At 42.7% G+C, this 144,179-nt stretch overlaps 4 protein-coding genes, 1 long non-coding RNA gene, 2 pseudogenes and 2 gene segments (V, D, J or C); 5 read left to right on the top strand and 4 right to left on the bottom strand.

The window, feature by feature from the left end:
- Positions 1 to 5,937: 5,937 nt before the first annotated feature.
- LOC149980846 (Ig kappa chain V region K29-213-like) lies at positions 5,938 to 8,136 on the top strand. The segment is given in 4 exon segments: positions 5,938 to 6,084; positions 6,200 to 6,544; positions 6,699 to 6,740; positions 7,976 to 8,136. Coding segments are annotated over 4 exon segments (621 nt in total).
- A 5,264-nt stretch (positions 8,137 to 13,400) lies between these two features.
- Positions 13,401 to 15,599, top strand: LOC149980847 (Ig kappa chain V region K29-213-like). The segment is given in 4 exon segments: positions 13,401 to 13,547; positions 13,663 to 14,007; positions 14,162 to 14,203; positions 15,439 to 15,599. Coding segments are annotated over 4 exon segments (621 nt in total).
- A 5,264-nt stretch (positions 15,600 to 20,863) lies between these two features.
- On the top strand, positions 20,864 to 24,073 carry LOC149980848 (uncharacterized). The gene is made up of 5 exons (XM_090185784.1): positions 20,864 to 21,010; positions 21,126 to 21,470; positions 22,902 to 23,027; positions 23,419 to 23,453; positions 23,552 to 24,073. The coding sequence occupies exons 1-5, from the start codon at positions 20,938 to 20,940 to the stop codon at positions 23,663 to 23,665; spliced, it is 693 nt and encodes a 230-aa protein (XP_090041910.1). The 5' UTR covers positions 20,864 to 20,937; the 3' UTR covers positions 23,666 to 24,073.
- A 1,645-nt stretch (positions 24,074 to 25,718) lies between these two features.
- LOC110531687 (uncharacterized) lies at positions 25,719 to 66,294 on the top strand. 3 transcript variants are annotated; one of them, XM_090183739.1, is made up of 11 exons: positions 25,719 to 26,425; positions 26,794 to 26,855; positions 31,763 to 31,915; positions 32,326 to 32,391; positions 32,986 to 33,114; positions 33,612 to 41,593; positions 41,728 to 42,093; positions 42,267 to 42,617; positions 42,751 to 42,882; positions 43,116 to 43,162; positions 43,317 to 43,734. In XM_090183739.1, exons 6-11 carry the CDS (start codon positions 41,551 to 41,553, stop codon positions 43,446 to 43,448), a joined length of 1,071 nt encoding a protein of 356 aa, XP_090039865.1. In that variant the 5' UTR covers positions 25,719 to 26,425; positions 26,794 to 26,855; positions 31,763 to 31,915; positions 32,326 to 32,391; positions 32,986 to 33,114; positions 33,612 to 41,550; the 3' UTR covers positions 43,449 to 43,734. The 3 variants fall into 3 exon arrangements, 2 of the variants coding, with proteins under 2 accessions (XP_090039865.1, XP_090039866.1); XM_090183740.1 differs by having other exon boundaries at positions 42,363 to 42,617; XR_016483148.1 differs by lacking the exons at positions 41,728 to 42,093; positions 42,267 to 42,617; positions 42,751 to 42,882; positions 43,116 to 43,162; positions 43,317 to 43,734 and adding an exon at positions 63,887 to 66,294 and having other exon boundaries at positions 25,838 to 26,425; positions 33,612 to 34,574.
- A 2,024-nt stretch (positions 66,295 to 68,318) lies between these two features.
- Positions 68,319 to 70,299, bottom strand: LOC149980849 (uncharacterized). The gene is made up of 3 exons (XM_090183743.1): positions 70,105 to 70,299; positions 69,515 to 69,880; positions 68,319 to 69,284 (listed from the first exon to the last, which is right to left on the bottom strand). Exons 1-3 carry the CDS (start codon positions 70,160 to 70,162, stop codon positions 68,908 to 68,910), a joined length of 801 nt encoding a protein of 266 aa, XP_090039869.1. The 5' UTR covers positions 70,163 to 70,299; the 3' UTR covers positions 68,319 to 68,907.
- A 15,063-nt stretch (positions 70,300 to 85,362) lies between these two features.
- On the bottom strand, positions 85,363 to 86,200 carry LOC149980850 (immunoglobulin kappa light chain-like). Its single transcript, XM_090185785.1, has 2 exons — positions 85,841 to 86,200; positions 85,363 to 85,721 (listed from the first exon to the last, which is right to left on the bottom strand). The coding sequence occupies exons 1-2, from the start codon at positions 86,190 to 86,192 to the stop codon at positions 85,363 to 85,365; spliced, it is 711 nt and encodes a 236-aa protein (XP_090041911.1). The 5' UTR covers positions 86,193 to 86,200.
- Positions 86,201 to 90,460: 4,260 nt separating this feature from the next.
- On the bottom strand, positions 90,461 to 93,809 carry LOC149980851 (uncharacterized). Its single transcript, XR_016483475.1, has 3 exons — positions 91,437 to 93,809; positions 90,920 to 90,992; positions 90,461 to 90,714 (listed from the first exon to the last, which is right to left on the bottom strand). It is a non-coding gene; the product is annotated as an uncharacterized LOC149980851 (long non-coding RNA).
- A 1,812-nt stretch (positions 93,810 to 95,621) lies between these two features.
- Positions 95,622 to 96,461, bottom strand: LOC110531686 (uncharacterized; annotated as a pseudogene). Its single transcript, XR_016483549.1, has 2 exons — positions 96,108 to 96,461; positions 95,622 to 95,980 (listed from the first exon to the last, which is right to left on the bottom strand). The product of XR_016483549.1 is annotated as an uncharacterized LOC110531686 (transcript).
- A 10,895-nt stretch (positions 96,462 to 107,356) lies between these two features.
- LOC110532966 (dedicator of cytokinesis protein 11-like) overlaps positions 107,357 to 144,179 on the top strand; it is a 92,084-nt pseudogene continuing 55,261 nt past the window's right edge. Inside the window, exons 1-28 of the transcript XR_016483550.1 lie at positions 107,357 to 107,376; positions 111,896 to 111,962; positions 113,940 to 114,035; positions 114,855 to 114,989; positions 115,925 to 116,105; positions 117,024 to 117,103; positions 118,473 to 118,652; positions 120,341 to 120,614; positions 121,357 to 121,430; positions 122,144 to 122,400; positions 126,068 to 126,194; positions 126,550 to 126,632; positions 129,447 to 129,569; positions 129,726 to 129,802; positions 130,087 to 130,265; positions 130,496 to 130,561; positions 131,882 to 131,974; positions 132,824 to 132,947; positions 133,089 to 133,210; positions 135,896 to 135,979; positions 136,072 to 136,161; positions 136,364 to 136,516; positions 136,741 to 136,810; positions 137,257 to 137,367; positions 137,965 to 138,036; positions 138,752 to 138,898; positions 139,266 to 139,353; positions 140,559 to 140,669. The product of XR_016483550.1 is annotated as a dedicator of cytokinesis protein 11-like (transcript). The remainder of the gene's footprint in view (positions 107,377 to 111,895; positions 111,963 to 113,939; positions 114,036 to 114,854; positions 114,990 to 115,924; positions 116,106 to 117,023; positions 117,104 to 118,472; positions 118,653 to 120,340; positions 120,615 to 121,356; positions 121,431 to 122,143; positions 122,401 to 126,067; positions 126,195 to 126,549; positions 126,633 to 129,446; positions 129,570 to 129,725; positions 129,803 to 130,086; positions 130,266 to 130,495; positions 130,562 to 131,881; positions 131,975 to 132,823; positions 132,948 to 133,088; positions 133,211 to 135,895; positions 135,980 to 136,071; positions 136,162 to 136,363; positions 136,517 to 136,740; positions 136,811 to 137,256; positions 137,368 to 137,964; positions 138,037 to 138,751; positions 138,899 to 139,265; positions 139,354 to 140,558; positions 140,670 to 144,179) is intronic.

Raw genomic sequence — 144,179 nt, forward strand, 5'->3', positions numbered from 1 at the left:
AATATATCTATCTTTCTCACAATCACAGAGGTGAAAGTAGCCGATTCTGGTCTGTATTTCTGTGGAATGTTGGATAACTATTTCATCTTCACCAACGCAACTGTCATGAAGGTCAAAGGTAATCTTTTCAATACATTGTCTGCAATGACACCAAATGCACAACCATTTATCCTAGGTATATGATATACTTTTGACTTATGTGAGAGATACAATACTATCGCATAAAAGTTTGAATAACAGTAGAATATTTAACTCACCTAATCGTTCTAAAGGTCACAAAGATTATGACAAGGACCCTAAAGGGCACTATGAAGAAGGTATGTTCATTCTGTAATATTAAGTGAGAATCTTTCAGAAATGAATTCATATGATATACCATGAGAGTACAACAGAAAACAAATAAAGTACAACAGCATTTTATAGCAATCTGAGAATGCTTAATTCTGAATTGGTAGCAAACGGGGTAAAAGTTTGTATAGTTCTTATTCTAATTGAAATCTGTTTTGTAGGAGGGGAAGATGGAACCATGAAGCTCTTCCTACTGGTTGTAATCCTGGGTGTTGTAACTGCTGTTATATTGATAATCATCCTCATCCTGGTCCTCAAGGTCAGACGAGATGCAAACAGACTAAACACAGGTATGGAGCCCATTTCATATGGGGCCTGCTATTAACTACACTTACATAGAAAATGTTTCACATGACATATTGCAGGTGATATATTTCAGGGGTAGGCAACCCTGGTCCTGGAGTGCCGCAGGCACTTCATGTTTTTATTCAAATCAAATCACATTTTATTTGTCACATACACATGGTTAGCAGATGTTAATGCGAGTGTAGCGAAATGCTTGTGCTTCTAGTTCCGACAATGCAGTAATAACCAACGAGTAATCTAGCTAACAATTCCAAAACTACTACCTTATACACACAAGTGTAAAGGGATAAAGAATATGTACATAAAAATATATGAATTAGTGATGGTACAGAGCGGCATAGGCAAAATGCAGTAGATGGTATCGAGTACAGTAGATACATATGAGATGAGTATGTAAACAAAGTGGCATAGTTAAAGTGGCTAGTGATACATGTATTACATAAAAAAGTGTCTGCGAGTTGTAATAAAATGTATTTGATCATTGTACTCCCTGATGAAGGCTATGGCCAAAAGTTTCTGAGTAAAAAAAAAGGTATACTGAACATGCCATCATAACAAAAGTAAATAAAATATACCCATCTCTCCAAGAAGAAAAATGTGCACGGTGGTGCGAACATCCTAATAGCTATCATCTTCTTTGAAACCTGTGTCTTGAGTGGAACAGTCTACCTCTGTAGAACAACACTTCTCAAATGAGGTTATTTAGTTTCTGAGATGCATAGCATTTCAGCAGATTTCAGAGTTTCTGCAGTGAACAGCGAGGATATGCTGAAGGTGGGCTACAGTAAGTGCCCCTGTGGTGGCTTGACCTAATCCACATAACCCAGAAGAGACTGGCTGGACAGAGCTGAGCATCCTGTTGGGCTGACACTATTGTGTTGATCTTATATTATCTATGCTCTCAAATGTAATGCAGCGAAGGTTAGAATTTCACTTTTTTGGATGAAGTGTAAAAGTTTAGCAAAAGCCTGGCCTTCATTTTCAGAGGATAGATATCAAATCAAATCAAATGTATTTATATAGCCCTTCGTACATCAGCTGATATCTCAAAGTGCTGTACAGAAACCCAGCCTAAAACCCCAAACAGCAAGCAATGCAGGTGTAGAAGCATATTGTTGTTTTAGCAACCCACTCCCCTTTAGGCAGTAAGGAACGGTCAAGGCCTACGCATTTAGAGAAGGCCTAAGAATTTATAAAATAATTGTTGTAGATTTTTTATATGAATATCCTTTTAATATCTATTTAATCTTTTCAATAATATTTGAAAAGCAGCAACATTTGAAATTGTGATTTTGACATTGGATAAAAGTAGATACTCAGAGCTAGAAAATGGTATATCATACACTACAGTTGAGGAACAATGGGAAAGTAATTCTGCTTTGAAAGTTGATCAATCAACTTGAAACCCCACTTTTGAGAAAATGTCCCTTGAATGTTTTAGTACACCTACAAGAGAGCACCTACCCACCTACCCAAATAATGACCATATCATATAGCTGACAACGTTTTAACTTGAACTAATTTGTGTTCATTATTTCAGGAAAATAAAATCATAACAAGATCATTATTTACAAGTTAATGGCGAGCTAATTACAGAAAATAGTTTACGGTTCTAAAAGCAGGGTATTATACAGGATAATTTAAGAAATTGGAGGCTGTCTCTTATATCCTAATTTGACGTTGGTGCAGGTCATGTTGTTATTCACATTACCGTCTCTGGTAAACATACTATATCAAATAAAATCTAGGTTTATTTGTCACATGCACAGGATACAGAAGGTGTGAACGATGCAGTGTGTCACACCCTGATCTGTTTCACCTGTCCTTGTGCTTGTCTCCAACCCCCCTTCAGGTGTCGCCCATCTTCCCCACTTATCCCCTGTGTATTTATACCTGTGTTTTCTGTCTGTCTGTGCCAGTTCATCTTGTTTGCCAAGTAAACCATTTTTTTTCTCAGCTCCTGGTTTTCCCAGTCTCTTTTTTTCCTCATCCTCCTGGTTTTGACCATTGCCTGCCCTGACTCCGAGCCCGCCTGCCTGACCACTCTGCCTGCGGCTGACCTCGAGCCTGCCTGCCACCCTGTACTGTTTTGGACTCTGCCCTGGCTATGAACGCTTGCCTGTCCCCGACCTGCCTTTTGTCTATCTCTTGGTGTCACATTCGTCATAACGAGGAGACCAAGGCGCAGCGTGATATGAATACATTCTTCTTTATTTAAACGAAGAACACTAAACAAACTAACAAAATAACAAAACGAACGTTAAGCTATAACACGAGTGCTGACATGCAACTACACATAGACAATTACCCACAAAACCAAAATGGAAAATGGCAACCTAAATAGGATCCCCAATCAGAGACAACAATAAACAGCTGCCTCTAATTGGGAACCAATTCAGGCCACCATTCACCTACATTTACCTAGACATACCAAAGCCCCATAAATATACAAAAATCCTAGACAAGACAAAAGCACACCCTGACCTAACCAAAATAATAAAGAAAACAAAGATAACTAAGGTCAAAGCGTGACAGTAACCCCCCCCAAAGGTGCGGACTCCCGGCCGCAAACCTAAACCCATATGGTAGGGGTGGGCATCTAACTTTGGTGGCTGCTCTGGTTCTGGATGCCACACCCCTTCTTTACACTGAGTCCGCTCTTGTATCACTGACCCGTGGATCATTGTCGAAGGCTCTGGACTGCGGATCCTCGCTGTAGGCCCCAGGCTGGAGACCCTCGCTGCGTGGATCATCGCTGAATGTTCTGGACTGGGGACCGTCGCTGGAGACCCCGGACTGGGGGCCGTCGCTGGAGACCCCGGGCTGGGGACCGTCGCTGGGGGTTCCGGACTGTGGCCCGTCGTTGGAGGTTCCGGACTGTGGCCCATCGAGGTTCCGGAGGTTGTGAACTGTAGCCGGAAGCTCTGGACTGGGTACTGTCGCCAGACGCTCTGGACTGGGTACTGTCGCCGGACACTCTGGACTGGCTACTGTCGCCGGACGCTCTGGACTGGCTACTGTCGCCGGACGCTCTGGACTGGCTACTGTCGCCGGACGCTCTGGACTGGCTACTGTCGCCGGACTCTCTGGACTGCCGATGCGCACTGTAGGCCTGGTGCGTAGTGGCGGCACTGGTGGTACCGGGCTGGGGACACGCACCTCAGGGCGAGTGCGAAGAGCAGGAACAGGGCGTACTGGACCCTGGAGGCGCACTGTAGGCCTGGTGCGTGGTGCCGGCACTGGTGGTACCGGGCTGGGGACATGCACCTCAGGGCGAGTGCGGGGAGGAGGAACAGGGCGTACTGGACTGCCGAGGCGTACTGTAGGCCTGGTGCGTGGTGCCGGCACTGGTGGTACCAGGCTGGGGACACGCACCTCAGGGCGAGTGCGAGGAGCAGGAACAGGGTGTACTGGACCCTGGAGGCGCACTGGAAGCCTGGTGCGTGGTGTCGGCACTGGTGGTACTGGGCTGGTGACATACACCTCAGGGCGAGTGCAGGGAGCAGGCACAGGACGTACTGGACTGTGAAGGCGCACTGGAGACACAGTACGCAGAGCCGGCGCACTGGAGACACCGTGCGCTCTATCGCATAACACGGTGCCTGACCAGTAACGAGCTCCCCACAGAAAGCTCAGGTCTCCTACCTGACTCATGCAATCTCCTCATGTGCCCCACCCCAAAAAATGTATTGGGGCTACCTCTCGGGCTTCCGTGCTAGCCGTGTGCCTTCATATCGTTGAGGTTCCTCTATTCTCCGGTATTTCTACTTATAGTATCGCCGTTCCACTTTCGCTGCCTCTAACTCCTTCTTAGGACTGCAATACTCCCCCGGCTGTGTCCAGGGTCCTGCTCCGTCTAATAACTCCTCCCAAGTCCATTTCACATTTTTACAAAAACATACGGAAACTTCCGCCTTTCTCGAATCATGATTCGAATCATAGCGAGCAGTAGTTTTCCCACAGTTTAAGCTAGCTTAGTGTTTGTTGTAGACTAGTGTGTTTTATGAGAGTGAAACACCGTTGCATTTAACCATTAAATCACTGGTTTGTGTGTGCTATAATAGTTGTACATTAGGATTGGGAAATAGTTTTTTGTGTTCTTATGAATGGGACCTACTGGATATTATATCAGAGTGAATGGTCTGCTTATTCTTTGGCATCATGCTGTGTGTGACTGCTGTCTTTCTATCGGCCCTATGTATTTTTGCAAAATGTGCACTCTCTTACATGGAGTGAGCTTGGTATTAATTTTTTATTTTTTTAAAATTAGGATCCCCATTAGCTGTAGCTGGTAGGTATTACGGTCACTGTCATTTCAGCATTCTGAGCCTGTGAAACGCACATCCTGTTGAAACAGCGCTCCTGTTGTCTCTTTTGGTGATAGTGTTAGGCTACCATAGGTAGTGTAAGCAATGTGGCTGTTGTTGATGCTAAAGTTAGTGTGGGTGCTATCTCAGATGTTCTTGATTTTTGAGTTTGGTACAATGTTTTGGAAAATATTTTTCCCCATTTTAAGAACTAGGTCCAATCGCCATGGTTCGCCACTGCCTTTAAGGTATTGTCACGTCTACTTCCGCTCCACCTCTCTGGGGCTCGATGTCGCTGGTTTACTAACCACCGATCCTGGCAACCCATCATTACGCACAACTGGCAACCATCATTATGCACACCCACTCCCCATCATTAGGCACACCTAGACTTTATCAATACCCTGTTTACTCCCCCTTTATTTAGTCATCAGATATAGGTTTTCTCTCACGTTCAGTACTGTTCTTTTGCATCTGTTCAGTATTTAACTCACCTTCTGTACCTGCTTTCTCACCCCAGGCGTATATGTTACAGGTATACTATGGGTCAACTGCAACACACTGCTCCTGCCAATTGCAAGAGTTCCTAAATTCAGTGATCTATTGGTGCAGTCAAGAGTGCCCATATTAGCAAACTACCACCAATTCCAGCCAATAGTTAACTACTCCAGGAGGTCCTTCTGCCCACGACAATAAATAAACCCAACTGTGAGGATAATCTCACAGTGAGAACGGATTTAAATGTCGAATATCTATTGTAATCCAGACACTTTTACTTTAAAGTGGACAAAATATGTTTGACCAACTGTACGTTTGATCAATTATGACTATTTAAAAGTCTGCAAATCTCAATGATGATAAACTACACTCTACATCTAAAAAATCTTATCATTCTCTCTATCAAACCAAATGCAAGAGTGGAACATCAGTGGTTGGTGATAAGATTATGTGTATCTGTGGTCATTGTATTCAGCTATGGTTGTCATTATGTCCCGCCCATAATCTCAAATTACTTTCATCTCTCTTATTTGAGGATTCAGTCCTTCATTCATGGTCTGGCAGTGTAGATCTAAACACAGAATGGAACGCATATATGTACCAGCTCTCGTCCTCTACGGCTTCTGTAAGTGACTGTATCTTCAGTTCAGATTTTGTGATTCATCAATAGATTTGGTCTCTCACATAGTTGTGACGTTTTACTCACAACTCTTTCTTAACTTTTGTTCTCGCTCTTTCAGATCTGACCCGTGTTGTGTGTGTCTCTCCTCCACCCTTAAGGGTGGTACATTCAGGAGAGAATGTCACCCTGCAATGCATCAATGTGCTTAAAACACCCGGACAAGTTGGCTGGTTCAAGCAAGTCAACGGCTCAGAGCCGCTGTGCATCACGTATATGTGGAGCTCTCTGACAACTGTTAGTCATCCAAATGGATTTCAGGGCAATCATATGAAAATGGTCATGACCAACATAACTATCTTTCTCACAATCACAGAGGTGGAAGTAGCTGATTCTGGTGTGTACTTCTGTGGAATGTCGGATAACTATTTCATCTTCACCAACGCGACTGTCCTGAAGGTCCAAGGTAACCTTTTCAATACATTGTCTGCTATGACACCAAATGCACAACCATTTATTCTAGGTATATGATATATTTTGACTAAATGTTAGAGATACAATACTATCATATCCCAGTTTGAATAACAGTAGAATATCTAAATTACCTAATTGTTCATAAGGTCACAAAGATTATGAAGACTCTACAGAGCTCTATGGAGAAGGTATGTTAATTCTGTAATTTTAAGTGAGAATCTTTCAGAAATGTCTTAACATGATATACCATTAACTTCTTGATTCTACTTGAGACGCATATGTCTCAAGTAGGCACCTGGAAATGCAAATGCGCTACGCTAAATGCTAAATGTACTCGTTAAAACTCAAACCTTGATCAAAATTCACAAGCAGGGTATTGAATTAAAGCTACACTCGTTGTGAACCTAGCCAACAAGTCAGATTTTTAAAATGCTTTTCGGCGAAAGCATGAGAAGGTATTATCTGATAGCATGCACCACCTGAAAATGCCTGAATGCGACGTAAACAAAGACTCTGCTTATCCGACGCAGCACAAAACGCAGAAATAAAATATAAAACATTCATTACCTTTGACGAGCTTCTTTCTTGGCACTCCTATATGCCCCATAAACATCACTATTGGGTCTTTTTTTTCGTTTAAATCGGTCCATATATACCCAAAATAGCTTTCTATGGAAGCTGTGTCATTCAGAAAAAAACATCGTTTTTTAACGCTGCATCATTTTTTAAAATTAAAAAAGTCGACGATAAACTTTCACAAAACACTTCTAAATCCTTTTGTAATCCAACTTTAGGTATTAGTAAACGTTTATAATCTATCAAAATGATTACAGGGCGATGTATATTCAATAGCTCCTCGTCTGCAAATCAATGGCTGCCATTGTCCACATTTACAGCGTCCTGGTGGAGACTGGAAGAAACGGATGCCACATACTTGGATTTTCCAACAAAAAATTCAATTGAAAATGACGACAATGGCGACATCGTGTGGAATTTGTATGAATTGCATGCAGGTCGATATTACATTTTGTCCTCTTTTAACAACCCATGAAAGTGACTTATGGAAATTATTTTTAGCTTTCAGAGAGCAGTCTTTCTTGCGTTTTTCAATGAAACACACAATCTGTTATAGTCACAGCCGTGATTTAACCAGTTTTAGAAACTTCAGAGTGTTTTCTATCCACACATACTAATCATATGCATATACTATATTCCTGGCATGAGTAGCAGGACGCTGAAAAGTTGCGCGATTTTTAACAGAATGTTCGAAAAAGGAGGAGGTAGAAGTAAGAGGTTTTAAAGTACCACAGAATAGAAACAAAGTATAACAGCATCGTATAGTGAACTGATAATTATCTATTGGTAGCAAACGGGGTGAACGTTTGTATAGTTCTGATTCTAATTTAAATCTGTTTTGTAATAGAGGAAGATGGAACCATGAAGCTCTTCCTACTGGTTGTAATCCTGGGTGTTGTAACTGCTGTTATATTGATAATCATCTTCATCCTGGTTCTCAAGGTCAGAAGAGATGCAAAAAGACTAAACACAGGTATGGAGCCCATTTCATATGGGGCCTGCTATTAACTACACTTACATAGAAAATGTTTCACATGACATATTGCAGGTGATATATTTCAGGGGTAGGCAACCCTGGTCCTGGAGTGCCGCAGGCACTTCATGTTTTTATTCAAATCAAATCACATTTTATTTGTCACATACACATGGTTAGCAGATGTTAATGCGAGTGTAGCGAAATGCTTGTGCTTCTAGTTCCGACAATGCAGTAATAACCAACGAGTAATCTAGCTAACAATTCCAAAACTACTACCTTATACACACAAGTGTAAAGGGATAAAGAATATGTACATAAAAATATATGAATTAGTGATGGTACAGAGCGGCATAGGCAAAATGCAGTAGATGGTATCGAGTACAGTAGATACATATGAGATGAGTATGTAAACAAAGTGGCATAGTTAAAGTGGCTAGTGATACATGTATTACATAAAAAAGTGTCTGCGAGTTGTAATAAAATGTATTTGATCATTGTACTCCCTGATGAAGGCTATGGCCAAAAGTTTCTGAGTAAAAAAAAAGGTATACTGAACATGCCATCATAACAAAAGTAAATAAAATATACCCATCTCTCCAAGAAGAAAAATGTGCACGGTGGTGCGAACATCCTAATAGCTATCATCTTCTTTGAAACCTGTGTCTTGAGTGGAACAGTCTACCTCTGTAGAACAACACTTCTCAAATGAGGTTATTTAGTTTCTGAGATGCATAGCATTTCAGCAGATTTCAGAGTTTCTGCAGTGAACAGCGAGGATATGCTGAAGGTGGGCTACAGTAAGTGCCCCTGTGGTGGCTTGACCTAATCCACATAACCCAGAAGAGACTGGCTGGACAGAGCTGAGCATCCTGTTGGGCTGACACTATTGTGTTGATCTTATATTATCTATGCTCTCAAATGTAATGCAGCGAAGGTTAGAATTTCACTTTTTTGGATGAAGTGTAAAAGTTTAGCAAAAGCCTGGCCTTCATTTTCAGAGGATAGATATCAAATCAAATCAAATGTATTTATATAGCCCTTCGTACATCAGCTGATATCTCAAAGTGCTGTACAGAAACCCAGCCTAAAACCCCAAACAGCAAGCAATGCAGGTGTAGAAGCATATTGTTGTTTTAGCAACCCACTCCCCTTTAGGCAGTAAGGAACGGTCAAGGCCTACGCATTTAGAGAAGGCCTAAGAATTTATAAAATAATTGTTGTAGATTTTTTATATGAATATCCTTTTAATATCTATTTAATCTTTTCAATAATATTTGAAAAGCAGCAACATTTGAAATTGTGATTTTGACATTGGATAAAAGTAGATACTCAGAGCTAGAAAATGGTATATCATACACTACAGTTGAGGAACAATGGGAAAGTAATTCTGCTTTGAAAGTTGATCAATCAACTTGAAACCCCACTTTTGAGAAAATGTCCCTTGAATGTTTTAGTACACCTACAAGAGAGCACCTACCCACCTACCCAAATAATGACCATATCATATAGCTGACAACGTTTTAACTTGAACTAATTTGTGTTCATTATTTCAGGAAAATAAAATCATAACAAGATCATTATTTACAAGTTAATGGCGAGCTAATTACAGAAAATAGTTTACGGTTCTAAAAGCAGGGTATTATACAGGATAATTTAAGAAATTGGAGGCTGTCTCTTATATCCTAATTTGACGTTGGTGCAGGTCATGTTGTTATTCACATTACCGTCTCTGGTAAACATACTATATCAAATAAAATCTAGGTTTATTTGTCACATGCACAGGATACAGAAGGTGTGAACGATGCAGTGTGTCACACCCTGATCTGTTTCACCTGTCCTTGTGCTTGTCTCCAACCCCCCTTCAGGTGTCGCCCATCTTCCCCACTTATCCCCTGTGTATTTATACCTGTGTTTTCTGTCTGTCTGTGCCAGTTCATCTTGTTTGCCAAGTAAACCATTTTTTTTCTCAGCTCCTGGTTTTCCCAGTCTCTTTTTTTCCTCATCCTCCTGGTTTTGACCATTGCCTGCCCTGACTCCGAGCCCGCCTGCCTGACCACTCTGCCTGCGGCTGACCTCGAGCCTGCCTGCCACCCTGTACTGTTTTGGACTCTGCCCTGGCTATGAACGCTTGCCTGTCCCCGACCTGCCTTTTGTCTATCTCTTGGTGTCACATTCGTCATAACGAGGAGACCAAGGCGCAGCGTGATATGAATACATTCTTCTTTATTTAAACGAAGAACACTAAACAAACTAACAAAATAACAAAACGAACGTTAAGCTATAACACGAGTGCTGACATGCAACTACACATAGACAATTACCCACAAAACCAAAATGGAAAATGGCAACCTAAATAGGATCCCCAATCAGAGACAACAATAAACAGCTGCCTCTAATTGGGAACCAATTCAGGCCACCATTCACCTACATTTACCTAGACATACCAAAGCCCCATAAATATACAAAAATCCTAGACAAGACAAAAGCACACCCTGACCTAACCAAAATAATAAAGAAAACAAAGATAACTAAGGTCAAAGCGTGACAGTAACCCCCCCCAAAGGTGCGGACTCCCGGCCGCAAACCTAAACCCATATGGTAGGGGTGGGCATCTAACTTTGGTGGCTGCTCTGGTTCTGGATGCCACACCCCTTCTTTACACTGAGTCCGCTCTTGTATCACTGACCCGTGGATCATTGTCGAAGGCTCTGGACTGCGGATCCTCGCTGTAGGCCCCAGGCTGGAGACCCTCGCTGCGTGGATCATCGCTGAATGTTCTGGACTGGGGACCGTCGCTGGAGACCCCGGACTGGGGGCCGTCGCTGGAGACCCCGGGCTGGGGACCGTCGCTGGGGGTTCCGGACTGTGGCCCGTCGTTGGAGGTTCCGGACTGTGGCCCATCGAGGTTCCGGAGGTTGTGAACTGTAGCCGGAAGCTCTGGACTGGGTACTGTCGCCAGACGCTCTGGACTGGGTACTGTCGCCGGACACTCTGGACTGGCTACTGTCGCCGGACGCTCTGGACTGGCTACTGTCGCCGGACGCTCTGGACTGGCTACTGTCGCCGGACGCTCTGGACTGGCTACTGTCGCCGGACTCTCTGGACTGCCGATGCGCACTGTAGGCCTGGTGCGTAGTGGCGGCACTGGTGGTACCGGGCTGGGGACACGCACCTCAGGGCGAGTGCGAAGAGCAGGAACAGGGCGTACTGGACCCTGGAGGCGCACTGTAGGCCTGGTGCGTGGTGCCGGCACTGGTGGTACCGGGCTGGGGACATGCACCTCAGGGCGAGTGCGGGGAGGAGGAACAGGGCGTACTGGACTGCCGAGGCGTACTGTAGGCCTGGTGCGTGGTGCCGGCACTGGTGGTACCAGGCTGGGGACACGCACCTCAGGGCGAGTGCGAGGAGCAGGAACAGGGTGTACTGGACCCTGGAGGCGCACTGGAAGCCTGGTGCGTGGTGTCGGCACTGGTGGTACTGGGCTGGTGACATACACCTCAGGGCGAGTGCAGGGAGCAGGCACAGGACGTACTGGACTGTGAAGGCGCACTGGAGACACAGTACGCAGAGCCGGCGCACTGGAGACACCGTGCGCTCTATCGCATAACACGGTGCCTGACCAGTAACGAGCTCCCCACAGAAAGCTCAGGTCTCCTACCTGACTCATGCAATCTCCTCATGTGCCCCACCCCAAAAAATGTATTGGGGCTACCTCTCGGGCTTCCGTGCTAGCCGTGTGCCTTCATATCGTTGAGGTTCCTCTATTCTCCGGTATTTCTACTTATAGTATCGCCGTTCCACTTTCGCTGCCTCTAACTCCTTCTTAGGACTGCAATACTCCCCCGGCTGTGTCCAGGGTCCTGCTCCGTCTAATAACTCCTCCCAAGTCCATTTCACATTTTTACAAAAACATACGGAAACTTCCGCCTTTCTCGAATCATGATTCGAATCATAGCGAGCAGTAGTTTTCCCACAGTTTAAGCTAGCTTAGTGTTTGTTGTAGACTAGTGTGTTTTATGAGAGTGAAACACCGTTGCATTTAACCATTAAATCACTGGTTTGTGTGTGCTATAATAGTTGTACATTAGGATTGGGAAATAGTTTTTTGTGTTCTTATGAATGGGACCTACTGGATATTATATCAGAGTGAATGGTCTGCTTATTCTTTGGCATCATGCTGTGTGTGACTGCTGTCTTTCTATCGGCCCTATGTATTTTTGCAAAATGTGCACTCTCTTACATGGAGTGAGCTTGGTATTAATTTTTTATTTTTTTAAAATTAGGATCCCCATTAGCTGTAGCTGGTAGGTATTACGGTCACTGTCATTTCAGCATTCTGAGCCTGTGAAACGCACATCCTGTTGAAACAGCGCTCCTGTTGTCTCTTTTGGTGATAGTGTTAGGCTACCATAGGTAGTGTAAGCAATGTGGCTGTTGTTGATGCTAAAGTTAGTGTGGGTGCTATCTCAGATGTTCTTGATTTTTGAGTTTGGTACAATGTTTTGGAAAATATTTTTCCCCATTTTAAGAACTAGGTCCAATCGCCATGGTTCGCCACTGCCTTTAAGGTATTGTCACGTCTACTTCCGCTCCACCTCTCTGGGGCTCGATGTCGCTGGTTTACTAACCACCGATCCTGGCAACCCATCATTACGCACAACTGGCAACCATCATTATGCACACCCACTCCCCATCATTAGGCACACCTAGACTTTATCAATACCCTGTTTACTCCCCCTTTATTTAGTCATCAGATATAGGTTTTCTCTCACGTTCAGTACTGTTCTTTTGCATCTGTTCAGTATTTAACTCACCTTCTGTACCTGCTTTCTCACCCCAGGCGTATATGTTACAGGTATACTATGGGTCAACTGCAACACACTGCTCCTGCCAATTGCAAGAGTTCCTAAATTCAGTGATCTATTGGTGCAGTCAAGAGTGCCCATATTAGCAAACTACCACCAATTCCAGCCAATAGTTAACTACTCCAGGAGGTCCTTCTGCCCACGACAATAAATAAACCCAACTGTGAGGATAATCTCACAGTGAGAACGGATTTAAATGTCGAATATCTATTGTAATCCAGACACTTTTACTTTAAAGTGGACAAAATATGTTTGACCAACTGTACGTTTGATCAATTATGACTATTTAAAAGTCTGCAAATCTCAATGATGATAAACTACACTCTACATCTAAAAAATCTTATCATTCTCTCTATCAAACCAAATGCAAGAGTGGAACATCAGTGGTTGGTGATAAGATTATGTGTATCTGTGGTCATTGTATTCAGCTATGGTTGTCATTATGTCCCGCCCATAATCTCAAATTACTTTCATCTCTCTTATTTGAGGATTCAGTCCTTCATTCATGGTCTGGCAGTGTAGATCTAAACACAGAATGGAACGCATATATGTACCAGCTCTCGTCCTCTACGGCTTCTGTAAGTGACTGTATCTTCAGTTCAGATTTTGTGATTCATCAATAGATTTGGTCTCTCACATAGTTGTGACGTTTTACTCACAACTCTTTCTTAACTTTTGTTCTCGCTCTTTCAGATCTGACCCGTGTTGTGTGTGTCTCTCCTCCACCCTTAAGGGTGGTACATTCAGGAGAGAATGTCACCCTGCAATGCATCAATGTGCTTAAAACACCCGGACAAGTTGGCTGGTTCAAGCAAGTCAACGGCTCAGAGCCGCTGTGCATCACGTATATGTGGAGCTCTCTGACAACTGTTAGTCATCCAAATGGATTTCAGGGCAATCATATGAAAATGGTCATGACCAACATAACTATCTTTCTCACAATCACAGAGGTGGAAGTAGCTGATTCTGGTGTGTACTTCTGTGGAATGTCGGATAACTATTTCATCTTCACCAACGCGACTGTCCTGAAGGTCCAAGGTAACCTTTTCAATACATTGTCTGCTATGACACCAAATGCACAACCATTTATTCTAGGTATATGATATATTTTGACTAAATGTTAGAGATACAATACTATCATATCCCAGTTTGAATAACAGTAGAATATCTAAATTACCTAATTGTTCATAAGGTCACAAAGATTATGAAGACTCTACAGAGCTCTATGGAGAAGGTATGTTAATTCTGTAATTTTAAGTGAGAATCTTTCAGAAATGTCTTAACATGATATACCATTAACTTCTTGATTCTACTTGAGACGCATATGTCTCAAGTAGGCACCTGGAAATGCAAATGCGCTACGCTAAATGCTAAATGTACTCGTTAAAACTCAAACCTTGATCAAAATTCACAAGCAGGGTATTGAATTAAAGCTACACTCGTTGTGAACCTAGCCAACAAGTCAGATTTTTAAAATGCTTTTCGGCGAAAGCATGAGAAGGTATTATCTGATAGCATGCACCACCTGAAAATGCCTGAATGCGACGTAAACAAAGACTCTGCTTATCCGACGCAGCACAAAACGCAGAAATAAAATATAAAACATTCATTACCTTTGACGAGCTTCTTTCTTGGCACTCCTATATGCCCCATAAACATCACTATTGGGTCTTTTTTTTCGTTTAAATCGGTCCATATATACCCAAAATAGCTTTCTATGGAAGCTGTGTCATTCAGAAAAAAACATCGTTTTTTAACGCTGCATCATTTTTTAAAATTAAAAAAGTCGACGATAAACTTTCACAAAACACTTCTAAATCCTTTTGTAATCCAACTTTAGGTATTAGTAAACGTTTATAATCTATCAAAATGATTACAGGGCGATGTATATTCAATAGCTCCTCGTCTGCAAATCAATGGCTGCCATTGTCCACATTTACAGCGTCCTGGTGGAGACTGGAAGAAACGGATGCCACATACTTGGATTTTCCAACAAAAAATTCAATTGAAAATGACGACAATGGCGACATCGTGTGGAATTTGTATGAATTGCATGCAGGTCGATATTACATTTTGTCCTCTTTTAACAACCCATGAAAGTGACTTATGGAAATTATTTTTAGCTTTCAGAGAGCAGTCTTTCTTGCGTTTTTCAATGAAACACACAATCTGTTATAGTCACAGCCGTGATTTAACCAGTTTTAGAAACTTCAGAGTGTTTTCTATCCACACATACTAATCATATGCATATACTATATTCCTGGCATGAGTAGCAGGACGCTGAAAAGTTGCGCGATTTTTAACAGAATGTTCGAAAAAGGAGGAGGTAGAAGTAAGAGGTTTTAAAGTACCACAGAATAGAAACAAAGTATAACAGCATCGTATAGTGAACTGATAATTATCTATTGGTAGCAAACGGGGTGAACGTTTGTATAGTTCTGATTCTAATTTAAATCTGTTTTGTAATAGAGGAAGATGGAACCATGAAGCTCTTCCTACTGGTTGTAATCCTGGGTGTTGTAACTGCTGTTATATTGATAATCATCTTCATCCTGGTTCTCAAGGTCAGAAGAGATGCAAAAAGACTAAACACAGGTATGGAGCCCATTTCATATGGGGCCTGCTATTAACTACACTTACATAGAAAATGTTTCACATGACATATTGCAGGTGATATATTTCAGGGGTAGGCAACCCTGGTCCTGGAGTGCCGCAGGCACTTCATGTTTTTATTCAAATCAAATCACATTTTATTTGTCACATACACATGGTTAGCAGATGTTAATGCGAGTGTAGCGAAATGCTTGTGCTTCTAGTTCCGACAATGCAGTAATAACCAACGAGTAATCTAGCTAACAATTCCAAAACTACTACCTTATACACACAAGTGTAAAGGGATAAAGAATATGTACATAAAAATATATGAATTAGTGATGGTACAGAGCGGCATAGGCAAAATGCAGTAGATGGTATCGAGTACAGTAGATACATATGAGATGAGTATGTAAACAAAGTGGCATAGTTAAAGTGGCTAGTGATACATGTATTACATAAAAAAGTGTCTGCGAGTTGTAATAAAATGTATTTGATCATTGTACTCCCTGATGAAGGCTATGGCCAAAAGTTTCTGAGTAAAAAAAAAGGTATACTGAACATGCCATCATAACAAAAGTAAATAAAATATACCCATCTCTCCAAGAAGAAAAATGTGCACGGTGGTGCGAACATCCTAATAGCTATCATCTTCTTTGAAACCTGTGTCTTGAGTGGAACAGTCTACCTCTGTAGAACAACACTTCTCAAATGAGGTTATTTAGTTTCTGAGATGCATAGCATTTCAGCAGATTTCAGAGTTTCTGCAGTGAACAGCGAGGATATGCTGAAGGTGGGCTACAGTAAGTGCCCCTGTGGTGGCTTGACCTAATCCACATAACCCAGAAGAGACTGGCTGGACAGAGCTGAGCATCCTGTTGGGCTGACACTATTGTGTTGATCTTATATTATCTATGCTCTCAAATGTAATGCAGCGAAGGTTAGAATTTCACTTTTTTGGATGAAGTGTAAAAGTTTAGCAAAAGCCTGGCCTTCATTTTCAGAGGATAGATATCAAATCAAATCAAATGTATTTATATAGCCCTTCGTACATCAGCTGATATCTCAAAGTGCTGTACAGAAACCCAGCCTAAAACCCCAAACAGCAAGCAATGCAGGTGTAGAAGCATATTGTTGTTTTAGCAACCCACTCCCCTTTAGGCAGTAAGGAACGGTCAAGGCCTACGCATTTAGAGAAGGCCTAAGAATTTATAAAATAATTGTTGTAGATTTTTTATATGAATATCCTTTTAATATCTATTTAATCTTTTCAATAATATTTGAAAAGCAGCAACATTTGAAATTGTGATTTTGACATTGGATAAAAGTAGATACTCAGAGCTAGAAAATGGTATATCATACACTACAGTTGAGGAACAATGGGAAAGTAATTCTGCTTTGAAAGTTGATCAATCAACTTGAAACCCCACTTTTGAGAAAATGTCCCTTGAATGTTTTAGTACACCTACAAGAGAGCACCTACCCACCTACCCAAATAATGACCATATCATATAGCTGACAACGTTTTAACTTGAACTAATTTGTGTTCATTATTTCAGGAAAATAAAATCATAACAAGATCATTATTTACAAGTTAATGGCGAGCTAATTACAGAAAATAGTTTACGGTTCTAAAAGCAGGGTATTATACAGGATAATTTAAGAAATTGGAGGCTGTCTCTTATATCCTAATTTGACGTTGGTGCAGGTCATGTTGTTATTCACATTACCGTCTCTGGTAAACATACTATATCAAATAAAATCTAGGTTTATTTGTCACATGCACAGGATACAGAAGGTGTGAACGATGCAGTGTGTCACACCCTGATCTGTTTCACCTGTCCTTGTGCTTGTCTCCAACCCCCCTTCAGGTGTCGCCCATCTTCCCCACTTATCCCCTGTGTATTTATACCTGTGTTTTCTGTCTGTCTGTGCCAGTTCATCTTGTTTGCCAAGTAAACCATTTTTTTTCTCAGCTCCTGGTTTTCCCAGTCTCTTTTTTTCCTCATCCTCCTGGTTTTGACCATTGCCTGCCCTGACTCCGAGCCCGCCTGCCTGACCACTCTGCCTGCGGCTGACCTCGAGCCTGCCTGCCACCCTGTACTGTTTTGGACTCTGCCCTGGCTATGAACGCTTGCCTGTCCCCGACCTGCCTTTTGTCTATCTCTTGGTGTCACATTCGTCATAACGAGGAGACCAAGGCGCAGCGTGATATGAATACATTCTTCTTTATTTAAACGAAGAACACTAAACAAACTAACAAAATAACAAAACGAACGTTAAGCTATAACACGAGTGCTGACATGCAACTACACATAGACAATTACCCACAAAACCAAAATGGAAAATGGCAACCTAAATAGGATCCCCAATCAGAGACAACAATAAACAGCTGCCTCTAATTGGGAACCAATTCAGGCCACCATTCACCTACATTTACCTAGACATACCAAAGCCCCATAAATATACAAAAATCCTAGACAAGACAAAAGCACACCCTGACCTAACCAAAATAATAAAGAAAACAAAGATAACTAAGGTCAAAGCGTGACAGTAACCCCCCCCAAAGGTGCGGACTCCCGGCCGCAAACCTAAACCCATATGGTAGGGGTGGGCATCTAACTTTGGTGGCTGCTCTGGTTCTGGATGCCACACCCCTTCTTTACACTGAGTCCGCTCTTGTATCACTGACCCGTGGATCATTGTCGAAGGCTCTGGACTGCGGATCCTCGCTGTAGGCCCCAGGCTGGAGACCCTCGCTGCGTGGATCATCGCTGAATGTTCTGGACTGGGGACCGTCGCTGGAGACCCCGGACTGGGGGCCGTCGCTGGAGACCCCGGGCTGGGGACCGTCGCTGGGGGTTCCGGACTGTGGCCCGTCGTTGGAGGTTCCGGACTGTGGCCCATCGAGGTTCCGGAGGTTGTGAACTGTAGCCGGAAGCTCTGGACTGGGTACTGTCGCCAGACGCTCTGGACTGGGTACTGTCGCCGGACACTCTGGACTGGCTACTGTCGCCGGACGCTCTGGACTGGCTACTGTCGCCGGACGCTCTGGACTGGCTACTGTCGCCGGACGCTCTGGACTGGCTACTGTCGCCGGACTCTCTGGACTGCCGATGCGCACTGTAGGCCTGGTGCGTAGTGGCGGCACTGGTGGTACCGGGCTGGGGACACGCACCTCAGGGCGAGTGCGAAGAGCAGGAACAGGGCGTACTGGACCCTGGAGGCGCACTGTAGGCCTGGTGCGTGGTGCCGGCACTGGTGGTACCGGGCTGGGGACATGCACCTCAGGGCGAGTGCGGGGAGGAGGAACAGGGCGTACTGGACTGCCGAGGCGTACTGTAGGCCTGGTGCGTGGTGCCGGCACTGGTGGTACCAGGCTGGGGACACGCACCTCAGGGCGAGTGCGAGGAGCAGGAACAGGGTGTACTGGACCCTGGAGGCGCACTGGAAGCCTGGTGCGTGGTGTCGGCACTGGTGGTACTGGGCTGGTGACATACACCTCAGGGCGAGTGCAGGGAGCAGGCACAGGACGTACTGGACTGTGAAGGCGCACTGGAGACACAGTACGCAGAGCCGGCGCACTGGAGACACCGTGCGCTCTATCGCATAACACGGTGCCTGACCAGTAACGAGCTCCCCACAGAAAGCTCAGGTCTCCTACCTGACTCATGCAATCTCCTCATGTGCCCCACCCCAAAAAATGTATTGGGGCTACCTCTCGGGCTTCCGTGCTAGCCGTGTGCCTTCATATCGTTGAGGTTCCTCTATTCTCCGGTATTTCTACTTATAGTATCGCCGTTCCACTTTCGCTGCCTCTAACTCCTTCTTAGGACTGCAATACTCCCCCGGCTGTGTCCAGGGTCCTGCTCCGTCTAATAACTCCTCCCAAGTCCATTTCACATTTTTACAAAAACATACGGAAACTTCCGCCTTTCTCGAATCATGATTCGAATCATAGCGAGCAGTAGTTTTCCCACAGTTTAAGCTAGCTTAGTGTTTGTTGTAGACTAGTGTGTTTTATGAGAGTGAAACACCGTTGCATTTAACCATTAAATCACTGGTTTGTGTGTGCTATAATAGTTGTACATTAGGATTGGGAAATAGTTTTTTGTGTTCTTATGAATGGGACCTACTGGATATTATATCAGAGTGAATGGTCTGCTTATTCTTTGGCATCATGCTGTGTGTGACTGCTGTCTTTCTATCGGCCCTATGTATTTTTGCAAAATGTGCACTCTCTTACATGGAGTGAGCTTGGTATTAATTTTTTATTTTTTTAAAATTAGGATCCCCATTAGCTGTAGCTGGTAGGTATTACGGTCACTGTCATTTCAGCATTCTGAGCCTGTGAAACGCACATCCTGTTGAAACAGCGCTCCTGTTGTCTCTTTTGGTGATAGTGTTAGGCTACCATAGGTAGTGTAAGCAATGTGGCTGTTGTTGATGCTAAAGTTAGTGTGGGTGCTATCTCAGATGTTCTTGATTTTTGAGTTTGGTACAATGTTTTGGAAAATATTTTTCCCCATTTTAAGAACTAGGTCCAATCGCCATGGTTCGCCACTGCCTTTAAGGTATTGTCACGTCTACTTCCGCTCCACCTCTCTGGGGCTCGATGTCGCTGGTTTACTAACCACCGATCCTGGCAACCCATCATTACGCACAACTGGCAACCATCATTATGCACACCCACTCCCCATCATTAGGCACACCTAGACTTTATCAATACCCTGTTTACTCCCCCTTTATTTAGTCATCAGATATAGGTTTTCTCTCACGTTCAGTACTGTTCTTTTGCATCTGTTCAGTATTTAACTCACCTTCTGTACCTGCTTTCTCACCCCAGGCGTATATGTTACAGGTATACTATGGGTCAACTGCAACACACTGCTCCTGCCAATTGCAAGAGTTCCTAAATTCAGTGATCTATTGGTGCAGTCAAGAGTGCCCATATTAGCAAACTACCACCAATTCCAGCCAATAGTTAACTACTCCAGGAGGTCCTTCTGCCCACGACAATAAATAAACCCAACTGTGAGGATAATCTCACAGTGAGAACGGATTTAAATGTCGAATATCTATTGTAATCCAGACACTTTTACTTTAAAGTGGACAAAATATGTTTGACCAACTGTACGTTTGATCAATTATGACTATTTAAAAGTCTGCAAATCTCAATGATGATAAACTACACTCTACATCTAAAAAATCTTATCATTCTCTCTATCAAACCAAATGCAAGAGTGGAACATCAGTGGTTGGTGATAAGATTATGTGTATCTGTGGTCATTGTATTCAGCTATGGTTGTCATTATGTCCCGCCCATAATCTCAAATTACTTTCATCTCTCTTATTTGAGGATTCAGTCCTTCATTCATGGTCTGGCAGTGTAGATCTAAACACAGAATGGAACGCATATATGTACCAGCTCTCGTCCTCTACGGCTTCTGTAAGTGACTGTATCTTCAGTTCAGATTTTGTGATTCATCAATAGATTTGGTCTCTCACATAGTTGTGACGTTTTACTCACAACTCTTTCTTAACTTTTGTTCTCGCTCTTTCAGATCTGACCCGTGTTGTGTGTGTCTCTCCTCCACCCTTAAGGGTGGTACATTCAGGAGAGAATGTCACCCTGCAATGCATCAATGTGCTTAAAACACCCGGACAAGTTGGCTGGTTCAAGCAAGTCAACGGCTCAGAGCCGCTGTGCATCACGTATATGTGGAGCTCTCTGACAACTGTTAGTCATCCAAATGGATTTCAGGGCAATCATATGAAAATGGTCATGACCAACATAACTATCTTTCTCACAATCACAGAGGTGGAAGTAGCTGATTCTGGTGTGTACTTCTGTGGAATGTCGGATAACTATTTCATCTTCACCAACGCGACTGTCCTGAAGGTCCAAGGTAACCTTTTCAATACATTGTCTGCTATGACACCAAATGCACAACCATTTATTCTAGGTATATGATATATTTTGACTAAATGTTAGAGATACAATACTATCATATCCCAGTTTGAATAACAGTAGAATATCTAAATTACCTAATTGTTCATAAGGTCACAAAGATTATGAAGACTCTACAGAGCTCTATGGAGAAGGTATGTTAATTCTGTAATTTTAAGTGAGAATCTTTCAGAAATGTCTTAACATGATATACCATTAACTTCTTGATTCTACTTGAGACGCATATGTCTCAAGTAGGCACCTGGAAATGCAAATGCGCTACGCTAAATGCTAAATGTACTCGTTAAAACTCAAACCTTGATCAAAATTCACAAGCAGGGTATTGAATTAAAGCTACACTCGTTGTGAACCTAGCCAACAAGTCAGATTTTTAAAATGCTTTTCGGCGAAAGCATGAGAAGGTATTATCTGATAGCATGCACCACCTGAAAATGCCTGAATGCGACGTAAACAAAGACTCTGCTTATCCGACGCAGCACAAAACGCAGAAATAAAATATAAAACATTCATTACCTTTGACGAGCTTCTTTCTTGGCACTCCTATATGCCCCATAAACATCACTATTGGGTCTTTTTTTTCGTTTAAATCGGTCCATATATACCCAAAATAGCTTTCTATGGAAGCTGTGTCATTCAGAAAAAAACATCGTTTTTTAACGCTGCATCATTTTTTAAAATTAAAAAAGTCGACGATAAACTTTCACAAAACACTTCTAAATCCTTTTGTAATCCAACTTTAGGTATTAGTAAACGTTTATAATCTATCAAAATGATTACAGGGCGATGTATATTCAATAGCTCCTCGTCTGCAAATCAATGGCTGCCATTGTCCACATTTACAGCGTCCTGGTGGAGACTGGAAGAAACGGATGCCACATACTTGGATTTTCCAACAAAAAATTCAATTGAAAATGACGACAATGGCGACATCGTGTGGAATTTGTATGAATTGCATGCAGGTCGATATTACATTTTGTCCTCTTTTAACAACCCATGAAAGTGACTTATGGAAATTATTTTTAGCTTTCAGAGAGCAGTCTTTCTTGCGTTTTTCAATGAAACACACAATCTGTTATAGTCACAGCCGTGATTTAACCAGTTTTAGAAACTTCAGAGTGTTTTCTATCCACACATACTAATCATATGCATATACTATATTCCTGGCATGAGTAGCAGGACGCTGAAAAGTTGCGCGATTTTTAACAGAATGTTCGAAAAAGGAGGAGGTAGAAGTAAGAGGTTTTAAAGTACCACAGAATAGAAACAAAGTATAACAGCATCGTATAGTGAACTGATAATTATCTATTGGTAGCAAACGGGGTGAACGTTTGTATAGTTCTGATTCTAATTTAAATCTGTTTTGTAATAGAGGAAGATGGAACCATGAAGCTCTTCCTACTGGTTGTAATCCTGGGTGTTGTAACTGCTGTTATATTGATAATCATCTTCATCCTGGTTCTCAAGGTCAGAAGAGATGCAAAAAGACTAAACACAGGTATGGAGCCCATTTCATATGGGGCCTGCTATTAACTACACTTACATAGAAAATGTTTCACATGACATATTGCAGGTGATATATTTCAGGGGTAGGCAACCCTGGTCCTGGAGTGCCGCAGAAACATCATGTTTTTAGTTTAACCGACCTGGAAGACTAGGTATGTTGAATTTAGGAAATCAATGAACTGATCAATTAGCTCAGTTAGGAAGGTGCGGTGCTTATTTGGAACAAAATCCTGCAATACCTGTGACACTCCAGGAACAGGGTTGCCTACCCCTGACATACTGTACACTGAGAATGGAAAGAGTCAGTAAAAGTTATTTTGTGAACACTACATTGGAATGATCAGTTGATATCTTCTCTCATCTCTGTTTTATATCATATTCAGGACCTGACTCGCAACAACAACTACAAAATTATCAGGTAAATGCTATTTGTTCAGTGAAATCATTTTGAAAATATAAGCAATTCAGAAACAGTGTAAATTATAATTGTATGTTATGGTGTTTCCAAATGTACAGAACCACGATCCTGATGCAATTAATTATGCCGCCCTGAATTTCACCTCCAAGAAAAAGGAGAGAAGAAGAGCGAAGGAGCTGGACCCCCATGTAGTGTATGCTGTTACAAGATGACAAAGTGGAGGATGGAGAGGAGGACAAGTGGTTTGCCATATCTTTGAATACAAGTTTAAATCTTCCTTTATTGTATGTGTAGTTAAATCAAATGTATTGAAATGTAAATCAGTAAATATCTCTGTAGTTTCTGTACATTGTACCTCAGGGCCTCTGTAGCCCTCTTCCACTCTGTTAGGCCACACAGTTCAGTGGTACAGGGGTGGTTAGAGAGGGGGAGTTAGACTCAAACCACAACTGTGTAATGGCCACAGAGGAGTAGTTGCCTCTTTTGGCCTCTCTTAGCTTAGTTCTCTGTTGTGTTTATTAGTGATTTGGTTATTCTTTAATAAGTTGGCCGTAAAGGACAAAGTACCCAGCATTGGACAATTGTATTACATTGATTACTTAATAAAAATTAGAGTTTAAGCAAAACTGTCAAATTGTTGTTTGTCATGATGTTATTCACCGCTTAGGGTTTCATGTCTTCACTGCACAGATCACAGCCACCTTTTCTGAAAAGCAGCTAGTTGCCTTATATGGAGAATAATATTTGGAGTCTGAGGTAGAGGAAGTGCCAGTGAGGAACGCGTCACTTCCTGTGGTGTGAATGACAGGGAGGAGCAGCTCAGTGATGAGTGAGACCTGCTGAGGTGAACATCACTGGGCCTCTCTGTACAGAGGCGGGTGTCAATCCCCAGACTCTCATTTGATGCATTCGCTGCAGACGCTACACCCTCGGCCTGTGGTTAGTGTCACCTCGCTGGTATGAACAGGGATGGAAAACAACCCGGCCTGTGGTCAGTGTCACCTCGCTGCTATTAAAAGGGATGAAAATAACAAACATCTCATACAAAGATCTCTGTGGTCAGAAGTTTCCACTGCCGTGAATTGACTTACATTAATCTGAAGACTTTTTTATTTAATCAACTAACTATGTTAAATTGTTACTCGATTAAATGTTTTACCTTTATTTAGCTAGGCAAGTCAGTTAAGAACAAATTCTTACCTTCAAGGACAGCCTAGGAACAGTGGCTCAGGGGCAGAACAACAGATTGGTACCTTGTCAGCTCAGGGATTTGAACTTGCAACCTTTTGGTTACTAGTCCAACGCTCTAACCACTAGGCTACCTTGCCACCCTGAATCATGTAACAATTAACTCATTAGGATTTAGGGCACCATGGAAGAAATTGTTTAACGATTAAACTCCAGAAGATATATGTTATATATCGATAACAGTCACTTATTAATCATTACCTCATATTAGTGTCATTCTGAACAGTCGTAACCTTCTTGGATCTGCAAGAACCCCAGCTTTACTCATCATTCAGTACGACACAGATTGGTTGAATTATGTATTTACTAACTAAGTAATAACACAGAACACAAAAACACACTTACACGAGACAAAGGTCTCTAGCGGACTGACAAGATATGATGGCTTATTACACAGAGATGGAGACGCGTGTGTGTAAAATAGAGAGATAATGAAAAAGGGACATTTATTGTGGATACATTCTAGGACTGTCCTCACATTAATCATATGCCTTGCATATGAACCGTCGCCCGTTCGGAATAAGAAAATAATTAATGTACTTACGTGTTGAATGCTGTTCGTTCGTCATTTATTTCCGTCGGAACCAAGTCTTCTCGGAAAGATGTTTACGCGCTCTGATTGTCCACCAGAGGTCACAATATCCTTCTTCTCAGTTTTCCGGTCTCCAATGAGCTGTTTACTAAGAACAGCTACTTAGCCGTACCAGTGAATGTCTGAGAGGGGAGTTTTTGGAAGTTGCAGTTTTTGGCTGCAAAGGCATTCCTTTGGTTGAAACTAAAAGGGTAAATCCTCCTCCAGAGATTTACAGCAGGGTGTGAATGTTGGCCATCCAGCAGCTCCCCGTCTCAACCCTCTGGGGAGAGACAGAGGCCTGGTTACTGTCACCCCCCCCCCACACACACACACACACACACTCCACCAGTCTGATCTGACCCATTCTGATCCAGTCATGACATTATATAGCTGACAACATTTTAACTTTAACCAGTTAGAGCTCTAGGGGCGCTATTTCATTTTTGGATAAAAAACGTTCCCGTTTTAAGCGCGATATTTTGTCACGAAAAGATGCTCGACTATGCATATTCTTGACAGTTTTGGAAAGAAAACACTCTGAAGTTTCAGAATCTGCAAAGATTTTGTCTGTAAGTGCCCCAGAACTCATTCTACAGGCGAAACCAAGATGATGCATCACCCAGGAATTAGCAGAATTTCTGAAGCTCTGTTTTCCATTCTCTCCTTATATGGCTGTGATTGCGCAACGAATGAGCCTACACTTTCTGTCGTTCGCCCAAGGTCTTAGCAGCATTGTGACGTATTTGTAGGCATATCATTGGAAGATTGGCCATAAGAGACTACATTTTCCAGAGGTCCGCCCGGTGTCCTTTGTCTAAATTTGTGCGTAATCTTCAGGTGCAGGCATTTTCTCCTGGGATTCAGGAGAGAAACCATGTTTCCAAGAACGATGTATCAATGAAGAGATATGTGAAAAACACCTTGAGGATTGATTCTAAACAACGTCTGCCATGTTTTCAGTCGATATTATGGAGTTAATTTGGAAAAAAGTTTGCGTTTTGAGGACTGAATTTATGGATTTTTTTTGGTAGCCAAATGTGATGTATAAAACGGAGCTATTTCTAATACACAAGGAATCTTTTTGGAAAAACTGAGCATCTGCTATCTAACTGAGAGTATCCTCATTGAAAACATCAGAAGTTCTTCAAAGGTAAATGATTTTATTTGAAGGCTTTTATGTTTTTGTTAATGTTGCGTGCTGGATGCTAACGCTAATGCTAACGCTAAATGCTAACGCGAAATGCTAACTCTAGCTAGCTACTTTTACACAAATGATTGTTTTCCTATGGTTGAGAAGCATATTTTGAAAATCTGAGATGACAGTGTTGTTTACAAAAGGCTAAGCTTGAGATATGGCATATTTATTTCATTTCATTTGCGATTTTCATAAATAGTTAACGTTGTGTTATGCTAATGAGCTTGCTGATAGATTTACACAATCCTGGATACAGGGGTTTTTTCATAGCTAAACGTGACGCAGAAAACGGAGCGATTTGTCCTAAACAAATAATCTTTCAGGAAAAACTGAACATTTGCTATCTGAGAGTCTCCTCAATGAAAACATCTGAAGTTCTTCAAAGGTAAATGATTTTTTTGAATGCTTTTCTGTTTTTTTGTGTAAATGTTGCCAGCTGAATGCTAATGCTAAATGCTACGTTAGCCATCAATACTGTTACACAAATGATTGTTTTGCAATGGTTGAGAAGCATATTTTGAAAATCTGAGATGACAGTGTTGTTAACAAAAGGCTAAGCTTGAGAGCTAGCATATTTATTTCATTTGATTTGCGATTTTCATGAATAGTTAACGTTGCGTTATGGTAATGAGCTTGAGTCTGTATTCACGAACCCGGATCCGGGATGGGGAGATCAGAAAGGTTAACTAATTTGTATTCATTATTACAGGAAAATAAAATTACAACAAGATCGTAATTTACAAGTTAATGGCAAGCTAATTACAGAAAATAGCTTAAGGTTGTGAGTGTGACTAAATAAAAGCAAGGCATTATTCTGAAGAATTTTATAACTTGGTCACTGTCTCGTTGGCCTAAAGTTATATCCTAATTTGACTTTGGTGCAGGTAATGTTGTTCTTCACATTGCCATCTCTGGTAAACACAACCCCCACCTGTGGACCCCCACCTGTGGACATCGGGCCCACACTATATCAACTAAAATCAAGTTTTATTTGTCACATACAGAAGGTGTAAACTGTACAGTAAAATGGTTACTTGCATATTGGCGTCTTTTGTTTACACACAGCCAGCTAGATAGTTAAACAATGTACCATAATCCTAGCTCATAATGTTACTACCCTGCATGAATCTAGGTAGTTAAAGCTAACCAACTAGATTCAATGATATCTAGCTAGCTAGCATTAGGCTATAACTAGCAATGCAAATGGCTCTGAATAATATTACTACACAGATCATATACATAACGTTAGCTAGCGAGCCAGTTAACATTAGCTAGCTAGCTAACAGAATGCTTTAACTTGCAATGAAAACTACTTTCTAACAAAATTAGAAATGTATAATATCTGAAAATGTAGCGAATCAGACTCTCTTACCAGTATGCATGGATGAAAGCTTCTCCCTCTCTGTCACGGTCCCCATGGTTTCCCGTAGTTTTAAGAAATAATCCGGAGACAAGTGTTTTATACAACAGCCTTTGTGTTTACTCTTTTCAACTCCCCCTGCATTATCAAACGGCTGAATTTTCTCCATCTCCTTAGCTATCAGGCATTGGGCATTCCACTGATTCCAAAGCTCGTTCCTCCAGAAAATGGAGAGTGGAGAGCATTAGCAACAATATCAAAGTTGTTTGTTATATTGTAAAACAAAACGTGTTAGAAAAGATTACCTACACACACTGAGCAGCTCAAATTATGGACAGAAGCGCGCTACATGAGAGACCTATCCGAAATCATCTCTCGACAGGTCCAGCCCATCCATTATCTCAGACAAATCATGGCTAGTGGGAAGATTCCTGTATTTTTCCGTGGTTAAACAAACTAGACTCGTAATGTGACCATTTTATTTCGTATTTACAGACGGCATACAAGTTTGTTAAGACAAAAAAAGTTATCATGTTCCAGAAGGCATTTCCGCCAAAAAAAGCATTTTAATGTAAAAAATAGTTTACTTTAATATGCTTCTATTGTGAAGTAGTAAGGCGCGACATACACCTAGTTTCCCAAAACGAGTCACATTTTTTTCAAAAATATATGGAAAATTCTGCCTTTCTTGAAGGCCGACAGGTCTCTATGCAATAGCGAGCAGTAGTTTTCCCACAGTCTAAGCTAGCTAGTTGCAGCTTTAGCAGGTGTTATCAAAGAGGATGTTGATGCTAATTCGTGTTTCAAGATGAACTTTGAAAAATAAGTTGTCAAAATTATCATGATCTGGTGAGTGGAACAGTTATTTTGGGGTGGCAGGGTAGCCTAGTTGTTAGAGTGTTGAACTAGTAACCAAAAAGTTGCAAGTTCAAATACCTGAGCTTACAAGGAACAAATCTGTCGTTCTGCCCATGAAAAGGCAGGTAACCCACTGTTCCTAGGCTGTCATTGAAAATAAGAATTTGTTCTTAACTGACTTGCCTAGTTAAATAAAGGTTTAAAAGAAATTGCAGCTAGCTTGCTGTTGTTAGCTATCACTTTGAAAATAATGTGAGTTTGAAAAATTGTTGCATTTCACATTTAGATCACTTGTTAGTGTGTGTGCTTAATGTGCTAACAATGTTTGCAATGGGAAGTAATAGTTGTACATTTCGATTGGGAAATGCTTAGCCTAATGGTTTTGTTTTTTTGTTCTTATGATTGAGACCTACTGGCTTATTATGTCCTAATGAATGGACTGATTATTCTATAACATCATGCTGTGTGTGACTGCTGTCTTTTTATCAGTCTATGTGTTTTACAGAAAGTGCGCTCCTACAGGGAGTGAACTAGTAGGAATTATGGTCGCTGTCGTTTCAGCATCCTGAGCCTGTCAAACTCACACCTTTTGATGTGAGTTTGACTGGCTATCAGAGGGTTCTACCACGGGTTGTCACAGTGAGCCAGCCCACTAGCCTCCCCAGCCTTACGCCCAGGTCAGCGATGCCCGACTGTCCCTTCCAGATAAATATGACGGTACTCCATCAAAATGATGTGGCTTGCTACTCTAGTGCTCCGTCTATTTTGGCTATCAGACAGGAGTCCCCATTACCGAGAAGTCCAAGGTTGCCACGCTTATTTCCCTGCTGACCGGACAGGCGCTGGATTGGGCTACGGCCGTCTGGGAAAGAAGAGAGGAGGAACTGGGTTCCTATAAGAGATTCATGGCTCTGTTCAGGTTGGTCCTCAACCATCCTCCAGAGAGCAGATAGGGAGGTGAGCAACTTTCCCATCTCCAGCAGGGTGCCCAGACCACTGCTGAGTACGCCCTCACCTTTCGGACTGTGGCAGCCTCCAGCGGATGGAATGAACCGGCGCTCCGCATTCAATTCCGCAGTGGACTGCCCAAGGAAGTCCAGACACAGTTGACATGTCGAGATCAAATCAAATCAAAAAAAGATATATAGCCCTTCGTACATCAGCTCAAAATGCTCAAAGTGCTGTACAGAAACCCAGCCTAAAACCTCAAACAGCAAGCAATGCAGGTGTAGAAGCATGGTGGCTTGGAAAAACTCCCTAGAAAGGCCAAAACCTAGGAAGAAACCTAGAGAGGAACCAGGCTATGAGGGGTGGCCAGTCCTCTTCTGGCTGTGCCGGGTGGAGATTATAGCAGAACATGGCCAAGATGTTCAAATGTTCATGAATGACCAGCATGGTCAAATGATAATAATCACAGGCAGAACAGTTGAAACTGGAGCAGCAGCACGGCCAGGTGGACTGGGGACAGCAAGGAGTCATCATGCCAGGTAGTCCTGAGGCATGGTCCTAGGGCTCAGGTCCTCTGAGAGAGAGAAAGAAAGAGAGAAAGAGAGAATTAGAGAGAACATACTTAAATTCACACAGGACACCGGATAAGACAGAAGTACTCGAGATATAACAAACTGACCCTAGGCCCCGACACATAAATTACTGCAGCATAAATACTGGAGGCTGAGACAGGAGGGGTCAGGAGACACTGTGGCCCCATCCGATGATACCCCTGGACAGGGCCAAACAGGAAGGATATAACCCCACCCACTTTGCCAAAGCATATCCCCCACACCACTAAAGGGATATCTTCAACCACCAACTTACCATCCTGAGACAAGGCCGAGTATAGCCCACAAAGATCTCAGACCCAGACAGGAAGATCACATCAGTGACTCAACCCACTCAAGTGACGCACCCCTCCTAGGGACGGCATGAAAGAGCACCAGTAAGCCAGTGACTCAGCCCCTGTAATAGGGTTAGAGGCAGAGAATCCAAGTGGAATGAGGGGAACTGGCCAGGCAGAGACAGCAAGGGCGGTTCGTTGCTCCAGAGCCTTTCTGTTCACCTTCACACTCCTACACTCAATCATATGACCCACTGAAGAGATGAGTCTTCAGTAAAGACTTAAAGGTTGAGAACAAGTTTGCGTCTCTCACATGGGTAGGCAGACCATTCCATAAAAATTGAGCTCTATAGGAGAAAGACCTGCCTCCAGCTGTTTGCTTAGAAATTCTAGGGACAATTAGGATGCCTGCGTCTTGTGACCATAGCGTACATGTAGGTATGTACGGCAGGACCAAATCAGAGAGATAGGTAGGAGCAAGCCCATGTAATGCTTTGTAGGTTAGCAGTAAAACCTTGAAATCAGCCCTTGCCTTGACAGGAAGCCAGTGTAGGGAGGCCAGAGTAATATGATAACATTTTGGGGTTCTAGTCAGGATTCTAGCAGCCGTATTTAGCACTAACTGAAGTTTATTTACTGCTTTATCCGGGTAGCCGGAAAGTAGAGCATTGCAGTAGTCTAACCTAGAAGTAACAAAAGCATGGATTAATTTTTCTGCATCATTTTTGGACAGAAAGTTCCTGATTTTTGCAATGTTACGTAGATGGAAAAAAGTTGTCCTTGAAACAGTCTTGATATGTTCATCAAAAGAGAGATCGGGGTCCATGGTAACGCCAAGGTCATTCACAGTTTTATTTGAGACGACTGTACAACCATTATGATTAATTGTCAGATTCAACAGAAGTTCACTTTGTTTCTCGGGACCTAGAACAAGCATCTCTGTTTTGTCCGAGTTTAAAAGTAGAACGTTTGCAGCCATCCATTTCCTTATGTCTGAAACACAGGCTTCTAGCGAGGGTAATGTTGGGGCTTCACCATGTTTCATTGAATTGTACAGCTGTGTGTCATCCGCATAGCAGTGAAAGTTAACATTGTGTTTTCGAATGACATCCCCAAGAGGTAAAATATATAGTGAAAACAATAGTGGTCCTAAAACGGAACCTTGAGGAACATTGAAATTTACAGTTGATTTGTCAGAGGACAAACCATTCACAGAGACAAACTGATATCTTTCCGACAGATAAGATCTAAACCAGGCCAGAACTTGTCCGTGTAGACCAATTTGGGTTTCCAATCTCTCCAAAAGAATGTGGTGATCAATGGTATCAAAAGCAGCACTAAGGTCAAGGAGCACGAGGACAGATGCAAAGCCTCGGTCTGATGCCATTAAAAGGTAATTTACCACCTTCACAAGTGCAGTCTCAGTGCTATGATGGGGTCTAAAACCAGACTAAAGCATTTCGTATACATTGTTTGTCTTCAAGGCAGCCTTTTCTAAAATAATTGAGAGGAATGGAAGATTCGATATAGGCCGATAGTTTTTATATTTTCTAGGTCAAGGTTTGGCTTTTTCAAGAGAGGCTTTATTACTGCCACTTTTAGTGATTTTGGTACACATCCGGTGGATAGAGAGACGTTTATTATGTTCAACATAGGAGGGCCAAGCACAGGAAGCAGCTCTTTCAGTAGTTTAGTTGGAATAGGGTCCAGTATGCAGCTTGAAGGTTTAGAGGCCATGATTATTTTCATAATTGTGTCAAGAGATATAATACTAAAACACTTGATTGTCTCTCTTGATCCTAGGTCTTGGCAGAGTTGTGCAGACTCAGGACAATTCAGCTTTGAATGAATACGCAGATTTAAAGAGGAGTACGTAATTTGCTTTCTAATAACTATGATCTTTTCCTCAAAGAAGTTCATGAATTTATTACTGCTGAAGTGAAAGCCATCCTCACTTGGGGAATGCTGCTTTTTAGTTAGCTTTGCGACAGTATCAAAAATAAATTTCAGATTGGTCTTATTTTCCTCAATTAAGTTCAAAAAATAGGATGGTCGAGCAGCAGTAAGGGCTCTTTGATACTGCACGGTACTGTCTTTCCAAGCTAGTAGGAAGACTTTCAGTTTGGTGTGGCGCCATTTCCGTTCCAATTTTCTGGAAGCTTGCTTCAGAGCTCGGGTATTTTCTGTATACCAGGAAGCTAGTTTCTTATGAGAAATGTTTTTAGTTTTTAGGGGTGCAACTGCATCTAGGGTATTGCGCAAGGTTAAATTGAGTTCCTCAGTTAGGTTGTTAACTGATTTTTGTCCTCTGACGTCCTTGGGTAGACAGAGGGAGTCTGGAAGGGCATCAAGGAAACAAAGTAAACTATAACAGCATCGTATAGCGACCTGATAATTCTCTATTGGTAGCAAATGGGGTAGAAGTTTTTATAGTTCTGAATCTAATTTAAATCTGTTTTGAAGGAGATGAAAATGGAACCATGAACCTCTTCCTACTGATTGTAATCCTGGGTGTTGTAACTGCTGTTCTACTGATAATCATCCTCATCCTGGTTCTCAAGGTCAGAAGAGATGCAAACAGACTAAACACAGGTATGGAGCCCATTTCATATGGGGCCGGCTATTAACTGCACTTACATAGTGAAAATGTTTCCCATGACATATTGCAGGTGTAGGCAACCCTGGTCCTGGAGTTCCACAGGCACTTCATGTTTTTATTTAACCAACCTGGTACACCAGGTGTGTTCAATTTAGGCAATCGCTGAACTGATCAATTAGCTCAGTTGGGCAGGTATGGTGCTTATTTGGTACAAAATCCTGTAATATCTGCGGCACTGCAGGAACAGGGTTGCCTACCCCTGAAATACCATATATTGAGATTTGAAAAAGTCAGTAAAAGTTATTATGTTCATTATACAATGGAATGATCAGTTTATCTATCCTTATCTCTGTATTATATCATATTCAGCACCTGACTCGCAAAGACAACATGATCAAGTAAATGCTATTTGTTCAGTGACATTATTTTGTAAAAATGAGCAATTCAGATACAATTCTAATTGTATTTCATGATGTTTCCAAATGTACAGAACCAAGATACTGATGTACTGAATTATGCTGCCCTGAATTTCACCTACAAGAAATAGAAGAGGGAGAGAAGAAGAGCGAAGGAGCTGGACACCCATGTAGTATATGCTGCTATAAGATGACAAAGTGGAGGATGGAGAGGAGGACAAGTGGTTTGCCATATCTTTGAATACAAGTATAAATCTTCCTATATTTTATGTGTAGTTAAATCAAATGTATTGACATCTAAATCAGTAAATATCTCCCTAGTGTCTGTACACTTTTGGATAAATAGCGTGCCCAATTTCAACTTCCTGCTACTCATGCCAAGAATATAAGATATGCATATTATCATTAGATTTGGATGGAAAACACTCTGAAGTTTCTAAAACTGTTTGAGTCATGTCTGTGAGTATAACAAAACTTATGTAGCAGGCAAAACCCAGAGGACTAACCATTCAGAATTATTGTTTTTTTGAGGTCACTGTCAATTCAATGAGTTTTCATTGGGGATTATTTCTAAGGCACCTGTTTGCAGTTCCTACCGCTTCCACTGGATGTCACCAGTCTTTGGAAATAGGTTGAGGTTATTCCTTTGTGAAATGAAGAAGTATGGCCATCTTGAATCAGGGTAACGTTATGTGTACTGTTTGAGAGTTGCGCAAGACTAGGAAAGTAGCGTTAGTTTGTTATCCTCCTGTATTGAAAACAGATAGACCCGTCTTCCATTTGATCGATTATTAATCTTTAAAAATACCTAAAGATATATTACAAAAGTACTTTGAAATGTTTTGGCAAAGTTTACTGGTAACTTTTGAGATATTTTGTAGTGACGTTGCTCAAATTGGAAGCTGTTTCTTTCTGGATCAAACATTGCCAAATAAATGGACATGTTGGATATATATCGACGGAATTAATCAAACAAAAGGACCATTTGTGATGTTTATGGGACATATTGGAGTGCCAACGAAAGAAGCTTGTCAAAGGTAAGGCATGATTTATATTTTATTCTGCGTTTTGTGTGGTGCCTGCAGGGTCGAAATATGCTATTCTCTCTTTGTTTACTGTTGTGATATCATCAGATAATAGCTTTTTATGCTTTCGCCGAAAAGCCTTTTTGAGATCTGATATGTTGGCTGGATTCACAACGAGTGTAGCTTTAATTTGGTATCTTACATGTGTGATTTAATGAAAGTTAAAATTTTATAGTATTTTATTTGAATTTGGCGCTCTGCATTGTCCCTGGCAATTGGCCAGGTAGGACATTGCGTCCCGCCTATCCCAGAGAGGTTAACTTCCTTACTAATATCTTGAGATGTTGCTTCAATATATCCACATAATTGTTTTACCTCATAATGCAATCTATTTTGTGAAGTGCACCAATCCCTCCTGCAGCAAAGCACCCCCACAACATGATCCTGCCACCCCTGTGCTTCACAGTTGGGATTTTGTTCTTCGGCTTGCAAGCCTCCCCCTTTTTTGCTTCAAAACATAACGATGGTCAATATGACCCAACAGTTCTATTTTTGTTTCATCAGTCCAGAGGACATTTCTCTATAAAGTACGATCTTTGTCTGGCTTTTTTATGGCTGTTTTGGAGCAGTGGCTTCTTCCTTGCCTAGCGGACTTTCAGGTTATGTCGATATAGGACTCGTTTTACTGTGGATATAGACACTTTTGTACCTGTTTCCCCCAGCATCTTCACAAGGTCCTTTGCTGTTGTTCTGGGATTGATTTGCACTTTTCGCACCAAAGTACGTTCATCTCTAGGAGACAGAACGCGTCTCCTTCTGAGCGGAATTGTTACTAGGGTTAAATGTCAGGAATTGTGAAAAATTGAGTAGAAATGTATTTGGCTATGGTGTATGTAAACTTCCGACTTCAACTGTATATTGAATAACACTTCAGTTGTCTCAAACTCTCCTCAGTTGTCTCAAACACTTTGGTCAGGTGGGCCTCCTGGCTTTGTGCACACAGGACCCTCCTACCTGCTCTCTGTTTTTCTCTGTGTGTGTGGTTTTCAACAGGATGTCTATGTAGCTCCTGTGTGTGTCAACTCTTGGACTGCCTTATTCCCCTCTAACTGGGAGCGATGTCAGTTGGTCACAGACCAATAAACACATAAAGCTGGGTTGTTCTTTTTCAGTAACTGTGGAATGTTCTGGTCAAAATGTCCTGGTTTTCTTTCAAAGACCCTACGTACACTTGTATCATAGCAGACACAGGGGGTTGTGTGTGGCTGTCCATGAGGGTGTTTGACCTGGAAAGACAGAGGAGAACCTACCAGTAAAAATCACAGCCCCTTTCATTATTGACGCATTGTGTCGACATCATGAAAACAGCCTCCAGACTCTGAAGTCAGGAGGTTTTCTAGTTAGGTGTCAAAAAGAGGTAGGCATGAGCCAAGGCATGAGCCAAGGCATGAGCATGAGCCTTGGCTTTTGCGAGCCGAAACGGCTCATCGGAGCAGCAGCCTATATCCTGTTTCTGTAGCTGGAGACAACTTGATGTACAAGTACACCACCTGGACTCTAGTCCATCACATTGCCTTATGCCCAAGCTATCTCCATAATGCTGAGTGCATAATGCTGATGTTGATGTGGAATGTCGATGGAGGGAATAGCGGACATTGTACGGGCTCCTTACCAATTGTGATATTTTGTGTATTATTTGGTGCTGGTCTTAATATTTTTTTACATGATGTTTCCACCATGGTTTCCTATGACGAAAATAGCTTCTGGACAGCAGAACAGCTATCACTAACCTGGACATGGACTTCTACTTCAATGAGGTTAACATTAACAAGGCCGCAAATCCATACATATTACCAGAAAATGTGCTGACCAGCTGGCAGGTGTCTTCACTGACATTTTCAACCTCTCCCTGACCCAGTCTATAATAGCTACATGTTTCAAGCAGGCCACCATAGACCCTGTGCCCAAGAACGCCAAGGTAACCTGTCTAAATCACTATGGTCCGTCACTATGGATCACATCAACACCATCATCCCAGACACCCCGTACCCACTCCAATTCACAGATCTACACATGATGCAATCTCTATTGCACTCCACATTTCCCTATCCCACATGGACAAAAGGAACACCTACATGAGTCTGCTGTTCATTGACTACAGCTCAATGTTCCACACCATATTGTTCTCCAAACTCGTCATTAAGCTAAGGACCCTCCCTATGCAACTGGATCCCTGGCATCCTGATGGGCAGCCCCCATGTGGTGAAGGTAGGCAAGAGCACATCCGCCACACGGACACTCAACACAGGGGCCCCTCAACACAGTTTACTGACGACATGACCGTGGTAGGCCTGATCACCAAAGACTATGATACAGCCTAAAGCAGGGCTGCCCAACCCTCTTCCTGGAGATCTACCATCCTGTGGGTTTTTAGTCCAACCCTAATTTAACACACCTGGCTGTAGTGGAGCAGGTCGAGAGCTTCAAGTTCCTCTGTGTCCACATCAATAAGGAATTACCATGGTCCACACACACCAACACAGTCGTGAAGAGGGCATGACCACGCCTCTTCCCCCTCAGGAGGCTGAAAAGTTTTGGCATGTGCCCTCCGATCCTCAAAGCGTTCTACAGCTGCACCATTGAGTGCATCTTGACTGGCTGCATCACTGCTTGGCATCCGACCGCAAGGCGCTACAGACGGTTGTGAGTACGGCGCAGTACATCACTGTGGCAGAGCTCCCTGCCATCCAGGACCTCTAAACCAGGCGGTGTCAGAGGAAGGCCCTAAAAATGTTCAAAGACTCCAGTCACCCAAGTCATTGACTGTTCTCTCTGCTTCCGCACGGCAAGCTGGTACCGGTGCTCCAAATCTTAGTGCGCTTAGTGTGTGGTCTCATTGAAATAGAGCCGGCTGCCTACGTGGGTGTAGAATCACGTTGCAGTTCACTTATACGAAATTAACTTAAATATGATTCGATTGTAGTTTACTACAGTGTATATAAATAAATGTTGATAATGGAAAGAAGTGGAGGGTGCTTAATAACCAACGTGAGTCGAAGTGCAATCCAAAAACATAATCATCATTGAAAAGGAAAAGGCAGAACACGCACATAGGTTAGGCTACTATGGTGAGCGAGCGTTGCGCCTTTTCATTTTTAATAAGTATTCATATCTTCCAACTAAATCTAGCATATTGGCAATTTGGGGCTGGCAGGTAGCCTAGTGGTTAGAGCATGGGGTCAGTAACCAAAAGGTTGGTACATCGAATCCCTGAGCTGACAAGGTAAACATCTGTCATTCTACCCCTGAACAAGGCAGTTAACCCACTGTTTCCCGGTAGGCTGTCATTGTAAATAAGAATTTGTTCTTAATTGACTTGCATAGTTAAATAAAGTTTAAATAAAAATTTCAGATAGCCTAATATAAGGGCCATGTGTATAAGGGCAGTTGGGTTTGGGACCAGATCTTGGGTCGGAGTCAGACAGAAAGCCAGCAGGTGCTTGTATGAAAATCAAGAAATCGGTCTGGCAGGAGCGGGATGAAGAAATAGGTTCCCCTACTATGCACCATGACAGTGAAGCCTGTAACGTTAAAGCTGTGTCAGTGTGAAAAGTAGGGAATTAGCTAGGGAAACTGACAGATCAATAACATTACATTGCCATACTGACTAAGAAAAACTCACATTGCACTGTAAAAACAATATCAATCTTCAATCGTTTGGCCGATGGTTTCATCATTTGATTCAGGTCAAGTGTGATTGAGGCAAAAATAGCTAATGTTAGCCAACTTTTGGCCAGGTCTCTTTCTAACACATCAACTGGCAAAATCTTGCCAAGTTAATTTACTACAGAAAAATTCCATACAACAACAGCTGTTTGATAGTAATAATAGCCACCTCATATTGCTATCTGACAGATAACTAGAGGCTAGAGCTGACCTGACTGTGGTAGCTACTCGCTAGCGTAGCTTATTCATTCACCTCAGTCAAGAGGGGATGAAACATTAGCTAACATTACATGTCAGTTACAATACTAGCTCAGCACTGTAACTACTTTTGTTTTTTTCTGTTAAGTTAAACAGCAGTTACCTTGCCAGCTACATAGATAAACTAAAGAGTAACTCGTTTCTGCTCTGCTTTCTTTTACAACTCGGTGAAAGAGTGCAACACATACACTCTGAACTATGCTCAATGCTCCCATGCTTTGCCTTTACACAGCCTGACAGCCCGCTCTGTAGTGTCCATGCTCCTAAAGCCGGTTCTAAATCAAAAGACTGAACACTTCACACAGCCTACCCCACCACTCTGAGGCATCCACATGGTCCTAAAGCACAAAGTCATTATTTGTGTATCACATTGTAATGGCAAAACTGGGGGGGACAAAAATGCAATTTCAGATTGCATTTTATGCATTCTATGACCCCCCGTCCTCCTGTCCCCAGTGAAAGTTGCGCCCCTGCCCATCATGAGGTTGCTACAACCTAGCTTATGAATAAAAGTTTACAATGTAGGGGCACACAGGTCGAGATAACATTTTGAGTTGACAGACAGTGACAGATGGACACAGTGACACATTCAATACCGCCATGTACACTTCTTGCCTGCATCTAGCTGATCTAGGGTGCAATCATCAGTACAACAGTTGCAAACTAGAGTTTCTATTGGACAAATTCAGGTATGTTTATCCCTGTTTCGTTGCATTTACTTCCGTTTAACAAATGTTTAACAAAGCAGTATAGCACTTACACCAGCGGGCCCAGTGGCAATAAATTAGTAAAACCAAAAGCTTACCTTGACTTGGAAGAGTTCCAGTGTTGTGTTGGATAGTCATAGCCAGCTAGCTAACATACCATACCTCTGTTTGAGCAGGTTTTTTGAGTAGGCTAAACTAGCTAGCTGCATTTGCTAGCTAAGTAAGTGAAACTGAAAGTTGTTTCTCCTTCATTTTGGAATAAATGTATTTGTTCAAAACTGTTAAACTATTGTCTTCCTCTCTCTTTGAATCAACTACTCACATCATTGTATGCACTGCAGTGCTAGCTAGCTGTAGCTTATGCTTTCAGTACTAGATTCATTCTCTGATCCTTTGATTGGGTTGACAACATGTCAGTTCATGCTGCAAGAGCTCTGATAGGTTGGAAGACGTCCTCCGGGAGTTGTCAGTTACTGTGTAAGTCTTTAGAAGGGGGTGAGAACCATGAGCCTCCTAGGTTTTGTATTGAAGTCAATGTACCCAGAGGAGGACGGAAGCCATCTGTCCTCCGGCTACACCGTGGTGCTACCCTACAGAGTGTTGTTGAGGCTACTGTAGACCTTCATTGCAAAATATTGTGTTTTAATCAATTATTTGGTGATGTGATTATATTTAGTATAGTTATATAAAAATGATACTTTTTAAAATTGTTTAAACATTTTTATTTTTATGAAATTCACTAAGGAGGATGTATTTTACTTCCTCTTCTGAGTAGCCTCCACTGGTAGCTCTGAATCTGAGTAACAAGAAAAACAGGTCGAGAAGACATTGAAGCAACATGAATGTAACGACTTTCTTCTATCTCTTCCTCGGACGAGGAGGTGTAGCAAGGATCAGACCAAAATGCGGCGTGGCTATTGAGATTCATGTTTAATGAAAAAACACACTAAACACAAACACTACCAAAACAATAAACGTAACAAAAACCGAAACAGCCTATACTTGTGTAAACTGACCAAGGACATCAGGACACTAAGGACAATCACCCACAAAACACCCAAAGAATATGGCTGCCCAAATATGGTTCCCAATCAGAGACAACGATAAACACCTGCCTCTGATTGAGAACCACTTCAGACAGCCATAGACTTCACTAGAACACCCCACTAAGCTACAATCCCAACACACCACATACAAAAACCCATGCCACACCCTGGCCTGACCAAAATAAATGAAGATAAACACAAAATACTTTGACCAGGGCGTGACAATGAAAGAAGATGAATGTGATTAGATGAATAAAGCGTTCAACAATAATAAATTATTTAGGCCATACTCAGGCATCTTTAAGTTGCAGTGTTGAGACATGTTTTCTATTCTCATGCCACTAACACCCCCTTACACACACAGGAACCTATTTACAGGTACTCTGTGGTCTGTGATGAAAACAAGATGAGGATAGGTCTACTCTTTGTTAGGGCCTGCTGGCCTGTTGCACGCATGACCCTTCTCTCGCTCTTTCTCTATTTCTGTGGTTTTCAGCCAGATGTCTCAGAACCCTTAGTCCACTCATGCTGTAGGCTATACTTACTCTTCCAGTTGACAATTATAGCTACAATTAACCAAATATTTTAATGAGGCAGCTTATCTATACCAAGTCAACTGAAATCTGTGAAAAAACACAATGAATTTTGTATTAGGTCATTTGACATAGAGATCAATACAGTATGCTCAATCAAACACAATCCCTGATTTTCAGTGTGATGTTAGTTGACTAGAACCATGGACCTATTCAATAACAATGTCATAGGAGGGCATTCAAACTATCTTGTCCTTTGAGTGTAAATCCTGAAGGGTAGATCACAAAAATAAAACTACTGTATTGTATTTTCTGTGTTTGTCATGTTTTTTTTTGATGTTTTTAGTGAGGTGAAGTGACTGATAGAAGCCCTAGTGGATGACAGTGTCATAGCATGCATGTTCAAAACCAGGTCACAAATTTGAGTCTCTTAGACAACAGCAGCTGCAGTGATAAAGATTGAGGGAAATCGTGCTTCAAAAATCAGTGCTCAATTTGTACATATCTAATTTATGAGACTCTACATCTAGGACAATACTGGGACTCTGAACTGTAAAAGATACACGTAAAGACCACAGTCATGCCTGAGTGAGGCGTTAACAAAAATTATGCGGTCCAGTTTGACCAATCACCTGTAACTCCATTGTTGAAGCGTTGTCTACATGGGTGGACGCTTTCCACTCAAGACACAAGTTGTGAAGTGCTGACAACTTTAAAGATGATCACACTGTGTCTGATATTTCCACTTCTCGTAGAGATGGGTAAGTCAATCTTATACATTTTACATTTCTTGATTTGGAGACACAAAGTATCCCATTATTGTTCTACAGACACTTTGAGAATCCAAAGTTGTATTTAAGGTATGTAACAGCTAATATATTTTCATGTTCTCTAGTTCATGGAGTAGCTGGGACTGAATCCTCATCCATCAGTCAAAAGAATGGTCTCAAGTCAGCCAACATTGGAGACGCAGTGGTTTTGGACTGCTTCAACAAAGGCAACGTGGGAGTAATGTTCTCCTGGTACAAGCAAACTTTTGAAAATATTCCTCAGCTCATCTCGACGATCTATAAGTTGGACAAGAATGCAACATTTTACCAGGAGTTTAAGAATAACCCTCGCTTCTCAGTGGAAGGTGGCCAAGGGAAAAATAATCTAATGATCGCAGATGTGGAACTCTCTGATTCAGGCACATACTACTGTGGAAGTTCTTATGGAAACAATTTGGAATTTGGAAAAGGAGTCATTCTCATCATAAAAGGTAAAGAGAAAGTCATTATTATTATTTACTTTTTGTAAATCTGAATTTACAGATATACAGTGAAAATATGAGGTATTCTCAGATGAGATCTTAATTGAAAAAATGTTGAGTTACAACACTTGCCACAGAGATACTCTGGCGAGATTAAATTGGTTTATTGGCCTTCTTGTCAGGATCAAATTCCAGAAATATGACTATACTTCAGCAGCCTGTGTCTGAGTCAATCCAGCCAGGAGATTCTGTGACTTTGAACTGTACAATTCACACAGAGACCTGTGCAGGAGAACACAGTGTCTATTGGTTCAGACATGGCTCAGGAGAATCCCATCCAGGAATCATTTACACCCATGGAGACAGGAGTGATCAGTGTGAGAAGAGCCCTGAGGCTGGGTCTCCTACACAGAGCTGTGTCTACAACCTCCCCAAGAGGAACCTCAGCCTCTCTGATGCTGGGACTTACTACTGTGCTGTGGTCTCATGTGGGGAGATACTGTTTGGGAACGGGACCAAGCTGGATGTTGGAGGTAAGTGATAATTCTGATATGTTCTGATATTATTTCATGGTGCTATGAAGAAACTCAATGCCTGGTGGAGCAAAATGTCCTGAATCTCAAATCAAATCAAATCAAATCTCTATCACTGTCTGTATTTCTACAGATGGTTGTAAGGAGGACCGTGTTCTCTTGGTGTACTGTCTGGGTGCAGCGTTGGGTCTGTGTTTCATCATCATCATTGTCCTTGGTTGTGTTTTGTATAAGATCAGCAGTAGAGAATGTGAACAGTGCAGAGGTAAGTTTTATCAATGTGCACCAATATGCTGAAACTGTTGGTACAGGGAACATGACATGTTTTTGATCATAAAACTTTACTAATTAATTGTTTGATGATGATGATGATGTTGATGCGGATGTAATTGATGTTGATGATAACGATGATGATGATGTTATTGATGATGATGATGATGGATGATGATGATTTTGTTGATGATGGTGATGATGATGACGATAATGTTTGATTAAAAGGGGCACCCCCTCAGCCAAGTACTCCGGAGGTCCCCAGTCATAACCAGGTACACAGACCTGGCATTTGTTGAGCTGTTGCTGAATCAATGTTTTTTTTATTGAATCAAAATATGAAAATATACACTTTAATTGTTTTGCTTCACTAGCAATGTTTTAGTCTAATGCCAAATATTTGGAATTTATTTTTGTTATTTCTCTCAGGATCAAGATGTTGACACAATCCATTACGCCGCTCTGAACGTCGTCCACAAGAAAGTGAAGGCCGGGAGAGAGAGGAGCGCCATGGAGAGAGACACTGTGTACTCTGGTGTGAGAGTCCAAAACATGGACTGAAATATAGACTTTTGCTCTTTAATAACTTGCATTGATGTTATGTGTTTCCCACTGTACATAGCTTAATATATCAGGGAAGTTGTCATTTTCATTTCATTGTCGAACAAGAAAACATGGACTGAAACGTCAGAGTTGCCTCTTTATTAACTTGAATTGCTTGTATGTGTTTCTCACTGTATATAGCTTTATATATTAGCGAAGTGTGTTACAATGCCTTGTATTCCGTCAAATTCCTTTTTACATTGGTAATGTTGTGCAGATTAAATAAAATACTAAACTGCTGTCATACAGAGGTATTGTGTGATTTTCTCTCAGATTTTTCCCTTGCTTTTAAATTACTACAACAGTTTCACTTGTAGGTTTGCAGGGAAGAACAATAACACCACAACTGATTTAGGGCAACAACATCAGAGTTGATTGAGGTTTATGCTCAATGTAACATTAGCTCATCCTGATGACAATATGTGCATATATGCATGCATGGAGTCCATTCTATTGACTAACTCTTTCAGTCATCTCTCCTTCGTAAGCTGTATCCTGTATCACATCTCTCTGTGGTGTTCTGAATGCCCTAAATAGATTTTCCACTCATGTAAACTCATCTCTAACCCCCAGAAATGACCGTCAGTCCTTACCACATGCTCTCTACAGACACCTCAGTGCATCAAAACCACAACACACCAATGTCACTATGGGCCCATTTCAGGAAATACACACCTCTTTTACACACTCCTTTCTTACGCACTTCCCAGTAGTTGGTATTCAGACTTACCTATGCAGGTGTGTAACAGGCTTTGCAGATCGCTTGTGTTTGTTGAATAAATTACATTTAACCGCTGAAAACCCTCCCACTTACTGGCCAAGTGAATTTCTCATGGAGTTTTCATTCAATCAGGTATTAAGTACATCTGTTTAAAACTATCCCTACATTTGGTGTACCTTTAATTTGAATTTCTCACCAGACTCACTAGAATATAGAGAGGGAACTGTTCATAATATTAGGGATTTAAGAAAGCCATGTAAATATACACATATTTGTCTCCTTTTCATCACCACTTGGTAGATAAAACATTTGATCTGATCTTGTATATTATTTAGGGTTTGGAAAGTATTCATGAATAAAATCAAAACTGGTTTGGAGACCCTTTACACACTACATGTATTGGTGAATCAAAATACAGTAGTTTGATTCATACTGAAAGTTGCCATGTTCAATTGTTCAATCCATGAAATATTGGAAGGTGAGAGGAGTGTACAATAGGGGTTGACCAGTAGTTCTACCCTAATAATCCTCACTTGTCATGGAACTGTGATGACAGCGGTCAGGTCGTCGCCAGGCTCCAGGTCTAAACTTCCAAATGTAGTCTGTGTTCCATAATGATTCAAATAGGTTAAATGTTCCAGACTATTTCAAAACTTGTCATACATTAGCCTAATATGATCCACCATTTCTTGTGATCCTCAGGAACAAGGGTCGAGAACAGGTCACGTCACCTTAAGGGAGAAATAACTTAGTGTCCTGCCTAGCAGTAAAATATACAATGTTTGTACAGATGCTTTTAACCAGGGAAACGTCACCGGAAACATGACCGAATACAAACAGTGTAGCTATTCCCCCCGCAAGGCAATCAAACAAGCTAAGCGTCAGTATAAAGACAAAGTAGAGTCACAATTGAACGGCTCAGACACAAGAGGTATGTGGCAGGGTCTACAGGCAATCACGGATTACAAAAAGAAAACCAGCCCCGTCTCGGACTAGGGTGTCTTGCTCCCAGGCAGACTAAATAACTTTTTTGCCAGCTTTGAGGACAATACAGTGCCACTGACACTGCCTGCAACCAAAACCTTCTGACTCTCCTTCACTGCAGCCGACATTTAAACGTGTTAACCCTCGCAAGGCTGCAGGCCCAGACGGCATCCCCAGCCGCGCCCTCAGAGCATGTGCAGACCAGCTGGCTGGTGTGTTTACGGACATATTCAATCAATCCTTATCCCAGTCTGCTGTTCCCACATGCTTCAAGAGGGCCACCATTGTCCCTGTTCCCAAGAAAGCTAAGGTAACTGAGCTAAACAACTACTGCCCCGTAGCACTCACTTCCGTCATCATAAAGTGCTTTGAGAGACTAGTCAAGGACCATATCACCTCCAGCCTACCTGACACCCTAGACCCACTCCAATTTGCTTACCGCCCAAATAGGTCCACAGACGACGCAATCTCAACCACACTGCACACTGCCCTAACCCACCTGGACAAGAGGAATACCTATATGAGAATACTGTTCATCGACTACAGCTCAGCATTTAACACCATAGTACCCTCCAAACTCGTCATCAAGCTCGAGACCCTGGGTCTCGACCCCGCCCTGTGCAGCTGGGTACTGGACTTCCTGACGGGCCGCCCCCAGGTGGTGAGGGTAGGTAACAACATCTCCACCCCGCTGATCCACAACACTGGGGCCCCGCAAGGGTGCATTCTGAGCCCTCTCCTGTACTCCCTGTTCACCCACGACTGCGTGGCCATGCACGCCTCCAACTCAATCATCAAGTTTGCGGACGACACTACAGTGGTAGGCTTGATTACCAACAACGACGAGACGGCCTACAGGGAGGAGGTGAGGGCCCTCGGAGTGTGGTGTCAGGAAAATAACCTCACACTCAACGTCAACAAAACAAAGGAGAAGATTGTGGACTTCAGGAAACAGCAGAGGGAGCACCCCCCTATCCACATCGATGGGACAGTAGTGGAGAGGGTAGTAAGTTTTAAGTTCCTCGGCGTACACATCACGGACAAACTGAATTGGTCCACCCACACAGACAGCGTCGTCAAGAAGGCGCAGCAGCGCCTCTTCAACCTCAGGAGGCTGAAGAAATTTGGCTTGTCACCAAAAGCACTCACAAACTTCTACAGATGCACAATCAAGAGCATCCTGTCGGGCTGTATCACCACCGCCTGGTACGGCAACTGCTCCGCCCACAACCGTAAGGCTCTCCAGAGGGTAGTGAGGTCTGCACAACTGTTAAAATAATTAAATTGCTCTATGTTTTAATATCCAATTAAAATTAAACACTCTGTCAATTCATAAGGATTTGTAATTCCCTTATTCTATAATGATAGACAGAGCCCAGTCTTAAAGTCAGACAGCAGAGTTTATTCAAGAAAGTACTGCCACAATACAGGTAATCACAGGTTATAAACTGAAAATGACGTCATTAGTTCCAACACCACCCCGTGCCATCTCCGTTCCAGTACTAAGGCTGTGTATCAAGCCTTCCCACATCCGTCTCCCTACCAAATAATATAATTTACGAGTCAATGTTTTCTTGTGTAGATGAGCATTCTAGCGAGTCTGATTAATTTGTACCAAGGAACAGACAGTCATTGTTCTAAACTCTTGACCACATTCCCACACATTATATTCAGTACTGGGATAAATAAAAAAAACTCATACACATACAGAATAGTATTCTGATTAGTACATATTGTCATGTATTGTCATGTTGTGTCTTGTTTCTGTCCTTTCCCTTCACCCTGTCTCCCTCTGCTGGTCGTTATTAGGTTACCTTTTCTCCCCCTCTTTCCCCCAGCTGTTCCTTGTCTCCTCCTAACTACCTCGTCACCCCTTTTCCCACCTGTTCCCTTTTTCCCTCTGATTAGTCCTCTATATCTCTCTCTGTTTTTGTTCCTGTCTTTGTCGGATTCTCGTTTGTGTTACTCATGCCTGAACCAGACTATCGTCGTGTTTGCTGCAACCTTGTCCTGTCCTGTCGGAATCTGCCTGTTCAGCTAACCTTGTCCTGTCCTGTCGGAATCTGCCTGTCCATCTGAGCCTACGTGTGTTTCGTCATTAAAGAAACTCTGTTTTGTTAATTCGCTTTTGGGTCCTCATTCACGCACCGTAATAGAAGAATCCGACCAAGAATGGACCCAGCGACTTCGGATCCTCTCCACTCAGCCGTCGAGATCCAGGGAGCGATGCTAGGCAGACACGAGCAGGAATTGTCTGCTGCTCGACATGCCGTTGAGACCCTGGCCACCCAAGTCTCCAACCTCACAGAACAGGTTCACCATCTCCGCCTCGATCCACCGGCCACTTCCAGGGCTTTCGAATCTCCGGAGCCCAGAATCAATAACCCGCCGTGTTACTCTGGGGAGCCCACTGAATGCCGCTCGTTCCTCACCCAGTGTGATATTGTGTTTTCTCTCCAGCCCAACACTTACTCCAGGAGCACTGCTCGTGTCGCCTACGTCATATCTCTCCTTACTGGACGGGCTCGTGAGTGGGGCACGGCAATCTGGGAGGCAAGGGCTGAGTGTACTAACCAGTATCAGGACTTTAAGGAGGAGATGATACGGGTTTTTGATCGATCTGTTTTTGGGGAGGAGGCTTCCAGGGCCCTGTCTTCCCTATGTCAAGGTAATCGATCCATAACAGACTACTCTATTGAGTTTCGCACTCTTGCTGCCTCCAGTGGCTGGAACGAGCCGGCTTTGCTCGCTCGTTTTCTGGAGGGTCTCTGCGCAGAGGTAAAGGATGAGATTCTCTCCCGGGAGGTTCCTTCCAGCGTGGATTCCTTGATTGAACGCGCTATTCGCATTGAGCGACGGGTTGATCTTCGTCACCGAGCTCGTGGAAAGGAGCTCGCGTTCTCCGTTGCCCCCCTCTCCGCATCACTACCATCTTCCTCTGCCGGCTCGGGTGCTGAGCCTATGCAGCTGGGAGGTATCCGCATCTCGACTAAGGAGAGGGAACGGAGAATCACCAACCGCCTCTGTCTCTATTGCGGTTCTGCTGGTCATTTTGTCACTTCATGTCCAGTAAAAGCCAGAGCTCATCAGTAAGCGGAGGGCTACTGGTGAGCGCTACTACTCCTGTCTCTCCTTCAAGATCCTGCACTACCTTGTCGGTCCATCTACGCTGGACCGGTTCGTCAGCTTCCTGCAGTGCCTTAATAGACTCTGGGGCGGAGGGCTGTTTTATGGACGAGACCTGGGCACGGGAACATGACATTCCTCTCAGACAGTTAAGGGAGTCCACGGCCTTGTTCGCCCTGGATGGTAGTCCTCTCCCCAGGATTCAGCGTGAGACGCTACCTTTAACCCTCACTGTTTCTGGTAATCATAGCGAAACCATTTATTTTTTAATTTTTCGTTCACCTTTTACACCTGTTGTTTTGGGCCATCCCTGGCTAGTTTGTCATAATCCTTCCATTAATTGGTCTAGTAATTCTATCCTCTCCTGGAACGTCTCTTGTCATGTGAAATGTTTAATGTCTGCTATCCCTCCTGTTTCCTCTGTCTCTTCTTCACAGGAGGAGCCTGGTGATTTGACAGGGGTGCCGGAGGAATATCACGATCTGCGCACGGTGTTCAGTCGGTCCAGGGCCACCTCTCTTCCCCCACACCGGTCGTATGATTGTAGTATTGATCTCCTTCCGGGAACCACTCCCCCCCGGGGTAGACTATACTCTCTGTCGGCTCCCGAACGTAAGGCTCTCGAAGATTATTTGTCTGTAGCTCTTGCCGCCGGTACCATAGTCCCCTCCTCCTCTCCCGCCGGAGCGGGGTTTTTTTTTGTTAAGAAGAAGGACGGGTCCCTGCGCCCCTGCATAGATTATCGAGGGCTGAATGACATAACAGTGAAGAATCGTTATCCGCTTCCTCTTATGTCTTCAGCCTTCGAGATCCTGCAGGGAGCCAGGTTTTTCACTAAGTTGGACCTTCGTAACGCTTACCATCTCGTGCGCATCAGGGAGGGGGACGAGTGGAAGACGGCGTTTAACACTCCGTTAGGGCACTTTGAATACCGGGTTCTTCCTTTCGGTCTCGCTAACGCTCCAGCTGTCTTTCAGGCATTAGTCAATGATGTCCTGAGAGACATGCTGAACATCTTTGTTTTCGTTTACCTTGACGATATCCTGATTTTTTCACCGTCACTCCAGATTCATGTTCAGCACGTTCGACGTGTCCTCCAGCGCCTTTTAGAGAATTGTCTTTTTGTGAAGGCTGAGAAGTGCTCTTTTCATGCCTCCTCCGTCACATTTCTCGGTTCTGTTATTTCCGCTGAAGGCATTAAGATGGATCCCGCTAAGGTCCAAGCTGTCATTGATTGGCCCGTTCCTAAGTCACGCGTCGAGCTGCAGCGCTTTCTCGGCTTCGCGAACTTCTATCGTCGTTTCATCCGTAATTTCGGTCAGGTGGCAGCTCCTCTCACAGCCCTTACTTCTGTCAAGACGTGCTTTAAGTGGTCCGTTTCCGCCCAGGGAGCTTTTGATCTCCTCAAGAATCGTTTTACATCCGCACCTATCCTTGTTACACCTGACGTCACTAGACAGTTCGTTGTCGAGGTTGACGCGTCAGAGGTGGGCGTGGGAGCCATTCTTTCTCAGTGCTCCCTCTCTGACTACAAGGTCCACCCTTGCGCGTATTTTTCTCATCGCCTGTCGCCGTCGGAACGTAACTATGATGTGGGAAACCGCGAACTGCTCGCCATCCGCTTAGCCCTAGGCGAATGGCGACAGTGGTTGGAGGGGGCGACCGTTCCTTTTGTCGTTTGGACTGACCATAGGAACCTTGAGTACATCCGTTCTGCCAAACGACTTAATGCGCGTCAGGCGCGCTGGGCGCTGTTTTTCGCTCGTTTCGAGTTCGTGATTTCTTATCGTCCGGGCTCTAAGAACACCAAGCCTGATGCTTTATCTCGTCTCTTCAGTTCTTCAGTAGCCTCCACTGACCCCGAGGGGATTCTCCCTGAGGGGCGTGTTGTCGGGTTGACTGTCTGGGGAATTGAGAGGCAGGTAAAGCAAGCACTCACTCAAACTCCGTCGCCGCGCGCTTGTCCTAGGAACCTTCTTTTCGTTCCCGTTCCTACTCGTCTGGCCGTTCTTCAGTGGGCTCACTCTGCCAAGTTAGCCGGCCATCCTGGCGTTCGGGGTACGCTTGCTTCCATTCGCCAGCGTTTTTGGTGGCCCACCCGGGAGCATGACACGCGTCGCTTCGTGGCTGCTTGTTCGGTCTGCGCGCAGACTAAGTCCGGTAACTCCCCTCCTGCCGGCCGTCTCAGGCCGCTTCCCATTCCCTCTCGACCGTGGTCTCACATCGCCTTAGATTTTGTCACCGGACTGCCTTCGTCAGCGGGGAAGACTGTTATTCTTACGGTTGTCGACAGGTTCTCTAAGGCGGCTCATTTTATTCCCCTTGCTAAGCTTCCTTCTGCTAAAGAGACGGCACAAATCATCATCGAGAATGTTTTCAGAATTCATGGCCTTCCGTCAGACGTCGTTTCGGACAGAGGTCCGCAATTCACGTCTCAATTTTGGAGGGAGTTTTGCCGTTTGATTGGGGCTTCCGTCAGTCTCTCTTCCGGCTTTCACCCCCAGTCTAACGGTCAAGCAGAACGGGCCAATCAGACTATTGGTCGCATCTTACGCAGTCTTTCTTTTCGCAACCCTGCGTCTTGGTCAGAACAGCTCCCCTGGGCAGAATACGCCCACAACTCGCTTCCTTCGTCTGCGACCGGGCTATCTCCTTTTCAGAGTAGCCTCGGGTACCAGCCTCCGCTGTTCTCATCTCAGTTCGCCGAGTCCAGCGTCCCCTCCGCTCAGGCTTTTGTCCAACGTTGCGAGCGCACCTGGAAGAGGGTCAGGTCTGCACTTTGCCGTTATAGGGCGCAGACTGTGAGAGCTGCTAATAAGCGTAGAACTAAGAGTCCTAGATATTGTCGCGGTCAGAGAGTTTGGCTCTCCACTCAGAACCTTCCCCTTAAGACCGCTTCTCGCAAGTTGACCCCGCGGTTCATTGGTCCGTTCCGTATCTCTCGGATCATTAATCCTGTCGCAGTGCGACTTCTTCTTCCGCGATATCTTCGTCGCGTCCACCCGGTCTTCCATGTCTCCTGTGTCAAGCCCGTTCTTCGCGCCCCCGCTCGTCTTCCCCCCCCCCCCATCCTTGTCGAGGGCGCACCCATCTACAGGGTCCGTAGGATTTTGGACATGCGTCCTCGGGGCCGTGGTCATCAGTACCTAGTAGATTGGGAGGGGTACGGTCCTGAGGAGAGGAGTTGGGTTCCCTCTCGGGACGTGCTGGACCGTGCGCTGATCGATGATTTCCTCCGTTGCCGCCAGGCTTCCTCCTCGAGTGCGCCAGGAGGCGCTCGGTGAGTGGGGGGGTACTGTCATGTAGTGGGGGGGTACTGTCTCCCTCTGCTGGTCGTTATTAGGTTACCTTTTCTCCCCCTCTTTCCCCCAGCTGTTCCTTGTCTCCTCCTAACTACCTCGTCACCCCTTTTCCCACCTGTTCCCTTTTTCCCTCTGATTAGTCCTCTATATCTCTCTCTGTTTTTGTTCCTGTCTTTGTCGGATTCTCGTTTGTGTTACTCATGCCTGAACCAGACTATCGTCGTGTTTGCTGCAACCTTGTCCTGTCCTGTCGGAATCTGCCTGTTCAGCTAACCTTGTCCTGTCCTGTCGGAATCTGCCTGTCCATCTGAGCCTACGTGTGTTTCGTCATTAAAGAAACTCTGTTTTGTTAATTCGCTTTTGGGTCCTCATTCACGCACCGTAATACATATACAGTAACATGATAGTATTCGGATTAGTACGTCCTGATTGAAATGTTTACATAATTAGTCATCATTGATAAAAATTCCCTTAACAACAACGCATCACCGGGGGCAAACTACCTGCCCTCCAGGACACCTACACCACCCGATGTCACAGGAAGGCCATAAAGATCATCAAGGACAACAACCACCCGAACCACTGCCTGTTCACCCCGCTATCATCCAGAAGGCGAGGTCAGTACAGGTGCATTAAAGCAGGGACCGAGAGACTGAAAAACAGCTTCTATCTCAAGGCCATCAGACTGTTAAACAGCCACCACTAACATTGAGTGGCTGCTGCCAACACACTGACTCAACTCCAGCCACTTTAATAATGGGAATTGATGGAAATTGATGTAAAATATATCACTAGCCACTTTAAACAATGCTACTTAATATGTTTACATACCCTACATTTCTCATCTCATATGTATATGTATATACTGTACTCTATATCATCTACTGCATCTTTATGTAATACATGTATCACTACCCACTTTAAACTATGCCACTTTTGTTTACATACCCTACATTACTCATCTCATATGTATATACTGTACTCGATACCATCTACTGCATTTTGCCTATGCCGTTCTGTACCATCACTCATTCATATATCTTTATGTACATATTCTTTATCCCTTTACACTTGTGTGTATAAGGTAGTAGTTTTGGAATTGTTAGGTTAGATTACTCGTTGGTTATTACTGCATTGTCGGAACTAGAAGCACAAGCATTTCGCTACACTCGCATTAACATCTGCTAACCACGTGTATGTGACAAATACATTTGATTTGATTTGATTTTTTAAAAAATTTGATTTAAATATCAGTGCTTGTGTGAAAATGTGCAGCTATATTGATCCTCTGGGAAGAATAAACTTGGTTAAGCTTTCATACTGTCTGTTGAGTTTTTTACTCTGAGAATTAGAATTTAACCCTACTAACATCAGCTAGTTAATTATAAGTTTAGTAACAAGGAGTCACAATTACTCAAAATAAAATGGGTAGCGGAGTGATCTTTATAATGACTCATGCTTGTGTGTAGTTTTGTATTGAGTTCCAGGGAGTAGTTGAATAAGAATGGGAAAGAACCTATTAATGCAAGTCATCTCTCTGTAATGTGTTGTTCTCTTTTAGTTGTGTTGATAGCATGTCACTTACAACCACCCCCACACAATGAACAAGTTCAGAGGCACTCTGCGGTCTTCTTTTAGCACAAAACAAGATCGTATCTACGCTTTGGTCAGGTGGGCCTGCTGACTTTGTGCACACAGGACCCTCCTACCTGCTCTCTGTGTCTCTATGTGGTTTTCAGCAGGATGTCTATGTGGTGTCACTGTTGTTCTCACAATCTTTACTTCTCACAATTTTTACACAATCTTTGCCCCAGACCACTTGCAGCCACAGCAAATTTGTTCTTTATAAAGTGACCCTGATATATATACAGTATTAGTTATCTTATATCAGTTACAAACCACAAAGAACTGCTGATTAACCCTATTTGAACTCTCTGAGTTAACAGTCTCATGTGTGATACCATCTATTCTAGATCTATGGACAAAGGGGAGGGGACAGTTTATGATGATGTCACCTGAGAACTTTCAGTATATTCACAATCAGACAATCGTTATAAGACTACTGCAGGATGCTCTGTCAGCGACCAATAGAGGAGGATCCTCATTCTGATAGATGTATGAGAATCAAATCAAATTTTAAAACACTAAACAGAGAGTGAAACAGACTAGATGAAGCGTGTCATGTAATGGTTGGCTGGTTGACTGGTTGACTGGTGTCCAATCAGACATGCACTCTCGGGTGTTACACATTAGTCAGTGCATGTCTCTGTGAAGGATATAGAGGGAATGAGACTGACATACAATATACTTGTTTCATTCTGTGGGTGTTTTCCCATATGTACTCTGCTACCCCCCTTCACCTTTATACTGTACATGACAAGACATGTTCTAGAAACAACAGACCTTCTATGGAGTATTGTAACTGTTGAATTACCCTCTGGACAAAATAATATTTATTTTCTTTAGAATACTTAATGTACACTTGTATCAAAGAAAGACATGTATTACAAAGACAAAGTATTACAGAGATGTAATACACTTATAAAAGAGACATGCACAGTGCAGTGGCACTACTGAGGTTAATTAGAGGATCTGGGCTGACATAAAAAAATGAGCAAAAATGTAGCCATGCCATATTTAAAAGGGCATTGGTAACCAACAAAGATCTGAAATTAATAGACCATATTATTGCCACAACCAATAATAATATTTCATGTTGGAGGCCTAAGATGAAAACCAAGAGCCAAAAATGCAGGGTGTACAGTATATGCTGTGGTGGAGAAACATACTGTGTTATGGAATCAATTAACCTCTGAGCTGGGCTGGGTTGGGATGGGCTCAGTATCAGAGGCACTAGATAGGGGAGTAGGATCCTTTACTGTTTGTCCAAACATCAAAAGTAAAATGGTCTGAATAAGTTTATTTTCCCTGACTTGATTGTCTTCTTTAAAAGTCTGACTGGGCTTCTCAAACTGTTGTAAACACACTTGCTAAACTGTAGCTTTTATTCCTGTTCAGACAGCCAATAAAGTATCTCAGTTCAGTGTTCCCTCCTACTGTATGACGGCTACATGTAAAGTGTCATCATAAAAGAGGTTTCCTGTTGTCAGACCTTCACACTATGCAATGCATAAAGGATTGACATTACAATGAAGATCAGACATTGGTCAATGTTTTTGTTTTACACCAACTTTGGTAAGAACTCATTTTAAATGTAGATGCTTTTTCAAATAACGGGCGGGCCAGTCCATAGCATCAATGCCTTCTTCTTGCAGGAACTGCTGACACACTCCAGCCACATGAGGTCTAGCATTGTCTTGCATTAGGGGGAACCCAGGGCCAACCGCACCAGCATATGGTCTCACAAGGGGTCTGAGGATCTCATCTCGGTACCTAATGGCAGTCAGGCTACCTCTGGCGAGCACATGGAAGGCTGTGAGGCCCCCCAAAGAAACGCCATCCCACACCATGACTGACGCACCGCCTAACCAGTCTTGCTGGAGGATGTTGCAGGCAGCAGAACGTTCTCCACGGAGTCTCCAGACTCTGTCACGTCTGTCACATGTGCTCAGTGTGAACCTGCTTTCATCTGTGAAAAGCACAGGGCGCCAGTGGCGAATTTGCCAATCTTGGTGTTCTCTGGCAAATGCCAAACGTCCTGCACAGTGTAGGGCTGTAAGCACAACCCCCACCTGTGGACGTCAGGCCCTCATACCACCCTCATGGTGTCTGTTTCTGACCGTTTGAGCAAACACATGCACATTTGTGGCCTGCTGGAGGTAATTTTGCAGGGCTCTGGCAGTGCTCCTCCTGCTCCTCCTTGCACAAAGGCGGAGGTAGCGGTCCTGCTGCTGGGTTGTTGCCCTCCTACGGCCTCCTCCACATCTTCTGATGTACTGGCCTGTCTCCTGGTAGCGCCTCCATGCTCTGGACACTACGCTGACAGACACAGCAAACCTTCTTGCCACAGCTCGCATTGATGTGCCATCCTGGATGAGCTGCACTACCTGAGCCACTTGTGTGGGTTGCAGACTCCGTCTCATGCTACCACTAGAGTGAAAGCACCGCCAGCATTCAAAAGTGACCAAAACATCAGCCAGGAAGCATAGGAACTGAGAAGTGGTCTGTGGTCACCACCTGCAGAACCACTCCTTTATTGGGGGTGTCTTGCTAATTGCCTATAATTTCCACCTGTTGTTTATTCCATTTGCACAACAGCATGTGACATTTATTGTCAATCAGTGTTGCTTCCTAAGTGGACAGTTTGATTTCACAGAAGTGTGATTGACTTGGAGTTACATTGTGTTGTTTAAGTGTTCCCTTTATTTTTTTGAGCAGTGTACATTGTAGAATAATAGTGAAGACATCAAAACTATAAAATAAAACATATGGGATCATGTAGTAACCAAAAAAGTGTTAAACAAATCAAAATATATTTTATATTTGAGATTCTTCAAAGTAGCTACTCTTTGCCTTGATGACAGCTTTGCACACACTTGGCATTCTCTCAACCTCCTTCATGAGGTAGTCACCGGGAATGCATTTCAATTAACAGGTGTGCCTTGTTAAAAGTGAATTTGTGGAATTTCTTTCCTTAGTAATGTGTTTGAGCCAATCAGTTGTTTTGTGGTAAAAGACCAAGTCCATATTATGACAAGAACAGCTCAAATAAGCAAAGAGAAATGACAGCCCATTATTACTTTATGACATGAAGGTCAGTCAATCCGGAAAATGTTAATAACTTTTAAAGTTTCTTCAAGTGCAGTCGCAAATACCATCAAGCGCTATGATGAAACTGGCTCTCATGAGGACCGCCACAGGAAAATTTGACCCAGAGTTACCTCTCATGCAGAGGATAAGTTCATTAAGTTCAGAGTTACAAGCCTCAGAAATTGCAGCCCAAATAAATGCTTCACAGAGTTCAAGTAACAGACACATCTCAACATAAACTGTTCAGAGGAGACTGCGTGAATCAGGCAATCATGGTCGAATTACTGCAAAGTAACCACTACTAAAGGACACCAGTGAGAAGAAGAGACTTACTTGGGCCAAGAAACCAAACAATGGACATTAGACCGGTGGAAATCTGTCCTTTGGTCTGATGAGTCCAAATTTGAGATTTTTGGTTCCAACCGCTGTGTCGCAGTGAGACGCAGTGTAGGTGAACGGATGATCTCTGCATGTGTGGTTCCTACCGTGAAGCATGGAGGAGGAGGTATGAGGTGAATTCAAGGCATTCTTAACCAGCATGGCTACCACATTCTGAAGTGATACGCCATCCCATCTGGCTTGTGCTTAGTGGGTCTATCATTTGTTTATCAACAGGATAATGACCCAACACACCTCCAGGCAGTGTAAGGGCTATTTGACCAAGAAGGAGTGATGGAGTGCTGCATCAGATGACCTGGCCTCCACAATCACCCAACCTCAACCCAATTGAGATGGTTGGGGATGAGGTTGACCGCAGAGTGAAGGAAAAGCAGCCAACAAGTCCTCAACATACATTGGATCCCAGCGTTACAGCTTCATTGCTCCAGACCGCCGCAATGGAGAGTTAGAGCACTCATTATGCATTTGGGTCCCAAGGTTTATATATGACCAATCATATCGAGTAGTTTAAATGACGAATTAGACGCAAGCCATCCTTTGCTGGTGACATTCTTCAGCAAAGATGGCTGACAAAATGTTACTGTGGAAGCAAATGTAAATAAGTACGAGTCAAGCAAAAAAAATTACAATTGAGGGGAATATGTGAGTTAATGTAGAGACAAACGAATGTGCATATCTTTGTCATAAAGTTAATTTACGAAAATCGCTATTTAGCAAATTAGCTGATTAGCTAACATTAGCCAGCTAGCTAGCTAGTGTTATGTGGCACGATCGTCGTAATGAGAAGACCAAGGCGCAGCGTGCTTAGAGTTCCACATATTTTTTATAAACTGAAACTCACTGAACAAAACAACAAACAACCAACCAAACGAAATGTGGCGCAAAACAAAATAGTGCTGACAGGCAACTACACATAGTCAAGATCCCACAAACACAAATGAGGGAATACCTAAATATGATCCCCAATCAGAGACAACGATCAACAGCTGCCTCTGATTGGGAACCATATCAGGCCACCAGAAATACAAAAACACCTAGATGACCCACCCAAGTCACTATCACGCCCTAACCAACACAGAGAAAAAACAGCTTACTATGACATGAGTATGAATTTGTCATTTGTGTTGTTTAATGTTTTAAGGACTCTTGAGAAAACCTGCAAACCAGGCTGTCGTCTTGTGAAACAATGGATGTAAAGAACCTTGTTTATATTTGCCATGCAATGCAGCTGATGTAACATAGGTAGCTAACTATTTATTTTCTTAATGTGAAGTGGGGGATAAAATTAACTGTATGCCTATGGATGTGGAGCTAGCTACAGTATGTAGACAATCTGTGTATGGACCCTAAAACGTTTGGTATGAATATTAGCTCAGAACCTAGTGAACCTCTGCTATCATAGTTGTTGTATATAATTAATGAATTACAGTGCTACCCTAATATTCTCTCAGTTCATCACAATTACATAGTGTCTTTCGCGATGTCTCCTATCCAGCCTTGGGCTCCCAGTCGGCCCAAAGGTTATCTTAAGAGCGGGTGAGGTGGCGATGACAGGGACTCTCTCACATCAAAACATACCTGCAGACGAGAGACAAATGGATAGAGAGAGAGCATGATAAAGCTTTGTTTTTTAAAATTCTAACACGGTCAGTCATCATAATCATCAAGAGGTGAAATGCAAAACTGACCTTGGATCATTTACTCTGGGTCTACTACATCTCTATTCCAACTCTCTGTGAAATGCTGCAGATCTGCCCGCAGATGAGGTAGGAACACATATCCCACACAGAAGAGGCGGATAGATTTTGACAGGTCAAGGTAGCCTTCTTCCTCCAAACTGTGCAGCAAGTACTGACATGTCACGGCACTCCAAACATCAAGTTGTGTGTGCCTCTGTGAGTGGTTACTGACTGTATGTGACGCAGACACCTATCTGAGTGTACCTGAAACATTTAAATATAGAGGGCTATGTGTCTCACCACTTGGTGATTGCAAGGCTAACCCCCAGGGAAATCATGACTTGCAGCAACAGGGGCCTGATAGTCCACTGAAAATGGCTGAGTGTTTATGTGGTGTAAATCTGAAAATTAGCAGATTACATCTTAAGGGTTTTTTCATTAATGCATGTGAGACAAGTTCCCATGTACAACAAGGCAGGCAGAGAGGAAGAGAGAAAAAGAACACAGAACAGTTTAATTACCTCTGGTTATGGACACTTTTGCCAGCAATAAAGCTTCCACGGCCTGTTCCTCGGACAGTGAACATACATCTGGCAATATCTACATTTTCGACCCCTTGATCAGCTCGCACTCTGAAAGTAAAGAAAATGGCTTATTTTTTGTAGATATGAAAACAATTAACTGAGAGATATGACCGTTCAATTTAAAGCAGCAGATGTCATTTTCAGGATATGTCAATACAGCACAGAAAGCAATCTTACGAGATTTGATGAGGAAGATGTCAAGGGTTTTTATACAGAAAGTAACTCCTACAGAAAGTATCTGTATGAATAAGTAAGAATAAAAAAGTTAAAATAACTTCTGAGATTTGATGGAGACATTAGTACCTTATCAATTTATGATTTGTCTCAATGTGGACGAGAGACAGGGGACCAGGAACAGAGTATTTTTGCCGAGCAACGCAACGAAGCTGGATCATTCTGACAATTATACCTGCACCATCTACACTCTGCAGAGACTCACTAACTCTTCACCATTGTACCCGATGGCCTACTGCTTGGAGACTTCCTTTGACCATTCTAAAGCTCGCATGGGGCCCTGACTTTCCGGTCTAACTCTTCATCTGACATATCAGAATAGCATTCCCTGACAGACATATTGTGTTCTTTCATCCTTCTGTAAAAAAAAGTTAACCATTACACTGTCATGAAATATGATTATATATTGACTATGAAACAAATATGACATGAGTTGCCATGAAAGAAAGTTAGATTCATTCAACTGAAAATGGCAAGAACCGGTGTTCGTAGCTAAATGCTTTTGGTCAGCTTGAGAATAATAATTGCATGATTTATCATTTTGTGGTATGTATGTATGTAATATATACTATGAACCGACTCTGAACATAGCTACATGTATGTAAAAGTTGGACGGAAGAACGCCCAGTGCTGCTTACCTGAGATGCCATCATCACACAGTCCTTCTTCGTAGGTGTCCGCTATGACTTCCTTTGTGTCGGAAAAAAGTTGCTTTCAGAACAAATATTTTTGATTGAAAATAAAACCTTTTTGCTCTCGACAAAAAGATACACATGTCCCTCCAAAGCATATAACAATTTGCCTGTGAATAACCACACCTTCATACAAACTTGCTACTGTATGCAGAATTCTTGACGCACAACCGAAGATGCTGCCATATCCTGCCAGCACGCCCACAATTGAGCCATTCAGGAGCAGAACATTTTTTTATTAAATTGTTAAATTGTTTCCAGCAGCACAGTTACAGTCACCAATGCTCTGGCTAACACGAAAACTGCCTTACCAGCTCTGCTAGGGCGAGTAAAATGGTCAGAGTGGTCTCATTTGTGTCTGGAAGTAGCTAGCAAGCTAGCCAACGTTAACTTGGGTGCTTGACTGCCGTTGTAAGCAGAGAACACTCAAATCAACCCTACTCCTCACCCCAAACATCCAGTGGGTGCTCCGAGAGCGAAACGGTCTGAATTTACAAACTGACAATCTGACAACGCTCTGAAATTATGAATGTCACGTTGTACAGCGCCATATTTTTTGTTCCATCCTAACGGAAACCCAGAGGGTTTTTCATTTTTTCATGGAATAGAAACAACATAATATTAATCAAATTAATGAAGTAGGTACCAGTCAAAGGATTGGACACACCTACTCATTCCAGGAGTTTTCTTTATTTTTTTCTATTTTCTACATTGTAGAATAACTGTATTGGCTTTGTTATTGTAAATGTAGCTACTAATACATCTAAATCATTGCTTCTCTGCCATTTGATATTGACTTGCTTCTAATAAGATGAAAAAAGCATTGAACAATAATCAAGACAAAGGATGTTAAATGTATTTATTTGGGCCATACTCAGGCATCTATGTGAGAATGTATTCATTCACTTCAGCTCAGCGTTCAACACCATACTGCCCTCAAAGCTCATCACTAAGCTAAGGACCCTGGGACTAAACACCTCCCTCTGCAACTGGATCCTGGACTTCCTGACGGGCCGCCCCCAGGTAGTAAGGGTAGGTAACAACACATCTCCCACGCTCATCCTCAACACGGAGGCCGCTCAGGGGTGCGTGCTCAGTCCGCTCCTATGGAAACTGCTTGGCCTCCGACCGCAAGGCACTACAGAGGGTAGTGCGTATAGGTAATTTGACGTAGAGATCAGTACAGTTGTCACGACTTCCACCGAAGGTGGTTCCTCTCCCTGTTCGGGCGGTGCTCGGCAGTCGGGTCACCGGCCTACTAGCCATCACCGATCCAATTTTCCTTTTCTATTTGTTTTGTCTTTGGTTCTTTCACACATGGTTTCATTTGCTTTAATTTCTGTGTGTATAATTACCCCTGTTGCCTGCTTAGGTTTGTGTGGGATTATTTGTTTCATGTTGCTCGTTGAGGTTGTGCCTCAGTTATTTTCACGTATATACCAATTGTGTATAAGTTTAGGAGCGTTGTTTTTCCTCCTTCCGTGAGTAACTGTGTTCTCTTTTGTTGTGGGCGTTTATTTGGTATTGTACCTGACCCTATTGTTGTGGACTTGTCTATTAAAAAACGCTACTTGGACATCTCTGCTCTCCTGCGCTTGACTCCTTCACCTACCTCTAAATTCAATAGCAACAGTATTCTCAATCAGTGCTATCTTTGGACACTAGAACCATGGAAATACTCAATAACTATACATTTAAAAATATATATATTACACTTTTATTTTAGCAGGTAGGCCAGTTGAGAACAAGTTCTCATTTACAACTGCGACCTGGCCAAGATACAGCAAAGCAGTGCGACAAAAACAACACAGAGTCACACATGGGATAAACAAATGCACAGTCAATAACACAATAGAAAAATATGTATACAGTGTGTGCAAATGAAGGAGGTAAGGCAATAAATAGGCCAATAGTGGCAAAGTAATTACAATTTAGCCATTTACACTGGAGTGATGTGCAGATGAGGATGTGCAAGTAGAAATGCTGGTGTGCAAAAGAGCAGAAAAGCAAATATGGGGATGAGGTAGGTAGTTGGTTGGATGGATGGGCTATTTACAGATGGGCTGTGTACAGCTGCAGCGATCGGTAAGCTGCTTTGACAGCTGATGCTTAAAGTTAGTGAGGGAGATATGTCTCCATCTTCAGTGATTTTTGCTATTTGTTCCAGTCATTGGCAGCAGATAACTGAAAGGAAAGGCGGCCAAAGGAGGTGTTGGCTTTGGGGAGGACCAGTGAAATATACCTGCTGGAGCGCGTGCTACCGGTGGGTGTTGCTATGGTGACCAGTGAGGCAGAGCTTTACCTAGCAAAGACTTATAGATGACCTGGAGCCAGGGGGTCTGGTGACGAATATGTAGCGAGTACCAGCCAACAAGAGCATACAGGTCACAGGTATCATGGGAGGGCATTCTATCTATCTATTTTACTAAATGTCGATCCTGAATGAGAAATCACAAAAATAAACTACTGTATTGTGTTTGCCGTGTATTTCCATAGATGTTTTTGGTGAAGTGAAGTGACTGTGTGGAGATAGAAGCCCTAGTGGATGACAGTGTCATAGTATGCATGTCCAAATAGGTCACAACTATGTCTCTTAGACAACAGTAGCTGCAATAATAAAAATTGATGAGAAACCGTGCTTAGAACATTTGGGTGGATTCTTTCCACTCAAGACCCAAGTTGTGAAGAGCTGACAACTTTAAAGATGATTGCACTGTGTCTGATATTGCTACTTCTCGCAGAGATGGTAATTATTTTATATTTCTCTGCTTATGTGATGTCCACATTTGATTTGGAGACACAAGGTATCCATTATTGTTCTATAGACACTTTGACAATCCAAAGTTGTAATTGAGGGCCAGGATGCTTCAGTGTCTTTAGATATTTTTGTCAGATGTTACTATGGAATTCTGAAGTATAATTACAAGCATTTCATAAGTGTCATAGGCTTTTATTGACAATTACATGAAGTTGATGCAAAGAGTCATTATTTGCAGTGTTGACCCTTCTTTTTCAAGACCTCTGTAATCTGTCAATGCTGTCAATTAACTTCCGGGCCACATCCTGACTGATGGTAGCCCATTCTTGCATAATCAATGCTTGGAATTTGTCATAATTTGTGGGGTTTTGTTTGTCCACCCCCCTCTTGAGGATTGACCACAAGTTCTCAATGGGATTAAGGTCTGGGGAGATTCCTGGCCATGGACCCAAAATGTCGATGTTTGTTCCCCGAGCCACTTAGTTATCACTTTTTCCTCATGGCAAGGTGCTCCATCATGCTGGAAAAGGCATTGTACGTCACCAAACTGTTCCTGGATGGTTGGGAGAAGTTGCTCTCGGAGGATGTGTTGGTACATTCATTATTAATGGCTGTGTTCTTAGGCAAAATTGTGAGTGAGCCAACTCCCTTGGCTGAGAAGCAACCCCACACATGAATGGTCTCAGGATGCTTTACAGTTGGCATGACAAAGGACCGATGGTAGCACTCACCTTGTCTTCTCCGGACAAGCTTTTTTCCGGATGCCCCAAACAATCAGAAAGGGGATTCATCAGAGAAAAGGACTTTACCCCAGTCTCAGCAGTCCAATCCCTGTACCTTTTGTAGAAAATCAGTCTGTCCCTGATGTTTTTACTGGAGAGAAGTGGCTTCTTTGCTGCCCTTCTTGACTCCAGGCCATCCTCCAAAAATCTTCGCCTCACTGTGCGTGCAGGTGCACTCACACCTACCTGCTGCCATTCCTGAGCAAGCTCTGTACTGGTGGTGCCCCGATCCCGCAGCTGAATCAACCTTAGGAGACGGTCCTGGCTCTTGCTGGACTTTCTTGGGCACCCTGAAGCCTTCTTCACAACAATTGAACCGATCTCCTTGAAGTTCTTGATTATCAAATAAATGGTTGGCAGCAATATCCTTGCCTGTGAAGCCCTTTTTGTGCAAAGCAATGATGACGGCATGTGTTTCCTTGCAGGTAACCATGGCTGACAGAGGAAGAACAATGATTCCAAGCACCACCCTCCTTTTGAAGCTTCCAGTCTGTTATTCGAACAATCAGCATCACAGAGTGATCTCCAGCCATGTCCTCGTCAACACTCACACCTGTGTTAATGAGAGAATCACTGACATGATGTCAGCTGGTCCTTTTGTGGCAGTGCTGAAATGCAGTGGAAATGTTTTTTGGGGGGATTCAGTTAATTTGCATGGCAAAGAGGGACTTTGCAATTAATTGCAATTCATCTGATCACTCTTCATAACATACAAACTGAGGCAGCAGACTTTGTGGAAATTAATATTTGTGTCATTCTCAAAACTTCTGGCCACAACTGTATATGGAATACAGTCCAATTAGATGATCAATGTGTGATAACTACATTTTGTATATCTTTTGTTTATGATTTTATTCCTTTTCCTTGACACGTAGGAAGTGATAGAGCCATAAATAAGTTCCCCATACAACCATTAGTTAGTGCCGCTCATTTGGGAAGAATTATAATTATATATTTTGTGAGTGTGTGTGCGTTGTTAACTTCTGCCTAAGTTACTGCCTAGATCTACCAGCCTGGGCGACCAGACGACGGGTTCGGAAAGGCAATCCCCAACCCAGACATCCGCTGCCCATTCTTGTGGTGGACTGCTCCACTGGCAGAAAGCCTACCAGGGTAAACCACCAGAGGGGGACCACAACGGCGGTCAACATCCAGGACATCCTCAGGCTGTTCTTGTGGTTGTTTGCAGCTTTCAGAAAGCCTACCAGGGTAAACCACCAGAGGGGGACCGCAACGATGATCCACAACCAGAACATCCCGTGGTCATTTTTATGGTGGTGTGCAACTTGCAGGATCATTTTAAGATTGTAACCACCAGAGGGGGACTGTCATGACTCTTCTTCTTCAGTGAGGATCATAGGCGCCAGATCACCTCGGCACAGGGCTGACAGATAAGGGGGGAAGTTGGGCTGGTTTTATGACTTAACGACCAGTCATAAACGTTCTCTCTCTTGCCTTTGCAGTATTGAGAATGGCATGTCTGAGTATTACAACAGATGTTGCCAAAACTTTAACATAAAAAGATTGGACATTGAAATAATATTTTTAACATAAAGAATGTGGGAAATGGTTGGTGGGGATTGAAACAATAATGATGTCATATCATTTAGCATTTTGTGATGTCATTATGGATGGTATAACAAGATAGCTGTAACTCTGAAAGTAGACATGTCCGAGTTTTCAGATTTATATCTAAATGTTGTAAAACATATGACTTAATATGAAACTATTTGTGATTAGATAGCAATGTGAATTTAGCTTTATAAATGTGAATGGTTTTTCATATAAACTTTTGCCAAGTCAGTAACCACGCCCACATGAGCACAGACATTGTGGCAATGTGATGGAACTGCCCTCCAAGGCAAGTGCTTAAAAGGACTCGCTGAAGAATTAACATGTTAGACCAAAACATGCTGGGTTGCTGCCGGTGTGTAAAGTGGTCCTAGCTGTACCATGAATAATCAACCATTGAAACCAGAGAACATGAGGATCAAATTGTTTAAAACTACCAGACCAGAATTTTATTTAAATTTAACCAGGCAAGTCAGTTAAGAACAAATTCTTATTTACAATGACAGCCTACCAGGACCTGCCTTGTTCAGGGGCAGAATGACTGATTTTTACCTTGTCAGCTCAGGGATTTGATCCAGCAACTTTTGGTTACTGGCCCAATACTCTAATCACTAGGCTACCTGCCGCGCCAGAAGAGGGTAAGACTCTGAAACTCTCGAGTGAAGAAGATAAAGATGACATCAGAACATTCAGTCTGCAGCTGTTTAAGTAATTTAGTCTAGTAAACTCGATCAAAGACCACCGCGTGGGTAACATTTGAAGGATTCAGTCTAACGAAGGCGAGAGGGGAAGTGCATTTCCCTCTCACCCCCATGTGGTACATCTGAAGGATTCAATCAAACAAACACTCTGAGACAAAGAAGCCTACCACAACTACAAATGACATTGTGACCTCTGGTGGACTTACCAGAGACTTCTGTCGAACTACCGCCCATAGACGGACCGGGTGATTTCAACAGAGAGACGACAAAGATACACACATGTAAATATTTGTGTTGCAAGTATTTTCTGAATGAGTGGTTGTTCATGTGCAAAGTATTCATTCTCGTGAGCATAGCTTCCACATGCATGTACCAGCACTCTCTGTCTCTCCCGCTCTTTGTTTCCCCAACCCTTTCATTGTGTAACAAGCCGTCATATCGGGTTAGTCCACTAGGGACTTTTCATTGCATCATGTTAGTAATATAACAAGTACTGTGTGTGGGTTTATGTCATTCTTTATGATTGTTTAGTTAGTTAGTAAATAAATAAGTAAGCCAAATTGTGTATCACTGAATCATCATTTAGGCAATGCTTTGTGCAGATTTATGAAGTCAACAACATTCAGAATGAGACTGATATGAGGTAATAATAATTCATAATTGACTGTTATTGATGTAAGAGATATTTATATCTTTAGAGTTTAAGTCAGGAGATAGTAACTAGTTAAATAACATTTCCCATGGTGCCCCAAGTTAGATAATGAGTTAATTGTTACATGATTAATTTAATCACATAATAATTAAACATAGTTAATTGATTTGATAAAATAACAGTCATCACATCAATGATAGTCACGTCACGACAGTAGGTGTGTCCAAACTTTTGACTGGTACTGTATAAATATATATATTGGAAGACACTAAAAACATTGAGTAGAAAAATGTGTTTCCAATTTTCTTTCTTCTCACTAAGAATGTCTACATGTTGTGTGGTTCTCTTTAGCCAATGTATCTACTCAAGTGAAAGAAACCAAGCACGACATTGAAGGTAAGACATTAGAAAATATGGTCTCTAAAAAAATGTACATGAAATGTTAAAAATATTCTAAACGTTTTATCTTATCCTCACACGGGGCTCCACATGGAGGTGCAGTATTGTAAATGATATGTCTCGAGAAACAAACTGAATTTCGGAACTACATAACATTTGTTCTGGTTGTTATCATTATTATCCTGATAGTAACAATTATTTTCCTGACAATCTTGCGGAGGAGAGCGCTGCAAGAATGTACGTAGTGTGCTAAAGTTTATCTTTAAAAAATATATATTTAAGCTTTATTTAACCAGAAAGGGTACATTGAGATTTGAAATCTCTTATTTTCAAGAGCGTCCTGGCCAAGATAGACAGCACAGTCATTACACAATTACAGACAGACAACATGAAAAGCTACAATAATCTAGTAAAAACCATAGAATTCACAAGAGTATCACAATAAAAAACATAACATCATAAAACAGCAAATTTAAAACATTGACAGGTCAGGGAATCAGTCTCAAAATCCTTCATCGGTGACTTAAAAACACCAATTGGGACAAGTTCTTCCAGTTTAAAAGTATTTTGTAAGGTGTTTCAAGACGATGGCGCAGAGTACATAAAAGCCCTTTTACCAAATTCAGTTCGGACATTTGGAACAGTTAGCAGGATAAAGTCCTGCGGACGAAGAGAGTACCCACCACATTTCTGAACAATAAAAGTGCCCAAATAAAATGGTAGTAAACCCAAAATGGCTAAATAAAAGTATGCCGGTGACTGAGCCTACGAGTGACTAGAGAAGGCCAGCCAACCCTGGTATACAAAGTGCAGTGGTGAGTAAGGGTTTTGCAGTTCAAAATAAATCTCAAAGCGCCATGGTAAAGAGTGTCAATTGATCTCAAACACTGAGCGGAAGCATTCGTATATAAAAGTAGCTGATACTAGCCTTCTGGCTTCAGAAGAAAAACAGGCCTTATTCCTAAAATAAAGTCCCAACTTCAGCTTCAATTTTTTTGTAAGTTGAAAATGCAATTTAAAAGAGGCCGTCATCAACTAAAATTCCAAGATATTTAAATGAGGTTACAACCTCAATCTCCTTGCCCTGACAGGTAGTAATAGGTGAAAGGTTCAGAGGTCTATTTCTTTCTTTAGAAAATACCATTATTTTAGTTTTGTCAGTATTGAGGATAAGCTTCAATTGACACAAGGTGTGTTGAACAATATCAAAAGCAGTTTGCAAGTTCTGGAAAGCTTTTGTGAGAGACTTTGTCATGCCTTATACAAAATATATGATATATGAATGCCATATCTTAATAGCATAAATTAATATTATATCATGTATGAATGGTAAACAATAATTTACAAAAAGTATATGTTTTGTTTTTTAATTAAGGGTGACCAAGCACACTTCACCCACAGTCCAGGTGAGTCATTTAGTAATTGTGGATGAAGCATGTATCTCTGTCTTTTTTTGAGAATCTGAACATACCCACAGAAAATTACGCTGCACTGAGCTTCTCAATGAACAGATGTCAGCGTGGAAGAGGGAAAGAGCAGGGTGGAGACGTTTCTGAGAAGCACATTGTGTATGCTCCCTTAAAGCAACAGCTGTGAAATAGTCTTGTTTGAATAAATTAACCCATCATACTTGATCCACTGTAGAATTGTCATTATTGAATAAAAATGTGCATATTATTTCAATAAAGATGATTTCATTTATTGAAAATCTGAACAGCAATATCTGCATCTTCAACGTGTCGAAAGGCTGACGAGCACTGAAACATTTGAAAAGACAGTAAATCCCATTTGCATTTGTGACAGCTAAAGGACTGAGAAGCTGAATCATTGAATTAATCTATTTCCTGTTGAGGTAGATGATGAAGAAGATGGTCAGACAGCAGAGGAGAACTCCAGTTCTTATGATGGAGAAGAGGACAAGTATCCTCATATCCGCTTCAGTCGCCACTTGAATATCACCTACTGAAACAATTACATGTTTTCTATTATACAGTAGAGGTTATTACAGTGTAATAGTTTGTATTTTATTTTGCCTTTATTTGATCAGGTAAGTCATTGGGAACACATTGTGTTTTACAATAACTACCTGTATAACTACAGTAAATGTAATGTTTATGTCATTTTAACAAAGAAGAATAAGCGGTTTACCTTCAACACCCAGCTTGGTCCCTTTCCCAAAGAGTATCTCCCCACATGAGGCCACAGCACAGTAGTAAGTCCCAGCATCAGAGAGGCTGAGGTTCCTCTTGGGGAGGTTGTAGACACAGCTCTGTGTAGGAGTCCCAGCCTCAGGGCTCTTCTCACACTGATCACTCCTGTCTCCATGGGTGTAAAGGATTCCAGGATGGGATTCTCCTGAGCCATGTCTGAACCAATAGACACTGTGTTCTCCTGCACAGGTCTCCATGTGTATTGTACAGTTCAGAGTCACAGAGTCTCCTGGCTGGACTGACTCAGACACAGGCTGCTCTACAACTGTCTTGCTGTTGGAGCCTGAATCTGAAAATAGGGTTTAAATATGTCAGCAAATCTGTGTTAACTATCTATACCTTCCCATAGCAAGTGTTCTTACTCATTGAGAGAATCATCTGAATGAGAGAACACCTGATATTGACTGTTTTCTTTTTTTTAATTCTCAGGATTTCTAATTACTACTCTTTATCTACAAATTCAGACTTTGTCTGAAAATATTTAAGGATTACTGAAATATTTTTTTCTCAGTACTGTACCTTTTATATTGAGGAAGGTTCCTTTTCCAAATTCCAACACATTTGAGTGTGCGCTCCCACAGTAGTACAAGGCTGAATCCAAGCTATTTATGTCTGAGATGCTGAGGTGATTTATTCCTTGGCCGCTTTGCACTGAATATCGAGGGTTACCCTTGAATTCATGGTAAAATGTAGGAGCCTCGTCATACCTATAGACTGTTGAGATGACCTGAGGTTTTTCTCCCAAGGGTTGCTTGTACCAAGAGAAATGCATGGCCATGTTGCCTTCATAGAAGCACTGCAAATTCACTGTGTCCCCAACATTGGCTGACATGAGACCACTCGACTGTTGTATGGCTGAGGGCTCCGTCCCAACTCGTGCATGAGCTACAACAAAATAAAATACAACATCTTACAAAAATATATAAACTGTTAAATATACATTAAAACACAATATTGGAATGCCTCAAAGTGTCAATCAAAATAAATTGTATCGTTGTATCATTGTACTCACTGTACTCACTGATGAAGGCAATCGCTAAACGTGGCTGAGTACAAAAAAATATATAGGAACTGAACATGCCATCATAATAAAAGTAAATAAAACATACCCATCACTCCAAGAAGCAAAAATGTGTACAGTTGTGTGAACATCTTAATAGCTGTCATCTTGTGTCTTGAGTGGAAAAATCTACCTCTGTAGAACAACACTTCTCAAATGAGGTTATTTAGTTTCTGAGACGCATTGAATAGTCTGCGGTATCTTATTTAGCATTTCAGCAGATTACAGGGTTTCCACAGTGAGCAGCGACAATATTCTGAAGATAAACTGAGTGCTCCTGTGGTGACTTGACCTAACCCAGATTACAAGAGACCGGATGGACAGAGCTGAGCATCCTGTTGGGCTGGCACTACTGTGTTTATCTTCTATGATATATGCTTTCAAATTTATTGCAGCAAAGGTCAGAATTTCACTTTTTGAATGAAGAACCAAGTTTAGCAAAATCCTGGCCTTAATTTTCTGAGGACAGATATTGTTGTCTTAACAACCCACTCCCCTTTAAGGACTGGGGAATGGCCAAGGCCTTTTATGCCCTGAGAAGGCCCAAGGATATATAAAGTAATTGTTGTATACTTTAAATATCAATGTCGTTTTACATTTCTATTTCATCTTTTCAATAATATCTCAATGATATTCTGATTATATTGTTCTTTTCAATCACATTCTGATTTAATCTCTTCAGTTTGCATTTAAAAGGAAAGGGTTAAAACTGAGGAGATAAAATATCCAAACAGAATTTTTCTTTGGTGGTCTCTGAGGAGAAAAGTAGCTAGATAGCTCATCATTGGCTAGGCCCTCGGAAGCTCGATAGAAGGCATCTGCCATTCGACCGTATTAGAGCAGAATTTTGGAGTGACAGTAGAATCAACCAGTCACATTTTGACTTGTAATGGGTGGGACCATTTTGACAAAAACGTATGGAAACTCTCGCCATTCTCAAAGGCCGACAAGTCACCACGCAATAGCGAGCAGTAGTTTTTCCACAGTCTAAGCTAGCTAGTTTTTTTGTAGGCTACTGTGCGGCGGCTGCTGTAGAATTTGTTATTGAAGATGATGTTGAGGCTAATTTGTTAAAGTGAACCCTTTTTCAGATTAAGTTTCAACAAAAAGTTGTTTCAAATGATCATCATCTGGTGAGTGGAATTGTTTTTATGTTGCAGCTCGCTTGCTGTTGCTAGCTATCTGTTTGAAAATAATGTGTTATGCATGTGTAACATTGTTGTATTTAACCTTTAGATCACTGGTTAGTGTATGTGATTAATATGATAACGATGTTTGCAATGGGAGTTAATAGTTGTACATTTCGATTGGTAAATGTTTAGCCTAATGGTTGTGTTTTGGTGATCTTACGATTGGGACCTACTGGCTTATTATGTCCTCATGAATGGACTGATTATTCTAACATCATGCTGTCTGTGACTGCTGTCTTTCTATCAGTCTATGTGTTTTACAGAAAGTGCACTCTCCTACTGGTATTGCGGTCGCTGTCCGTTCAGCATCATGAGCCTGTCAAACTCACATCCTTTGATGTGTCACTGTTTTCTCTTTGGGTGATAGTGTGCTAGTGATGGTGTTAGGCTACCATGCAGTAGGTTGTGTAAGCAATGTGGTTGTTGTTCTGTGTCAGTTTTTCTAGATTTTTGTTTTGAGTTCAGTACAACTTTTTGGAAGATTTTTCCCCCTCTGAAGGGCTAGGTCCAGTAGCCATGGTTTGCCACTGCCTTCAGTAAGGTATACTATGCGTGAATTACAAGCCACTGCTCCTGCCAATCGCAAGATATTACAGTTAAACAAACAATTCAGAAAATAGAGCATGTTGGGAAATATTACATATTGTTCTATGTAGAACCCACCTTGCTTTCCAAAGAATCCTTCTTGCCTTCCAAAGAATCATCAAAGAACCCTTTCTTCAAAAAACAGGTTCTTAGGATAATAAAGGTTCTAGCTATAGTCTTAAGTTACAAAGAACCTGTGTCTTTCAAAAATAGTTATTCTAATCAAAATGGTTCTTGTTAGAATTCTATTCCTCCGCAAAGAACCCTTTCGAAAAAGCTTTTTCTAAGAGTTTGGAATAAATAAACTCATACGTTGGGGGTGTCTGTCTTACAGTGAGAACAGATTTAGATCCAGACCCTCTGTTACTTTAAAATGGACAAAATATGTTTGACCAACTGGTCTGTTGAAATACGTTTGATCAATTTATGAGTATTTACAATTTTGGTAACCTCAATGATGATAAACTACAGTCTACACCTCAAACATCTTATCATTCTCTCTATCAAACCAAATGCAAGAGTTGAAAATCAGTGGTTGGTGGTAATTAAATAAATGTATCTGTGGTCATTGTATACAGCTATGGTTGTCACACTTTGTCCCGCCCATAATCTCAGATTACTTTCATCTCTCTTATTTGAATATTCAGTCCTTCATTCATGGTCTGGCAGTGCAGATCTTAACACAGAATGGAACGCATATATATATACCAGCTCTCGTCCTCTAAGGCTTATTGTATCTTCAGTTCACATTCTGTGATTCACCAATAGATTTGGTCTCTCACTTTGTTGTGTCTGTCTTTTATAGTGCCTTCGGAAAGTAGTCAGACCCCTTGATTTTTTTCTCCACATTTTGTTACATTACAGCCCTTTTCTAAAATGGATTAAATTGTTGTTTTTTTTCATCAATCTACACACAATTTCCCATAATAACCAAGCAAAAACATGTTTTTAGAAATATTTGCTAATGTATTAAATATAAAAAACGGATATCACATTTACATAAATATTCAGACCCTTTACTCAGTACTTTCTTGAAGCACCTTTGGCAGCGATTACAGCATCAAGTCTTCTTGGGAATGATGCTACAAGCTTGGCACATCTGTATTTGGGGAGTTTCTCCCTTTCTTCTCTGCAGATCCTCTCAAGCTCTGTCAGGTTGGATGTGGAGCATTGCTGCACAGCTATTTTCAGGTCTCTCCAGAGATGTTCGATCGGGTTCAAGTCTAGTCTCTTGCTGGAAATTCAGAGACTCGTCCTGAAGCCACTCCTGCATTGTCTTGGCTGTGTGCTTAGGGTCGTTGTCCTGTCGGAAAGTGAATCTTCACACCAGTCTGAGGTCCTGAGCACTCTGGAAAAATGTTTTCATCAAGGATCTCTCTGTACTTTTTGCTCCATTAATCTTTGCCTCAAACCTGACTTGTCCTTGCTGCTGAAAAACATCCCAACAGCATGATGCTGCCAACGCCATGCTTCACCGTAGGGATGGTGCCAGGTTTCCTCCAGATGTGACGCTTGGCATTCAGAGAATCTTGCTTCTCATGTTCTGAGAGTCTTTAGGTGCCTTTTAGCAAGCTCCAAGTGGGCTGTCTTGTGCCTTTTACTGAGAAGTGGCTTCCGTCTGGCCACTCTACCAGAGAGGCCTGATTGGTGGAGTGCTGCGGAGATGGTTGTCCTTCTGGAAGGTTCTCCACAGAGGAAATCTAGAGATCTGTCAGAGTGACCATCGGGCTCTTGGTCACCTCCCTGACCAAGGACCTTCTCCCTGATTGCTCAGTTTGGCCAGTCTTGATGGTTCCAAACTTCTTCCATTTAAGAATTTTGGAGGCCACTGTGTTCTTGGGCACATTCAATACTGCAGACATTTTTTGGTACCCTTCCCCAGATCTGTGCCTCGACACAATCCTGTCTCGGAGCTCTACCGACAATTCCTTCAACCTCGTGTTGGTTTTTGCTCTGTCATGCACTGTCAACTGTGGGACCTTATATAGACAGTTGTGTGCCTTTCCAAATCATGTTCAATCAATTAGTTTCACCACAAGTAGGCTCCAATCAAGTTGTAGAATCTTCTCAAGGGGTGGCAGGTAACCTAGTGGTTAGAGCATTGGGCCAGTAACTGAAAGGTTGCTAGATCAAATCCCTGAACTGACAAGGTAAAAATCTGTTGTTCTGCCCCTGAACAATGCAGTTAACCCACAGTTCCTAAGCCATCAATGTAAGTAAGAATTTGTTCTTAACTGACTTGCTTATTTAAATGATCAATGGAAACAGGATGCACCGGATTTCAATTCTCATAGCAAATTTTCTGAATACTTATGTAAATAAGGTATTTCTGTTTTAATTTTTAATAAATTAGCAAACATTTCTAAAAACCTGTTATCACTTTGTTTTCTCTCTTTCAGATCGGACCCATGCTGTGTCTGTCTCTACATCCCGTTAGTGGTGGTCCATCCAGGGGATAATGTCACCCTCAGTGGTGGTCCAGCCAGGCAGTGGTGGTTCTAGCTTGTATGGCTCCCTGGGCGAACCCCCCCCCCCTCCCCCCCCAATGCAAAAAAAAGCACCATTCTGCACTAACTGTCCTTTTTATTCAGATATTTGGAACAACACAAATAAATAATCATAACATTTAAAAACTATATAAAAATATATACAAAAATAAGACACGTAAATATCAAAAGGCAGTAACAAAGACAAATAGAAACAAATTGTAGTATATAAATACAAATAAAAAGAGAATTGAATTATTACACTATTACCCTATTGCTAACAAAAACACACAAATAAAACTAAACTGCACAAAACCTGTATCACACAAATACACAAATAGAATAACACACTTATAAAGAAGAGAACCAGATTATTACACTATTGCACTTCAAACAAGAAACACAAACTAAATTGGACAACTAATTGCATTAGTAATTGCATTAGTACTGTACGAAGTTAGATGTGCACCATTTGATAGATTAAATGTTTCACCACACTGTTGTGTTGGCAGATGGACTGTAAATCTAGCTAAACATACGGTGAGAGAGAGATATAACAACCATTTCATCCCCCAGTCTTAGTCTATGAGAGTTCCAGTGATGTTTACCTCAGCAGGTCTCACTCTTTACTGAACTGCTCTTTCCTGTCACTCACAACACAGAAAGTGATGTGTTCCTCGCTGTCCTCTCCTCTACCTCAGACTCCCTGACCCTAGCCCTAGCCTTAGCCCTAGTCCTAACCATAAAGATAACCCTAGTCCTAACCCTAAAGCTAACCCTAGCCTGGCCGTAGCTACTGTACAGCTACAAAGGTAGCCAGGTATTTTCAGAGACAGGCCTTATTGCTCATGATCAAAGCCTGCAGTTCAGTCTGGGTGCCAGAGCTACTCTCATGCATGCCTCAGTGTTGCTTGCCTCGAAGTGAGCATAAAGGAGATTTAGCTCGTCTGGTAGGCTCGTGTCACTGGGCAGCTCATGGCTGTGCTTCCCTTTGTAGTCTGTAATAGTTCACAAGCCCTGCCTCATCCAACGAGCGTCGGAGCCGGTGTAGTATGATTGAATCTTAGCCCTGTAATGACACTTTGCCTGTTTGATGGTTCGTCGCAGGGCATAGCGGGATTTCTTGTAAGCTAAGGTTAGAGCCCCGCACCTTGAAAGCGTTAGCTCTACTCTTTAGCTCAGTGCGAATGTTGCCTGTAATCCATGGCTTCTGGTTGGGGTATGTACGTACAGTCACTGTGGGGACGACGTCCTCACTGCACTTATTGATAAAGCCAGTGACTGATGTGGTGTACTCCTCAATGTCATCGGAAGAATCCCGGAAAATGTTCCAGTCTGTGATAGCAAAGCAGTCCTGTAGTTTAGCATCTGCTTCATCTGACAATTTTTTTATAGACCGAGTCACTGGTGCTTCCTGCTTTAATTTTTGCTTGTAAGCTGGAATCAGGAGGATAGAGTTGTGGTCAGATTTACCAAATAGAGGGCGAGAGAGAGCTTTGTACGCGTCTCTGTGTGTGGAGTACAGGTGATCTAGAATTTGTTTCCCTCTGGTTGCACATTTAACATGAAATGGCCTTTATGAAATGGCCTTTATGCCCACCCCCCTCTCTCTCAGTATGTCTTGCCAGATTTCCAGTCCAGAGGCATGGTGGATCCCTTTGTTGTCTGAGAGAGCATGCATTTGGTGAGATCATACAGAGGTCTTTGAGCAACGGTACTAAAGAGAGAATATGGACGCCTGGCTCCTGGGCTTCACCACTTCCTGTTCCCCATTCTGTTTGGTTTGTTTCATTATGGTATTTCTTTGTGATTTTGAACTTTTAAATGATTTGCATTGGCTCAAAATAAACTAAGGTACGCAACATGTGTCAGATGTGACCACCAGAAAGCCATTCACTATAAAAAAAAAATGTGTTGTTTGTTGAAACTGTTGTCTGCCTCTACTTTACTCTGTCTGCTAAACCCAGATCCCAAAGAACCTGGTCGCTTTTCCACTACGTGACATGTGTAAGTGTTAATGTGTGGGTGATTTCAGGGGCGGTTGATATTAAGGGGATGTGAGACATACACTGACCAACAGTGACTTTCCACTGTGGTAGACCTAATCTGTGTCATTCTCTCTCTGCTGAAGACAAACAACCTGCACTACAGGAAGACTGGCCTTCAGATCTCACAACACCTCTCAGTGCATCAAAACCACACACACTCTTTTCACATCTCTTCATCTGTTCATCTGGACAATAAACACCAGACCCCTACCAAGTTTAAGTTGTCACATGCACAAGTACAGTGAAATGCTTAACTTGCAGGCTCTACCCAACAGTGAAGTAACCAATATCAACATAGTACAAATAATAAACAATTATATATAATGATAAAGAAAACACAAGAAATCAGAAATAAAAGAGGGATATAAAAACTAACGATACTACTACACTAACTATATACCGGGTCAGTGCATATACCAAATGTACAATGTGCAGGGTTACTGGAGTAATTTGAGGTAGATACATTATTTACATGTAGGTGAGGGATTAGGAGAAAGTTACTGGTAGCAGGATAAATAATAATAATAGTAAACATTATGGCAGCAGCATAAGTGGTGGGTGGGGGTGTGCGTGGTGGTGAGTGTGTGCATGGTGGTGAGTGTAAGTGTTTGGGTGTTAGTGTGATTTGAGTGTATATTTGTGCCAGAGTGTCAGTGTAGGTGTGATCTACTCGTTGTAATATATGCATGTGAACAGGAGTAATAGTGACCAGCAGCAGGATAAAATATATACTAATGTTAATGGCAATAAATAATCAATGAACAGCAGTGTAGTGGTAGTAATATAAATCTAATCAAGAATCATTCAAGCAGCAGTGTGGGTGTGAGGGGGGGCAGTGGTTGTTAGTCATTTAACAGTCTTATCGCCAGAGGGTGGAAGCTTTTTAGGAGTCTGTTGGTCTGAGCCTTGATGCATCAGTATCATCTTGTCATGGCTGTTGAAAGAACTGGACCAAGGCGCAGCGTTGTGAGCGTACATTTTATTTTTATTTGAAAAGACGCTGAACAAAACAATAAACACTACAAAAAACAAACCGTGAAGCTAAAGGCTGTGTGCCATAAACAAAGTCAACTTCCCACAAACACAGGTGGGAAAAAGGGCAGCCTAAGTATGGTTCTCAATCAGAGACAATGATAGACAGCTGTCCCTGATTGAGAACCCTACCCGGCCAAAACATAGAACTACACAACACGCCATGACCAAACCAAAATAGAGACATAAAAAGGATCTCTAAGGTCAGGGCGTGACACATCTGCCGGACAGGAGCATGGAAAACAGTCCATATCTCGGGTGGCTGGAGTCTTGGAAGTGTTTCAGATCTTTCTCAGATAATGTGCAACATTTTCCGGGCCTTTCTCAGTTTGATGTGCAAAGTATGTGTAGAATACAAAACAACAAGGTAAAAGCATTTCCATAAACCTAAAGCAGGGATTATCATCGAGATTCAGCTGCAGGCAAAAACAAATCTTAAGGGGATGGTCAAGGGGTTGAACAAAATTACAAATCATTTGTAGACTGCAAATTGAATGCAAGAAGCCCAAAAACTAAAACATACAGTGCCTTGCGAAAGTATTCGGCCCCCTTGAGGCTTCAAACATAAAGATATAAAACTGTATTTTTTTGTGAAGAATCAACAACAAGTGGGACACAATCATGAAGTGGAACGACATTTATTGGATATTTCAAACTTTTTTAACAAATCAAAAACTGAAAAATTGGGCGTGCAAAATTATTCAGCCCCCTTAAGTTAATACTTTGTAGCGCCACCTTTTGCTGCGATTACAGCTGTAAGTCGCTTGGGGTATGTCTCTATCAGTTTTGCACATTGAGAGACTGACATTTTTTCCTATTCCTCCTTGCAAAACAGCTCGAGCTCAGTGAGGTTGGATGGAGAGCATTTGTGAACAGCAGTTTTCAGTTCTTTCCACAGATTCTCGATTGAATTCAGGTCTGGACTTTGACTTGGCCATTCTAACACCTGGATATGTTTATTTTTGAACCATTCCATTGTAGATTTTGCTTTATGTTTTGGATCATTGTCTTGTTGGAAGACAAATCTCCGTCCCAGTCTCAGGTCTTTTGCAGACTCCATCAGGTTTTCTTCCAGAATGGTCCTGTATTTGGCTCCATCCATCTTCCCATCAATTTTAACCATCTTCCCTGTCCCTGCTGAAGAAAAGCAGGCCCAAACCATGATGCTGCCACCACCATGTTTGACAGTGGGGATGGTGTGTTCAGGGTGATGAGCTGTGTTGCTTTTACGCCAAACATAACGTCTTGCATTGTTGCCAAAAAGTTCAATTTTGGTTTCATCTGACCAGAGCACCTTCTTCCACATGTTTGGTGTGTCTCCCAGGTGGCTTGTGGCAAACTTTAAACAACACTTTTTATGGATATCTTTAAGAAATTGCTTTCTTCTTGCCACTCTTCCATAAAGGCCAGATTTGTGCAATATACGACTGATTGTTGTCCTATGGACAGAGTCTCCCACCTCAGCTGTAGATCTCTGCAGTTCATCCAGAGTGATCATGGGCCTCTTGGCTGCATCTCTGATCAGTCTTCTCCTTGTATGAGCTGAAAGTTTAGAGGGACGGCCAGGTCTTGGTAGATTTGCAGTGGTCTGATACTCCTTCCATTTCAATATTATCGCTTGCACAGTGCTCCTTGGGATGTTTAAAGCTTGGGAAATCTTTTTGTATCCAAATCCGGCTTTAAACTTCTTCACAACAGTATCTCGGACCTGCCTGGTGTGTTCCTTGTTCTTCATGATGCTCTCTGTGCTTTTGACGGACCTCTGAGACTATCACAGTGCAGGTGCATTTATACGGAGACTTGATTACACACAGGTGGATTGTATTTATCATCATTAGTCATTTAGGTCAACATTGGATCATTCAGAGATCCTCACTGAACTTCTGGAGAGAGTTTGCTGCACTGAAAGTAAAGGGGCTAAATAATTTTGCACGCCCAATTTTTCAGTTTTTGATTTGTTAAAAAAGTTTGAAATATCCAATAAATGTCGTTCCACTTCATGATTGTGTCCAACTTGTTGTTGATTCTTCACAAAAAATACAGTTTTATATCTTTATGTTTGAAGCCTGAAATGTGGCAAAAGGTCGCAAAGTTCAAGGGGGCCGAATACTTTCGCAAGGCACTGTAATTATCACTTGGAGCTGATTTGCTGGTGTTTTTACAGTATTTTATGTCCAACGATAACAAAATTGATGCAGCATTCTGTAAAGACACATGACTAACTGGTGTGAGGAAGTAGTCCTTGAGGTTGTTGCGCACGTCTGTAGCAACTCCAGATGCCCTGTTTGCTGACATGTTTCTTGGGACCAGGAAGCTGGATGTATGTGCGGTGGATGTACCGTGTTGATGACTGAATTGTCCGTTTCTGTGGTGCAAAGGTAGTTGTGGAGGGCCACGCAGACATTCACAATGGACTCTGCTTTCTCTGGGGCAACATCAACAGCTCGTCCCAGGACCCTCCATCTTGCAGCAAGAATCCCAAAGCAGGTTCCTGAAATTCTTTTGGCTTGAGTGGGAGTAGTTGTAGATATTCTTGGCTTCATCAAGGGCAGAGGAACCTGAAGAAAATGGCTATTAGTATTGCACATGAACATGAAGGCTATCAAATGTGTAGTGTAACAACTATAGCCTATGCTTTGGACATAGGCCCCCATCCTCTTACTGGGATGCCAGATACATTTTATGTGAAGCATATAATTACAACGTCAATATTGGTATAATTTTCACATCATATGTAGTCACATGTATTTAGCCTATCTTACCTGGATATGGTCGCATCCGGTTTACCCTCAGAGGGAATGCCTCATCTCCCACTAAGACATATGGGCTTGGTGTTTGGGTCCCCAGCAAGCACACTGGCCTTAGCGGGAGTGGGCCTGCAATGAGTTGAGAGCTGAACATGCTTTGCAATGCATAGCGATGATACAGTATCTCTGACTTTACTCCAAAACCCATCTCTAGTCTATTGACACTGTCCTTAGCTTTATCTATTTCCTGGTGAGGTAGATGACGGTCAGACAGCAGAGGAGAACTCCAGTTCTTATGATGGAGAGGACCAGGATTCTCATCTGTGGATCAAACTCACAATCTGAAAGAATAAAATATACTGTCCCACTCCAACATAGTGCTATGGGCAGTAGTCGATACTGCGAATCAATCATTAACTGCAATGTCTGTCTTTTTAAAATAGCATATGGATTAGGGAATGTAGTCTACCTTCAACATCCAGCTTGGTCCTGTTCCCAAACAGTATCTCCCCACATGAGGCCACAGCACAGTAGTATGTCCCAGCATCAGAGAGGCTGAGGTTCCCCTTGGGGAGGTTCTAGACACAGCTCTGTGTAGGAGACCCAGCCTCAGGGCTCCTGGCTGGACTGACTCAGACACAGGCTGCTGGAGCACAGACATGCTGTTGGACCCTGAATCTAAAGAGAGTGAGTAAGATCATGGTGTGTAAATTGCATTTTCCTGCTGTATTCATTTATCACCAAATCCTAACGTTTATTTTGAATTTCATGGTGCAAAATGAAAATCCATAATTAGGGAAGGAAGTTACCTTTGACAATTAAAACAGTTCCTTCTCCAAATTTAACTTCGTCCCCTGACTGTCTTGGAGATGGTCAGGTTATAGCTGTCAACTCCTCTCTTAACACTCAGATGTTTAGTTTCCAGGGAAGTCCTTAATAAAGTTTTTGTATAAAAACTATCATGATTGGTGTGAAGTGATGATGCCATGTGTAAAGGCATTTGTCCAACAGCCTGATTGAACCAATCAAAAGAGGTCATCAAACTAGATGGACAATAGCAAGTGAGAATCACACTACATCACAGATGAGTTACTATCACCAGGCCTGGTTGTAAAATGTAAAATGGATCAGAGATATACAATACTGGTCAAAAGTTTTAGAACACCTACTCATTCAAGGGTTTTCCTTTATTTTACTGTTTTCTACATTGTAGAATAATAGTGAAAACATCAAAACTATGAAATAACACATATGGAATAATGGAGTAACAAAACAAGTGTTTAAACAAATCAAAATATATTTTATTTTTGAGATTCTTTAAATAGCCACCCTTTGCCTTGATGACAGCTTTGCTGTCCTTTTATTAAATGTTAGCCTATATCCTTTAAGCTCAGTTGTGCCACTACACTGTGCATGTCCCTTATAAGTGTATTACATCTCTGTAATAATTTGTCTTTGTAATACACGTATTCTTTGATACACGTGTGAAGGAAAAAGGAAACCGCACATTGCTCTTGGTAGCATCACTGATATTTAATAAGCGTACCTATCGCCCTCTGATACAAGTGCACCTTAAGTATTTGAAAGAAAACAAATATTATTTGTCCAGCTGGTCATTCAACAGTTACAATACTCCAGATGACCAGTAGAAGGTCTATTGTGTCTAGAACATGTCTTGTCATGTACAGTATAAAGGTGAAGGGGGGAAGAGCAGAGTACATATGGGATAACACCAACAGAATGAAACAAGTCTATTGTATGTCAGTCTCTTTCCCTCTATATCCTTCACAGAAACATGCACTGACTGATGTGTAACACCTAAGAGTGCATGTCTGATTGGACACCAGTCAACCAGTCAACTTTCCAACCAATACATGGCACATTTGATCCACTCTATTTTTCTCTCCTGTTAGTATGGTTCTTGTAGGAAGCCATCTATCAGAAGGAGGATCCTCCTCTATTGGTCACCTTCTGACAGAGGAACCTGCAATAGTTTTTGTGCCGCACAAGACATGTCTGATTGAGAATGTACTGAAAGTTCTCCCATGACATCATCATAAACTGGCCCCTCCCCCTGAGCCCAGGGTAGCCTAGTGGTTAGAGCGTTGGACTAGTAACCGGAAGGTTGCAAGTTCAAACCCCCGAGCTGACATGGTACAAATCTGTCGTTCTGCCCCTGAACAGGCAGTTAACCCACTGTTCCTAGGCCATCATTGAAAATGAGAATTTGTTCTTAACTGACATGCCTAGTTAAATAAAGGTAAAATAAAAAAAATCTAGACTAGATGATGCTGTATCACACATGAGACAACATCTGGTGAAATTGCAGGGTGCAATTCAAATAAATATTCGTAATATTAAACATTCATGAACATACAAGTGTCTTATATCATTTAAAAGGTTAACTTCTTGTTAAGCCAACTGCATTGTCCGATTTCAAAAAGGCTTTACGGCAAAAGCATATCATGCGATTATCTGAAGGCAGAGCCCCACATCAACATATTTTTCAACCAGCACAGGCTTCACAAAATCACAAATAGAGATTAAATAAATCCCTTACCTTTGAAGATCTTCCTCTGTTTACAATCCCAAGGGTCCCAGCTACATGAATGGTCGTTTTGTTCGATAAAATCCTTCTTTATATCTCAAAAGGTCAGTTTAGTTGGCGCCATTGATTTCAGTAATCCACTCGTTCAACATGCAGACAAAGGAGTCCTTTGTCTTGATCACGTTGAGGGAGGGGTTGTTGTCCTTGCACCACACGGTCATGCCTCTGACCTCCTCCCTATAGTCCGTCTCGTCATTGCCAGTGATCAGGCCTACTACGACTCGGCAAACTTAATGATGGTGTTGGAGTCGTGCCTGGCTATGCGGTCATGAGTGAACAGGGAGTACAGAAGGGGACTGAGCACGCACCCCTGAGGGGCCCCCGTGTTGAGGATCAGCGTGACGGATGTGTTGTTACCTACCCTTACCACCTGGGGGTGGCCCTAAATGAAGTCCAGGATCCAGGTGCAGAGGGAGATGTTCAGTCCCAGGGTCCTTAGATTAGTTATGAGCTTTGAGGGCACTATGGTGTTGAACGCTGAGCTGTAGTCCATGAACAGCATTCTCACGTAAGTGTTCCTTTTGTCCAGGTGTGAAAGGGCAGTGTGTAGTGCAATGGCGATTGCACCATCTGTGGATCTGTTGGGGCAGTATTCAAATTGGAGTGGGTCTAGAGTTTCTGGGATAATGGTGTTATTGTGAGCCATGACCAGCCTTTCAAAGCTCTTCATGGCTACCGACGTGAGTACTATGGGTCGGTAGTCATTTAAGCAGGATACCTTAGTGTTCTTGGGCACAGGGACTATGGTGGTCTGCATGAAACATGTTGGTATTATCACCTCAGACAGGGAGAGGTTGAAAATGTCAGTGAAGACACTTGCCAGTTGGTCAGCACATGCTCGGAGTACACATCCTGGTCATCCGTCTGGCCCAGCGGCCTTGTGAATGTTGACCTGTTTAAAAGTCTTACACTCATCGTCTGCGGAGAGCATGATCACATAGTCGTCCGGAACAGCTGATGCTCTCATGCATGTTTCAGTGTTACTTGCCTCGAAGCGAGCATAGAAGTCATTTAGCTCATCTGGTCGGCTCATGTCACTGGGCAGCTCTCGGCTGTGCTTCCCTTTGTAGTCGGTAATAGTTTGCAAGCCCTGCCACATCCGACGAGCATTGTAAACGTGTAGTACGATTAGATCTTAGTCCTGTATTGACACTTTGCCTGTTTGATGGTTCGTCGGAGGGCATAACGGGATATCTTATAAGCTTCCGGGTCAGAGTCCCGCTCCTTGAAAGACGCAGCTCTACCCTTTAGCTCAGTGTGGATGTTGTCTGTAATCCATGGCTTCTGGTTGGGGCATGTACATGCATTTTTATGTTATCCAGAATGTTGGTGACTGCAACTGTGCTGCTAACAACAATTTAATTACGCTTTTTTTGCCAACGTTTACTGACACAAGCCATATTCATCGGGTGTTGAGCATTCGTAATCCGTCAGTTATTCTGCGCTCTGGCACACTCAGACAAAGGTTTTTGCAGAGAGCATGTGGTGAGGACTGAAAGTCATTGCTAGGGGTTAGAGATTAATTTAGCCGAGTGTTAAATCTATTTAGGGTATTCAGAACACCACAGAGATGTTTTTAGGATACAGCTAAAAAAAGAGTTTGAGACAAACTAAAACATCAGTCAATAGATGCATATTTACAGTGCATTATGCAACCAAAAATAGCTTTGTTCTATTGACCATAAGCCTAAAATGATTGTTGCAAACTGAATCTGTTTGTGAATTTGAAGGACAGAGAAAAACATGAATGCAAACCAAACAATATCTCTATATGAAATCAGTTTAATGTTTTATTGGATCTAAAATGCACAACAGTATCATTGTTAAAAGGAGATTGACAGAATACAATTTTAACACACAATGAAAAGCCATAGTTACACATACAGTGTAGAAATCACAATCTTAATGCAAGTTATTAAAGAGCAAAAGTTTATATTTCAGTCCATGTTTTGGCGTCTCACTCCAGAATAAACAGTGTCTCTCCCCATGGCGCTCCTCTGTCTCCCGTCTTTCACTTTCTTGTGGACGACGTTCAGAGCGGCGTAATGGAGTGTGTCAACATCTTGATCCTGAGAGGAATAACAAAAATAAAATCTAAATATTTGGTATTAGACTAAAACATTAATGGTGAAGCAACACCTTCAGGTAAATGCCTATTTTCACATTTTGAATGAAGAAAAAATACATTGAATCAGCATCAGCTGGACAAGTGTTAAGTCTGTCTACCTGCTCATGAGAACTGGGGACTGATGAAGTACTTGATTGAGGGTGCGTTCCTTTAGACAAACACGTGGTGGAATCATCATCATACAATGAATTAACCCAGTTGCATGACTAAAACCTGTTTAAGCATACATTTGCAAGGATACCGCTTACCTCTGCACAGGATAAATATTTTCTTGGTCATCTTATACAAAACACAACCAAGGACAATAATGAGGATGACACAAAGAGCCAACACTACACCCAGACAGTACACCAAGAGAAGATGGTCCTCCTTACAACCATCTGTAGAAATACAGACAGTGATAGAGGAGATTCAGGACACTTTGCTCAAGCAGGCATAAAAAAGAGAAAATTATTTTAGACATTTTCAGAAATGTCCGAAATATCACTTACGGTCAATGTTCAGCTTGGTCCCTTTCCCAAACAGTATCTCCCCACATGAGGCCACAGCACAGTAGTAAGTTCCAGCATCAGAGAGGCTGAGGTTCCTCTTGGGGAGGTTGAAGACACAGCTCTGTGTAGGAGACCCAGCCTCAGGGCTCTTCTCACACTGATCACTCCTGTCTCCATGGGTGTAAATGATTCCTGGATGGGATTCTCCTGAGCCATGTCTGAACCAATAGACACTGTGTTCTCCTGCACAGGTCTCAGTGTTTATTGTACAGTTCAGAGTCACAGAGTCTCCTGGCTGGACTGACTCAGACACAGGCTGCTGGAGCACAGACATGCTGTTGGACTCTGAACCTGAAGAGACTGATGTGTAAATTCTATTGGCCTGCTATTTTCATTTATCATCATATTCCAAAGTATATTTATAATTTAATGGTGCAAAATGAAAATCAAAAATTAGGGAAGGAAGTTACCTTTGACAATTAAAACAGTTCCTTCTCCAAATTTGACTTCTCCCATTAACATAATACCACAGTAGTATGTAGCTGAGTCCCCTGACTCTGTCTTGGAGATGGTCAGGTTAAAGCTGTCAACTCCTCTCTTCACACTCAGATGTTGAGTCTCAGTGAAATCCTTGGTAAAGTTGTTGAAATATGAATTCTCTTGAGAGTGGTGAAATGTTGATGTCATCGGAAGAGGTTTCTCTCCAAAGGTCTGCTTGAACCAAGCAACATAGGTCATCATATCAGATGAACAAAAGCAAGTGAGAGACACAGTACCTCCAATCCCAGTAAAAACCAAAGTGTCTGGTTGAACAATGTCCATAGTCAATGTGCAAACTGGAGAAAGAAAATAACAATAACGAATCAGAGATTTAGATTACAAAATGATTTCTACCCATTACAGAGACAATACATCTCATTATACTTTTCATATTCATACAAGTAATTTAAATGGATTCAAAAGACTATGGCATTAACTTATTTCAAAAAGGGACCACATTTAAAATGTGTGCTTACCGAAGTCGGCGCAAAACAAAAACATTATCCAATGTCTGATCATCATTGTAACTTCAAACCTTTCTGCACTGTATAGAATGAGGGTCTGACAACAGGTCACCTCTTTTATGATGACACTTTACATGTAGCCGTCATACAGTAGGAGGGAACACTGAACTGAGAGACTCTATTGGCTGTCTGAACAGGAATAAAAGCTACAGTCTAGCAAGTGTGTCATCTGGTTTACCATAGTTTGAGCAGCCCCGACAGACTTTTAAAAAAGACATTCAAGTTATTAAATGGTGGCTTGATACAATGCTTATTGATTTGGGAAATTAAACGTATTAAGGCCAGTTCTTTTTTGATGTTTGTAGCAACAGTAAGGATCCTATTCCCCTCTCTAGTGCCTCTGATACTGAGGTAAAATTAATCCATAATGTAGTAAGTTTCCCCACACAGCATACAACCTGCATTGTTGGTTCTTGGTTTTCATCTTAGGCCTCCAACATGAAATAGCATTATAAGTGTGGCAATAGCATGGTCTATTAATTTCAGACCTTTGTTGGTTACCAATGCCCTTTTAAATATAGCATGGCTATATTTTTGCACTTTTTTATATGTTAGCCCATATACTCTAATTAACCTCAGTACATGTCCCTTGTAAGTGTATTATGTCTCTGTAATACTTTGTCTTTGTAATACATGTATTATTTGATGCAAGTGTACCTGAAGTATTTGAAATGTGATTTTGTCCAGCTGGTCATTCAACAGTTATAGTACTCCAGGTGACCCATAGAAGGTCTGTTGTTTCTAGAACATGTCTTGTCATGTACAGTATAAAGGTGAAGGGGGGTAGCAGAGTACATATGGGAAAACACCCACAGAATGAAACAAGTATATTGTATGTCAGTCTCTTTCCCTGTATATCCTTCACAGAAACATGCACTGACTGAAGTGTAACACCCGAGAGTGCATGTCTGATTGGACACCAGTCAACCAGTCAACTTTCCAAACAATAAATGGCACATTTGATCCACTCTTTTTTTCTCTCCTGTTAGTATGGTTCTTATAGGAAGCAATCTATTAGAAGGAAGATCCTCCTCTATAGGTCTCCTTCTGACAGAGGAACCTGCAGTAGTTTTTGCGCTTCACAAGACTTGTCTGGTTGAGAATGTACTGAAAGTTCTCCCAAAACATCATCATAAACTGGCCCCTCCCCCTGAGCCAATAGATCTAGAATAAATCGTGCTGTATCACACAGGAGACAGTTAACTCAGAGTTCAAATAGGGTTCATCAGTAGTTCTTTGTGGTTTGTAACTGATTTCAGACAACTAAATGTATATATTACAGACAGTTTTATAAATAACTGTTTTGCTGTGGCTGTAAGCTCTCAGGGGAAACATGAACAACAAGTAAAGATGGTGAGAACAACAGTGACACCACATAGACATCCTGCTGAAAACCACATAGAGACACAGAGACACAGAGAGCAGGTAGCAGTCCTATGTGCACAAAACCAGCAGGCCCACCTGACCAAAGCATAGATACGGTCTCGTCTTCGGCTTACAGAAGACTGCAGAGTACCTGTGAATTTGTTTACTGTGTGGGTCCCAAGGTTTTTATATGACCAATCATATCGAGTGGTTCCAATGATGAATTTTGACGCGAGCCACCCTTGCCTTGTGTCGTTCTTTAACAAAAGATGGCTGACAAAACATTAAGGTGGAACCAGATGTAAGTTGTGACAGATCCCAACACAAACGGACCAAGCAGCATAGCGAGGAGGAGCAGGGATCCTGGGCCCGGGAGAAAAGGGAGTGGAGGACATCATGGTCATGGGAGGAGGTTATGGCAGAGGACAAGACCCTGCCATGGAAGCAGGTCGGAGGCAGAAAAGGTAGGATCAATGGCGACTCTGAAGTTCACGACCACGACGAAAGCCCGAGAGGCAGCCCCAAAAATATTTTTTTGGTGGGGGGCACACGGATTAGTCGGCGAAGCCGAAGGGCGAGTCTGAGGGCGAAGAGGAATATTGGGATAGACTGAGCGAGGAGTATTGTGAGATAGTTGAGGGGAGTGATGAGGTACAGTGGATGGTTTGGTGTCTGGAGCAACACAGTCGCCGTGAGGAGCGTGGGACCACCATGTTTTGCGGAGATATGCAATGTGTCTCCAGTGCGCATCCACAGCCCGGTGCGTTCTGTGCCAGCTCCTCGAACTTGCCGTGTGAAAGTGCGCATCCAGCCAGGACGGGTTGTGCCGGCTCAGCGCTCCTGGTCTCCAGTATGCCTCCTCGGTCCAGGATATCCTGCGCCGGCTCTACGCACTGTGTCGCCAGTGCGCCTTCACAGCCCAGTGCGTCCTGTGCCAGCGCCCCGCACTTGCCAGGCTAAAGTGAGCATCCAGCCAGGACGGGTTGTGCCAGCTCTACCCTCCAGACCTCCAGTGCGTCTCCCCAGCCGGTAAGACCTGTGTCTGCTCCACGCACTCGGCCTCCAGTGCGTCTCCCCAGCCTGGTACGCCCTGTGCCGGCTCCACGGACCAGGCTTCCAGTGCGCCTCCGCAGTCCGGAGCCTCCTCTGAGGGTTCCCAGTCCGAAGCCTCCAGAGATGACCCAAGGCCTGAAGCCTCCAATGATGATCCATGGCCCGAACCCTCCAGTGATGATCCATGGCCCGAAGCCTCCAGTGATGATCTATGGCACGATGATCTACGGTCCGGCGACGATCTACGGTCCGGAGTCCCCGGCGACGATCTACAGTCCGGAGTCCCCGGCGTCAATCTGCGGTCCAGTTCCTCCAGCGACGATCTACGGTCCGGTTCCTCCGGCAACGATTCACGGTCCGGTTCCACGGAAGCGGAGGAATCAGCGAGTGGAGCGGGGTCTATGTCCCGAACCGGAGATGCCACCGAGGCTAGATGCCCACCCAGGACCCTCCCCCATGGAGTCAGGTTTTGCAGCCGGAGTCTGCACCTTTGGGGGGGGGGGGGGGGTACTGTCACGCCCTGACCTTAGAGAGCCTTTTATTTCTCTATGTGGTTAGGTCGGGGTGTGATTTGGGTGGGCATTCTAGTTTCTCTACTTCTTTGTTGGCCGGGTATTCTTCCCAATCAGAGGCAGCTGTCTATCGTTTTCTCTGATTGGGGATCATACTTAGGCAGCCTTTTTTCCACCTTTAGTTTGTGGGATCTTGACTATGTTTGTGTGTAGTTGCTTTCTGCACTGCATGTAGCTTTACGTTTGTTTCGGTATTTTGTTGTTTTTTCGGTGTCATTTAAATAAAATAAAAAATGTACGCCTACCATACTGCACCTTGGTCCAATCCATCTTTAAACGATCGGGACATCCTGGGACATCAATGATTACACATTGTAACTATGCAATAGACTAGAAACATGATTGATTTGTAATTCATATACACAGAAAAAAAACTATGGATATCTAACTCCCTTCATCTGCATTAATCTGAGGACACAAGATAGTATTTCAATGACCGAGAGACTGAAAAACAGCTTCTATCAGAAGCCATAAGACAGCCATCACTAACATTAAGTGGCTGCTGCCAACATACTACCTCAATCTCTAGCCACTTTAATAATAAAAAATGAAATGTTATATATGTATCACTAGTCACTTTAAACAATGTCACTTTATATAATGTTTACATACCCTACATTACTCATCTCATATGTATATACTGTACTCTATACCATCTACTGTATCTAATCCAATGCTGCACGGACATCGCTCATCCATATATTTATATGTACATATACTTATTCATTCCTTTACACTTGTGTGTATAAGGTAATTGTTGTGAAATTGTTAGATTACTTGTTAGATATTACTGCAAGGTCGGAACTAGAAGCACAAGCATTTCGCTACACTCGCATTAACATCTGCTAACCATGTGTATGAGACAAATATAATTTGATTTGATTTGGATGAGATACTTCATTTCAACCAGTGGAGAATGTGAAACACTTTATTGAAAGAAGTTCATTATCCAGGTGTTATAAATACATAAATGCATTATATTTATGAGAATTGTAATATAATAAATACAAGTTCAATCTGTACTTCAATGCACATATGGTGTGTATTATAAAACGAGGAAGAAAGACGAGGTGGGGAGAGAGGTTTAGAAGACAGAAAGGGAAAGAGGTAAGAACAGCAGCAGACAGCATATGATTCATGAATTACAGTGCTACCCTAATAGTCGCGCAATTCACCACAATTGCAGTGTCGCCTAACCAGCCTCGGGCCCTCAGTTGGCCAGAAGTTTATCTTAAGAGCGGATGAGGTGGCGATGACGGGACTGGCTTCCTCTCTCACATCAAAACATACCTGCAGACGAGAGACAAATGGATAGAGAGCATGATTAAGCCTTATTTTGTTTATTCTAACACGGTCAGTCATCTTATATCAGGAGGTGAAATCCAAAACTGGATCATTAACTCTGGGAATACTCCATCTCTGTCTGTATTTCAATGTAAAGCATCTCTTTAATAATACTTCCTGTTCCTGTTGACCCGACCAAGCGACATCTCACCTATGAACATGCTGTGCCCTCTGTGTCAGACAGTTCAGATGCGGAAGGGGTTCACCAAAAGAGCTGATATAACCTAGAGGATTTAAGGAGAAGGGGGAGAGAGATGAAGTGAAGAAGGGAGACTGTTATTGTGTGTGTGTGGTCTCACCTGGTGTCCACACTAAGTGGCTACAGAGTACTTTATGCTGAAAAACAGACGCATGAGGACAAACAATAGAAGATTATGTCAATAGAAGATACTGTATGTGACGCAGACACCTATTGGAGTATACCTGAAACATTTAAATATAGAGGGCTATGTGTCACACCACTTGGTTTAGTCTAAGTCTAACCCCCAGGGAAATCATGACTTGGCAGCAACAGCTAGTCCAGTGAAAATGGCTATGTTTGTGTGGTGTAAATCTGAAAATTAGCAGCTGACATCTTAAGAGTTTTTTAATTAATGCATGTGAGACAGGTTCCATGTACAACAAGACAGGCAGAGATGGAGAAAAATATCACAGAACAGTTTAATTACCTCTGGTTATGGACACTTTTGCCAGCTATAAAGCTTCCACAGCCTGTTCCTCAGACAGTGAACATCTGGCTATATCTACATTTTCGACCCCTTGGTCAGCTCGCTCTCTGAAAGTAAAGAAAACAGTTGATGTTTTATAGATATGAAAACAATAACTGAGATATATGACCGTTCAATTTAAAGCAGCAGATGTCATTTTTAGGATACGTCAATACAGCCCAGTGTCACGTTCTGACCTTAGTTCCTTTTTATGTCTTTGTGTTAGGTTGGTCAGGGCGTGAGTTGGGGTGGGTTGTCTATGTTCTTTTTTCTATGTTATATTTTTATGTGTTTGGCCTAGTATGGTTCTCAATCACAGGCAGGTGTCGTTCGTTGTCTCTAATTGAGAATCATACTTAGGTAGCCTGTTTTCCCCATTTTGGTTGTGGGTGTTTGCTTTCTGTTTTTGTGTCTGCACCAGACACAACTGTTTCGGTTGTTCTCTGTGTTTTGTTCATCAGTGTTCAGTTCCATTATTAAAAGGATGAACACGTACGACGCTGCACCTTGGTCCTCACCTTCTTCCACCTACGAAAACCGTTACACCCAGTGCTGCTTACCTGAGATGCCATCTTTGTAGGTGTCCGATTTGACTTCCTTTGTGTCGGAAAAAAGTTGCTTCTAGAACAATTATTTTTGATTGAAAATTAAAAAGGTTTTGCTCTCGACAAAAAGACACAAATGTACCTCCATAGCATTTAACAATTTGCCTGTGAATAACCACACCTTCATACAAACATGCTACTGTATGCAGAATACTTGATGCACAACCGAAGACACTGCCATATCCTGCCAGCACGCCCACAAGCGAGCCACTCAGGAGCAGAATGATGACGCGTGGAAGAGGGAAAGGAATGCGATGGGAATAGCAATTTGTTGCAAGTTGGGGAGGGGGGCTAGTAGCTGAACAATAGACTATTCCACCTTTACTAAAGAATAGTCGAATAGCCAAGCTAGGTGCGAAAAACCCACCTCCTATCACAGACCAGATTTGCCCTAACGACCAAGGGGTAGCTTGCTACTCAATGTAATAAAGTAATGACTTTTCAAATAAGTGACCTTACACGTTATGTTGGCTGACAATTTATTAGCTACGCTGTCCTTGCGAACCATATTGCATATCATTACAGCAGTATGTACCAGTATGTTAGTTAACTACCCAACGTTAGTAGTTATACATCAAACTTGCCAGTATATTTACTATAGGCTAACTACAACGTTTATTGACTTGATTATTCTTGTCATTCTTATCTTAGCTAAATGGTATAGGTGTTGTGCTTTCTCAATCGACATTCGGGTGCTTTCGTAAATTCGCTCTGGCTATCTATAGGCTGGACGAACGAGTTAAATTCACCCAAGGCTGAAAAACGGCTTCAGAACGTTGGCTAAACGGGAACAGCAAATGAAGGGGATCGAACGTTCGCAGAGCCGGTTTGGACTGGAGTGATGCTTAGAATTCCATTAAAAATGTATCTATTTTTATTTTACCACTACAAACTGTTTGTCGTATGAAACTGGAAAAAAACAAATTGTGTAGAAAGTAAACATCCACACCTCGATGGTGTCAACTGTGCTTATGTCTGCGTAATGAAAAAGTAGAGAAAAAATCTAAACTATTTCTGGTCTAGCGATCGATGAAAAATTAGCTCGCTGCCCAGATTTACATAATTACAAAGAGGAGATTATCCTGATTAAAATAGTTCCCGTGTAACAGTTTTGTACATCTCCTCACCCCTACCTGGGCTCTAACCAAGGACCCTCTGCACCCATAGACAACAGCCACCCTCGAAGCATCATTACCCATCGCTCCACAAAAGCCGCGGCCCTTGCAGAGCAAGGCATTTAACCCAACCCCAATGAATCAGAGAGGTGCAGAGGACTGCAGGTATCTGAACGATATAGAAAAACAGCGGTATCTAGAAATACAAAGGTATCTGAACAATATAGAAAAACAAAGCCATCTGGACGAACTAGAAAAACAAAGCCGTCTAAACGAACTAGAAAAACAAAGCCGTCTAAACGAACTAGAAAAACAAAGCCATCTGGACGAACTAGAAAAAGAAAGCCGTCTAAACGAACTAGAAAAACAAAGCTGTCTAAACGAACTAGAAAAACAAAGCCGTCTGAACGAACTAGAAAAACAAAGCCGTCTGAAGAACATAGAAAATCAAAGGTATCTGAACGATACAGCTAAACAAAGGTATCTGAACGATACAGCTAAACAAAGGTATCTGAACGATACAGTTAAACAAAGGTATCTGAACGATACAGTTAAACAAAGGTATCTGAACGATACAGCTAAACAAAGGTATCTGAACGATACAGCTAAACAAAGGTATCTGAACGATACAACTAAACAAAGGCATCTGAACGATACAACTAAACAAAGGTATCTGAACGATACAGCTAAACAAAGGTATCTGAACGATACAGCTAAACAAAGGTATCTGAACGATACAGTTAAACAAAGGTATCTGAACGATACAGCTAAACAAAGGTATCTGAACGATACAGCTAAACAAAGGTATCTGAACGATACAGCTAAACAAAGGTATCTGAACGATACAGCTAAACAAAGGTATCTGAACGATACAGCTAAACAAAGGTATCTGAACGATACAGTTAAAAAAAGTATCTGAACGATACAGCTAAACAAAGGTATCTGAACGATACAGCTAAACAAAGGTATCTGAACGATACAACTAAACAAAGGCATCTGAACGAACTAGAAAAACAAAGGCATCTGAACGAACTAGAAAAACAAAGGCATCTGAACGAACTAGAAAAACAAAGGTATCTGAACGATATAGCTAAACAAAGTTATCTGAACGATATAGCTAACCAAAGTTATCTGAACGATCTACAAATACAAAGGTATCTGAACGATATAGAAAAACAAAGGCATCTGAAAAATATAGAAAACAAAGGTATCTGAACGAACTAGAAATACAAAGCTATCTGAAAGATATAGCTAAGCAAAGGTATCTGAACGATATAGAAAAGCAAAGGTATCTGAAGAATATAGAATATCAAAGGTATGCGAACGATATCGAAAAATAAAAGTATCTGAACGAAATGGAAAAACAACGGTATCTGAACAAAATGAGAAATGTGCAAAATATGGAAACAGTCAAGTTGAAAGTGGAGGTCGGAAGAGGGGTGGCTTAACTTAGAATGATGCTGATTGGAGGACTGCCACATCCTGTCTATATGACACACCAGAGTAGACGGTTACTTCCTCTCTCTGTTCTCCCTGTCTCCTGGGCTTGGTACTCTTCTTGTCAGTGAACTTCAGGGCAGCGTAGTTCAGGCCATCCTCGTCACTGTGGAACTATGGGGATGAAACACAGACTCACTCAATTCAGACTCTGGGTTAAATCTAATGCTGTAATATTTAGCTTTAATACTCTTATCCAGTCTCACTCTTGATAAAGCAATTCTGCTAACCTGTTGGTCTGACGTGTTGGCATAAGGATTTCTGTACTGGCTCTGCTGAGAAGGGGTGCCCGCTAAAAGATGAATGACAAAACATTCAAAACACTTGAAACATACTACATATGTCATATTTTCTGCTTCAAAATGAAGTAGGCTTGTGAAATGAAAACAATGTCCAGAGAGGGAAGTGATAAAAGGAGTTCGAGCCTTCACCCTACTTTATGATCTATAACTATTATTACTATTGCTATTAGAATGAAAACATTTACTGTACCTGTACAGTGTTCACATTGTGACCTCTTCATTCTCACACAGAGGATAACGTTGACAATCACACTCACAATCACAGTAGTTGTCAGGCAAGATATGATGATGAGGAAAAGAAGATGACTGATCGCTCAACAGGTCTAAAACTTTAAAAACAAGGCTTGATTATTTTCTATTATTATTTTTTCCTCAGTAATTTTGGCATAAAAGTTAACTATGAAAGATTATTCATTTAAAATATACTATGAAAGAAATGTGATAGATTTACATATTGATACTTCCTACCATTTGAGAGAAAATCTGTGGTGAATTTTGATTATGCACAGGTTACCTCAAACCATCTGTAGAAATACAGACAGTGATAGAGGAGATTCAGGACACTTTGCTTAAGCAGGCATAAAAAAGAGAAAATTATTTTAGACATTTTCAGAAATGTCCGAAATATCACTTACGGTCAATGTCCAGCTTGGTCCTGTTCCCAAATAGTATCTCCCCACATGAGGCCACAGCACAGTAGTAAGTCCCAGCATCAGAGAGGCTGAGGTTCCTCTTGGGGAGGTTATAGACACAGCTCTGTGTAGGAGACCCAGCCTCAGGGCTCTTCTCACACTGATCACTCCTGTCTCCATGGGTGTAATTGATTCCTGGATGGGATTCTCCTGAGCCATGTCTGAACCAATAGACACTGTGTTCTCCTGCACAGGTCTCAGTGTGTATTGTACAGTTCAGAGTCACAGAGTCTCCTGGCTGAACTGACTCAGACACAGGCTGCTGGAGCACAGACATGCTGTTGGACTCTGAACCTGAATAGAGTCAGTAAGATCATGGTGTGTAAATTGTATTGGTCTGGTATATTCATTCAGCGCCAAATATTTCTATATTTCTAATTTAAAATTTAAAATTCAAAATTAGGGAAAGAAGTTAAGTTACCTTTGACAATTAAAACAGTTCCTTCTCCAAATGTGAGTTCGCCCTCTTCCATAACACCACAGTAGTATGTAGCTGAGTCCCCTGACTCTGTCTTGGAGATGGTCAGGTTACAGCTGTCAACTCCTCCCTTCACACTCAGATGTTTAGTCTCAGTAAAGTCATTGGTAAAGAAAAACTACTTTGGCCACTGTAAAGTGATGATGTCATGAGAAGTGGTTTCTGTCCAAGAGCCTGTTTGTACCAAAACAACATTGGTATTCACGTCAGTTGGCCAAAAGGAAGTGACATTCCCACTACCTCCCATCTCAGTAACCATAACAGCGTCTGGTTGAACAACGTTCTTGGTAAATGCAAAAACTGTCAAAGCAAACAAACGATATAGATCATCAAGATGAAGATTGAAAAACATCTCAAATACTTGTTACAAAGTCATTCAAATTGTTTCTAAAAGCCAATAACATGTAGATTTTAAATATATATCAATTCACATTTCTTACAGGTGTAAGCATTAAACAAAAAGATTGCCCAATGTCTGACCATCATTGTAACGTCAACCTCGCTGCACTGTATAGAATGAGGGTCTGACAACGGGGCACCTGTTATATTTACAAGCATTTCACTACACTCGCATTAACATCTGCTAACCTTGTGTATGTGACCAATACAATTTGATTTGATTTGATATGATGACACTTTAGATAGCCTTTATACAATGTAGGAGGGTTAACGTTTTCCGTAATGTAAATATGCCCCCCCCCCCCACTGCACAAAAGCTGCATTTCTGTCTCTTGGTTTTCATCATAGGCCTCCAACATTAAAAACTGTTATTAGTTCTCATAGCATTAGCATTGAATACTATTTTTGTTGGTCTAATTTCAAACCTGTGTTTGTTACCATTATATTTTTTGTTACTCATGTAAAACCAAATCCTCTAACTAGCCTCACTAGTGCCACTCTGCATGTCCCCTATACATTTCCTATCAGTGTAATGCAAGGCTTTGAAAATTTGGCAGATGTCTTTTTTGATAATTGCAAGACACCAGACTGGTGATACAGTTCACTTAGCAGGTATTGTGTTGGGAGAATTCCGTTGGACCTCTTACAGTGGAGGTTCTCATCACCAGACCAATGCCTCACTGCTTATGACCCGGTGGCTGTATAAGGCACTACTGCCATCTGGAACAACACAGAGAAGATTGACATTTACATCTCCAATGTTTTTTATTTAGTTGAGCAAATACATTGGTATGGGTAGGCCTTCTATTGGTACAATTAATCTTCAAACACATTCAGCCCAGAGATATAAATAGTTGGATGATGACAAGGCATAGTAGCATCAGTGCCATTAGGATGTGGCTCACAAACTTCTCAGATTTTTTTTATTTATTTTACCTTTATTTAACCAGGTAGGCAAGTTGAGAACAAGTTCTCATTTACAATTGCGACCTGGCCTGAATCACGTTATCCAGAAACTAACTGTTTGTCTATTGGTTGCCTTGACTTCAATGGTTTATGTGGCTAATCAGAAGCAGGCAAATTTAGCACTCAGAACAACAGGCCTTGTGTTCTGGAATCTAATCTGATTACTAGAGAGCAATTAAATTTAATACATTTAATAATGTAATTAAATACCATTATTAAATAGGCTACATGTACACTATTAACTATTAGTTGTTATGAGTGCAAATCAATTGAACTTTTTTGTAATCATTCGGGGTCTGAAAGAAAGAAAATAGAAATGGTTTAAACCCTACAGAATGTGAACTTTATGACTGCTGTGGTTCTCATCTTTGTCCACTAGAGAGCGACATTCTCTCATATATAATCTATGAACAGATGATGATTTTCTAAATTTTTATGCCCGGGCTGGTGTATAAATAATACGAATTTACTCCTGCAACCTACCCAAAAATACCAATACGATAATCTCCAATGAAAAGGAGGCAAACACATACCATTATAGTATTACAATAATAACCTAAACCTTTCCATCCAAAAAATACAATTCAACTGTGGATTTATCCTGAATATTAGTGCAGGTGATCATGCAATTTGTAGTTTACCATTTCTCACCAGCCCCGCCTCACAACCCCACCTGATCCACCCGCCCCATCTGTCAGTTATACCGGGACTTAGGTGGTGCTTTTCACGGGAAAGATAGCTATGTCGGAAGTACGGAAATTTACCAAAAATCTGAGTAAACCTGGAACGGCGGCGGAACTCAGGCAAAGTGTCTCGGAGGCTGTGAGGACATCGGTGATTGTGGTTAGTATGGTGGCTTATTATCTCATCTTCAGTTAGCTGGTAGCCAAGGTACCTTGCTGTCCAAACCCGCTCACTTTACGACGGAACCTTGGCGCCAGAGTCCTGTCCTGTTTCATCCAGAAAAGCATTTGTTATACTTTTAGTTTACAACGTTACTTGAATGTCCGAACGACAACATTGTTTCCAGTTTTATCGAAGACGCGTGTCAGCGAGTCTCATCATTCCCCATATGTCACCCACTGAGCAGAGCTTGCCACATTTGATTTACAAGTGGCAATTTAAACTTGCGTATGATGTCGTAATTATCTGGAAATTAATACATTTCGTTAGGCAGAAAATTACCATATTTTAAAAAGGATAATGTGTGTGTGTGTATATATATATATATATAAGTATCGTATTGCGATATGTGTCCTTTTTCTGTGGCTATGGAGAGAACAAGAGAGAACACATGGCCTCATGGCTGCAGCGCCTTTTGTGAGCTTGTAGAATGTGCAGTGCCAATTCTGAGTTGGCCAGCGACACTGCATGGTTTCCCAAGATCCCTTTTCCTGTTCTTACATCCTGCTCCTTTCTATGCTGGGTGGGCGGAATTAATATTTTGAATGCCCCAAGCATGTACAGGATTATTGATCCTGGTGGTCTTTGATGATAGACCTACAATAACAGTTCCGTCTGCAGGAGCCTTTTCTCTGTCTTTGTTGAAAGGACAATAGTGCTGTAGGCTATATTTTATTTTATTTTTTATTTTTATTTTACCTTTATTTAACCAGGTAGGCAAGTTGAGAACAAGTTCTCATTTACAATTGCGACCTGGCCAAGATAAAGCAAAGCAGTTCAGCATACAGTCAATAATAAAGTATAAACAAGTCTATATACAATGTGAGCAAATGAGGTGAGAAGGGAGGTAAAGGCAAAAAAAGGCCTTGGTGGCAAGGTAAATACAATATAGCAAGTAAAACACTGGAATGGTAGTTTTGCAATGGAAGAATGTGCAAAGTAGAAATAAAAATAATGGGGTGCAAAGGAGCAAAATAAATAAATAAATTAAATACAGTTGGGAAAGAGGTAGTTGATAGGGCTAAATTATATGTGGGCTATGTACAGGTGCAGTAATCTGTGAGCTGCTCTGACAGTTGGTGCTTAAAGCTAGTGAGGGAGATAAGAGTTTCCAGCTTCAGAGATTTTTGTAGTTCGTTCCAGTCATTGGCAGCAGAGAACTGGAAAGAGAGGCGGCCAAAGAAAGAATTGGTTTTGGGGGTGACTAGAGAGATATACCTGCTGGAGCGTGTGCTACAGGTGGGAGATGCTATGGTGACCAGCGAGCTGAGATAAGGGGGGACTTTACCTAGCAGGGTCTTGTAGATGACATGGAGCCAGTGGGTTTGGCGACGAGTATGAAGCGAGGGCCAGCCAACGAGAGCGTACAGGTCGCAATGGTGGGTAGTGTATGGGGCTTTGGTGACAAAACGGATTGCACTGTGATAGACTGCATCCAGTTTGTTGAGTAGGGTATTGGAGGCTATTTTGTAAATTACATCGCCAAAGTCGAGGATTGGTAGGATGGTCAGTTTTACAAGGGTATGTTTGGCAGCATGAGTGAAGGATGCTTTGTTGCGAAATAGGAAGCCAATTCTAGATTTAACTTTGGATTGGAGATGTTTGATATGGGTCTGGAAGGAGAGTTTACAGTCTAACCAGACACCTAAGTATTTGTAGTTGTCCACGTATTCTAAGTCAGAGCCGTCCAGAGTAGTGATGTTGGACAGGCGGGTAGGTGCAGGTAGTGATCGGTTGAAGAGCATGCATTTAGTTTTACTTGTATTTAAGAGCAGTTGGAGGCCACGGAAGGAGAGTTGTATGGCATTGAAGCTTGCCTGGAGGGTTGTTAACACAGTGTCCAAAGAAGGGCCGGAAGTATACAGAATGGTGTCGTCTGCGTAGAGGTGGATCAGAGACTCACCAGCAGCAAGAGCGACCTCATTGATGTATACAGAGAAGAGAGTCGGTCCAAGAATTGAACCCTGTGGCACCCCCATAGAGACTGCCAGAGGTCCGGACAACAGACCCTCAGATTTGACACACTGAACTCTATCAGAGAAGTAGTTGGTGAACCAGGCGAGGCAATCATTTGAGAAACCAAGGCTGTTGAGTCTGCCGATGAGGATGTGGTGATTGACAGAGTCGAAAGCCTTGGCCAGATCAATGAATACGGCTGCACAGTAATGTTTCTTATCGATGGCGGTTAAGATATCGTTTAGGACCTTGAGCGTGGCTGAGGTGCACCCATGACCAGCTCTGAAACCAGATTGCATAGCAGAGAAGGTATGGTGAGATTCAAAATGGTCGGTAATCTGTTTGTTGACTTGGCTTTCGAAGACCTTAGAAAGGCATGGTAGGATAGATATAGGTCTGTAGCAGTTTGGGTCAAGAGTGTCCCCCCCTTTGAAGAGGGGGCTGACCGCAGCTGCTTTCCAATCTTTGGGAATCTCAGACGACACGAAAGAGAGGTTGAACAGGCTAGTAATAGGGGTGGCAACAATTTCGGCAGATAATTTTAGAAAGAAAGGGTCCAGATTGTCTAGCCCGGCTGATTTGTAGGGGTCCAGATTTTGCAGCTCTTTCAGAACATCAGCTGAATGGATTTGGGAGAAGGAGAAATGGGGAAGGCTTGGGCGAGTTGCTGTTGGGGGTGCAGTGCTGTTGACAGGGGTAGGAGTAGCCAGGTGGAAAGCATGGCCAGCAGTAGAAAAATGCTTATTGAAATTTTCAATTATGGTGGATTTATCAGTGGTGACAGTGTTTCCTATCTTCAGTGCAGTGGGCAGCTGGGAGGAGGTGTTCTTATTCTCCATGGACTTTACAGTGTCCCAGAACTTTTTTGAGTTAGTGTTGCAAGAAGCAAATTTCTGCTTGAAAAAGCTAGCCTTGGCTTTTCTAACTGCCTGTGTATAATGGTTTCTAGCTTCCCTGAACAGCTGCATATCACGGGGGCTGTTCGATGCTAATGCAGAACGCCATAGGACGTTTTTGTGTTGATTAAGGGCAGTCAGGTCTGGGGAGAACCAAGGGCTATATCTGTTCCTGGTTCTAAATTTCTTGAATGGGGCATGTTTATTTAAGATGGTTAGGAAGGCATTTTTAAAAAATATCCAGGCATCCTCTACTGACGGGATGAGGTCAATATCCTTCCAGGATACCCCGGCCAGGTCGATTAGAAAGGCCTGCTCGCTGAAGTGTTTCAGGGAGCGTTTTACAGTGATGAGAGGAGGTCGTTTGACCGCTGACCCATTACGGATGCAGGCAATGAGGCAGTGATCGCTGAGATCTTGGTTGAAGACAGCAGAGGTGTATTTAGAGGGGAAGTTGGTTAGGATGATATCTATGAGGGTGCCCGTGTTTAAGGCTTTGGGGAGGTACCTGGTAGGTTCATTGATAATTTGTGTGAGATTGAGGGCATCAAGTTTAGATTGTAGGATGGCTGGGGTGTTAAGCATGTTCCAGTTTAGGTCGCCTAGCAGCACGAGCTCTGAAGATAGATGGGGGGCAATCAGTTCACATATGGTGTCCAGAGCACAGCTGGGGGCAGAGGGTGGTCTATAGCAGGCGGCAACGGTGAGAGACTTGTTTTTAGAAAGGTGGATTTTTAAAAGTAGAAGTTCAAATTGTTTGGGTACAGACCTGGATAGTAGGACAGAACTCTGCAGGCTATCTTTGCAGTAAATTGCAACACCGCCCCCTTTGGCAGTTCTATCTTGTCTGAAAATGTTGTAGTTTGGAATTAAAATGTCTGAATTTTTGGTGGTCTTCCTAAGCCAGGATTCAGACACAGCTAGAACATCCGGGTTGGATCATGGACCGTGATTTGAGCACTGGTTGTGGTTTGTAGTTTGGTTGGCTGCTTGTAGTATTGGCTTAAACCCTGCTATGATGCCTGGAATTGGCTTGAGAAAACATTGCACATAAAACTGATGAAGCACTTCAGATTTAATCATTCACAGAGGGCTTCTTTGAGTTCTCTGTGTGTGTGTGTTTCTTTCTGATGTCAGCGTTTTTGCAAGAGATTGCTCTCCTCTGACATCAAAAGATGCATGACCTTTCGGGGTGACTCTGACCTCGTGATTTACCATCATGGGATTTTTCCACTGTAAAATCTCCCACACTGTCGATGTCATCTGATTCACCAGGTCTCTTTTTCTCATATGCGACACAACCAACACACAAACCCAGACAAGACAATGCCAAGACAACATTCAGTGGACTTTTGAAAACCTGCCTTTGCCCAGACCGTTTTTTATGAACAAAACATCTCCATTCAAGTCTTATGACAATGACGCAGTGAAGACAACAGGCGTAGTAACCTTGTGATGAGATTTGATGTTGCCTGATGTGTGTTGTGTCTGGTTAAACGGATGATCCTCGGGGTAACGGTCGACGTGGTAACAGAGAACAAGCGCTGTTTTGTTGAGGTTGCCTAGCCAGCGGTGATTCTCTAGAGGCATGCTCCAGCCATGCTGTGTGTGTGTGTGTTTGGTCGGTCTTTATCTGTCACATTTGTCAATGGGGCATCTTGTTTTATTCTTCCTGGCGTTCTGTGTTTTCTGCTCTTTCCATCCTTTCCACTCTCCTTTTTTAAACTGCCCAGTTGGTGCGTCTAGGAACAACGTTTCCTACGTTGAGTTGAGAGGGCTAGGTAGCCTATTCCTTTTATTATGGGGTCTGTTCTCTGTCATCTGAAAAGGAGTGGATTGGTTCAAGTAACAGTTTAACATAAGCCTAGTAGTATATTACTAAGGCCCACCAGCTTCACATGCAGTCCTTTCAGATCATAAGACATTGGGACGTTTTGAACGGTAGTTGAAGTGAAACTACTATACGTGTCTGAAGAGCTTTATTGCGATCAAACATACAGTGCCTTCAGAAAGTATTCACACCCCTCGACTTTTTCCACATTTAGTTGTGTTACAGCCTGAATTTAAAATGGATTAAATGTAGATTATTAATTTTTTTGGTCCCTCGGCTACACACAATACCCCATAATGTCATAGCGGAATTAAGTCCTTTGAAGATTTTGCACATTCATAAAAAAAATTAAAGCTGAAATGTACTGAGTCAATAAGTATTCAACCCCTTTGTTAAATCAAGCCTAAATAGGTTCAGGAGTAAATATTTGCTTAACAAGTCACATAATAAGTTGCATGGGCTCACTCTGTGTAGTAATAGTGTTTAACATGATTTTTGAATGACTACCTCATCTCTGCACCCCACACATACAATTATCTGTAAGGTCCCTCAGTGAATTTCAAACACAGATTCAACCACAAAGACCAGAGAGGTTTTCTAATTCCTCGCAAAGGGTAGATGGGTAAAGAATAAATGAAAAAAAACAGACATTGAATATCCCTTTGAGGATGGTGAAGTTATTAATTACACTTTGGATGGTGTATTCACGACAAAGATGCAGGCGTCCTTCCTAACTTGCCGGAGAGGAAGGAAACTGCTCAAGGATTTTACCATGAGGCCAATGGTGACTTGTTACAGAGTGTAATGGCTGTGATAGGAGAAAACTGAGGATGGATTGACAACATTGTAGTTACTCCACAATACTAACCTAATTGACAGAGTGAAAAGAAGGAAGCCTGTACATGATAACAAATATTACAAAACATGCATCCTGTTTGCAACAAGGCACTAAAGTAATTCTGGCAATAATATGGCAAAGCAGTTAACTTTTTGTCTTGAATACAAGGCGTTAGTTATGTTTGGGGGCAAATCCAATACAACACGTCACTGAGTACCACTCTCTATATTTTCAAGCATACTGGTTGCTGCATCATGCTATGCTTGGAGTTGTTAAGGACTGGGGAGTTTTTCAGGATAAAATATAATAGATCTAAATGGAATGGAGCTAAGCACAGGGACAATCCTAGAGGAAAACCTGGTTCAGTCTGCTGTCCAACAGACACTGGGAGATGAATTCACCTTTCAGCAGGACAATAACCTAAAATACAAGGCCAAATCTACGCTGGAATTGCTAAATCAAGAAGACAGTGAATGTTCCTGAGTGCCGAGTTACAGTTCTGACTTAAATCTACTTGAAAATCTATGGCAAGACCTGAACATGTTTGTCGAGCAATGATCAACAACCAATGTGACAGAGCTTGAAGAATTTAGAAAAGAATAATGGGCAAATGTTGCACAATCCAGGTGTGGCAAGCTCTTAGGGACTTACCCAGAAAGAGTCACAGCTGTAATCGCTGCCAATGGTGCTTCTACAAAGTGTAGACTCTGGGTTGAATACTTATGTAAATTAGAATATGTCTGTATTTAATTTTCAATACGTTTGCAAAAATGCCTAAAAACATGTTTTCATTGTGTGTAGATGGGTGAGAAAAAAAATGTGAATTAAACCATTTTAAGTGCAAGCTGTAACACAAAATGTGGATAAGTCAAGGGGTATGAATACTTTCTGAAGGCACTGTATCTATTAGAGGTTGACCGTTTTAATCGGAATGGCTGATTAATTAGGGCCGATTTCATGTTTTCATAACAATCAGAAATCTGTATTTTTGGGCACTGATTTGGCCGATTTTTATTTATTTATTTATTACACCTTTTAATCTTTAACTAGGCAAGTCAGTTAAGAAAACATTCTTATTTTCAATGACGGCCTAGGAACGGTGGGTTAACTGCCTCGTTCAGGGGCAGAACGACAGATTTTCACATTGTCAGCTCGGGGGATCCAATCTTGCAACCTTACAGTTAACTAGTCCAACGCTATAACGACCTGCCTCTCTCTAGTTGCACTCAACAAGGAGACTGCTTGTTACGCGAATGCAGTAAGCCAAGGTAAGTTGCTAGCTAGCATTAAACTTATCTTATAAAATCAATCAATCATATTCACTAGTTAACTACACATGATTGATGATATTACTAGATATTATCTAGCGTGTCCTGCGTTGTGTATAATCTGACTGAGCATTCAAGCATACAAGTATCTAACTGAGCGGTGGTAGGTAGAAGCAGGCGCGTACACATACATTCAAACAGCACTTTCTTTGCGTTTTGTCAGCAGCTCTTCATTGTGCGTCAAGCATTGCACTGTTTATGACTTCAAGCCTATCAACTCCCGAGATGAGGCTGGTGTAACCGAAGTGAAATGGCTAGCTAGTTAGCGCGCGCTAATAGCGTTTCAAACGTCACTCGCTCTGAGCCTTGGAGTGGTTATTTCCCTTGCTCTGCATGGGTAACGCTGCTTCGAGGGTGGCTGTTGTCGTTGTATTCCTGGTTCGAGCCCAGGAAGCTATACTGTTACACTGGCAATACTAAAGTGTCTATAAGAACATCCAATAGTCAAAGGTTAATGAAATACAAATGGTATAGAGGGAAATAGTAAAATATTTTTCCTATAATAACTACAACCTAAAACTTCTTTCCTGGGAATATTGAAGACTCATGTTAAAAGGAACCACCAGCTTTCATAGGTTCTGAGCAAGGAACTTAAACGTTAGCTTTCTTACTTGGCACATATTGCACTTTTACTTTCTTCTCCAACTTTGTTTTTGCATTATTTAAACCAAATTGAACATCGTTCATTATTTATGAGGCTATTCATGTATTATATTAAGTTAAAATAAGTGTTCCTTCAGTATTGTTGTAGTTTGTCATTATTACAAATAAAAATCCGCTGATTAATCGGTATCGGCTTTTTTGGTCCTCCAATAGTCGGTATCGGCGTTGACAAATCATAATCGGTCGACCTCTGAGTGTTTATTAGTGCTGAGTGATTAACCAAAATGTAATTTCTTTTCTCGTTTTTTAAAAACTAATTGACCAACACGGTTCAGTTATTTGAATTCCATGTAGTTTTTCTTTTCGTGCGTAGTTTCTAGAGATTAATCAAATCAAGCCTGAACTGTGCGATGTAGTAGGTAGTTGTAGTTTCCAACGGGTCAATATTTTACATAGCATGTTTTCTGCGTTAAACTAATTGTCTACAATTAACTTGATCCATTGTGGAACCTACTTGTTCCGTCTGAGACGGAGAGAAGAATGTGCGATGGGGAGGGAGTTGCTTCGTGAGGTATCTCTACCTGAAAATACATGATCTAAGATTGATAGTTGCTTTTCAGCAGTCATATTCCTTATTTACTTTGAAGAACTGTTAAGTGATATTTGTCAGACAGCATTATCACGTTTTAAGGTATGACCCAGGTGCAGACAGTGTTGAAGAAACAAAAGTTTATTCTTTAAACAGGTCCAGGCAGGCAGGGGTCAATAATCCAGAGAGGGTGTAAGGCACCGGAACAGCAGGCTCAGGTCAGGCAGAGGTTGATAATCCAGAGAGGGTGTAAGGCACCGGAACAGAAGGCTCAGGGTCAGTTCAGGCAGAGGTTGGTAATCCAGAGTAGAGACAAAGGTACAGGATGGCAGGCAGGCTCAGGGCTGGCACGAAATGTCAAAACCAGGAAACTCGAAAACTGGGACTATAGCAAAGACAGGCGCAAGGGAGACCGCTGGTAGGTTTGAACAAACAAAATAAACTGGCACGCACAGACAGACAGAAACCACCGGTATAAGTACCCAGGAGAGAATGGGGAGATGGATGACACCTGGAGGGGGGTGGAGACAAGGACAGGTGAAACAGATCAGGGCGTGACAAGCATAGGCAGCAGCTCTATAGAGATGGAATGAAATAATAAAACAAATGTAATATACACAACTGAAATATTTTATTGAAGTTAATAAATGATGGTTGATAAGTGATAAGCAGTAATGGACAGTAATGGACAGTCACTACCATCATGGGACATTTATTAATTGTTTTATTCTGTGCTGTTGCAGCCTTCAACCCAGCCTGAAACCAAAATCAAAAAGCACTAATCGCTCAGCACTAGTTTGTATATACACATTGAAGTCCGGTCAAGGGATGTGGGACATGGGGAGTATCTGTGTTCGCTATTGATGGGGAACTGTTGAGGTCGATGAGGACGCTAAAGGTGAGGTGAGTGGGACTTGATCTGTGTGTGTGTGTGTGGACATGTTTCACTATACTTGTGGGGACTAGAATAGTAAACAAACAAAGTTGACCAACTGGGGACATTTTGTTAGTCCCCACAAGGTCAAATGCTATCTCTAGGGGGTTTAGGGTTAAGGTTAGAATTAGTGTTAGGATTACAATTAGGGTTAGGAACTAGCGTTAGTTTTAGGGTTAAGGTTAGGTATTAAGGTTAGGGTTGGTTAGGGAAAACAGTATTTTGGATGGGACCCCCCACAAGGTTAGTTGTAAGACTGTGTGTCTATGTGAACAAATAAACACCAGTACTAAAGCTCCTATCTGCTGGAGTTCGACTTCTCCTCTGTCTTTCCACTGAACCGTAAGGGACAAACAAACACCTGGAAAAGTACTCTCTCTCTCTCTCTCACGGTCATTGTAGCCAAAGACCCATGAGGCATGTTGTAGTGACGGTTTATGTACGGTGATGGTGTTTGGAGTGTCCAGGGCCAGATTGATTGACTAACTCCTTTCTTCGTTCCTTTCTCTCTCTCTCTCTCTCAGGCTGTGGTTTACTATGGTTTACTATGCGGTCTACTATGTTGTTTACCGTGTGTGTGACAGAAACATGAGTGGGGGAGGGGACGAGGGAGAATCACTGTGCACCAGCTGAAAGGGAAGTAGTTGACCTAGTTGGTCTCCTCTCCACTAACTCCCTCGACAGAAGTACAAAGACCCTCTGCTCCAGCTGTGCTGCCTTTAATGGAATTATAAATGAGTGCCAGGTGGGACACACACACACACACACAGCTGTACACGTTGGCTGAGTCCTTCCCTCCCTTGAAGTTCTCCCAATGTCTTTGGTCACTGACGAGTAGCCACTGCAGAATGGGTAGTTCCATGCCACAGGCTGCCTCTGCATGAAACTGCTCTGAGGCCCAGGAGTTTATTACTGTAACATAGAGATGACGACATATTATTCAAAATAGGCTTATCCTATATACCTATTACCATTATCAGTCCATTATTACGCCAGCTTCTGCTGAGCCTTGCAATATTGTTAGAATTAACGATTGGCTTTGCCTAGTTGCTTCTCCTTGCCTGAGTTGCTTTGTCCCGGACTGACTCACATTACTTAGTTCTAGTTGACTCACATGGCTTAGTTCTAGTATAGTGGGTTTTTGTAGTGTTTATTTTATCTGATAATTCCTCAGAATATAGGATTTGAAATCATCCACTTCTATGAAACTCTCAACAGTATGTAGTGACTTTACAGCAGATATGTGGTGGAGGTGGAGCCGCCATCTTTGTTTTGTGGTTGTGTTGCCTTGGTAACATGTCAGACTGAGTCACTCCTCAATGGCTGATGAAGTTACAACTCCTGCTATAACTTGTGCCATGCTGCTAAGGGACACTCACTGCAGCAAGCAACGTAAAGTCAAACGAGAAACAGTAGCCAGGAACTTAGACCCAAAGGTTCACCATCACCATCACGCCACACCATCACACCTCCTCCTCCATGCTTCACAGTGGGAACAACACATGCGGAGATCATACGTTCACCTACTCTGCATCTCAAAGACACGGCGGTTGGAACCAAAAATCTCAAATTTGGACTCATCAGACCAAAGGACAGTTTCCACTGGTCTAATGTCCATTGCTCGTGTTTCTTGGCCCAAGCAAGTCTCTTCTTCTTGTTGGTGTCCTTTTAATAGTGGTTTCTTTGCAGCAATTCGACCATGAAGGCCTGATTCACACAGTCTCATCTGAACAGTTGATGTTGAGATGTGTCTGTTACTTGAACTCTGTGAAGCATTTATTTGGGCTGCAATTTCTGAGGCTGGTAACTCTAATGAACATATCCTTTGCAGCAGAGGTAACTCTGGATCTTCCTTTCCTGTGGTGGTCCTCATGAGAGCCAGTTTCATCATAGCGCTTGATGGTTTTTGTGACTGCACTTGAAAATACTTTCAAAGTTATTGACATTTTCAGTATTGACTGACCTTCATGTCTTAACCTTTTCACACTGTACCAACACATGGGTGTGATCATTCTACAGTGGTCCCTGTAGCATACAATCAAACTGGTGTGATTAGAACGCTTGGTTAGAACGCTTATTTAGAACACCCATTTTCAATTGACGCAACAATCAGCATTTGAGCTGGCCACACTTTTTTTCAGAAACGTTTTGCACAGACACAGTCCTTACAAAGTTCTATCCAGAATGTGAGCAGTTTTATTTCTGGATGCAATGTTCAGAAATAGCTACAGCATAACACAATCATCCAAACTGGAAAAATGTAGGCTACATTTGTGCTAGCGCTAACCGAGGAAAGATTGACAGAACACAAGCGGTCATATTTTTGTAACTCTAGACTGACAGAAACTACATTATGAATTAGCTAATAGCAATTACTATTTATAATTAATCACATCACGGGAGAGCTCACCATGGATCGAAATAATTGAATAAAACACTTCCTAAAAATTGAAAGTAATCCGACGTTGGGTAGTTTCTGCGCTCCACCATGTTTGTTTTTTCCCAGAAACCAAAGATAATAAGAGGAGACCAGATTAGTTATTCTGTTTATAGTATGCATGTCGAAGGGGGTGTTTCGTCTACCATCGTTCACACCCCACCATTCACTTCCAGAAGGTCTGAAACCCAGAATGCATTGTATGTCAACAAACATGGCTCCACACATAGCTGGAATTAGCTTAGCTTATCATAATCAGTACATACTTCAAGAAAGTATTTTACACACAATGTGTTCATTACTGTCTATGCAAGAATCGGAATGCATGTTTTGTACTTGAAAATGTGAATAAAACAGTAAATATATAAATAATTACCACACAAAACATTTTCTGATAGTGATTCAATGATACAAGTGGCGCGTGCCGGCAGTGAATCACGTAAAATCACACTCCCACTCTGGGCCATTCAATGTTGTTGTTTATGTATGTAGGTAGTGAGCTAAGCTGAAGCATTAGCAGTGTCTTTCAAAAGGAGACAACTTACAAATGCGGAAATTCTGGAGATTTCATAAAATTCTGACAATGACTCTGAGTATGAAAGTCAGGAATCTGACCGTGACAGTGAGGAGCTGCCCCCCAACCTTGAAGCCAGTGAGAACCCTGAATCTGAGGACCCTTTGTCCACTGACGAAATCCCAGGTCCCTTTTGAAGATGCTGGTGGTGATGGAGGCAGACCGACAGTGGATGAAGTACAGGAGTTCTGTGGTAGCTGGAAGGCCGCCAGCCATTTCACCCCTCCTGGCCCTGCTGTTTGCGTTGATGTGTCCCAGTTTGGAGTGCCCCTTTTATAGCGAGACCACCCCCGATTTATCAGTGCCATTTGAGAAAGAAAAAGCATAGCTGCGTTCTAAGTCCTGCGACGCCCAGCGCGTATGACACAAATCAACTGTACAAAACCAAAGATATTGGTCTGTTTTAAGCAATTGATCTTGTGTCATCGTGTTGACGATCAGCTTTTATACTAACATCACCAATCTGAGGTCAAAAGGATGTGTGATTTTCCGCCCCAATTCGACGTGGTCATGGAAAGTAGTGTAATATACATGAATTAGAAATGGCAAAATAATTCAATGTCTTAATTTAGGATGATAGTAAATACAGCAAACTCAACAACAACAAATGTCTCACTTGTTTAATTATTTAGATAAATGCTTTTCCTAAGCACAATTTAACCAGGTGTTCTAGACTTGAGCGTCCATATGGTCTGTGCAGCAGGCTGAACGTTTGACGTCCCTAATTTTAAATTCATGGGCCAATATAACCACATAGGAGTTCAGTTGGTACAGCATTCTCCCTCATGGGTACAACAAAATATAGCCTCTCACAAGGCCCTGCCTCAAAATATGTTAAGGAGCCAGAAACCACAATACCACTACGGTCAAAAATATTTTTGCCGCACCTAAGATATGATACAGTACTGTATTCTGTGAGGTGGATTTACAGTACAATTCAAAAAACAGCTATTATTTCCCCGCCCACAACATTTTCCCACAATGCACCATCATTTACAGTATGCTGCAGTAAAATGTTGAAAATACAAACAATGCTGTTGATCCATTGAGGATATGGACTGGCTGTTGATCCGTTGAGGATATGGACTGGCTGTTGATCCGTTGAGGATATGGACTGGCTGTTGATCCGTTGAGGATATGGACTGGCTGTTGGTCCGTTGAGGATATGGACTGGCTGTTGGTCCGTTGAGGATATGGACTGGCTGTTGGTCCGTTGAGGATATGGACTGGCTGTTGGTCCGTTGAGGATATGGACTGGCTGTTGGTCCGTTGAGGATATGGACTGGCTGTTGGTCCGTTGAGGATATGGACTGGCTGTTGGTCCGTTGAGGATATGGACTGGCTGTTGGTCCGTTGAGGTAATGGAAATGACCGGAAGCGAGATACAGTAGGAAAGAGTTGATGTATTGAGTGTGTATTCCTGGGTTTCTGACAACACAATCACCCTTTCTCACACATCTCACTCGTGTTTTGACAGTAAAGGCCTGAAGACAGACAAGCTTCCAGCTCACGTGTTTGAAATCGATGAAGACGCTAAAGATGAGGTGAGTGGGACTTGATCTCTCTCTTTGTGTGTGTGTGAGAGAGAGAAACATTGATTATCAGATGATGTTGAGTGGTCTAGTGTTGACCTAAGGTCTTCTATGTGGTCAGTTCACTCACACCTTCTGGCCTTGTTGGCTTGGTGGTGGTCCTGTTTGAAATACCCTTTTGACATAATGGAGTTAAGGATTGGTTGATAAAGAGAAGGACTTTGATAGTCAACTCATCCATTTGATACTGTATTGGCTATAACCCCCACCCCCACCCAAAGTATTTAAGAAAATATGCCTACAACGAGAATGCAGTACATCAAATAACAGCAAGACACCGTAGCTTACATCCAGACAACTCTAACCCCCGACTGTGCCACTATGATATGGGTTTGTGGTGAGAAAGGACATGCAGCTGTGCCCAGTAGTAAGGCCTACAAGCATAGCCTGGTCTCAGATGTCTTGCCTACTTCTAGGGTCATTGTCACATTAGGAGCAGGCAAGACTGCACAAACAGATCTGGGACCAGATCCAGACCTCACTGGACTTAGAAGCCCGAGCTCTTCTCCTCTAAAAATACCCCCCCCCCAAAAGCCCAATCCCCAGGCCCAGCTCTCAACGGCCCAGCCGGATGTGGATAATCTTAGCATTAAAAAGGTTTGTAATTGAAGGAAAATAAATAGCTGCCAGCCATGGTCTTCTGATGGAGGGAGCAGAGGGCACGGAGCCGAGGCTAGCACTGAATCATTCCAGAGCTGTGTCTGTGACAACACCCTATTCCCTATATAGTGCCTTACTTTTGACCAGAGCTCTATGGGGTAGTGCAGCATGCAGGGAAATTGGTTGCCGTTTGGATACAGCCCCAGTACTCGCGAGAGGGGAAAAAGTGAGAATAGCAGAGGCTATCAGTCCAGGCAGCACTAAAAGAGGCTAATGTTACATGACTTTGTGTCCTTCATAGCTGCACCACAGGCTGTTGACTCGTCTCAGAGGGAGGGAGCAGCTATGGTGTATCACTGGTAGATCTACAGTATACGTAGTCTATTCCTTTTGTCTCAGCGTGCAGGCTTTTATAACCACGAGAGAGAGAGAGGTGGTAGAGAGGGAGAGAGAGGGGGGGTAGAGAGAGAGTGGGGGGGTAGAGAGAGAGAGAGGTGGTAGAGAGAGAGAGAGAGAGAGAGGTGATAGAGAGAGAAGGGGGAGGAGAGAAAGAGAGAGGAGAGCAATGACCATAAGAATTAATCAATGATAATGCAATCTGGGAGATTGGTGAGCGATAGAGAGGGGGGGGGGGGGCGTGGATGGGGGTCTCAGAGGAACACTCTGAGGGGGGGGGGGGGGGGGTGATGAGGGAGGAGAGAACCCAGCCAATTGGATTACAGGACGGAGCTAGAGTGAGGTACATGTACGATCGGACGAGCGTGGAGGACAGAGTACCACTTCAATGTGATTAGAGCTAGGACACACATATATGCGCGCGCACACACACCTGTTAACTGAGCTGTGTGTGTATGTGATAGCTGTGGGATTTCTCTGTATGAATTTCTCTATTTCCCAGCAGCAGTAAGTGAATTAGGTTCTTTATCTGCCCAGTCATAGTCAATGTCCTGTGGGATGGAATACATCTTTGCTGTGACTATATGTCCACTGAGTTGCCATGTCCTCCTCCTCGTGATATTAGTGTTGTGATGAACGGTCCCATGGGTATTCTCTCTGCAGATGAGATGAGTGGTTGAACTGTGATGGTGGGGTTAAATGGTTGGGGTTTAATGGGTTAAATGATTCCCACCTGTTCATGGGAAGCCATGTCTTTCTGTATGAATTGGGTGAACATTGTGTCTATTTGACTGACTGACACAGGTACATTTGTTTGAATGTGTGGTTATTATTTCTGTGTGCGTTGTGCGTCTGTGTGTTTGCATGTGTGTGTTAGCCTATAGATATATTCACGCTCATCATCAATATCAACCCTTCCTGTGTGTGTGCCAGGACTCGTCCTCTCTGTGCTCTCAGAGAGGGCGTATCATGAAGCAGGGCTGGCTGCAGAAAGCCAACATCAACAGCAGCCTGTCCGTCTCCATGAGGGTGAGTCAGAACAGCTCACCCATCAGCCTTGTCTACTGCCTATAGACGGTTGGCTGACAACATCAGGAAAATGAAGTGGCCGGAAAGCGTGCGTTATGATTCTGAACGGTCTGATAGATTGCAACAATGACAAGAAGCTGCCATGTGGGGAATCGTAGGTGGCTCGTTTCAGCTTGTTGTATCTTGTTATTGATACCATGTCTTGTTTTGAGGTGTTTTGACGGATGTCATGTCTATGCTATATACACACAACACTTCCTTTATACACAACAGATTTACTAGGATAGATCAGCCCAACTACTAATATACACAACACTTCCTCAGCACAACAGATTTACTAGGATAGATCAGGACAACTACTAATATACACAACACTTCCTCAACACAACAGATTTACTAGGATAGATCAGCCCAACTACTAATATACACAACACTTCCTCAACACAACAGATTTACTAGGATAGATCAGGACAACTACTAATATACACAACACTTCCTCGTCACAACAGATTTACTAGGATAGATCAGCCCAACTACTAATATACACAACACTTCCTCATCACTGTGGATTGTACACAGCTGGCGACCAACTGCGGTACTGTGCAGGCTCTTGTTCAGCACTAACATACAGTACCTGATTGAGCTAATACAAAAAGATATCTCTACGCAATGCCATAACCAGCCTCCTCTACCTCTGTACACACGCATCGTTCAGCACCAGACACTAGCCTATACAGCAGATGTATCCTACAGTATGAGCGAGGCTAAAGACGGCATTGCTATTGGATTGAATTAAACCTCTCTACCTCTGGCCCTCAGGTGTTTAAGAGGAGGTATTTCTACCTGTCCCAGCTGCCGGACGGCTCTTACATCCTCAACTCCTACAAGGATGAGAAGAAGTGCAAGGACACCAAAGGGTCCATCTACTTGTACTCCTGTATAGATGTCATTCAGGTCATTATCCCATCTGGACATTACCAATAGCATGAAGTGTATCTGCTGTTCTGAGTTTTGTGTTGTTGCTTGCTCCTAATGTTATCCGAATAGATAGTTTGAAAATGTTGTTGTAGGAGTACTCCCTGACTCAGGGCTTTATACAGCTGTAGGATCTTAATTTGAGCCAGTGTGCTACAGCAGGAAAATAATCCTGCAGCGACAGGAAATGTGATATATTATGTGGATTATAATTAATGGACATTTTTGTAGGGGTTGATCCATTTTATTCATGAGCGTAAATCAAGTCTGAAATGTAAAACTCATACAGTACAAGTTTGCATTACCTGCTTCGCAGGAACATTCTCAGCAACAAATGAGTGATCAAATTAAGATCATACATCTGTAGATTGACCATTTGCTTACAGAGGCACACCATGTGCTTTGGGCTTTGTGTAGACCGACACGTCTAGATATTTAGCTATTTTTAATGCTGGAACACAGTGCTGGAACAACATTGGAAAAATGCTGGCTCAGGAAAGCTACAGTATGTATAAGGAATTCTGCTGGTTTTGTGTTTCAACATCCCAGTAAAAGGGAACTCCTTTGGGATCGTAAAACCACCACTGTGACCACATGAACAAGTCCGTTTTCAGCTCTCGCAACACTTGTGAAAGTTAGGTCAGGATCCCTCTCCTCCACCTTTGCCATCCTTCAGGAACTGATTGGATTTTTTGAACTGCATTCCAGTCTCCGGTCAGTTAAAAAATGGGTGCTTGCATTTCTTCTCCTAATAAATGAGAGAAACTTCTGAGTGTTGGCACTGTGCGGTACAGTAGACTGGAGAGGCTGCCAGGAAGCTTTCCATTGGTTAAAAGTATTTAGGAGCTATAATGAGTGTTTTTAGATGACTTTGTTTAGGTGCCCACAACCAAACTTCAATATTTTCACCCCAGTGCCCTAAAATACGTCGTAACGGCTTTGAGCTAAAGATGCAGGAGCGCTTCAGCCACTTCCTGGCTGCGGACAGCGAGGAGGAGATGGAGGGGTGGGTGATCACCCTGAAACATGCCCTGCAGAGCAGCACCGAGGGAGGAGACCGGAAGAATGGAGGAGACAGCCTAGACTGTGCCCTGGGTGAGGAGGGAGGGGACTGGACTGGACACACACATATACTTATAATACACATACACACTGATATACACGCAGTGTACGCTGTACTCTCCTACTCCTACACACTTGCGTTACAAACAGACATGTTATTTAGCTACTCCACTCCTGTCATTATTCTCATAGCACAGTTTCACCTGTCTTTCAACGTGGTAATCTCTAGGAGATTCAAATCCCTGCTACTGACCTGTAAACACACTGGAAAAACCTTAACAGTCAATTACAGGATGATACACAGTTGGTACCAGAACGCAGCACTGTTTCACTTGTTTTCTCCAGTAATTTGACCTGACTCAAATTCAGTTCCCCTTTCACAATTCGTTGGAATTGTTTGTTGACATAGAAGGAAGTTATTGTGAACTATTGAACTCAGCGTATTACGGCTGTTACAATAGTGGAGGAATGCCAACATTATGCAGCTGTGTGTGTGTGTGTGTGGAAGCGCGTTGGAGGACTTTCACAGTTGGGGGAATTTATTTTCCAATTAGGAAATGGTCCTTTTGATAACATTATGTTCTCATATGCCCCTGAAATGCAGAGAGATTCGGAAGGCTTGTACAGCAGAAAGCGGTGGGAGTCAGCCTGGCTATTCTCCAGTTTCCCCTGCAACACAGCGAAGGGAGTTAGAAAGACATCAGAGTTAGTATGAAAAGCTGCATTTTAAAAGGAATGCTCATTAGGACATTGCTCAACTTGGAAGAGTGGAACATTAAAGTACACTCATCCAAGGTTTTTGTGCAGTTATAGCCGGGATAGCCAAGTACATAACTCTCGGAGTATCAGATATCACAGAACTTCCACTTATATCAGATGTCATTATCCAAATCGTACAGTAGGCTGTATGGTAAGTACTCCTTTCGACTGACACCTCTCTCGCCCAATCAGATGAGGACAGCAGCAGCCAGGGGAAGGGAGAGAGCCTATTGGAGAGTCTGGGGAGGAGCCTACACCCTGAACTCATAAAGGTCAGTGTTATCAGAGTAGAGATGTGCTGCAAGGCTACTGTCAGCTATGCTTATAGCTGCTTATATATTTTAAAAAGATCAGTATGAATGTATCCTTTTTGCCTTATTTTTGCACTAAGCACCAGGGCCCGTATTCACAAAAAGGGATGATCTAGGATCAGGTTTTGCCGTATAAGAAGGGAGACCTGATCCAAGGTCGGCACTCCTACTCTGAGAAGCTTGATGAATGCGGGCCCTGATAAATAATCAATGTTTGGCACTCCACTAAGACATAGCCTCCAGTGCTAATAGATTCAGTCTGGTGTGTGTTGGTAGTGTGTTTTGGTCTGACTCTCTTCACCTCTGGTTTCATCAGTGTCTGTGCTGTATTGTAGTAGTAGTGAATATGTATTACCCCTCATCTACTACACACAAGGTTGTGAACCTAGCCCAGTACATGGTGGAAAAGGTTTTATAGGGTTATTCAGACGCAGAGCACCCAGATGTAGGATCTTTAATTTGAGTTAGTTTGCTACAGCTGGAAAGCAAACAACTATCCTGCAGCAACAGGAAATGTGGATTATAATTCATGGACATTTTTGTAGGGGTTGATACGTTTTTTTCATGAGGGAAAATCAAGTCTGAAATGTCAGTGGAAGTGACAAACTTCAGAAGCCTTTTTAAACCTCAAATACACTCCACGTTTTAAATAGATCAAACAGATCAAATGAAGGTCCTACATCTGTATCCTGTTTCTCTTGGACAAAAAAAGTAAAGCCCTCTTAAATAGTTCTATTCAAATACTGTATGTGTAAGCAGTAATATAAGCAGTAATGATCATTGATAAGGCACGTGCACTAGAGAATTCATTCTCTAGTCAGTTAGAGAAAGACAATACCTCCACCTGACATATATAGGCTATATTATGTCTAGTCATTTATGTGACGCTCACTGAGCTTTGATACCGTTACACTATCAGGGAACCACAGTTTACAAGCTCCCTTTTATCTGTAGCAGGTCCCTAATGTATAGTACATCCTGTAACCCTGGACATAACAACAGTACAGTACCTTTATCCCATAGAGACCTCACTGCTTTAATGTATCTATAAACCCAGAGCAGCACATGGAGAACAAAGAGAGCTGTGATCTCTGTGTGATGAGGCTTTTTTAACTTGCTCCTCTGAGATGTCGCAGCTCTCCCCTTCATACAGGACCAGGTTATCTCTACTGTCTGTCTGGGGCTGGATGGTGTGAGAGGAGGAGAGTAAATGAGAGGGGGATTTAGGACAAGAGAGGGGGGTGGTGGAGTTCTCTGTCGAGCTCAGCTGTGACCTGAAGCTGTATGTGTCTGTTCTTACTTCTTTTTGTCTTCTTCCGTCTCTCTGCAGTATGCTAGGGAAACAGACCAGCTCAATAAACTCAGGACCCTGAAACACAGGTTAGCACGGTCTGTTTTACTCTATTCATTTCCAATAGGACTGGCGCCGATAGATAGGGCAGCCGTGCATCTCGTCCCTAGGCAACTTTTCTACGTGTTATTTCGTACATTATTAGCCCAGAACATTTTTTGTGTTATTACATACAGCCAGGAAGAGCTTTTGGATATCAGAGCCGCCAAAACTCACCAGCATTACGACCAGGAATACGACTTTCCTGAATCGGTTCCTTTGTTCGTACCCCCCAGAGCAATTGAACTGATTCCAGAGGCTGATCGAAAACCCCACCAGCGAAGAAGAGGTATTCAGAGTGGACTTCTAGTCCGACTCAGGAGGCGCGCACAACACCCACCGCTTCTGATTATATTCCCTTCCTATAGGCAGAAACTCAAACAGGAAGTACCCATCCTAAGGACTATTCAACGCTGGTCTGATCAATTGGAATCCACACTTCAAGACTGTTTTGATCACCCGTACTGGGAAATGTTACGGGTAGCCTCCGAGAATAACATACACTGATACGGTGACTAGTTTGTCTATTAAGAAGTGTATAGGAGATCTTGTTCCCACTGTGCCTTTTAAAATCTACCCTAACCAGAAACCAGCATTTTCACAAAACTTAAAGCGCGATCCACAGCATTTAACCATGGCAAGGTGACTGGGAATGTGGCCGAATGCAAACAGTGTAGTTATTCCCTCCGCAAGGCAATCAAACAAGCGAAATGTCAGTATATAACAAGCAAAATGTTGGCCGTTTTGAGGATAACACAGTCCCACGACGCGGCCCACTACCAAGGACTGTGGGCTCTCCTTCTCTGTGGCGTACGTGAGTAAGACATTTAAGCATGTTAACCCTCGCAAGGCTGCCGGCCCAGACGGCATCCCTAGCTGCGTCCTCAGAGCATGCGCAGACCAGCTGGCTGGAGTGTTTATGGACATACTGTATTCAATCTCTCCCTAACCCAGTCTGCTGTCCCCATATGCTTCATGATGGCCACCATTGTTCCTGTACCCAAGAAAGCAAAGGTAACTGAACTAAATGACTATCACCCCGTAGCACTTACTTCTGTCATTATGAAGTGCTTTGAGAGACTAGTCAAGGATCATATCACCTCCACCTTACCTGACACCCTACACCCACTTCAATTTTCTTACCGTCCCAATAGATCCACAGACTATGCAATCGCCATCACACTGCACACTGACCTAACCCATCTGGACAAGAGGAATACCTATGTAAGAATGATGTTCATTGACTACAGCTCAGCATTCAACACCATAGTACCCTCCAAGCTCATCATTAAGCTTGAGGCCCTGGGTCTCAACCCCGCCCTGTGCAATTAGGTCCTGGGCTTCCTGATGGGCCGCCCATAGGTGGTGAAGGTAGGAAACAACATCTCCACTTCGCTGATCCTCAACACTGGACCCCACAAGGGTGCGTGCACAGCCCCCTCCTGTACTCCCTGTTCACACATGTGTGGCAAAGCACGCCTCCAACTCAATCATCAAGTTTGCAGACGACGCAACAGTAGTAGGACTGATTACCAACAATGACGAGACAACCTACAGGGAGGAGGTGAGGGCCCTGGGAGTGCGGTGCCAGGAAAATAACCTCTCACTCAACGTCAACAAAACAAAGGAGCTGATCGTGGACTTCAGGAAACAGCAGAGGGAGTACCCCCCCTATCCACATCAACGGCACTGCAGTGGAGAAGGTGGAAAGCTTCAAGTTCCTCAGCGTAAACATCACTGACAAACTGAAATGGTCCACCCACACAGAGAGTGTGGTGAAGAAGGCTTCAATTTCAGGAGGCTGAAGAAATTTGTCTTGGCACCTAAAACCCTCACAAACTTTTACCAATGCACAATTGAGAGCATCCTGTTGGACTGTATCACCCCCTGGTACGGCAACTGCACCCCCCGCATTCGCAGGGCACACCAGAGGGTGGTGCCGTCTGCCCAACGCATCACTGGGGGCAAACTACCTGCCCTCCAGGACACCTACAGCACTCGATGTCACAGGAAGGCCAAAAAGATCATCAAGGACAACAACCACCCAAGCCACGGCCTGTTCACCCCGCTATCATCTAGAAGGTGAGGTCAGTACAGGTGCATCAAAGCTGGGACCGAGAGATTGAAAAACAGCTTCGATCTCAAGGCCATCAAGACTGTTCAATAGCCATCACTAGCATATTAGAGGCTGCTGCCTTTAAACATTTACTTGAAATGACTGGCCACTTTAATAATGGAACACTAGTCACTTTAATAATGTTTACATATTTTGCATTACTCATCTCATGTATATACTGTATTCTATTCTACTGTATCTTAGTCTATGCCGCCATTGCTTGCCCAAATATTTATATATTCTTAATTCCATTCCTTTACTTAGGTTTGTGTGTATTGTTGTGAAATTGTTAGATATTACTGCACTATTGGAGCTAGAAATGCAAGCATTTCGCTACACCCATAATAATATCTGCTAAACACATGTATGTGACCAATAACATTTGATTTGATTGAATGTTTGAGTCTATTAAAGCAGACCTATGGTATGATGAGTATAGATGTGTGCCTGTAGATGAACAATATGTCTGTCTGGGCAGTCCCAGGGCCCTGCTGGCTTCACTGGCATCAAGTGAACGTCTCAATTAGAGAATGTCTGTGTATGTACATTGGATGTGTTTCCATGACGATGGATGCCAGAAGCTAACCAACATTCCCTCCTTAATTTTTCTTCCTGACCTCCCTCTCCTCCTTCCCCTCTACATCCTCCTCTCTCTCTCCTCCCACCTCTCCACTCCTTTCCACTTCTTCCCTCCCCTCTCCCCTCCAGAGGTCAGCTGCCATGACCTCCCCTTCAGCCTGCAGGGCTGTGTCAGCGAGAGGGGGGACGGGGTTCTCACCAATGTAAGGTCACATAGACACACACCCTTCTGCTCCAGCGTAGGTCACCACTACACCTCGACACTCCGAGAGAGGGACATTTGTGTGCTACATTAATTATGCATAACAAAGAACAGATACAAAATGAACATCAGGCTTTTCATGTTTCATGCTGTATATTCATCTTATGTTGATATCGTTATTTGATCTGTTTAAGTATAAAAAGTATTATAGTACATATTTTAATGTAAATACAAATTACACTACAGAGACCTATGTCATGATCCACATTCACATTTCCTGATGAATGTAGTTAGTTAGCATTCTGCTATGAGTGTGAGATGAATGCAGTGCCTCTTTTGACGTCAGCCAGCAGTATAGAGAGCACACTAGTGAGTTCTCCCTCCTTCAGAGTGGATTATCGTAGACATGAAACACAGTGATGAATAACTTCATGCCCACTAGAGCATTTATAGAGCTGGTTGGGAGTTGGGGATGTTGGCTGACCGACATTTGCGTGGTTAGGAAATAGTTCTACTCTCCTCCTCCCATCTTAAACTCAAACATGGATAAGCTTAATGGTTCCTGGAAGGAATGGCCATCATTCAATATGCTTATATCTACATAAGTGCACATACACTCATACACACACGCTCTTTGTTTGTACCTCGTAAATGCACACAGACACGCTCTCCCACACACACACACTCCCTTTCCCATCTACCTCTGTTATCCAGGTGGAGCCGTTCTTCATCAGCCTGGCTCTGTTTGATGTGTCTAAGAGCTGTAAGATCTCCTCTGACTTCCATGTGGACCTCAACCCCCCCCCCCCCCCTGTGTACGAGAGATGCTGACCGACACCTCCCAACTCTCCCCTACATCAGAGGGAGGTGGTGGAGGAGTGAATGGAGGAGTGAACAGTGATGCAGGGAATGGGAATGGTCTGCCCATTCTACAGAGGTTGTCTGAGTCTCTGCTGCGTTCCCCTACTCAGGTAGGACCATAGTGACCTTACCTGCCCTATACCCTGTGTGTTGGCTTGTGTTGTGTTGAGATTTGTTTAAACACGCACACACATATGAGTAGGCTAAATCATGCTTGTGTTTCTGTAGAAATTATGGTGGGATCACAGACTCCCAAGATTAGAAATGTAGTCTGTCTCTCCCTTATTTGATATAAATACATTAAGGTGAAATTCTTAATTAGTGAAACTGCCACGACCGTTTGGGATGTTACAACAACAAAGAGGTTACTGCAAACAACGAACCCTATTTGACATCATTACGGCTTGATAGATAGAACAAAATATATACTGCAATTAGCTTTCACCACGCTGCCGGAGGCTTCTCTTCTCCGTTTCTCCTCCCTTTCAACAACAAGACAAAAACAATAACTGTTACATAGACGCAGGGAGTCAGGAAGCAGGTGCAGTTAGTGAGTTTAATGATAGCGAACATGGAGCGATACAAAACAAGAGAAGCGTCTGACAGAGAAACATTAACAATACTACCTGATGACTGATAACAGAGTGCTATACAAAGAGTAAATAATCAAGTGAGTAATGAAGTCCAGGTGTGACTGATGATGAGACGCAGGTGTGCGTAATGATGGTTGCCAGGTGTACATAAAGATGGGTTGCCAGGACCTGTGCTTAGACCGGTGATGTCGAGCGCCGGAGCGGGAGTAGACGTGACGATACAAAGGCGCTGGGGGCAAACAGTGGGCTGTTTCACTTAATACAGATTCCATCTTTTAGGTTTTCAGTTGATGAGACAGGGAAGAGTCTTCCCTTTTGAAGACCCTCTGATAAACGCAGTCGGCGTCTCAACTTACAAGGTAGAATACACAAGGTGCCATTTTGAAACTTGGTTGTGCATCAGCAGTTTTTCTCTTATGTCAGTCACTTAATTAGCACATGTCAGCAAAACACATTTTGATAAGTAAGTTAGTCTAGCGGCCAGCTATCTAAACCTGTGGTAATTACGGTCGAATTCGAGCCCGGGGGGCCCCCATTTGATATTTTCTTTGTCAGTCTCACTCAGGTGTCAAAACTGCAAACATTTCTCGCCACCGTGCAAGAACTAAGCTCTAAAACCACGCCACATTGCAAAATGAGTAGAATTACATGATATGAACACTAAAACTGCTGACTCAACACGACGGCCAGGCATCCGTGCGTTTGGGTCCCTTTCTGAGTGATGAAACTTTCTTGCTCCTTTCTGAAACCAGGGAGAGGCTAGTCGAGTGGATTTGGTTCAGTCAGTCATCTTAATTAACCCTTCCCAGCCAGCTAGTTTACTGCTTGAAGCTAGAAACTTGAGCGAGGAAAAAGTTGTGACTTGTGAGTGTTCAGAATCATAGTTTTTTTTTTCATTAATTGTTTCTATTTTTTGTACTAAAATATAACGTTAGACGTTAATGCCGTAGTGAAGGACACTGTGACACTGTGTTGTTGTTGGCTTGCAGCACAAACTCTACCCATTGAGTAGTGTAGACTGTATCACGGTGACATCCAGATGGTTACTTCCAATATTACAAGTTATTTATCGTGTAGACTGCTATCCTGCTCAACATAAAATCAAGTGGGATGAAACAAATTGGCGATGGTGACCCGGACCAGGCCCAAATCCCTGACATATGATGAAGGAAGAGGTGGCGTTATAGAGGCCAGCGTGCGGGATACCTGACAAGACTACGTTGGCGAGTGGACAGACCGCCTCTACCCTCTGTTCTATTGGCAAACGTGTAATCACCGGAGAATAAGCTGGACGAGCTCTGTTTGAGACGATCCTATCAAAGGGACATGAAAAACTGTACTTTACTATGCTTCCCGGAGTTATGTCTGAACAAGCACATGGATAAAATACAGTTAGCCGGGTTTGCTGTGCATCGGCAGGACAGAACGGTAACGTCCGATAAGCTCCAGGGGGGGGGTGTCTCTTTGTTAACAACAGCTGGTGCGCAATCTCTAATATTAAGGAATGTCTCTGGGTTCTGCTCGTTTAAGGTAGGATACCTCATGATAAGCTGTTGTAAGGGGTGCGTACTGGTGGCATAGAAGTCAGATGCAGGAGAGCAAAAACTGTGTTTCCAACTGCGCAGTTTAATAATAAAAACCACCGGAAAACAGAACAATCAATACATGGGTACACAACCCCACACACACCAGACATAAGGTGCACAAGCACTTACAAAAAAACAATACCGGGCAATGACATGGGGGGGAACAGAGGGTTAAATACACAACATGTAATTGATGGAATTGAAACCAGGTGTGTGGGAAGACAAGACAAATTGATAATGAAAGGTGGATTGGCGATGGCTAGAAGACCGGTGACGTCAACCGCCGAACGTCGCCCGAGCAAGGAGAGGGACCGACTTCGGATGAAGTCGTGACATCTGTAGACCATGCTATTTACCAAAACAGTTTTCAAGTCATAACACTCACACACTCACACACTCCTGCTGGGCCCATTAACAGCATTACACAGGAGCAATACTGACGGTGCCCGGCAGTAAATCACAGTACACAATCAGACCACTACAGTTCTGAACCTCCCACCCCTAGACTTGAAACATAACAGCAAGAACATAGGCAAGGGTGGATGGAACACGACTGCAGAATACCCTGTGAAATGGAAACAATGGGAAATCACTGTGGATAACATCTAGACCCAGAAACAGAATGAAGAACAGAGCATCAAACAGAATAGAATCAATCAAGACAATGGTCATCCTCACTCTCATTGGTCAAACAATGCATGCTGATGACACAAAAAATGGAACTGGAAATGGAGCTCTTGCCCAGTTTGTGCGTGTGGACCTAGCGAAGTCTAACAGGACACCGAGAAATAGATAGTAATCGCAGAAATAGGCAGTCTGATTATAGACACGGAGGCCAGCAGATCACAGTGAAATTGAGGTGCTGTTTGGGTGTAGTCCAAGGACAGCCTCCTTAAACCCTCAACTCTCTCTACTGCATCGGTCAATAGCAGCAGCACAACCGTAGTTAAGGTGTGGTACTGGTACTGGTACTGGTACAGGTACTGATACTGGCAGGCTCCCCTTAGTCAGGTCCCTTATTAATGTCCCATCTCTCTGGTACTGGCATTGGCAGACTTACTTCCGCCAGCTTTAGACATATTTATATTGTGAATAAAGTGTCGTTTTAAGGGTGTCGCCCATGTAACTGTGTTGTGGTAGCAGACATTAGCTAGGCCATGCCGTACTGTCATTAGCCAAGCCACAGCTAGAGCATTTGAATGGAACTCATGTCACAGCTGATGTATAGTTACTGATCCAAATGTCCCATTCATGTCTCAAGAACTCCACTCTTACTGTGCCACCACTCCCAGGAATATCATGGTTTTGTGTGTGTGTGTGTGTGTGTTTGTGCTCGCACATGACACTGTAAGATCCACGGTTGGCTTCATATCACTGACCCCATAATAGTTTGAGTTCTGTTTGGGTTTCCTCTATAACTTCAACCACAAACGACAGCCAGCCAGCCACTTCCCTGCCTGAAGTTTAATAGCAATGTTTTCCACCACTAAGGTATGCATCATGTTTAACAGCCTCATCCTCCTCCCTCCATCTGTCTTCTCATCTAGGGTATATTAGATACAGTCTTAAACCATCATCCCTCTGTCCCTCTCCTCTAGGGTATCTTCTCAGTGACCAACCCCCATGCTGATATTTTCCTGGTGGCCAGAATGGAGAAGGTCCTACAGAATGGCATTACACACTGTGCTGAGCCCTACATCAATCAAGACCTCAGACATCAACAAGGTTTGTCTGTGCATGTGGTGCGCGTGTGTCTACACGTGTGTGCATGTGGTGCGTGTGTGTGTGTGTGCGTGTGTCTGTTTGCCGCTTCAGACGTCAACAAGGTCCTTTCCTTCGTGCCTCTCTCAACCATATTACTGCTATTGCTATTATCAGACCATGTGTCAGAGATAGGACTTACATAACCCCCCCCAAAACCAATGGTTCTAGAGCTACTTTTTAAAGTGTCTTTTTAAATTGAATTGCTTCCTATTTTGGTCTCAGTTCCATCATGATCAATTGAGTTGCTGTTCCACTATTATAAATCATAAAGCCTGTGTTATCACCTATACATTGGACTCATTGTGTTCCCCTCCAGACAGCCCAGAAGGTTCTGAAGGCTGCCAAGCAGACGTGTCAGCGCCTGGGCCAGTATAAGATGCCCTTCGCCTGGGCTGCCAAGTAAGACACAGATTTTACACAGATTTTAACTCATGCACACTACCAACTCACGTTGTGCTATCATACGGCAGATGAATAGAATGTACCCACCACAATCTCAATGTGCTCTCCTACACTAATGTAATGTATCCAATATAATAAGAAGTGAAACAAATCAATTACAATGTTATTAGTCAAATGCCCTCGAATACAACAGGTTGGCCTTAGAGTGGAATGTTTACTTACGAGCCCCTAACCAACAATGCAGTTTAAAAATATATATATTCGTAATAAGAAGAAATAAAAGTAACAAGTAATTAAAGAGCAGCAGTAAAATAACAATAGCGAGACTATATACAGGGGGGTACTGGTACAGAGTCACCGGTTAGTTAGTTAGTTGGCACCGGTTAGTTGAGGTAATATGTACATGTAGGTAGAGTTATTAAAGTGACTATGTATAGATGATAACAACAGAGAGTAGCAGCGGCGTAAAAGGGGGAGGGAAATGCAAATAGTCTGGGAAGCCATTTGATTAGATGTTCAGGAGTCTTATGGCTTTGGGGTAGAAGCTGTTTAAAAGCCTCTTGGACCTAGACTTGGCACTCCGGCACCGCTTGCCATGCGGTAGCAGAGAGAGCAGTCTATGACTAGGGTGGCTGAGTCTTTGACAATTTTTAGGGCCTTCCTCTGACACTGCCTGGTATAGATGTACTGGATGGCAGGAAGCTTTGCCCCAGTGATATACTGGGCCATACGCACTACCCTCTGTAGTGCCTTGCAGTCAGAGGTTGAGCAGTTGCCATACCAGGCAGTCATGCAACCAGTCAAGATGCTCTCAAGGATGCAGCTGGATAACCTTTTGAGGATCAGAGGACCCATGCCAAATCTTTTCAGTCTCCTGAGGGGGGAATAGGTTTTGTCGTGCCCTCTTCACGACTATCTTGGTGTGCTTGGACCATGTTAGTTTGTTGGTGATGTGGTCACCAAGGAACTTGAAGCGCTCAACCTGCTCCACTACAGCCCCATCGATGAGAATGGGGGTGTGCTCATCTCCTTTGTCTTGATCACGTTGAGGGAGAGGTTGTGGTCCTGGCACCACACAGTCAGGTCTCTGACCAACTCCCTATAGGCTGTCTCTTCGTTGTCGGTGATCAGGTCTACCACTGTTGTGTCATCAGCAAACTTAATGATGGTGTTGGAGTCGTGCCTGGCCATGCAGTCATGAGTGAACAGGAAGTACAGGAGGGGACTGAGCACGCACCCCTGAGGGGTCCCGGTGTTGAGGATCAGCGTGGCAGATGTGTTAACTACCTTTACCACCAGGGTGCGGCCCGTCAGGAAGTCCAGGATGCAGTTGCAGAGAGAGGTGATTAGTCCCAGGGTCCTTAGCTTAGTGATAGCTTAGAGCTTTGAGGGCACTATGTTGTTGAATGCTGAGCTGTAGTCAATGAATAGCATTCTCACATAGGTGTTCCTTTTGTCCAGGTGGGAAAGGGCAGTGTGGAGTGCAATAGAGATTGCATCATCTGTGGATCTGTTGAGGCGTTATGCAAATTATAGTGGGTCTAGGGTTTCTGGGATAATGGTGTTGTTGTCAGGACCCGGTTACGAATCCGGGTCTCCGGTGTGAGAAACAGTCACTTAGCAAACTGAGCCACGAATAGTCGGCAGAACCCAGAAGATGAAGCAGACACAGCAGTACTTGAGACGGTGTTTTAATAAAGTAAAAGGAAAGTTCAGGCAAAAATATAAGTCCACAACGTCAAAAGTAATTCCAAGAGAACAAAGGTAATCCTCAAAGTCAAAAAGGTAAATCCACAAGGTGGTATGTACAGCAGAAAAAAGCCTCAAAAGATAATCAAAAAATAAATAAACAAGAACAAAAACAGAGTACCACAAGAGAGTCCAACTGGAGCAACAAATGTTCACAGCATCACTGGGGCTGGGTGCTAACATTCAAACACAGAGCAAAGAACTGAGGAAAACTAAGGGTTTAAATACAATCGAGGGAAACGAGGCACAGGTACAAATATTAACTGGGAACCAGGGAAAACAAAAGGGTCAAAAAGCACAATGGGGGCATCTAGTGACCAAATCCGGAACAACCCTGGCCAAATCCTGACAGATGTGAGCTATGACCAGCCTTTCAAAGCACTTTGTGGCTACAGACGTGAGTGCTATGGGTCGGTAGTCATTTAGGCAGGTTACCATAGCGTTCTTGGGCACAGAGACTATGGTATTCGGCTTAAAACATGTTGGTATTACAGACTCAGACAGGGAGAGGTTGAAAATGTCAGTGAAGACACTTGTCAGTTCGTCAGCGCATGCTCGCAGGTACACGTCCTGGTAATCCGTCTGGCCCTGCGGCCTTGTGAATGTTGATCTGTTTAAAGGTCTTACTCACATCGGCTGCGGAGAGCGTGATCACACAGTCGTCCGGAACAGCTAGTGCTCTCATGTATGTGTCAGTGTTATTTGCCTCGAAGCGAGCATAGAAGTAGTTTAGCTTGTCACTATAATGTTTACATTGAGACAGTGTGATGATCATTTATTTGCATCTAAGGTGTTCCTGTACGGTGCACATCCTCTTCACACCAAGGTAAATATGAGTGCGTTTTACACAGTGGAGTCTGCTGAGGGGAGGACGTCTCTTAATAATGGCTGAAACGGAGCGAATGAAATGACATCAAACACATGGAAATCATGTGTTTGATGTATTTGACACCATTCCACGCTATTCCGCCTCAGCTATTACCACGAGCCCTTTAAGGTGACTCCAGCCTCCTGTGCTTTTACACAGTAAATATGATCCTGTCTGTGTCTGTTGTTCTCCAGGCAGGTGTTTAATGATGCCCAGGGCAGTCTGGACATGGACGGGAAGTTCTCTCCTCTCTATCGCCAGGACAGCAGCAAGATCTCCACCGATGACCTCATCAAGATGCTGGCTGACTTCAGGAAGTGAGTCATCAATAAGACCTATGATGGCTGTGACAGTACACTGTAGGTGGCTTGGCGTGCTGGTTGCGCTATATGTCAGTCGGTATCCTAGTGTCTGTTTGCACTGCAGGCTGGTTTTCTAGTGCTTTGACTGTGTCATGCACGTTCACCCTTTAGGCCAGAGAAGAGCAAGCTGCAGACTATCCCTGGACAACTAAATGTCACCATCGAATGTGTGCCTCCAGACCTCTCAAGTGGGTAGTTTTATTCAGATATGTACACCATCCATATTCAAACATTTGCCTTAACTACTGTTGATTTAGCCTGTCGTTTACATTAGATTGAATGATAAGTCAAAGTGTTAGTGGTTAATTGAATTAGTTGATTATGGTTGATGACGAGGTATATTGATTAGTTGCACTAATGAGCACTTTAATCTTGCCCCCCCACTTATTTATGCATTTATAAAGCCTTTATAACAGCTACTTAAGACATTCTAACATCGATTGCTCTAATGTCCTCCCTTCTTCTTCCTCAGACACGGTGACCTCGTCCTACATCCCATTCAAGCCCTTTGAGGAGGAGTGTGAGAGGGTCTCTGTGGAGATCGAGGAGTTTCTCCCTGAGGAGGCCAAGTACCCCTTCACTGTCTTCAAGAACCACCTGTATGTCTATCCCCTTTAGCTGAAATACGACAACCAGAAGAGCTTTGCCAAGGTGGGGGAGAAGAGGGAGGGAGGGAGGGAGTGAGAGGGAGGGAGGAAGGGGAGAGGGAAAGCGAGAGAGAGAGGGAGATGGTTTTAGTCATCAGTGTGGAAATAGCAACACCAAACTGACTTGCAAGCATTGAGGGCAGTTGGTTATTGTGTTTACAGCTCACTACTTCTTGACTGTCCTCCTTCCTGGGGGAGTTATTGTGTTGACTGAAGTGTCTTTTATCATTCCAGGCAAGAAACGTAGCGGTGTGTGTGCAGTTCAGAGACTCGGACGAAGAAGGCGCGGCCCCTCTAAAGGTGAGTGTTTGTTTTGGATGAGAGGTGTGTGAGGTTGTGAAAATAACTGGGAGTCCCTAGGAAAGAAGACAAACTGCTGATAAAGTCCAACTCAGTGGAGTGGCAGAGTGGTTGCCAAAAATTAGAGGAGAGAAAAAAACTCTGACCTAAGCCAGTTATTACAGCTGGCAAGGAGAACTAATGAGATCACTTACTCACTCACTCACACATTGAGCAACATCCACACACATAGAATATTTCTGGGGGGAAACCTCCATCAAACGGCTAAATAATTGTTTTTTAGATGGAATGATAGCCAATGGTTTAGGAAGCTAGCATTTACAGTACCATACTGTAGACCTAAGTTCTGCCTGTTTTAGTTGTTTGTTGCTGTGCTGGTCTTTTCTGTACTCTCACCCCACTCTGAAGATAAGACTCCATGCTGGAGATTCCAGTCCTTCTAGCCAGGGAAAGGGTCCTCAGCATCACTGTGTAATCACCGCACTTTCACATGTTGTTGCCGCAGGAACAGGGCTTCTAAATGCACAACTTTTTCCATGCTGGTGCACAACCCATAATCATGTGATCTGAAACTGCCTCTTCCCTCGACTGAGCTGTTCATTTGAGCTCTGCTCACTCTGTTCTTTCAGAGGACCTCCACCGCTCTCATAGGCTGTGTCGCAAATGGCACCCTATTCCCAGGGTAGTGCCTTACTTCTGACACTACTTTTCACCAGAGCTGCTCAAACGCTGTGCCCTACTTAGGGAATAGGATGCCATTTGGGACCTAGCCCGAGGCTCTGCCTCTCCTCTCTACAGTAATGAGGAATGACCAAAGTAATCAATGTCCTAATTACCGTTCCAAACGAATCCCCCTCTCCTCCTCACTGTGTCTGCCATATCAGGGTCAATTATCTAGACCTCTGCCTGGACTTCCAAACAGGTTGACTTCAGGGCATGTATTCACAAAGCCACATCACATGCATGGGCTTAGGCAACTCAGCTTGCCCCTCCTCCTTCCCTCCCCTGGTTCTGCTTGGTCTCTCACGCCAGTTTAGCCTGGCGTGAGAGAGTTCTCCTTTCATTAACTCAAATCTCACCTCTAACTGACACTGGTGAACAGCTAGTTTTCACCATTGTTCATAATGATGTTTGCTTGTGTTGCAAGTTCTGCCATGAGAGGCTAGCGTTGTATTTTAGATGTGATTATACAGTTCTTTGAAACCATTTCTGTCTAGTTATTATCAGTGCTCAAAGATTGCTGTAGACTTACTCACTGGCATACCCTAACATCGAAGGATGAGCAGTAGATGACTAATAATGTATGTGTGTGTGTTTCAGTGTATCTACGGAAAGCCAGGGGAGACACTCTTCACCACCAGTGCCTGTGCGGCCGTCCTCCACCACAACCAGAACCCTGAGTTCTATGACGAGGTGAGTGAGACCCTTGCTCAATAAACCTGACCTGCCAAGCCCCCCCTCCCATGGTTCACGTCTACAAAACAGTTAAACAGTTGAGTTTGAACAATGCATCATGTCTTGTCAAAGCTTCACTATAGGTGAAGGAGTTGAGCAGTTGGTGTTTTTAAAGCCTATTTAAAACATGGTCGGTCTACAGTACAGTATTCTACTGAAGTCCAGTCCACCAGTTATTTCCGGGTTAATCCTGTAACTCTGCCTCACACTGGGCTAGTCAGACACCCACCAGAGCCTCCCTGGCCAGGGAAAAGGGAGGGAGATGTGAGGACAGGAGACTATCTCAGACCCACGGGAGCGGGGGCATCTTGTGTTTGGTATATGGATTAGACTCCACACACCCTCACCATCCAAGCCCCCCCTTTTCTTTACTCTCCAGTGACCAATTCCTGGACCAATACCCCATGCCTTGCTGAATAGTTAACTAAATGAGTTCCAGTGAGTAATGAGGCTTCAACAAGTGAAAGGACAGCACTATTGATGTTGACACATGATCAAGTCATACTGAGAATTGACGTTAGTTTAATACTATGCCATGGGCTGTCTGTGTTATTTCCTGTGAAGCAGAGCGCACGTGCAGGCAGACTGAACATTATACTACTCACTGTTACTGCCCCCTTGTGGGGAGAGCAGGAAGAATTGAGCTTTTTGACCAAATTGTTTAAAATTGTACATTTTTGTCATTTAGCAGATGCTCTTATCCAGAGCGGCTTACAGTAGTGAGTGCATACATCTTCATACTTTTGATTGGGTTCCTATGAACATTATCACTAATATTAATGACTGATTGTTTCCCTACCTATACAGGTAAAGATTGAGCTGCCCGTCCATGTTCATGAGAAACATCACATCCTCTTTACCGTCTACCACATCAGCTGTGAGATCAGTACCAAGACCAGCACCAAGAAGAGAGAGGGAGTCCAGTCCCTGGGTAAGACTAGGAGCGGTCTGTGTGTGAATGTGTGTTTTTTTTTTTGAGGGTGTGTGTGTGTCTGTTTAGTGTATTTGTCTTGAGTGTGTGTATCTACCATCTACCTCCATTACCTTAGACGTCCACCTCTCTCTGTAACAGTGGGCTACTCCTGGGCCCCTCTGTTGAAAGATGGCAGGATGCAGTCTATAGAGCTACAGCTGCCTGTGTCTGCCACCCTGCCCCCTGGATACCTGTATGACAAGACCCAGGATGCCAAGAAGGTACAACCCTCTGGACACTGGAGAGAACCTGGGGTCAGGGAAGAGGTTTCTCCTGCTTGTATGCTAGTGGCATATGACTGAGATGACATTGATTAAAACATTTGGAGAACGATATTATGAAAAACTATTAGGGGTGTAATGGTACACGTATTTGGTACGGGGACCTCGGTTTTGTCCGCACTGAACCCGAATGAATACATTTTAAAAAAAATACAAAATCAAACAGTAGGCCAATAGGCTATGTTTACACTGCGTTGTAGGCCTGTGCCTCTTGAGTAAAACCCAATTTCAGGCTATTCCATTAAAACGACTGCAGCATCTTTGCACGTTGTAATAAAAGTTTGAATCTTAATTGATGCATTTCAAATTGTCTTTTTGTGAGGCGCAGCCGGGAACTAAACTCAGCAAAAAAAGAAACGGGATGAGCCTGCAGGAAGGGTACCACATGAGGGAGGATAATGTCTTCCCTGTAACGCACAGCATTGAGATCGCCTGAAATGACAACAAGCTTAGTCCGATGATGCTGTGACACACCGCCCCAGACTATGACGGACCCTCCACCACCAAATCGATCCCGCTCCAGAGTACAGACCTCGGTGTAACGCTCATTCCTTCGACGATAACCCCGAATCCGACCATCACCCCTGGTGAGACAAAACAGTGACTCGTCAGTGAAGAGCACTCTTTGCCAGTCCTGATGGTCCAGCGATGGTGGGTTTGTGCCCATAGGCGACGTTGTTGCCGGTGATGTCTGGTGAGGACCTGCCTTACAACAGGCCTACAAGCCCTCAGTCCAGCCTCTCTCAGCCTATTGTGTGCGTTCCTGGTGTAACTCTGGCAGTTGTTGTTGCCATCCTGTACCTGTCCCCCAGGTGTTATGTTCGGGGACGCGAGGACGATCAGCTGTCCATCCTGTCTCCCTGTACCGCTGTCTTCAGTGTCTCACAGTACGGACATTGCAATTTATTGCCCTGGCAACATCTGCAGTCCTCCTTGCAGCATGCCTAAGGCACGTTCACACAGATGAGCAGGGACCCTGGGCATCTTTCTTTTGGTGTTTTTCAGAGTCAGTAGAAAGGCCTCTTTAGTGTTCCTAGGTTTTCATAACTGTGACCTTAATTGCCTATCATCTGTAAGCTGTTAGTGTCTTAACAACCGTTACACGGGTGCATGTTCATGGTTCATTGAACAAGCATGGGAAACAGTGTTTAAACCCTTTACAATGAAGATCTGTGAAGTTATTTGGATTTTTACGAGTTATCTTTGAAAGAGGGTCCTGAAAAAGGGACGTTTCTTTTAGTTCTGTACAATGTCGAGTGGTGGAGTTGATGGACCAGACTTGGAGGATCCTCCATCGTTTAAATCTCCAGAGGAGAAACATTTTGTCTTCCCAGTAGATTACTACAGCGATGGACAGAGAGTGGTGGATGAAACATTAACAGTATGTTGCCACATTTACACTGACATCACCCTAGTATAACAGAGCAAGATGGAAACGCAAAGAAATAATATCGTCTCCCCTCTGCATTCAAGCAGCCCTTGGCAGCTGATTCTGACCTGGCCAAAGAAATTACAGGAGCGATAGGTAGGCTATTTTTTACAGTCTGGTTTATAGCCGCAGATATGCACCCGTTCTCTGTGGTTGAGAATAGGGGGTTTCAGCACCTCATGAAAGTGCTCGAGCAACGTTAATAACCTCCTTCTTTTACCCATTTCAGCAAACGGGTAGTACCATCTCTATATAAGCAAACCAATGCAAAAGTTTTTAATTAATTGGCCAATGCACCATTGGGCGCTTACTTCAAGACCCAATGCAGTGAAAATACATATTTTCCTGTGTTTTATATATATTTACATACTGAGGTTTTGATAATTCTGTGATATTTGGAAAATGATGCTAATGACCTTTTAGTGTAAGAGCTGTTTGAAAAGACCGCCTGAAATGTCAGCCTGTTTTGGTAGGATGGAGTTTTGGCCTCTCTGGTGACATCTGAAGGAGGCAGTGTCATGGTGCATTCGTAACCAAGTGGGAATTAGGAATTTAACTCATACGACTGGGATCTTTATGACCGGTCATCACACTCGGAATTCCAACCTTTTAGAGAGCCGACTTTCCGACCTGAAGATCACAGTCATGATTTGACCTCATTTTTTTCCAGAGTTCCCAGTTGTCTTGAATGCACCATAACATCCCAAGCACCCGCTTTCCCACATGGTGACCTCTGACCTCACCTACTAAGGAAATTGCCTCTATTACAGTATTTTTGGCAGTTTAATGCAACAACAAAACATTATTTATGAAGAGCAATTTATTAATGTTTTTTTTTTTTAACACTATACTTGTTTACAAGCGTGATAGCTGTACTTTTGGTTCATATTTGACACAGCTTGTTGGCCATTAGCCTGTCTGCATTTCTCAACAAATTTCAAATTTAGATGAATGCATCCAACTGGTATTTATGACTTCACAACTGCTAAATTCCCACCTCCCACGTGCATCAGAATGGGAATGCCAGGAACATTATGAATGGCATTTATTTTTCCCGCTGTACCGAAACCAAACCCTCACTCCAAAACGCAATACGTACCGAACCTTGGCTTTGGTGAACCATTACACCCCTGCACACTATGAGTTATTGAAAAATGCAGGATACTGAAATGACATTTGTTTTTTTCTCCTTGCAGCCAGCGCCAGATATAAAATGGGTAGAAAACAGCAAGCCACTTTTCAAAGTGAAGACCAATGTAGCTTCAACAATATACCCTGAAGTATGTCTTCTACCTTCCAACATTAAAACAACTTGTTAAAGCTATTGTAACAAACACCATAAGACATCTGTGTTCTGTATTTCTCTGTCTAGGATCTGCACCTCCACAAGTTCTTCCAGCACTGCCAGCTGATGAGGTCCTCCTCAGAGGGCAACCCAGCAGAACTCATCAAGTATCTTAAGGTGAGAGAGACACTTCTGTTGTGAAGCCTCATTTATGCTATCACTTGGTATTGCTGTCTCTCTGACTTCAACCCTCATAAATTTTAACTTAATTTCCTGCAGGTCATGCTCTCTCTCTCTCTCTCTCTTTGTCTCTCTCTCTCACTCACAACCCTTTCTCTCTTTCTCGCCATCTCTCTCCCTACTTCCCTCCCTTCCCTAGTGCCTGCATGCCATGGAGGCTCAGGTGAACATTCAATTCCTCCCCACTGTGCTGATGCAGCCGTTTTGAGGTGCTCACCACGGCAACCAAAGAAGCTCAAGAAATCGCTGTCAACTCCACCCGAGTCTTGACCCCTGACCCTATGACGTTATCATGATCTGACCCCATGAAATAGTGACCTAGACATAGTCAGAGTTGTGAATGTGAGTTATAAGTCAATTGATTTGAAAAGGCCTTTTTTTCGGTTGTCAAATATAACACAACAGTCACTGTACAGGAGTTTGCTAAACGGCACAAACAGATTTGGGACGAGGTTATTTGAAATGTGTTAATGGATGTAGGTTGAGGAAAGTAACCATAATATTCTAACTCTTCAGTGTGATTATACACGTCGTTTCCCAGTGCCATGAGGAAGGACTGGAAAACTACCTGCGCTCTTTTCTGAAGGTAAAAACGTCAGGCATTATACACACACGACAGTCAATAATCATTTTGGGGCTCCCGAATGGCGCTGCGGTCTAAGGCACTGCATCTCAGTGCTAGAGGGGTCACTACAGACACCCAGGTTTGAATCCAGGCTGTATCACAACCGGCTGTGATTTGGAGTCCCATAGGGCGGCGCACAATTGACCAGTGTTGTCCGGGGTAGGCCGTCATTGTAAATAAGAATTTGTTCTTAACTGATTTGCCTAGTTAAATAAAGTTTACATTTAATGAGCAGAATCAATGCCTGATCCTTGCCTTACTGATGAATGTAAAGATGCGTAATGCATTTTCAGTTGAAAGTTACTTCAAGTTCATTCATTTCTCATTTGGGATAATGTTCAACATACCATGGAAAGTGATAATGTGAAGGTTGTGTATTAATACCTATTTCTGTGTTGTGTCCCCAGTATGTGTTTGTGTCTGGGAACTCTGGGACCACTCATGAAGTCCTGGCCACCGCAGTTACAGCCATCCTCAAACAGACAGCAGATTTCAACACCAGCAACAAGCTGCTCAAGGTGTGTGTGTGTGTGTGTGTGTGTGTGTGTGTGTGTGTGTGTGTGTGTGTGTGTGTGTGTGTTTACATCCCCATTAGCTTTTGCAGGAACAGCAGCATGCACACACTTTTTTACTTGTTACGTTCAAGCAAAACATGTAAATTCCCATACTGACCAGCAGGTATCACTGCAGCACATGCAACTGAACCAGCCACTTGTTCCTTGAAAGGGAAAGTGGATTCCTTACATTCTTGTGTCGCTAATAAGCATGTTTTGACAGCCCACCATGTTTTCGAAACAATTACTTTTGCGCAGCTTTCTATTGTCAGTACACCCAGGATTCTTGCACACGAAGCCGGTATTATAAAGGCCATATTATAGAACCCATTGATGTTTTTTGATGTTGTCAGACTGTTGATATGATCTTTCTTAGGAAGGATGCATCCCTAATGGCATCGCATTCCCTTTATAGTGCACTACTTTTGACAAGGGCATTATGCAGGCCTCTGGCCCAAGGTAGTGCACTATGAAGTAATAGGGTGGCAATCGGGACGCTATCTAAATGTTTCACAATTGAGCAGTAGGTCCAACTTTTCTGTCCCTCTTCTTCTTTTCTAGTATTATTGGTTCTTCTTTTAGACAATGGCCAAATCCGTGGCCCAGTACCTCCAGGAGGGCAACAGGATCAAGGTCGGTGCATGTTCTATTCTGAATAGGGGTTTATCTTGTGTCCCACATCGAAAATAGTGCACACACCCACACAAAACAGCCATCCCTGACAAGCCCTCAGGTGGAGGGGAACAGTTAGCATTCTTTCTATGCAAATATTTATCATGTGGCGCTGCAGTGTTACATTTCACACACTCTTTCCTCACTGCAAAAAATGTGGCAATGAACACTTCCTCATTCTACAGATATGCAAAGTTCAGTTGGTGATAAGGATATTCCTGCTTGTACTCCTATCTTGGCAACTGTTTAGAAACAGGCCCAGTAAAATTAAGACTGAAGCCTTTACTGCCTTATTAACTAAGGTTGCATAATATTTACTAGTACATTTGAGGATTTTACAAGTTGTGCACATTTTAGTGAGTCATGTTTCATCTCTTAGGCATCCAGCTATGGTGAAAGAAATCTATTTCTCAATGACCAGAAGAGCACAGTTGCTCCTTCCTCCCATCCTATTGGTTAATATACGATTTGTTTATCTGTAGTTGGGGCGAATCAGAACCACAAATCCACACACTTTATACCCATAGAACATCCATTGAGCTCAATTGGAAAATTGCCTTCCCCCAAGTTATGGTTCAGCCCTTATTGAACTGAATTGTCGCTCGGCCCAGAGGTTCACATGCCCCGGGTCACCATCTTGTCGACATCTATTAATGAGCGTGTTGTGTCCTACCAGATGCCCCGTGCCCAGAGGTTTCCAGACAGTTTCCACCAGGTTCTCCAGTCCTTGCTGTTGTCCATCATGCCTCACATCACCATCCGCCATGTTGAGATCCCAGAGGAGGCCCGCTGTGTCAACCTCAGCCTGGCTGGCTTCATCAAGGTCAGGCCCCCATACATTACCTGAACCATACACTACAAGCCCCCATACATTGCCTGAACCATACACTACAGGCCCCCATACACTACAGTACCTGAACCATACACTACTTGCCCCCATACATTACAGTACCTGAACCATACGCTAATGGACGGACATAATACAAAACACACTATTGCTGTTCTGAAAAAGGAATACTGTTGATATTGAGGTCTTCGTTGAAGACCAAACTCCCTTCTGAAACTAGTGATAATGTGTGGGGAATTCAGTGTACGTGTAAGTGAGGTGTTGTATGTGAAAGATGTCCTTGGTGTGCTTAGTTGGTTAGCCCTGGTCTTCTCAATGCCCTGATCTGTGTTTGTCTCCATAGCGCTGTCTGACCTTTATGAACAGAGGCTATGTCTTCAGCCTGGTCAACGACTACATACATGTGTGCCTTCACACTCAAAGACCCCAAGGTACTCGACACCAACAACAGTGCCAACCACAGTACCTCTTAAATTGTTGATCATTTTATTATATACACGTGTATTATATAGGTCCTGTACAATAACCTTTCTGCTATTGTTGATCATGTATCATTAATGCAACTTGGGAACTAAAACAGCCTGCTGTACAGGCTTCTATAGACAGTAGATGCACATTGACTGTGGGAAATGTGCCCTACATAGAAAATAAGAGCGTGCTATAAGGGATCATGAATGGTAATAGTATAATTAAACAGGCTACACAGCTGACTACCATAACATAACACAGTATGACCCTGGCAGGTATAATAAAAAGCCTCTAGCAGTCCTTCAACATGCCTACACATTTGATCAACACTATATTATCAGCCTTCCCATATTTGACTAACAAATAAAAATCAACGTGTACATCCATTTTTTTTATTAACCCTCCGATTGCCGGTGGCTCTACAATGTTTTGTCTCTGGGATGATTTTCAATCCCAATCTCAATCATTTGTAGGATGAAAATAAACCATTTGTTTCTGGTCATCTTAAGTTCCAGTACGTGTGTGTTGGTAAAATGATGATTAAATGACTGAACAAATCATTTTAAATGGAACTGTAACTAAGTAAAACTTATACTCTGTTTTATTATATCTGATTAACAATATGAGTTCATAAGAAGGGATTGTAAGACACGGACAAGGAGTAATTAAAGTTAATGAACACCATTCCAACTAGGAAGAAACAAATGGGTTGGGGACTGTGTAAACACATAAGGTCGTTAACCTAGCGTTGAACCTACAGAAACTCCTAGGTTTTCTGTTAATTAGAACTGTCAGCTCAGTGGTGATCGATAATGTTGAGGGGTCAAAAGTTACCTAGGAGTGTGTTAGTAAGTTAGAATGAACTTTTCACCTCACTTTGTCCCGGTCGAGAGGAGGGGATTCTGTTAAAGCAATGAAATGACGTCATGATCTGTATATAAACTGTTGCTCGTGGTTAAGTGTCAGCGCGCTCCGAGAATAAATTCTGTTACCTATTATTGAAAGACTGGTCTGCGTCTATTTTATGCAAACAAGAATATTATAAATTCTCATAAAATAGATTAAGGGTTTTCAATTGATGAAAGCACATTGGCATAATTAAATTACAGTAACTGGGTGTTGTCTTAGGAGTTGTTTTGTAACGCTAGAGCGGTTTGTTGACTGACAGGTCTTGACAGAGATGAAGTTTGACTTCTTGATGACGGTGTGTAACCACGAGCACTACATCCCCTCAACCTGCCCATGGCCTTCGGCCGCACCAAGCTGCAGAGAGTACAGGGTAAGGGGCTCCTAATCTCACGCCATGCTTCTCTGTTATATCAGCCACCATAGAAATAAGTATGAATAGAAAGGGAGTCACCATTCAAGTCAATGATGACATAGTGGGTGGATTGGCATCCATTTTGAGTGTACCCATGCCTAGAAGGCAAGTCAGGAAGTGTACCCGTTAATCTGTGCTGTGATTTGTTGAGTCAACTCAACTGGCATTAGAAAAAATCAATTCCATTGCATGAGCCACATCAGTTAGCATCATTTGAATGAACATTCTACATTGCCATGGCAATCCAGCATCCGTTGATAGAACATTCCAAAATACCATGGACATGCTTGCATCCCAATACCAGACAGCCATTGTGAGTATACAGTACCAGTCAATTGCCAGGGTTAGAGCTTCCAAGTCCGTTCTGTTCATTCTCATTTCTAGGCGTGCCACACACAACCATCTATTACTGAGGTGCATAACTCAGGCCTTGTTCTGCAGTTTGTGCTGGTTTTCCTTTCTCCCTGGTCACTTAAAGGGAAACTTCACCACTTTTCAACCTTATATTCATCCTCAATATGAGTTTGAAAAGTGGTGAATTTCCCCTTTAATGTATCAATTAATGTAACTGATGGAAAAAATGTACTTGCAGTACAAGGACCCTTGAGGATCAAGTCTAATACAGAGCAGACCATGTGGAGTCTAGCAAAAGGGGGGTTGTTAAATTAATTATATGAATGATATTTACCAAAGCCACAGTATATTATTGTAATAGTACTGCATGCTATGTTCATTTATTTTACTCATTTGTTTCTCCTCCCTCTTGTTTTGCTTGTGGTTGTCAGATTTTATTTCGTACGCGACGGAGCTTTTTGGCACAGTAGGTGCCATGTTTGAGTCGGCATGCAACTGAGTCGGCATGCAACTAACCCACTTCTGCTACCTCCTTCTATCCAGGAAACTCCTAAACTCTTCATGATTGCTAAAATCCGAACCGCCTGCTTGGACCAATGTTTTGTTGTGGCCTGGAGATTGTCACACTTGCTGTCTTTGAACGAGGAAATCTAATTACTTTTCTCTGTTTGATGTTTTGACTGATGATTTCAGACGAGGGGAGAGTATTTATTGCTGCCGCTGCATGAGGGACTGCTGCCATACATTCTCTCTCTATTCCTCTCTTCCATTTTCTCTCTCTCCCTTCCTCTCTTCTCTCTTGTTGGCTGCTTTTCCTTCATTCTAGTCCAACTCATCCCAAACCATCTCAATTGGGTTGAGGTCGGGTGATTTGTGAAGGCCAGGCCATCTGATGCTGGACTCCATCACTCTCCTTCTTGGTCAAATAGCCCTTACACAGCCTGGAGGTGTGTTGGGTCATTGTCCTGTTGAAAAACAAATGATAGTCCCACTAAGCGCAAACCAGTCGGATAATGTATTGCTGCAGAATGCTGTGGTAGCCATGCTGGTTAAGTGTGCCTTGAATTCTAAATAAATCACAGATAGTGTCACCAGCAAAGCAACCCCACACCACCTCCTCCATGCTTCACGGTGGGAACCACACATGCGGAGATCATCCGTTCACCTACTCTGCGTCTCACAAAGAAATGGATATTGGAACCAAAAATCTCACATTTGGACTCAGCAGACCAAAGGACAGATTTCCACCAGTCTAATGTCCATTGCTCGTGTTTCTTGGCCCAAGCAAGTCTCTTCTTATTGGTGTCGTTTAGTAGTGGTTTCTTTGTAGCAATTCGACCATGAAGGCCTGATTCACGCTGTCTCTTCTGAACAGTTGATGTTGAGATGTGTCTGTTACTTGAACTCTGTGAAGCATTTATTTGGGCTGCAATCTGAGTTAACTCTATTGAACTTATCCTCTGCAGCAGAGGTAACTCTGGGTGAGCCAGTTTCATCATAGCGCTTGATGGTTTTTGCAACTGCGCTTGTTCTTGAAATTGTATGGATTGTCTTAAATTAATGATGCTGTCATTTGAGTTTGATTAGATTTTAACAGGGACAGTGCACATTAATCAATGTTTCAGTAGAAGTGCCGGTTTTAGCCAGCCGGCTAATTTTCAACCGCAGTCTCTGGGCAGGTTATTAAAAACAATTACAATATAGACAATCATTGAGCAGTGAGCACACGCAGAGCAACATAGGACAAGCAAGACATAGCATACAGACAGAGCAACATAGAACAAAAAGCAGAAAGACAAAATTCATAAAAGCAACAAAAGCAACACACCTCACAAGCTATAGACAACATGGAAAGCGACAATACACAGCTAGGGATTATGTTCACAAATCAAAAAAATTCAAGCATTTTGTGAAAGTGTGATATGTGGTGGAGGTATGTGTGTCTGATGGCAGTGTATTCCAGACATGGGAAGCTCTCACAGAGAAAGTGAATTTACTAAATGTGCTTTTCCTTAGGGGAACTATACAGTCACCTCTCATGGCAGACCTTGTGGGTCTGCTACCATATGTTTGGGTTTTCTGTTTAACAAAAATACTGAGTGGAGGGGGAGCCAGGCCATTTAGGATCTTGAATACAAGACATGCGTTGGTGTATTGCACAAGATTTTCCCAACTCAGGAGCCAATGCTTTCTGAGGATGTAACAGTGATGATGGCTATTGGGCTTCCTATCAAGCACTTTGAGAGCCTGTTTGTAGACAGACTGAATAGGTTTTAATGTTGTACAGCAAGTTTGGGCCCAACTAGTCAAGCAGTATGTTAAGTGGGGGAGTATCATAGATTTGAAGTACAGTTTTACTACCTCTGTAGTCAAACAATTTCGTATAAATCGGAAATTAGCTAGGTTGAATTTGGTTATTTTGAATTTGTTTTTTCACATGCTTTTTAAAAGAGAGGTTGGAATCGAGTATGATGCCAAGGTACTTAAAATCAGATACCACCTGGAGCTTCTCCCCTGGCTCAGTAGCATCTGTTGCCCTCTTTGTGAAGAACATGCAAACAGTTTTTTCACATTGAGATGCAAACACGAGTCACTGTCCCACTTTGTAACCTGGACCATTACAGTAGTGAGTTCTCATGCAGCTTGTTGTTTGCTCTTTGCATGCACATATGTCACTGTATCATCTGCATACATTTGAACTTCAGACCCAGTACAGACAGAAGGCAGATCATTAACGTACAGGCTGAACAGGAGGGGCCCCAGTATTGACCCTTGGGGCACGCCCACATCATAGCTAAGAGTGAGCGACAGCTCATTGCTCACTCTGACACACTGAGTTCTGCCTTCAATGTATGATTTCATCCATCTCAAGGCATTGGGGGGAAAAGTTTAACTTGGACAATTTTGTGATGAGAATCTCATGGTTAACAGTATCAAAATGTATCTTTGCTTATTTGAGCTGTTCTTGCCATGATATGGACTTAGCCCTATTTGGTAAAAGACCATCTTCTATATACCACCCCTACCTTGTCACAACACAACTGATTGTCTCAAACGCATTAAGAAGGAATGATATTCCACAAATTAACTCTTAACAAGGCACACCTGTTAAAT

Source organism: Oncorhynchus mykiss, chromosome 9 (genome assembly GCF_057628025.1).
Source record: "Oncorhynchus mykiss isolate SJ-2025 chromosome 9, ASM5762802v1, whole genome shotgun sequence".
NCBI lineage: Eukaryota > Metazoa > Chordata > Actinopteri > Salmoniformes > Salmonidae > Oncorhynchus > Oncorhynchus mykiss.

Bases quoted from the DNA above. Each gene is read 5' to 3' on its own strand.
- LOC110531687 (XM_090183739.1), top strand. From the start codon at position 41,551: ATGATCACACTGTGTCTGATATTTCCACTTCTCGTAGAGATGG. The intron at 42,094-42,266 runs GTAAAGAGAAAG...CCTTCTTGTCAG, and splicing joins AGTCATTCTCATCATAAAAG to GATCAAATTCCAGAAATATG. The intron at 42,618-42,750 runs GTAAGTGATAAT...GTATTTCTACAG, and splicing joins GACCAAGCTGGATGTTGGAG to ATGGTTGTAAGGAGGACCGT.
- LOC149980849 (XM_090183743.1), bottom strand. From the start codon at position 70,162: ATGACAGCTATTAAGATGTTCACACAACTGTACACATTTTTGCTTCTT. The intron at 69,881-70,104 runs GTATGTTTTATT...ATTTTGTTGTAG, and splicing joins TTTGCTTCTTGGAGTGATGG to CTCATGCACGAGTTGGGACG. The intron at 69,285-69,514 runs GTACAGTACTGA...CCCTATTTTCAG, and splicing joins AACCTTCCTCAATATAAAAG to ATTCAGGCTCCAACAGCAAG.
- LOC149980848 (XM_090185784.1), top strand. From the start codon at position 20,938: ATGGTCTGGCAGTGTAGATCTAAACACAGAATGGAACGCATATATGTA. The intron at 21,011-21,125 runs GTAAGTGACTGT...TCGCTCTTTCAG, and splicing joins TCTCGTCCTCTACGGCTTCT to ATCTGACCCGTGTTGTGTGT. The intron at 23,028-23,418 runs GTATGGAGCCCA...TATCATATTCAG, and splicing joins TGCAAAAAGACTAAACACAG to GACCTGACTCGCAACAACAA.
- LOC149980850 (XM_090185785.1), bottom strand. From the start codon at position 86,192: ATGGACATTGTTCAACCAGACACTTTGGTTTTTACTGGGATTGGAGGT. The intron at 85,722-85,840 runs GTAACTTCCTTC...CAGTCTCTTCAG, and splicing joins AACTGTTTTAATTGTCAAAG to GTTCAGAGTCCAACAGCATG.